Source organism: Salmo salar, chromosome 22, assembly GCF_965601325.2.
Source record: "Salmo salar chromosome 22, fSalSal1, whole genome shotgun sequence".
In the NCBI taxonomy this organism is placed as follows: Eukaryota; Metazoa; Chordata; class Actinopteri; order Salmoniformes; family Salmonidae; genus Salmo; species Salmo salar.
This window is the reverse complement of record NC_138312.1, coordinates 27725060-27857500: the sequence shown is the minus strand read 5'-3', so window position 1 is coordinate 27857500 and position 132441 is coordinate 27725060. Positions and strand designations below refer to the sequence as shown.

The 132441-nt window shown below is 44.2% G+C and overlaps 6 protein-coding genes across 9 annotated transcripts in view; 4 read left to right on the top strand and 2 right to left on the bottom strand.

The window, feature by feature from the left end:
- per3 (period circadian clock 3) overlaps nt 1–29084 on the top strand; it is a 34795-nt gene extending 5711 nt beyond the window's left edge. The window contains 21 exon segments of the mRNA XM_045705750.2: nt 6121–6278; nt 6505–6623; nt 14528–14726; nt 14813–14864; nt 14970–15118; nt 18918–18996; nt 19089–19195; nt 20211–20367; nt 20440–20548; nt 20652–20780; nt 22788–22875; nt 23057–23162; nt 23278–23414; nt 23525–23689; nt 23775–24032; nt 24207–24805; nt 24808–25155; nt 25433–25610; nt 25704–25902; nt 26707–26857; nt 27001–29084. Of these exon segments, the coding sequence (XP_045561706.2) occupies nt 6161–6278; nt 6505–6623; nt 14528–14726; nt 14813–14864; nt 14970–15118; nt 18918–18996; nt 19089–19195; nt 20211–20367; nt 20440–20548; nt 20652–20780; nt 22788–22875; nt 23057–23162; nt 23278–23414; nt 23525–23689; nt 23775–24032; nt 24207–24805; nt 24808–25155; nt 25433–25610; nt 25704–25902; nt 26707–26857; nt 27001–27108 (3555 nt within the window). The 5' untranslated portion in view covers nt 6121–6160 and the 3' untranslated portion in view covers nt 27109–29084.
- Nucleotides 29085–29268: 184 nt separating this feature from the next.
- On the bottom strand, nt 29269–30493 carry uts2b (urotensin 2, beta). Its single transcript, XM_014166848.3, has 4 exons — nt 30126–30493; nt 29947–30036; nt 29685–29728; nt 29269–29521 (listed from the first exon to the last, which is right to left on the bottom strand). Exons 1-4 carry the CDS (start codon nt 30229–30231, stop codon nt 29414–29416), a joined length of 348 nt encoding a protein of 115 aa, XP_014022323.2. The 5' UTR covers nt 30232–30493; the 3' UTR covers nt 29269–29413.
- Nucleotides 30494–33064: 2571 nt separating this feature from the next.
- On the bottom strand, nt 33065–54591 carry LOC106583134 (matrix remodeling-associated protein 8). Of its 2 annotated transcripts, XM_045705194.2 has the most exons (13): nt 54289–54591; nt 51215–51241; nt 50709–51011; nt 50503–50604; nt 50262–50392; nt 49670–49849; nt 49249–49390; nt 35954–36112; nt 35800–35830; nt 35635–35720; nt 35447–35518; nt 34712–34781; nt 33065–34600 (listed from the first exon to the last, which is right to left on the bottom strand). In XM_045705194.2, exons 1-13 carry the CDS (start codon nt 54329–54331, stop codon nt 34498–34500), a joined length of 1449 nt encoding a protein of 482 aa, XP_045561150.1. In that variant the 5' UTR covers nt 54332–54591; the 3' UTR covers nt 33065–34497. The 2 variants fall into 2 exon arrangements, with proteins under 2 accessions (XP_045561150.1, XP_014022443.1); XM_014166968.3 differs by lacking the exon at nt 34712–34781.
- Nucleotides 54592–70443: 15852 nt separating this feature from the next.
- On the top strand, nt 70444–75463 carry psma5 (proteasome 20S subunit alpha 5). The gene is given in 10 exon segments (NM_001140960.1): nt 70444–70490; nt 70785–70829; nt 71308–71374; nt 72167–72293; nt 72620–72687; nt 72935–73042; nt 73242–73300; nt 73501–73603; nt 74799–74885; nt 75198–75463. Coding segments are annotated over 9 exon segments (726 nt in total). The 5' UTR covers nt 70444–70490; nt 70785–70800; the 3' UTR covers nt 75276–75463.
- Nucleotides 75464–75997: 534 nt separating this feature from the next.
- On the top strand, nt 75998–110010 carry LOC106583135 (sortilin). The gene is made up of 20 exons (XM_014166969.3): nt 75998–76351; nt 99584–99643; nt 99734–99807; nt 100005–100107; nt 100389–100550; nt 100836–100909; nt 101755–101804; nt 103946–104073; nt 104156–104300; nt 104464–104619; nt 104710–104822; nt 104946–105048; nt 105841–106009; nt 106137–106336; nt 106430–106619; nt 106892–107008; nt 107095–107203; nt 107321–107433; nt 107516–107642; nt 107857–110010. The coding sequence occupies exons 1-20, from the start codon at nt 76115–76117 to the stop codon at nt 107869–107871; spliced, it is 2445 nt and encodes an 814-aa protein (XP_014022444.1). The 5' UTR covers nt 75998–76114; the 3' UTR covers nt 107872–110010.
- Nucleotides 110011–110291: 281 nt separating this feature from the next.
- mdm4 (MDM4 regulator of p53) lies at nt 110292–130255 on the top strand. 3 transcript variants are annotated; one of them, XM_014166970.3, is made up of 11 exons: nt 110292–110740; nt 111267–111360; nt 113394–113468; nt 113558–113691; nt 113814–113863; nt 114430–114494; nt 115979–116078; nt 116157–116317; nt 116430–116624; nt 125246–125314; nt 125461–130255. In XM_014166970.3, the coding sequence occupies exons 2-11, from the start codon at nt 111283–111285 to the stop codon at nt 126025–126027; spliced, it is 1494 nt and encodes a 497-aa protein (XP_014022445.1). In that variant the 5' UTR covers nt 110292–110740; nt 111267–111282; the 3' UTR covers nt 126028–130255. The 3 variants fall into 3 exon arrangements, with proteins under 3 accessions (XP_014022445.1, XP_014022446.1, XP_045561403.1); XM_014166971.3 differs by having other exon boundaries at nt 110294–110740; nt 116445–116624; XM_045705447.2 differs by lacking the exon at nt 110292–110740 and adding an exon at nt 110746–110971.
- The last annotated feature ends 2186 nt before the right edge of the window (nt 130256–132441 follow it).

The following is a 132441-nucleotide window of genomic DNA, read 5'->3' as shown; positions in this document are numbered from 1 at the left end:
TGTGTTGGATGGCCATGCTGTTAGTAAAAGAACGTAGCTGTCTTCCAATAGCGTATTGCCATTTTTTACATTATGATAGGCCCAAAGGCTGCTTTGTGCTCAGCCTACCCCCTAGAAACCAGCATCTACCAGAGAATGACATGCATTGTGACACCAGAGAGGAAGCAGCAGAGAGATGGGCCTCAGGGTTATCAGATTTAGTCAACGTTGTCTTGTGTTGTTATTCACTCAAGGGAAATAAAAGGTGCCAACTTTTCACCAATGTAAAATGTCACTAACTACCATAACTCTTACTGAGGGCTCAACTCCAAAGTACAAGGAAATGGTCAGAGCTGTAACATGTAGGCCTATGTGTGTAAATTGATGAAGATGAGTCTGTACATAAGCGGTGAACATAAACATTCAATAAGAGCAGTGAACATCTACATACATGTTCTATAAGAATATCAAAATACATTGAAAATGTACAATCACAGTGCTAGAATGGAACAGTAAAATTGTGATTTGCACGTATTGGTAAAGCTATATTTATAGTGAGATGAAGGCAGAGGTGTAACTTCCAGAAGATATCTGGATGTTTTGTAGGCTAGGCTACATGAACTGTTGGTTATTTCTATTGTTGGAAGTGACTCATTCATTGGGATGTTAATGTCATTAAATAATAGAGCAGATGGTGTTTGGGGCCTGCAACTCGTTGACTGAGAAGCTGCAGGTAATGCGGGCTGTGTTTGTAGTGAGGACAGGAGACGGGGCTTTTTCACATCTCAATAGAAATACAAACATAAGAAAGTACACACAACACCATCCATTGAAGTCCAATATATCAGGAGTGTTAAACCCATTTTCCCCGCTTGCTGCATTCGGTCTTCATAAATTGAAAAAAAAATTGTCCTCTATCCATCGCTTTTGCCATTTTTGATGCTCCCTGACTGTCTAGCTTTCATTTTGATGACTGTTAGCAAGCTGGACAGAGGAAAGAGACTATAAATGTAGGCTATTACAGTTTCTACACAGGTTCGATTTGGTTTTAGTAATTTGAATGTCGATTGAGATTGTTTTTCACAGAAAAAAATAATAATAATACTCAAACCACCTGCGGGCCGGATTGAATGGGCTCGTGGGCCAGATGCCAGAGGGTCATGAGTTTGACAGGTGCAATATACAGTTGAAGTCGGAAGTTTACATACACCTCAGCCAAATACGTTTTAACTCAGTTTTTCACAATTCCTGACATTTAATCCTAGTAAAAATTCCCTGCCTTAGGTTAGTTAGGATCACCACTTTATTTTAAGAATGTGAAATGTCAGAATAATAGTAGAGAGACTGATTAATTTGAGCTTTTATTGCTTTCATCACATTCCCAGTGGGTCAGAAGTTTACATACACTCAATTAGTATTTGGTAGCATTGCCTTTAAATTGTTTGACTTGGGTCAAACGTGTCGGGTAGCCTTCCACAAGCTTCCCACATTAAGTTGGGTGAATTTTGTCCCGTTCCTCCTGACAGAGCTGGTGTAACTGAGTCAGGTTTGTAGACCTCCTTGCTGGCACATGCTTTTTCAGTTCTGCCCACAAATTTTCTATAGGATTGAAGTCAGGGCTTTGTGATGGCTACTCCAATATCTTGACTTTGTTGTCCTTAAGCCATTTTTCCACAACTTTGGAAGTATGCTTGGAGTCATTGTCCATTTGGAAGACCGATTTGCGACCAAGCTTTAACTTTCTGACTGATGTCTTGAGATGTTGCTTCAATATATCCACATAATTTTCCTCTTCATGATGCCATCTATTTTGTGAAGTGCACCAGTCCCTCCTGCAGCAAAGCACCCCCACAACATGATGCTGCCGCCCGCGTGCTTCACGGTTGGGATGGTGTTCTTCGGCTTGCAATCCTCCCCTTTTTCCTCCAAACATAACGATGGTCATTATGGCCGAATAGTTCTATTTTTGTTTCATCAGACCAGAGGACATTTCTCCAAAAAGTACGATCTTTGTCCCCATGTGCAGTTGCAAACCATAGTCTGGCTTTTTTATGGCGGTTTTGGAGCAGTAGCTTCTTCCTTGCTGAGTGGCCTTTCGGGTTATGTCGATATAGGACTCGTTTTACTGTGGATATAGATACTTTTGTACCTGTTTCCTCCAGCATCTTCACAAGGTCCTTTGCTGTTCTGGGATTGATATGCACTTTTTGCACCAAAGTACATTCATCTCTAGGAGACAGAACGCGTCTCCTTCCTGAGCGGTATGACATCTGCGTGGTCCCATGGTGTTTATACTTGCGTACTATTGTTTGTAAAGATGAACGTGGTACCTTCAAGCATTTGGAAATTGCTCCCAAGGGTGAACCAGACTTGTGGAGGTGTACATTTTCTTTCTGAGGTCTTGGCTGATTTCTTTACATTTTCCCATGATGTCAAGCAAAGAGGCACTGAATGTGAAGGTAGGCCTTGAAATACATCCACAGGTACACCTCCAATTGACTCAAATGATGTCAATTCGCCTATCAGAAGCTTCTAAAGCCATGACATCATTTTCTGGAATTTTCCAATCTGTTTAAAGGCACAGTCAACTTAGTGTATGAAAACTTCTGACCCACTGGAATTGTGATACAGTGAAATAATCTGTCTGTAAACAATTGTTGGACAAATTACTTGTGTCATGTACAAAGTAGATGTCCTAACCGACTTGCCAAAACTATAGTTTGTTAACAAGAAATTTGTGGAGTGGTTGAAAAACTAGTTTTAATGACTCCAACCTAGGTGTTTGTAAACTTCCGACTTCAACTGTATCAGAGTAACACTGGGCCTTGTACTGCTATTGGATCTCCTTTCTCTCTCTTTTCTCCCCGCAGTGCTCTACAGACCACGCCTTTACACCCAACACTCAAAGCATACCTTACAACCACACCTTATAACCCCAGACTACCAATGGGCCTCTGTCCTACTTCTCTGCTGAACGAATAAGCCCATTGACTGGTGTAGTTGGACACAGCTGATTGATTATTAACTCCTAAAGGGGCAGGGTTTGGGAATGGCTGGAGGAGATAGCGGTCTGGAAGGTGAGGAACCCTCATCACCCCCGACGACTGGGGAGGGAGGTGGGAGGGGGGATGTGTTGCCAGGGAAACAAGGAGCTGGGGAAGGGGTGAGGGAGGAGAGGTTAGGGGTAGAGGAGATTGGTGGAGAGCTCTCTTGTGGAGAGGCGGGGCAGGAAGACGAGGAGATGGCCAGTGGATCACATGACCTCTCTGCCTCGGCCAATCACAGCCCTCTCAGCAACAGTGGCGCCACATCGACCAAGAGGTAACGTCCTATCCAACTTCCTGTTTGCTCCCCAAGACTCGGTTCTCCAAAACTACCCAACAAAACTACTCAACAGTGCTGTGTCATCACCAGAGTGAGCCAAACAGCCTGCCAATGTGTCCCAATGTGTCCCCTCCCAATGGTGAAGGTGCATAAAGATGGAAGAATTCAGATATTACATCATTGTTTTTAGCACTACCCACAGAGTTCTTCAACTATGGCGTGTGACATGGTTCAATTTGCCAGTAAATCAGCACAATCTATTTTTTCCAATTGCCACTGTCTTGGAGCTAGAATTGGGATCATGTATTCTGCGCGAATGCCGATACAAAAAAAGAGTAACAGAGAGCAATGTACAGTATGGCAAATTTAGCAAACAAGGCATTTGTGGTAAGTACATGGGTGACGCCATCTTTATGCACCTTCGCCATTACCAATTGTGGCCTCAAATCATTTGGCCTCAATTGTGTTTACATTTTTGGGTCAGCAGCCCTAAATGCTGTTTTGCTGGTCTAGTTGTGCCTTGCCTCAGAAATCATCTCAAACTATTCTTTAGGCCTAACTAAAGCAGTCTAAATCTAGGACACATTAATTCAAACTAAACTGTCTAACGTCTTGGCAATTCAGGCATTTAAGGCTTTCGTAATCCTTTGTGCAATTACGTGGGGCATACCACACTAGATTGCAGATTTCTGATTTTCTGTAGTTCTCCCCATACCCTCTCATCTCTCTCACGTCTCCTCCACCAGTTCTAAGTGTCATACTGGCTCGTTCTCCTGTGGTCTCCACAGCGCCCTCTCTGGACAGGCAGGCCAACACACGGAGGGCAGCGCCAGGTGTGTGTGTGTGTGTGTGTGTGTGTGTGTGTGTGTGTGTGTGTGTGTGTGTGTGTGTGTGTGTGTGTGTGTGTGTGTGTGTGTGTGTGTGTGTGTGTGTGTGTGTGTGTGTGTGTGTGTGTGTGTGTGTGTGTGTGTGTGTGTGTGTGTGTGTGTGTGTTCTAAATCAAATCAATCAAGTTCAGGAGCCTTTTGGTCCCAGACTTGGCACTCTGGTACTGCTTGCCGAGCAGTAGCAGAGAGAACAGTCTATGACTTGGATGGCTGAAGTCTTTGACAATTATTTTAGGGCCTTCCTCTGACACCGCTTGGTATAGAGGTCCTGGATGGCAGTGAGCTCGGCCCCAGTGATGTACCGGGCCGCACGCACTACCCTCTGCAGCGCCTTACGGTCGGATGTCAAGAAGTTGCCATACCAAGCGGTGATGCAGCCAGTCAAGATGCTCTCAGTGGTGCAGCTGTATAAATTTTTGAGGATGTGGGGGCCCATGCCAAATCTTTCAGCCTCCTGAGGGGGAAAAAGTGTTGTCATGCCCTCTTCATGACTGTGTTTGGATCATGACAGGATTTAGTGATGTTGACACCGTGGAACTTGAAGCTCTCGACCCACTCCACTACAGCCCCCTGTTTCCTGTAATCCACAATCAGCTCCTTTGTCTTGCTGACGTTGAGGGAGAGGTTGTTGTCCTGACACCACACTGCCAGGTCTCTGACCTCCTCCCTGTAGGCTGTCTCATCATCATCAGTGATCAGGCCTACCACTGTTGGGTCATCAGCAAACTTAAGGATGGTGTTGAGGGTCAGAGTGACGGATGAGTTGTTGCCTACCCTCACCACCAGCACTAGCCTAATCAAATAAAATACTAAATACTATACCTGGGGCCACCCCGTCAGGCTATCTAGGATCCAGTTGCAGATGGAAGTGCTCAGTCCCAGGGTCCTTAGCTTAGTGATGAGCTTGGAGGGCACAATAGTGTTGAACGCTGAGCTGTAGTCAGTGAACAGCATTCTCACGTAGGTGTTCCTTTTGTCCAAGTGGGAAAGGGCAGTGTGGAGTGCAATAGAGATTGTGTCATCTGTGGATCTGTTGGGGTGGTATGTGAATTAGTGGGTCTGGTATGATGGTGTTGATGTGAGCCATGACCAGCCTTTCAAAGCATTACATGGCTACAGATGTGAGTGCTACAGGGCAATAGTAATTTAGACAGGTTACTTTGGTGTTCTTGGGCACATGGACTATGGTGGTCTGCTTGAAACATGTAGGTATTACAGGGAGAGGTTAAAAATATCAGTGAGGACACTTGTCAGCTGGTCAGCGCATGCTATGAGTGCGCGTCCTGGTAATCCGTCTGGTCCTCCTGCCTTGTCAAAAGTGAACCTGTTTAAAGATCTTACTCACATCGGCAACGGAGAGCGTGATCACACACTCGTCCAGAACAGCTGGTGCTCTCATGCATGTTTCAGTGTTTCTGGCTTCGAAGTGAGCATAGAAGGCATTTAGCTCGTCTGGTAGGCTCGCGTCACTGGGCATCTCGCGGCTGGGTTTCCCTTTGTAATCCGTGATAGTTTCCATCAGATGAATTCCAGTCTGTGCTAGTGAAACAGTCCTGTAGCTTGGCATCGGCTTCATTGGACCACTTCCGTATTGAGCGCATCACTGGTACTTCTTCCTGTTTTTGAGTTTTTGCTTGTGAGCAGGAATCAAGAGGATAGAGTAATGGTCAATTTTGCCAAATGGAAGGTGAGAGAGAGCGTTTTAATGTGTCTCTGTGTATGGAGTAAAGGTGATCTCCTTTTTTTTTGTTTCTTGCACAGATGACATGTTGGTAGAAATGAGAAGACGGATTTCAGTTTTCCTGCATTAAAATCACCGGCCACTAGGAGCGCCGCCTGTATTGATTATTGATTGTGTGTGTTCCTATTTATTATTTGTGTGTTTAACCAACTTGTGTCTGTCTAATAATATTGTGTGTTTGTTGAACAGTGAGCAGACTGATGCAGGTCAGAGTCAGGCTCAAAGGGAGATGATGATGACAGTAGCTGAGATGAAGAAGATTGTTCCGTCAGACAAATGCAGTCGCAGTAAAGCCAGCACTGTAGAGGCACTACACTACGCACTCAACTGTGTCAAACAAGTCCAAGGTAATACAAAGTACTAAAACTAGAGCGGGAGGTTAGGTGATTAACCAGAAAGCCTGACTAGAGATAGCAAGCTTGTTATTCACTTAGTGTTAGTACAAAATATCTTCCTGTTTTCCTCATAATTTTTCATTAAAAAAGAAAGTTGGTCAGTGAGTGTGAAGCGTTTGCTTGGATTAAAATTGAATGCTGTGAGTATTGAGTATTGTATTTGTGGCACCCCCTGTAGCCAACAGTGAGTACTACAAGCTGCTGCTGCGTAACAGCCAGGAGGAGAGACCAGACGCCACGTCCTGTACATTAGAGGAGCTGAAGAGAGTCACCTCTGAACACACCTTCAAAAACACGGTACACAACACACACTCATACAGACACCTTCAAAAACATGGTACAACACACACTTATACACACAGCCTCAGAAACATGGAAAACAACCCCCCCAAAGTGCTTTTGGTTTTACTGTTTATTAAAATCTTGCATATCTGGTTCACACACCGGCTTGTGTGTGGTCTTCTATATGCGTGTGGTTATGGGTGCGTGCGTGCGTGCGTGCGTGCGTGTGTGCGTGCACGCGTGTGTGTGTGTGCGTGTGTGTGTGTGTGTGTGTGTGTGTGTGTGTGTGTGTGTGTGTGTGTGTGTGTGTGTGTACATGCAAATAGATCCAAGATGGCGTAGCAGTCGGATGTGTGTTTTTGTCTTGTCCCGTGTAAATAGTAGTTTTCCTCGCTTTTTCTGTATATATTTCATGTATTTTAATCACTCTTTCCATCTACGCACTGAATATACTTTCCTGCAACCCGCCTCACCCAATGTGGTACGGCTCTGCTATTTTTATACTTTAGAACCGGAACCCCCATCAGAAGCTAGCCAACTAACTAGCTACTAGGCAGTTAGCCACTGCTAGCTGTCTTCACTGATAACACGGACACCAGCCAGCTTCAGCTCGGTCAAAACCTGCCAGTCTGCACAGCGCGATATCAACCCAGAGCATATCGGACTGCTTTTTCTCTATCACATCACCGGATTCCTACTGCAAGTTTTGGACCAGTACACCGGATCATCGCAGCTAGCTAGCTGCAACCTGAGTGGCTACTGCTGTCTAACGCCTCTGTCCCAGGTAGCTGAAGAGGTCTACCAGCTTATACTTGGGCTACAATACCTCTTTTGCCAATTGTCCTGGACCCTTCTTGCCGACACGGAGCCCCGCCGATCCATCACGACTGGTCTGCTAACGTAATCATCCGAGGAGGTTTCAACAGGCTTAATCGTTGCGACGTTGCCGTAGACCCATCTGCTAGCCCTGGCCCGCCAGCTTTCTGAATCGGCGTGTCTCCAGCTCGCCTAGCGTAGTAGCGACTACCGAACAGCTCCCTGACCCAGCTATTGCTGCTCATTGGACCCTATGATCACTCGGCTACACATGCCTCTCCCTAATGTCAATATGCCTTGTCTACTGCTGTTTAGGTTTGTTATTGTTTTATTTCACTGTAGAGCCCCCAGCCCCACCCTACACGCCTTAGATAGCTCTTTTCTCCCACCCCCCACACATGCGGAGACCTCACCTGGCTTAACTGTTGCCTCCAGAGACACTACCGCTCTCATCGTCACTCAATGCCTAGGTTTACCTCCACTGTACTCACATCCGACCATACCCTTGTCTGTACATTATGCCCTGAATCTATTCCACCACGCACAGAAATCTGGTCCTTTTATTCTTTGTTTCGAACGTACTAGACAACCAGTTCTTATAGTCTTTAGCAGTACCCTTATCCTACTCCTCCTCTGTTCCTCTGATGATGTTGACGTTAACCCAGGCCCTGTAGCTCCCAGCACCACACCTATTCCCAGGCCCCAGGCACTCTCATTTATTGACTTCTGTAACCGTAAAAGCCTTGGTTTTATGCATGTTAACATCAGAAGCCTCCTCCCTAAGTTTGTTTTATTCACTGCTTTAGCACACTCCACAACCCTGATGTCCTAGCCGTGTCTGAATCCTGGCTTAGGAAGGCCACCAAACATTCTGAAATTTCCATCCCCATCTACAACATATTCCAACAAGATAGAACTGCCAAAGGGGGCGGAGTTGCAATCTACTGCAGAGATAGCCTGCAGAGTTCTGTCATACTATCCAGGTCTGTGACCAAACAATTTGAGCTTCTACTTCTAAAAATACACCTTTCCAGAAATAGGTCTCTCACCTTTGCCGCTTGTTATAGACCCCCATCAGCCCCCAGCTGTGCCCTGGACACCATATTTGAATTGATTGCCCCCCATCTATCTTCAGAGTTTGTACTGTTAGGTGACCTAAACTGGGATATGCTTAACACCCCGGCCGTCCTACAATCTAAGATAGACGCCCTCAATCTCACACAAATTATCAAGGAACCTACCAGGTACAACCCTAAATCCGTAACCATGGACACCCTCATAGATACAGATAAAGTCAGAAGTTTACATACACCTTAGCCAAATACATTTAAACTCAGTTTTTTCACAATTCCTAACATTTAATCCAAGTACAAATTCCCTGTTTTAGAATGTGAAATGTCAGAATAATAGTAGAGAGAATGATTTATTTCAGTGTTTAATTCTTTCATCACATTCCCAGTGGGTCAGAAGTTTACATACACTCAATTAGTATTTGGTAGCATTGCCTTTAAATTGTTTAACTTGGGTCAAACGTTTCAGGTAGCCTTCCACAAGCTTCCCACAATAAGTTGGGTGAATTTTGGCCCAATCCTCCTGACAGAGCTGGTGTAACTGAGTCAGGTTTGTAGGCCTCCTTGCTCGCACACGCTTTTTCAGTTCTGCCTACACATTTTCTATAGAATTGAGGTCAGGGCTTTGTGATGGCCACTCTAATACCTTGACTTTGTTGTCCTTAAGCCATTTTGCCACAACTTTGGAAGTATGCTTGGGGTCACTGTCCCTTTGGAAGACCCATTTGCGACCAAGCTTTAACTTCCTGACTGATGTCTTGAGATGTTGCTTCAATATATCAACATAATTGTCCATCCTTATGATGCCATCTATTTTGTGAAGTGCACCAGTCCCTCCTGCAGCAAAGCACCCCCACAACAGGATGCTTCCAACCCCGTGCTTCACGGTTGGGATGGTGTTCTTCGGCTTGCAATCCTCCCCCTTTTTCCTCCAAACATAACGATGGTCATTATGGCCAAACCGTTGTATTTTTGTTTCATCAGACCAGAGGACTCGTTTTACTGTGGATATAGATACTTTTGTACCTGTTTCCTCCAGCATCTTTACAAGGTCCTTTCCTGTGGTTCTGGGATTGATATGCACTTTTCTCACCAAAGTACGTTCATCTCTAGGAGACAGAATGCGTCTCCTTCCTGAGTGGTATGACGGCTGCGTGGTCCCATGGTGTTTATATTTGCGCACTATTGTTTGTACAGTTGAACGTGGTACCTTCAGGCGTTTGGAAATTGCTCCCAAGGATGAACCAGACGTGTGGAGGTCTACAATTTTTTTTCTGAGGTCTTGGCTGATTTCTTTTGGTTTCCCCATGATGTCAAGCAGAGGCACTGAGTCTGAAGGTAGGCTTTGAAATACATCCACAGGTACACCTCCAATTGACTCAAATTATATCAATTAGCCTATCAGAAGCTTCTAAAGCCATGACATAATTTTCTGAAATTTTCCAACTGTTTAAAGGCACAGTCAACTTACTGTATGTAAACTTCTGACCCACTGGAATTGTGATACGGGGAATTACAAGTGAAATAATCTGTCTGTAAACAATTGTTGGAAAAATGCCAAAACTATAGTTTGTTAACAATACATTTGTGGAGTGGTTGAAAAACGAGTTTTAATGACTCCGACCTAAGTGTATGTAAACTTCCAACTTCAACTGTATCATCCTGTCCAACTTGCCCTCTAAATACAGCTCTGCTGTCTTCAACCAGGATCTCAGCGATCACTGCCTCATTGCCTGCGTCCGTAATGGGTCCGCAGTCAAACGACCACCCCTCATCACTGTCAAACTCTCCCTAAAACACTAAAGTGAGCAGGCCTTTCTAATCGACCTGGCCCGGGTACCCTGGAAGGATATTGACCTCATCCCGTCAGTAGAGGATGCTTGGTTATTTTTTTTAAAGTGCTTTCCTCACCATCTTACATAAGCATGCTCCATTCCAAAAATGTAGAACTAAGAACAGATAGAGCCCTTGTTTCACTCCAGACTTGACTGCCCTTGACCAGCACAAAAACATCCTGTGGCGTAATGCATTAGCATCGAATAGCCCCCGCGATATGCAACTTCTCAGGGAAGTTAGGAACCAATATACACAGGCAGTTAGGAAAGCAAAGGCTAGCTTTTTCAAACAGAATTTTGCATCCTGTAGCACAAACTCCAAAAGGTTATGGGACACTGTAAAATCCATGGAGAATAAGAGTACTTCCTCCCAGCTGCCCACTGCACTGAGGCTAGGAAACACTGTCACCACCGATAAATCTATGATAATCGAGAATTTCAATAAGCATTTTCCCAAGGCTGGCCATGCTTTCCACCTGGCTACCCCAGTCGACAGCTCTGCACCCCCGCAGAATCTTGCCCAAGTCTCCCTGCCTCTCCTTCACCCAAATCCAGATAGCTGATGTTCTGAAAGAGCTGCAAAATCTGGATCCCTACAAAGCAGTTGGGCTAGACAATCTGGACCCTCTCTTTCTAAAATGATCCGCCAAAATTGTTTAACCTCACTTTCATATCGTCTGAGATCCCCAAAGGTTGGAAAGCTGCCGTGGTCATCCCCCTCTTCAAAGGGGGAGACATTCTAGACCCAAACTGTTATAGACCTATATCCATCCTGCCCTGCCTTTCTAAAATCTTCGAAAGCCAAGTTAACAAATAGATCACCGACCATTTCGAATCCCACCGTACCTTCTCCTCTATGCAATCTGGTTTCCGAGCTGGTCATGGGTGCACCTCAGCCACGCTCAAGGTCCTAAACAATATCATAACCGCCATCGATAAAAGACAGTAATGTGCAGCCGTCTTCATCGACCTGGCCAAGGCTTTCAACTCTGTCAATCACCGCATTCTTATCGGCAAACTCAATAGCCTTGGTTTCTCTAATGACTGCCTCGCCTGGTTCACCAACTACTTCTCAGATAGAGTTCAGTGTGTCAAATCGGAGGGCCTGTTGTCCCGACCTCTGGCAGTCTCTATGGGGGTGCCTCAGGGTTCAATTCTCTGGCCGACTCTTTTCTCTGTATATATCAATGATGTCGCTCTTGCTCAGATCAAATCAAATTTTATTTGTCACATACACATGGTTAGCAGATGTTAATGCGAGTGTAGCGAAATGCTTGTGCTTCTAGTTCCGACCACGCAGTAATATCTAACAAGTAATTTAACAACTACCTTATACACACACAAGTGTAAAGGAATGAATAAGAATATGTACATAAAAATATATGGATGAGCGATGGCCGAACAGCATAGGCAAGATGCAGTAGATGGTATAGAGTACAGTATATACATATGAGATGAGTAATGTAGGGTATGTAAACATTATATAAAGTGACATTGTTTCAAGTGGCTAGTGATACATTTATTACATCCAATTTTTAATTATTAAAGTGGCTAGAGATGAGTCAGTATGTTGGCAGCAGCCACTCAATGTTAGTGATGGCTGTTTAACAGTCTGATGGCCTTGAGATAGAAGCTGTTTTTCAGTCTCCCGGTCCCAGCTTTGATGCACCTGTACTGACTTCGCCTTCTGGATGATAGCGGGGTGAACAGACAGTGGCTCGGGTGGTTGTTGTCCTTGATGATCTTATTGCCCTTCCTGTGACATCAGGTGGTGTAGGTGTCCTGGAGGGCAGGTAGTTTTCCCCCAGTGATGCGTTGTGCAGACCTCACTACCCTCTGGAAAGCCTTACGGTTGTGGGCAGAGCAGTTGCCGTACCAGGCGGTTATACAGCCTGACAGGATGCTCTCGATTGTGCATCTGTAAAAGTTTGTGAGTGTTTTTGGTGACATGCCGAATTTCTTCAGCCTCCTGAGGTTGAAGAGGCGCTGCTGCGCCGCCTTCACCATGCTGTCTGTGTGGGTGGACCATTTCAGTTTGTCCGTGATGTGTACGCAGAGGAAGTTAAAACTTTCAACCTTCGTCACTACTGTCCTGTCGATGTGGATAGGGGGCTGCTCCCTCTGCTGTTTCCTGAAGTCCACGATCATCTCCTTTATTTTGTTGACATTGAGTGTGAGGTTATTTCCGAGGGCCCTCACCTCCTCCATGTAGGCCATCTCGTCGTTGTTGGTAATCAAGCCTACCACTGTAGTGTCGTCTGCAAACTTGATGATTGAGTTGGAGGCGTGCAGTCATGGGTGAACAGGGAGTACAGGAGAGGGCTGAGAACGCACCCTTGTGGGGCCAGTGTTGAGGATCAGTGGGGTGGAGATGTGTACGCAGAGGAAGTTAAAACTTTCAACCTTCGTCACTACTGTCCTGTCGATGTGGATAGGGGGCTGCTCCCTCTGCTGTTTCCTGAAGTCCACGATCATCTCCTTTATTTTGTTGACATTGAGTGTGAGGTTATTTCCGAGGGCCCTCACCTCCTCCATGTAGGCCATCTCGTCGTTGTTGGTAATCAAGCCTACCACTGTAGTGTCGTCTGCAAACTTGATGATTGAGTTGGAGGCGTGCAGTCATGGGTGAACAGGGAGTACAGGAGAGGGCTGAGAACGCACCCTTGTGGGGCCAGTGTTGAGGATCAGTGGGGTGGAGATATTGTTTCCTACCCTCACCACCTGGGGGCGGCCCGTCAGGAAGTCCAGGCCCCAGTTGCACAGGGCGGGGTCGAGACCCAGCGTCTGAGGACGCGGCTAGAGATGCCGTCTGGGCCGGCAGCCTTGCGAGGGTAAACACGTTTAAATGTTTTACTCACGTTGGCTGCAGTGAAGGAGAGCCCGCAGGTTTTGGTAGCGTGCCGTGTCGGTGGTGCTGTATTGTCCTCAAAGCGAGCAAAGAAGTTGTCTCTGATCCACCTCTACGCAGACGACACCATTCTGTATACATCTGGCCCTTCTTTGGACACTGTGTTAACAAACCTCCAGACGAGCTTCAGTGCCATACAACACTCCTTCCATGGCCTCCAACTGCTTTTAAATGCTAGTAAAACTAAAAGCATGCTTTTCAACCGATTTGCTACCCGCACCCGCCCACCCGACTTGCATCACTACTCTGGACGGTTCTGATTTAGAATATGTGCACAACTACAAATATATAGGTGTCTGGTTAGACTAAATTCTCCTTCCAGACTCACATTAAGCATCTCCAATCCAAAATTAAATCTAGAATCGGCCTCCTATTTCACAACAAAGCCTCCTTCACTCATGCTGCCAAACATACCCTCGTAAAACTGACTATCCTACCGATCCTTGACTTCGGCAATGTCATTTACACTCTACTCAGAAAATTGGATGTATTCTATCACAGTGTTTTGTCACCAAAGCCCCATATACTACCCACCACTGTGACCTGTATGCTCTCGTTGGCTGGCCCTCGCTACATATTCGTCGCCAGACCCATTGGCTCCAGGTCATCTATAAGTCTTTGCTAGGTAAAGCTCCGCCTTATCTCCGCTTACTGGTCACCATAACAACACCCACCCGTAGCACGCGCTCTAGCAGGTATATGTCACTGGTCATCCCCAAAGCCAACACCCCCTTTGGCCGCCTTTCCTTCCAGTTCTCTGCTGTCAATGACTGGAACGAATTGCAAAAATCACTGAAGCTGGAGACTTATATCTCCCTCTCTAACTTTAAGCATCAGCTGTCAGAGCAGCTTACCGATCACTGTACCTGTACACAGCCCATCTGTAAATAGCCCACCCAACTACCTCCTCCCCATATTGTTATTTGTCTATTTTTTGGGGGCTCTTTTGCACCCCAGTATCTCTACTTGCACATCATCATCTGCAGAAATATCACTCCAGTGTTAATGCTAAATTTTAATTATTTCACCACTATGGCCTATTTATTGCCTTACCTCCCTAATCTTACTACATTTGCACACACTGTATATAGATTTTTCTATTGTGTTATTGACTGTATGTTTTTTTTATCCCATGTGTAACTCTGTGTTGTTGTTTTTGTTGCACTGCTTTGCTCTATCTTGGCCAGGTCACAGTTGCAAATGAGAACTTGTTCTCAACTGGCCTACCTGGTTAAATAAAAAAAAGAATAAAAAAAAACATTTTGCTTCTGTGTGTCTCTGTGTGTTTAGAACTCGTTCTTGGTGGTATTTTCCCTGGTGAGCGGACGCGTGATGTACGCCTCGGAGCAGGCTCCCAGCATCCTTTGTTGTAAGAAGAAGTTCCTGGACTCTGCTAAGTTTGTGGAGCTGCTGTTCCACCAGGACGTCAACGTGTTCTACTCGCACACTGCCCAGCCACACCTACCACCCTGGAGCAGCTCACACAGAGGTACGTGTGTGTGTGTTTGTTTGCGTGTGTGTGTGGTGTTGTTGTAAATGAGTGTGTAACCCCTATCCTCTCCTGTCTCTCTACAGCGGCAGTCCTGTTTGAGTGTGCCCAGGTCAAGTCCTTCTTCTGCAGGATCAGGTGTGTGTCTGTGTGTAGAGGCAGTAATCTGCAAAGTGTGTGTGTGTATAGATGTGTCAGTATGCATTTGTTTTAGGCCTTTGTTTATAATGTGTGTGTGTGTAGGGGTGGTAAGGACCATGAGGGGGAGATGCGCTACAACCCGTTCAAGATCACTCCCTACCTGCTGAAGGTGCAGGGGGACGAAGCTTTAGGAGAGGAGGAGGAGTCATGTTGTCTGGCGCTGGCCGAACGCATCATCTCAGGATACGAGGGTACGCCCCCTGCCGCCGCCACAACATCAACCCAACCCCACACTTCCATCTCTCCCTTTTAGTCATAAACCAAGACTCTCTTGTCAGGTAAGACAACTAGTCGGAAGTCGGAAGTTTACATACACCTTAGCCAAATACATTTAAACTCAGTTTTTCACAATTCCTGACATTTAATCCTAGTAAAAATTCCCTGTCTTAGGTCAGTTAAGATCACCACTTTATTTTATGAATGTGAAATAAAAATAGTAGAGAGAATGATTTATTTCAGCTTTAATTTCTTTGTAGGCCTTTGTAGGTTTGTAGGCCTTCCCTGTGGCTCAGTTGGTAGAGCATGGTGTTTGCAACGCCAGCATGGTGTGTGCAATGCCAGGGTTGTGGGTTCGATTCCCACGGGGGGCCAGTACAAAAAAAAATATTAAAACAATTTATGAAATGTATGCATTCACTACTGTAAGTCGCTCTGGATAAGAGCGTCTGCTAAATGACTCAAATGTAAAATGTATGTAGGCCTCCTTGCTCGCACACTCTTTTCAGTCTGCCCACAAATTTTCTATGGGATTGAGGTCAGGGGTTTGTGATGGCGACTCCAATACCTTGACTTTGTTGTCCTTAAGCCATTTTGCCACAACTTTGGAAGTTTGCTCGGTGTCGTTGTCCATTTGGAAGACCCATTTGTGACCAAGCTTTAACTTCCTGACTGATGTCTTGAGATGTTGCTTCAATATACAGTGAGGGAAAAAAGTATTTGATCCCCTGCTGATTTTGTACGTTTCCCACTGACAAAGAAATGATCAGTCTATAATTTTAATTGTAGGTTTATTTGAACAGTGAGAGACAGAATAACAACAAAAAAAATCCAGAAAAACGCATGTCAAAAATCTTATAAATTGATTTGCATTTTAATGAGGGAAATAAGTATTTGACCCCCTCTCAATCAGAAAGATTTCTGTCTCCCAGGTGTCTTTTATACAGGTAACGAGCTGAGATTAGGAGCACACTCTTAAAGGGAGTGTTCCTAATCTCAGTTTGTTACCTGTATAAAAGACACCTGTCCACAGAAGCAATCAATCAATCAGATTCCAAACTCTCCACCATGGCCAAGACCAAAGAGCTCTCCAAGGATGTCAGGGACAAGATTGTAGACCTACACAAGGCTGGAATGGGCTACAAGACCATCGCCAAGCAGCTTGGTGAGAAGGTGTCAACAGTTGGTGCGATTATTCGCAAATGGAAGAAACACAAAAGAACTGTCAATCTCCCTCGGCCTGGGGCTCCATGCAAGATCTCACCTCGTGGAGTTGCAATGATCATGAGAACGGTGAGGAATCAGCCCAGAACTGCACGGGAGGATCTTGCCAATGATCTCAAGGCAGCTGGGACCATAGTCACCAAGAAAACAATTGGTAACACACTACGTCGTGAAGGACTGAAATCCTGCAGCGCCCGCAATGTCCCCCTGCTCAAGAAAGCACATATACATGCCTGTCTGAAGTTTGCCAATGAACATCTGAATGATTTAGAGGACAACTGGGTGAAGGTTTTGTGGTCAGATGAGACCAAAATGGAGCTCTTTGGCATCAACTCAACTTGCCGTGTTTGGAGGAGGAGGAATGCTGCCTATGACCCCAAGAACACCATCCCCATCGTCAAACATGGAGGTGGAAACATTATGCTTTGGGGGTGTTTTTCTGCTAAGGGGACAGGACAACTTCACTGCATCAAAGGGACGATGGACGGGGCCATGTACCGTCAAATCTTGGGTGAGAACCTCCTTCCCTCAGCCAGGGCATTGAAAATGGGTCGTGGATGGGTATTCCAGCATGACAATGACCCAAAACACACGGCCAAGGCAACAAAGGAGTGGCTCAAGAAGAAGCACATTAAGCTCCTGGAGTGGCCTAGCCAGTCTCCAGACCTTAATCCCATAGAAAATCTGTAGAGGGAGCTGAAGGTTCGAGTTGCCAAACGTCAGCCTCGAAACCTTAATGACTTGGAGAAGATCTGCAAAAAAGAGTGGGACAAAATCCCTCCTGAGATGTGTGCAAACCTGGTGGCCAACTACAAGAAACGTCTGACCTCTGTGATTGCCAACAAGGGTTTTGCCACCAAGTACTAAGTCATGTTTTGCAGAGGGATCAAATACTTATTTCCCTCATTAAGATGCAAATCAATTTATAACATTTTTGACATGGGTTTTTCTGGATTTTTTTGTTGATATTCTGTATCTCACTGTTCAAATAAACCTACTATTAAAATTATAGACTGATCATTTCTTTGTCAGTGGGCAAACGTACAAAATCAGCAGTGGATCAAATACTTTTTTCCCTCACTGTATCCACATAATTTTCCATCCTCATGATGCCATCTATTTGTAAAGTGCACCAGTCCCTCCTGCAGCAAAGCACCCCCACAACATGATGCTGCCGCCCGCGTGCTTCACGGTTGGGATGGTGTTCTTCGGCTTGCAATCCTCCCCCTTTTTCCTCCAAACATATCAATGGTCATTATGGCCAAACCGTTCTATTTTTATTTCATCAGACCAGAGGACATTTCTCCAAAAAGTACGATCTTTGTCCCATGTGCAGTTGCAAACCGTTGTCTGGCTTTTTTATGGCGGTTTTGAAGCAGTGGCTTCTTCCTTGCTGAGTGGCCTTTCAGGTTATGTCGATATAGGACTCGTTTTTACTGTGGATATAGATACTTTTATACCTGTTTCCTCCAGCATCTTCACAAGGTCCTTTGCTGTTGTTCTGGGATTGATTTGCACTTTTCGCATCAAAGTACGTTCATCTCTAGGAGACAGAACGCATCTCCTTCCTGAGCGGTATGACGGCTGCGTAGTCCCATGGTGTTTATACTTGCGTACTATTGTTTGTACAGATGAACGTGGTACCTTCAGGCATTTGGAAATTGCTCCTAAGGATGAACCAGACTTGTGGAGGTCTACATTTTTCTTCTGAGGTCTTGGCTGATTTCTTTTGATTTCCCCATGATGTCAAGCAAAGAGGCACTGAGTTTGAAGTTAGGCCTTGAGTCAATTAGCCTATCAGAAGCTTCTAAAGCCATGACATCATTTTCTGGAATTTTCCAATCTGTTTAAAGGCACAGTCAACTTAGTGTATGTAAACTTCTGACCCACTGGAATTGTGATACAGTGAATTATAAGTGAAATAATCTGTCTGTAAACAATTAGATGTCCTAACCGACTTGCCAAAACTATAGTTTGTTAACAAGAAATTTGTGGAGTGGTTGAAAAACTAGTTTTAATGACTCCAACCTAAGTGCATGTAAACTTCCGACTTCAACTGTACATATCACCATCATTGCAAGTTAAAACGGCATCTACGAAATTTGGGTCAGTGGTAGGGGATCCAAGGTGCTTTCTAAAGAGCTGGGTTTTCAGTCTGTGCTCTGGCGGAACGACTCTGCTGGCCTGACCATGGTGGGGAGCTTCTTCCACCACTGAGGTGCCAGGACAGAGAAGAGATGGAGGTGCCAAGTGGCCAGAGGTGGCAGAACGGAGTGCTCAGTCCGGGGTGTAGGTTATAACCATATCCACGGAGGTAGGGGAGAAGTAGAGAATGACAGTTTCATAAAGAGATACAATGTTCTTCATCACCAACTACATACATACTATTCACTTAATAGAAAGGAAAGTTTGGTATATCTAGCTTAAAATGTTTAGGAGGAGATGGCTAGAATATTCTAAGGAGAATGGAAGAGTCCATAGAGGGTTATGAATGTTGTTGCTGGTGGAGTTAGTGGAGGTTGACGTTGTTTGCTGCTGTTGCTCCTGCAGCTCCCCGTATCTCCATGGACAAACGCATCTTCACCACCACACACTCCCCGGGCTGTGTTTTCCTGAAGGTGGACGATCGGTCAGTACACACACACACACGTAAACAAACCCAAGGTCAAATTTTTCAGATGAATTGACTCTGACTGTGTGTTTGGTGGTGTTTATGTACAGGGCTGTGCCGTTGCTAGGATACCTGCCTCAGGATCTGATTGGCACGTCGTTGCTGACCTGTATTTACCCAAAGGACCGCCCAATCATGCTCTCCATGCACTGCAAGGGTACGCCTTTATCACATCAACCAATCACACCAATTCACTACAGCAGCCAACCAATCCCAACAGTCCAACTACCACAGCAACCTTGCATCCACCTCCTCCACTTTATCAATCAACCAATTACAATTTTGCCAAGCAACTTTACTCAACAAAGATATAAACACAACATGCAACATTTTCAAAGATGTTGCTGAGTTACAGTTCCTATAAGGAAATCAGTCAATTTAAATAAATTCATAAGGCCCTAATCTATGGATTTCACATGACTGGGCAGGGGCGCAGCCATGGGTGGGCCTCGAAGGGCTAAGGCCCACCCACTGGGGAGCCAGGCTCAGCCAATCAGAATTTGTTTTCCCACAAAATGGCTTTATTACAGACAGAAATACTCCTCAGTTTCATCAGCTGTCCGCATGGATGGTCTCAGATGATCCTGCAGGTGAATAAGCTGAATGTGAAGTTCCTGGGCTGGCGTGGTTACACGTGGTCTGCGGTTGTGAGGCTGGTTGAATGTACTGCCAAATTCTCTAAAACGACTTATGGTAGAGAAATGAACATTCAATTCTCTGGAAACAGCTCTGGTGGACATTCCTGCAGTCAGCATGCCAATTGCACACTCCCTCAAAATATGAAACATCTGTGGTATTGTGTTGTGTGACAAAATGCACATTTTAGAGTGGCCTTTTATTGTCCCAAGCACAAGGTGCACCTGTGTAATGATCATGCTGTTTAATCAGTTTCTTGATATGCCACACCTGTCAGGTGGATGGATTATCTTGGAAAATGAGAAATGCTTATTAAAAGGGATGTAAACACATTTGTGCACAACATTTGCGAGAAATAAGCTTTATGCGCATATGGAAGATTTCTGGAATCTTTTATTTCACCTCAAGAAACATGGGACCAACACTTTCCTACACGTTGCGTTTATATTTTTGTTCAGTATAGTTACAATCTCTCTCTCTCTACCTCTATTTCTTGCTCATTGACCTCCTCTCTCTCCTTCCTTCACTCTGTGTAGTGTTGAAGTATGCGGGCCAGTCTCCATTTGAACACTCCCCAGTGCGTTTTCGTTGTCAAAACGGAGACTACGTCACCCTGGACACCAGCTGGTCCAGCTACATAGACCCCTGGAGCCGCAAGGTCGCCTTCATCATCGGACGACACAAAGTCAGGACGTGAGTGTACCGCTCTCTCTCTCGCTCTCTCGCTCTCTTTCTCTCTCTCTGACCCTGTGTGTCTCTGTGTAGGGGCCCTCTGAATGAAGATGTGTTTGCTGCTTGGAGTAAAGAGGACCTGCCAATCATCCACGAAGAGATTAAAAACCTGCAGGCCAAGATCTACAAGCTCTTCCTGCAGGTAAGAACACACAAACACCATGGCCCCTATATTGCTACCAGTTTAATCCTCTCAGTCTGGAACATGTGTGTAAATGTGTGTGTCTCTCTTGTTCTCTGTTCAGCCGGTCCATAATAATGGCTCCAGTGGTTATGGCAGTCTGGGCAGTAACGGTTCCCATGAGAACTACATCAGTGTGGATTCCTCTAGCGACAGCAATGGCAACCTGTTGGAGGATTCACACCGTGAACCGGTGAGACAATACGGCACCACTACAGCCTGTTACAATACTATTCCTGTTACCTAGATACTAGTTTGTGTCTCTTTTTACTGCTTCGAGAGTCATGATTCGTTTGATCTGCTGTGGAAAGACATTTTACAGCAGGATAAATATGCGCTCCTCCGGCTCAGCGAATCCGGAGACTTGCTCCGACCAGCAACTGTCTATCATGTGCATGAGAGAAAACAGATCAGGCAGCGTAGAGAAGAAAATGACATGTTTAGAACTGATAACCGATCACATGTTGCAAGAATGAATTTAATTCATTATTGAATGTTGTGATGGCTATGAGAGTAAAGGCCTAAACACAATATAATTTGCGAACTGCAGCCTTCCAAACAGTTTGTTTGTTGAGCAGAGGCTGTGTATGTTTTGGTTGTACTCAACAAACTTGAGAACGAATCGTTTAGAAGGCTGCAGTTCGCAAACAATATTGTGCTTAGCCCATTGCACTCTCAGCCCATTGCACTCTCAGCCCATTGCTCTCATACCAGTATACAGGTTGAAAGTGGCAGTTTTGGACACTAACAAGCGAGTAGTGGCTGTACAGTAACATGCTATACATGACATCAGAGCTCTGAATCTGCGCTTCACTGCGCTGTATGGGTTTTGACTGACAGACGTTCTGAACTTGAGCACCGCGCACGCGACAAGAAGTTACCCCCATCCCTGAGCAACTTTTGCAAATGTTTTGTTGTCTGAGTGAGGGAAATGCTGTAAATTAAGATGACTCCATGTATTTTTAAAGATGAAACGTTGAGGTTTATAGTAAATATCACTTTGTTGTCATAAAAGCAAGCCAAAATCATAAAACTGACGTCATATACAGTGTCAACGTTTATGATCACTATGTTTGATGTACAGTTAGAAGATGACATGGCATTATACCCTGGGTTGTCCTGAACAGAATGAGCATGTTTGTCTATGTGAAGAAAATGTTCCCCGGCAGACGTACCTGAATACACGCATGACTCTGTTTCTCTGAGTTGCCTTGGTAAAGCCTACCGCTGTAAGATCGTATTTTATGACTTAGCTAGTCATGTTGGCAATAGAACAAGCTTTCATATGATGCCCACATGACCCAGATAGCGATTTATAATGGGCCGTTTTTGGATTGCATGAAACAGCAACAGTAATTGTGTGATGGCATGGATTCAGAATTGTGTTCCAAACTAAACAGCTAGAAGTGTGCTTGCTTCAGTTCCTCAACGGCACAGCTAGGAGAGCTAAACAAAAGTACCTAATAGTCAAAGACTATTCTTTGAGTCATAAAAGTGCATTGAAATGACTTAGGAAGTGTGCACACTTTGGGGAGGTGTGTGACCACTTGAAGACACCAGTTAGACCTCTCAGTCAAACCCTCATTTGTTTGTCTTTTGTTGCACCTTCCCAACATTTTCCAGGATTATTCTTATCATGTTAATGAATGTAGTATTTTCAGATGTCGTTCTCAACAAATGCAGTAAAAGTACAGTCAATGGCAAATGCACGTAAAGGCAACAGAGTAATGTTTGGATTCAGTGTTGTCAGGTGAACTGTTGTGTACTCACATTTAGTCTAACAATTTCCCCATTATCTCCAAACTGTTCCCTTTAAATTGCTGCCATGGTTATGCATGTTCATATTCCTTCTGTAAGTAACATTTCAATTTAGCCCTATCCCTAGAGGCCAGTTCCCACGACTGTAAAGGGTTAAATGCTTATCACCCTCACGGCTGTCAAGCAATGCATTCCGTCAAGAGTCGTTCACGATCTAGTCTGGTTGCGGCCACAACTGGAGCTCGTTTCAAATGTTTCAAGAAATAATCGTATTTGTATGCCAACAAAAAAAATCAACAAATGTACATTGTTTTAAAGCAAATTTTGACAAGTCTCAGTCACAAATGGCAGGTTCAGTAAGCTCCCTGTATGCCGATGGTGAACGAGAAGCTTGTAAAATCATGACTCTTTCGATTTGTGTGGTGTGTGTATGACCATGCAGCAGATCTGTGCTGATGTGAAGAGTTGGGGCCAACATGCATACTTGGAATCCAGCCACATACTCACCCCCTTTGGGAAATCTGCCACAGGTACGATAATGCTCAGACCCTGATCCAACAGTTACCAGTACTGATCCTGGGGAACCAAAGGCTTTGCAGGCTGTTGTACCAGCCTAGCACTAACACACCTCATTCAGCTAATCAATTAATCATCTTTCTGTTCAGTAGTTCAATTCTGGCTCACCTTTGACCCCTTTGTGATGTCACACAGCGCCCCTCCCCCACGCCAGGGCTGAGGTCAGAGGGCATGAGGAGACCAGGAAGCAAGCGCACATTCCGTCCTATCAGCAGATCAACTCCGTGGACAGCATCATCAGGTGGGTGGATCCTCTGACAGACAGCATAGGGTGACGGTGTCACTGTTATGGTACATGTATTTTAATCTGCAATCAGTGTTTCAGTGAGGATCCGAATAAAGTGTGTGTTTTGTAGGTATCTGGAGGGCTGTGGTCCACACTTGAAGCGTAAGAGCAAGTCTCGCTCCATCGGCACATCTTCCTCCTCCTCCTCTACCTCAGAGGATGACACACCCACCACTGACCCACACACTGCCCAGGCCAGCTCCGACGGTGAGTTACACAAACACACACACAGCTCAGACCATCTCTGATGGAAATATATATTCACACACACACACATGCACATAGCTTTCTGATGTTTTGTCTGTCTGTATGTGTAGTTGTGGTGCTGGACAATCAGGTGTCAGTGGGCTCTACAGCAGCAGCTATGGTGAGAGCTCCTCTCACAGACATCACTCTGTCTACAAAGGCTATGAGTGTAGTGTCAGTCACCAGCCAGTGCTCCTACAGCAGCACTATAGTACATGTTCCACAGCCAGAGTCAGGTACGGACACACAATCATATTCTACCCTTTTATTTGTAATGACCTGACAAAAAAAAAGATATCTTCTTTATGCCCTGCCCTCCAGAGGTGACAGCCCTAGAGGATGCACCAATGGGCAGCAAGCCTGCTGACCCCACTCCTGCTCGCGCGGCCCCTAGCCCCACCCCTAGCTCTTCTGCCGAGGAGCTGCAATTGGTGGGTCTGACCAAGGAGGTCCTTTCAGCTCACACTCAGAAGGAGGAGCAGGAGTATGTGGATCGCTTCCGCCATCGCATCCTCCACAGTCCCTCCAGCTCCTATCTACATCAAGACAACCGCTCCGGGGGTCACTCTCACCACCCAGGTGTGTGTGTGTAGAGGACTGTTATCACACATGCTTTGGAGCAGGGTGACTTGTGTCGACCATCGAGCTGGAGGCCTGTGGCATTGCTTTGTTAGGATTATAAGGTTTTCTTCCAGATAGATGTGCTGTATTTGTGATTACTATTCTACTGTTCTCTCTCCTCCCTACCTTCAGGTGACTACGTGATGCAACCAGGGACTGCAGCCGTGTTGAACCGCACTCGGACAGGGAAGCCTAATAAACACAAGCGTCCCAAACCCAAAACTTCGTCTGACAGCTACGCCTCTCCACCCGAGCCCTCTCTTGCCCTCCCCCGCCCCTCTGAATCCTCTAACCCCCTTCCCCAGTTCGGGCTGCCCCACCCTCCTATATCCCCTCCAAAAGCCCCCATGGGTACCCTCCAGACCCCCTACTTCACCATGCTGAGAAGCCAGCCAGGGGTGCACCAAGTGTGGAAACAGCAGCAGGCATGCGTGGGCCCCATGGTGTTTCAACCAGACCAGAACCCAAACACAAACCAACAGAATGTTCAGCAGAACCTCCCGCATAACTTTCAGTTTATGCAGCCCATTCAGAACATGCAGACCCAGTCTATGCAGTCTGTCCAGGTGCAGTCCATCCAGTCCAACTTTCCCAGCCAGAACTTTCAGTCCATTCAGATCCAGAACATTCAGGGCTTCCCCAACATACAGCCCATGGCCCCATCCCAGGGTTTGAACCCTTACATGGCTCCAATGATGGCTGTGATTCTACCCAACTACCCCACTACCCCTCTTACCCTTCAGGCTACCCCACCATGTACCACCCCACCACACCCTCTCTGCTACCCCAGGCCCCCTTTATCATGTCAGACTTCGGCCCTGGTCTAGGCCCCTTCGCCCAGCCTCAGCCTAGTTCCCAGCCCCAGACGCCACCAGGCCAGCTACACTGCTCCCCCAGACCGAGCTCCTCAGTGGGGGAGGAGGTGGCTGGGCCACCGGCTCTGTCCTCCAACTCTCGCTCCAGTTCCCCACTGCAACTCAACCTGCTGCCGGAGGAGCTGCCCAAACCCAGCGAGAGTCAAAGCAGCACTGGACGCACACAGTCCCGTGCTGAGATCCTGCACGACGCTCACACCAAGGGGGTGAGTCAACTCTGACCTCTCACCTTTTACCCTGTGTGTTTCTCACTTGGAGACTTGGCTCTTCCTGTCTCCTTTCTTTTTCCTCTTAACTGCTGATCTGACAATCCAGCAGAAGGTGAAAGCAGTGGAAAGTTAAAAACCTTTATTTCACCAATCAGTGGTCATGAAGGAGAGACCAGGCGTCATCTTTTTTTTTCTTCAGATTTAACATTCAATGGAACACTGTTACAAAACAATAGCTGGTAACACAACTATTCATGCCACTCTCCCTCATCAGATTGATGCACCCTGTGAGTCGGGTAACCATGACGCCCAGGCTACGTCAAGTGAGCTGTTGGACCTGCTATTGCAGGAGGATGGCAGGTTAGGTACCGGCTCTAACGCCTCTGGGTCCGGCTTTGGAGTGGCTGGATCTCTAAGCTCTGGCTCCAACGGAGCATCCACCTCACACACAGGTATGCATAGATACACACTGGTACAGCACAAACACACACACACACACATCCCCTTAGAGTGCTGATGCCCAGTGTTCTCTCACCATCCCCCAGGAAGCAGTAACAGCAGTAAGTACTTTGCCAGTAACGACTCATCAGACACGTTTCGTAAAGCCAGCAAGAACCAAGAGGCCCAGCAGGATCACGCACAACTCACACAACACGCCTTCAACATGCGTGTCGAGAACTCCCTGTGGCGCATGATCCAGCACATGCCAGAACCTGTGAAGATGACCTACCAGATCCATCCCAGGTACCACAACTCAAGCACTCTAGAATCTAATGCTAGAACCCAAACTCTACTCTATAGAACCCTGCTCTAGAATGTAATGCTAGCACCTAATATTAGTACCCAGTTCTAGAACGTAACGCTAGAACCTATTATTAGAGCGCTGCTCTAGAATGGAACACTACAACCTATTATTAGAACCCTGCTCTAAAGTGGAACACTAGAACCCATTATTAGAGCCCTGCTCTAGAGTGGAACACTAGAACCTATTATTAGAACCTTGCTCTAGAGTAGAACACTAGAACCTCTTATTAGAGCCCTGCTCTAGATTAGAGCCCTACTCTAGAGTGGAACACTAGAACCTATTATTAGAGCCCTGCTCTAGAATGGAACACTATAACCTATTATTAGAGCCCTGCTCTAGAATGGAACACCTATTAGAGCCCTGCTCTAGAATGGAACACTAGAATATATTATTAGATAGAGCCCTGCTCTAGAATGGAACACTAGAACCTATTATTAGAGCCGTACTCTAGAGTGGAACACTAGAACCTATTATTAGAGCCCTGCTCTAGAATGGAACACTAGAACCAATTATTAGAGCCCTGCTCTAGAATGGAACACCTAATATTGGAGCCCTGCTCTAGAATGGAACACTAGAACATATTATTAGATAGAGCCCTGCTCCAGAATGGAACACTAGAACCTATTATTAGAGCCCTGCTCTAGAGTGGAACACTAGAACTTAATATTAGAACACATGCTCTAGAACCCAGACAGCCGGTATGCCTACCTTCCTAGCGTACTGACATGCTGGTTACCCTGCAGGGACCAGGCAGAGGTGCTGGCTGAGGACAAGGAGAAGCTACGTCTGCTGCAGCCTCTACAGCCCTGGTTCACCCAGGAACAGAGAGAGGAGCTGGCTGAAGTCCACCCCTGGATCCAACAACACACAGTCCCTCAGATGATAGACACACAGGTGGGGAGGGCTCACATACACACACAGACACATAGATTTAGGTGCATGCTAACTCTCTCACTCCCTCTCTGTCTGCTTGTCTCTCTCTCTCTCTCTCTCTCTCTCTCTCTCGTATTCTCTCTCTCTCTCTCTGTGTCTCTCAGGGCTGTGTGAACTGTAGTGCAAGAACAGGGATTCACCCTCAGGATCCAGAGAGCTCCTCCCCTTTGGAATGCCCTCAGCAGGAATCTAGTCCCGCCCCTGACACCTGATACGCCCCCCATCTAGGAAATGCAAACCTGCCGACCCTTAACTCCGCCCACCAAATATCTCTACTGACCAATTGCTAGGAGCTCAGAGAGACTGTCTCTCAGTGAGGCTGTCTCTCATTGCCCTAGAACAGTGTTTTTGCCCTAGCACTACACAGATGATTCAAATAATCAACTAATCATCAAGCTTTGATTATTTGAATCAGCTGTGTAGTGCTAGGGCAAAAAACAAAACCCGGGTTGCCAGGTCAGGCAAAAATTTCTAAGGCCTGAAAACCAGGCCAAATATTTTTGGCCGCAGCAAGATAAGAGTTGCCACATTTATCCAATAAACCCTTTTTCCATAACGCTATCAAGCAAATTAAGCAGGAATATCAACGTAATTTCTAACTATGTAAGCAAAATGTGGTTTTCCAACAAAGGATTAATTATTTTCCATCAATGGATGTTGATTTAACCTTTTTTGGCTGCTATGATTACACAATAAAGCCTTAGGAGGTGTGGTATATGGCCAATATACCACGGCTAAGGACTGTTGTTAGGACACATCCCTTAGCCTTGGTATATTGGCCATATACCACAAACCCCTGAGGTACCTTATTGCTATTATATACTGCTTACCAACTTAATTATTTGTCATACCTGTGGTACACTGTCTGATATACCACGATTTTCAACCAATCAGCTTTCAGGGCTCAAACCACCCAGTTTATAATTGTAAATGAATCAATTTTGCGATTGTGCATAAGTATAGATAAATTCGACAGGAGAGTCTGAGTGATGAAAGTTGGACAGAGGATCTTGAAATCTCTGTACAAGAAACACTTGAACTTGAACTTCGAATGTTTTTGAAAAACGAATGTTGGGTCCCCAGGACTGAGTTTGGGAAAGGCTGCCCTAGAATCTTCAGACACAGATTAACTCACATACACAGATCTGCACAGCTGCATCAGAGGCTGTATTGGGCCGGAGGGCACAGAGGAATGGAGAATTCTGATTGGCTCTTTCTGGCAGGTGAGAGACGGGTATTCTTATTGGCTGGTCTCTGGACCCCAATTGGATCACTTCTGACAGATTTTGTTGGATTCCAATGGATCACTTGTACTCTCTCTCTCTGTCCCTCCCTCTCTCTCACTATAGACCCTGTGTATATTCATTTGGGAGTCTGTTCTTCAGGCTGTTTAGAACCTGGATGGCCTGATACCACTGGGAGATATCAAAAACACAGACTGAAATCTACTCATGTTATGGACACACTCTGGGTGATACTGGCAGAGTGATTGTATGGACAGTTACAGCCCTAAGCCGACTCCCACTCCAAATGAACTCGATGCATTTTTGTCTAGCTAGCAAATGGATCTGACAAGCAGAAGGCCTTATGTTGTGTATGAGTGACATGTGTATGGACACACTGTGAGATGCGAGGTGATGTTACGGACAGAGAAACCCTCAGTATGATACAGACAGTGACGGGGTGTTGAACTGCAGTACAGCGTCTTGGTTGTTCCCTGGATCCATGGACCAGCACAGGGACTCCAGAAGGCACAGTTGTGGACCTGGACCTAGAATGAACAGTTGCCATGACGTTCCACCGCTTCTGCTCCTTTCAATTTCTAATTTTGTGATTGTTGTCTGTGTCTCTACGATTCCAAAGGTACTCCTTGTCCTAACCTTAACAAGCTGCAGCCTCAGCCAGGCTCACTTTATTGAATGAAATGTTATAAAGGCGTGATGTTGGCGTCTTCTGTATGTTTGGTGTGTGTGTCTTCTCTATGTGCTCATGTCCATAAGCGTTCTGTTTGTCAGATATATCTGGATGATGTCATCTAGGTTTTGTACTGTTTTTTTGTACAAAAAAAGTATAGTACAGTACAATGTATTTTAGACGGAAAAAAACGATATACAAAGCAATTTGTTTTGAATTGAGGGAGTTTTTGTGACAACTTGAAATGACTACATAAAAAGGACGACAACAATGACTTCACTTTCTGGGCTTTTTTTTGTAACCTTTCCTAGCTAATCTTCCTTCAAAGGTAGCTTTTAGTCCAACACTCTCTAGGTCTCTATCTGGTCGTCTATCAACACACAATCACATACACAGTCCTGACACTGAGTTCTCAAGAGATTTGTCACTGAGGAACAATCAACACAAACAAGCTGATCTCCAAACATACTGTTTTATTCATTATTGTACATACAACACTACACAGTCATGTTTATTACTCATATTCACTATTTCACTATGTACACCTGAGCTGTGCCTGAACAGAATAAATACATACATGTATCGTGTGTGTGTGTGTCACTCCTAGACACAGTACTTCCAGAAGCACTCGTTGGTGGTTCTCTTCCGGTACTCTCTTCTGCTGCCCAGGAAACGAGGTTGAGGGCTCAGAGCTGGTGTTTCCAACAGCACCTGAGAGAGAGCGAGAGAAAGAAATGAAGCAGTAGAGAGAGTATGTGAATGGAACAAGACTTGATATGAGGAGAGCTTTGATACTTTGCTGAATGTTTAGTATGTGAAAGGTGTCTGTGTTCAATGAGATTGCTAGGTTGTTTTGGATGGACTGATCTCTCACCTCTCTCACGGCCTGGTCTGGGCTGAACACTGCTGATCTTAGATCTGTACAGAGACGAGTGGAAACAAAGACCTGGTTAGGTATATGTTTACCATTCTCTGTCTCTCTCATATACAGACTCACACACGCACATTTAGAGAAGCCCTTCAGACCCACCCTCACATTGTGCTGCTCACATCGTACACTCACAGAAGGCTGACACCATAGACCCGCTCTCTCTTTTGATGTACAAACTGACACACAAACACTCAATGTCACTCACTGCCAAGGCCAGGTGCAATGTGGAATCTGTAGGTGTGGTCAGAAAGGGACAGCTCCTCTGGACTCACCACCTGGTCCTCCTCTACTGACGCTATAAACATGACATAACGTGACTTAACATGACATGTATACAACATGATATAATGTGTGTGTGTGTGCTTGCATGTTTGTGTCACTCACCTGTTCCGGTGTAGGACATCTCGTTAGAGTGTGAGACGGGGTGTGTGAGGAGAGGTCCGGCGGCGGTAAGCAGCAGAACACACGAAAGGAAACACTTACACTGCATGTCTGTACTGGACCGTCTGTACTGCCTCCAAACTGTCTGTAGTACTGTCTACTGTCTGTACTGTCCTACAGGTGCTGCACTCCTATGTGTCTGCTGGTAGCTGTTTCCCAGCCGTCTGTACTCCAACAGAGTCTGTAGCTATATTTGTCTGTTGTGTTTGAAGCTGGTGGCAACACTGTGTCAGAACCAACTGTAGAGGATGCCGTTTCAATGCTACGTAGCTACTTTTTCTTCTTTCTCTCTCTTTCTCTGTGGATCCCTGCAGGGCTCAATCAGGTGCTCTGCTCTGGATCCATACCCTGACTTATATACCTCCCTCCTTCCCTCTCTCCTATCTTCTCTCAATCCATCTCTCCACTATTTCGGCCCTGGGTTGTAAATATTTCCCCGTACTGTCGGTGAGGCTGACAGGGAGGCCCAATAAACCAACCTCTCTCCCTCTCATTTCCATCTTTCTTTTTCACTATCTACCTCTCTCCTTCCCTCTTTTGGCAGGGGTGACACATTTAACCAGCTTGTCCTGATGCCACCCTAATAAATCTGCACAGCGCAGGTGTGAGTGTATGTGTTAGTATACACTGAGTGTATGTGTGTTGGTGTCAGTGTCCATCGGTGACTGCCACTGCTGATTCACGCCCCAAAACGGCCCCTGAATTCACTTCCCCATTCACACACTCGTTTGTTTTACGATCTTTGTATGGACCAAACAATGAATTATCATTCAAAATCCTTTTTTCCCTAACCCCTAATCCTAACCTTAACCCCAAACCCTAATTCTAACCCTAATCCTAATTGTAACCACACACAGATAGCCTGTTCCAGGCCTCTCTCCCTCTCAACCTAAGTCCCCAGAACCAGGATTAGGACTTCCTGATCTATACCCTAGTCATGTGCCTGTGCATTAGCCTGTTCTTTTGTCACCTCTCACTCTTTCTCTACTTCTCATTCCATTTCCCTCTTTCTATTTGCCCCCCCCCCCCCCACTCACCCCCCACCCTCTCTCATTGTCACCTCAGAGGCTTCAGTAAATCATGTGTGTGATTCACAGCTCAGACCATCTCCACTCTGCAGAGCAGTTCCGTGCCACGTCTCCGGTAAACTCTAATTGATGTGTGTTTGTGTGCACGTGTGTATATACATTTATGCATCGCATACCACCGGCAGGGCTGCATCTCTAGTAAATGGGTTGGGATTTAAAGGCATAATATCTCACCTTGTTAGACAGAAACACTATCACTTCATTGGCCATGGAACCCAGAGTGCGTCACTGACTGCTACAGCAGCTATAAAGGGGACTCATTCATACAACTATCTGCCATGGTAAATTTATACTCAGTTTCTCCCAAAGCAAAACACTCAGTTAAACACTGAAGGGAATTCTGAATAAAGAACATCTATTTTTTCTCCTGTATCTTGTTAATATTGTGATAGGTGTGCTACGTGCACCAATCAAATCTGTATGAATCTTAAAATTGGTTTGATGATTTATTTGTATTTATATTTATTATGGATCCCCATTAGTTCCCGCCAAGGCAGCACCTACTCTTTCTGGGGTCAATTAGTTCCTGCCTAGGCAGTACCTACTCTTCCTGAGGTCAATTAGTTCCTGCCAAGGCAGCACCTACTATTCCTGGGGTCCATTAGTTCCTGCCAAGGCAGCACCTACTCTTTCTGAGGTCAATTAGTTCCTGCCAAGGCAGCACCTACTATTTCTGGGGTCCATTAGTTCCTGCCAAGGCAGCACCTACTCTTTCTGAGGTCAATTAGTTCCTTCCAAGGCAGCACCTACTCTTTCTGAGGTCAATTAGTTCCTGCCTAGGCAGTACCTACTCTTTCTGGGGTCCATTAGTTCCTGCCAAGGCAGCACCTACTCTTTCTGGGGTCCATTAGTTCCTGTCAAGGCAGCACCTACTCTTCCTGGGGTCCATTAGTTCCTGTCAAGGCAGCACCTACTCTTCCTGGGGTCCATTAGTTCCTGTCAAGGCAGCACCTACTCTTCCTGGGGTCCATTAGTTCCTGTCAAGGTAGCACCTACTCTTCCTGGGGTCCATTAGTTCCTGTCAAGGCAGCACCTACTCTTCCTGGGGTCCATTAGTTCTTGCCAAGGCAGCACCTACTCTTCCTGGGGTCCATTAGTTCCTGTCAAGGTAGCACCTACTCTTCCTGGGGTCCAGCAAAATTAAGGCAGTTTATACAATTTTAAAAACATTACAATACATTCAGACTGTGTGACTTCAGGCCCCTACTCCACCACCACATCTACAGTAAAAACTCCATGTGTACATGTGTGTATAGTGCGTATGCTATTGCATGTGTGTGTATGCATGTGTCTATGTTTATGTTGCTTCATAGCCCCCGCTGTTCCATAAGGTGTTTTTTTTTAACCTGTTTTTTAAATCAAATTTTACTGCTTGCATTACTTACTTGATGTGGAATAGAGTTCCATGTAGTCATGGCTCTATTTAGTACTGTGCGCCTTCTATAGTCTGTTCTGACTATGGAAGACCTCTTGTGGCATGTCTTGTGGGGTGTGCATGGGTGTCCGAGCTGTGCGCCAGTAGTTCAAACAGAAAGCTTGGTACATTCAACATGTCAGTACCTCTCATAAATAGGAATTAATGTGCCTCTCCACAGCTGTAACGCATGTGGTTTATTTACAATACAGAGCCAGTTGGGGTTTTTTCAGGCATACTTTGTTTGTAGAATTCATGAACAAGTGTTTTTACATCAAACAAACATGGAGAGCAAAGAATAATGTGAGTATCTTAACATACAATGCCTCTGTTGCAATAAGATGGAAGGACTGTTGACAGAGGAAAGTCTAGACAGAAAGTAGAGTTGGGTAGAGTAGATCTTTATTGTCCCAATAAGCTATTTGTTATGCAGACAAGGAGACATGATACAGGAAAGTGTCAAAACTTAACGGATATAAGGGATTCAGTCCATTAACGATACAATACAATAGTAACATAAAGCATCAGAATACACAAATAAAAACAGTTCATAATGTGCAATGCAATGGCTTATTTATTACAAAATTACACTTGTATCACTTTATTTAACCTCTGTTTAGCCAGGTAAGTCATTGAAAACCAGTTATATTTTACAATGACGACCTAGTCAGTCAAAAGGAGACAGTACAATACACCAATATAGTCACGTGATGGCAGTATGATCACTCACAATAGGTTTTTATTAACAATTACTGTATATACTGTAGTTGCAAATGTGAAGCAGAGTAGGATGAAGTTGCCCCTAGACTCTGATCTATGGCCAGTTTTGCATTGTTCCCTCTTAATGGTTAATGTTGGGATTGTAGGTTGATCCTAGGTCTGTGTCTAAGGATGACTTATATCTGTAGCGTGTAATGCTGTCTGAAGAAGTCATGGCCTTCACTCCCCTCTAGAGGGTTCAGTGGTGCTGAGAGAACACAGGTACCTGCCTCATAGGAACTGGAGTTACCCTAACCATCTAACCTAACATGGGAAAAACTCTGGGCTTCGGCAAACCTGTAATTTAAACCCTGTGCATCTTTGTAAATAAATACCTTTCCACAACGGCATTTTTTTGCAACCAATTACATAATTGTAACAATATGAAGGTAATAGTATTGCTGTTTAACTGTTTAAAGGCGCCCACATACTAGGTTCGCTTTGCTCCTAGCAGAACTCGGCTAGGTTAAGCAAACGTCTGTGCCTCACATACTCCCTTAAAAGACCTTCGCTTGAAAAACAAGACAAAAGCACGAGACGCCGAAGCAACAACATAGCCAGTATACACTTCCTCAAAATAGTCAGAATTAATCGAAGATAAATCCAGAAATCTGTAATAAATGACGTTTTGGCCGAGGAGGTCTTAGTCACATGCATGAAAACGAGTTGTCTCTCGTTGAATGACAACAAACACTTCATTGAAGAATCCCTTCCATAGTTCCCACTCCTACTAGGAGTAGTACAGTTGACCAATCACCGACAAAAGGGTGTAGACTTCAACTACCGAACTTTGACTTGCCTCAAGAAAATGTTTTGTGTGCATGAACCTGCCGAACATCAAAACGAACAAAAACGGCACAACATTTCGCCATAATATATGCGCAAACTGTTTCACCTGTGAAGCATACAGTAAGCTTTACAATCACATTGTGGTTATCAAATGTGAGTGAAGGGTCTAACTGTGGGTGAGAGGCTTGAGGTGGAATGTAGAGGTGGGACTAGTGGAGTAGAGTGGACATCCCTACAGTACACTAGCACACCAGTAGCAGAGGGCCTAGGGGTTGGTTTGGAATGCAGCCTGTGTCTGTAGAGTCTGCCTCTGGACCAGCCAGCGGCAAGCTGACTCCCCTCTCATTTCCAATACACCTTCTCCATCTCTGAAAGAGAGAGAGAGACTATTGTAATAAATAAATAAACATATATATATATATATTATATATCTAGTCAATTGAATGTAATATTTTGTACTGAGTGTACAAAACACCTACTCTTTCCATGACATAGACTGACCAGGTGAATCCAGGTGAAAGCTGTGATCCCTTATTGATGTTACTTGTTCTATTCACATCAAAATAGTATAGATTTAGGGGAGGAGACGGGTTAAAGAAATATTTTTAGGAATGTATTGTTAATGTTTTGTACACTCAGTGTATTTAAAAAAACTCAGTTAGGGTCTCACCTTCCTGTTGTGTAAGTTGGAAAATGTGTTGTGCATCATCAGTTTTCAACTTATTTTGTCAGTAACTAACAGTCGCTCAATTAGCCATGTCAGCTAACAATTTTTAGATTGGTAAATTAGTCTAACCAGTTATCTAAACTTGTAGTAATCATGGCCGAATACTGACAGGGCACATAGGGCACGTGTCCAGGGGCCCTGACCTCCAGGAGGATCCCATTGATCTTGTTAGTCACACTCAATCAGATATCATTAACATGGAATAAGTCACGGCAAAATGTGTAGAATTGCAGGAAATTTGCTTTCAAACTGAAAAATGTCTCTCCACCCCATGGCAAAATGAGTAAAATTGCATAAAGTGTGTTATGAAAAAGAAAGAAAGGCTAGAGCCGGCCCTGCGTACTTCATATGGATGAGAGACATGGAGGGTTTAAGTGTGTGTGTGTGTGTGTGTGTGTGTGTGTGTGTGTGTGTGTGTGTGTGTGTGTGTGTGTGTGTGTGTGTGTGTGTGTGTGTGTGTGTGTGTGTGTGTGTGTGTGTGTGTTACCTTTGTCCAGGTCGATGACTTTGGGCAGGGTGGACATTTGAACCTTCTCCCTCAGCAGGTTGTTTTTGTAGTCTGAGAGACAAAAGAGATTGGAGTGTATCTATGTGTATATATATATATACACACACACACACACACACACACACACACACACACACACACACACACACACACACACACACACACACCTAGTTTCTTCTCCTCCTGGTTGCACGTCTTGACTTCAGGAACGTCCATCTCAAACTCATTGGTGGCCATGTCACCCCTGTTGGATCTATCACAGAGAGAGGAGTGAGTGAGTCAGTGAGTGAGTCAGTGAGTGAGCGAGCGTGTGCGTGGCGCAAGTTTCTCACCTCAAAGATGTCTGTGGGTAAAACTCCCCCGCTGAAACACAAAAACACAGTAAAGATGAAGACAGGCTGACTCAGACACACTGACAGAGAGAGAGAGAAAGCTGACAGACAGATCCAAAGTTAGTTAGTCAGGTCTTAGTACAGGAGCTCAGACCTTTGGTCTTGCGTCGGTGGGTAATGATGATGATGATGAGCACAATGAAGGCCAGGAGGAGGAGCGTAGTCAGGATGTAGCCCAGGGGCAGCAGGAAATGATGTCGCTGATCGGGCAGGATGAAGTTGATGACGCGTGACGCCTCAGCCTTGCTATCCTCTGAGGAACAGAGAGAAGATTATTAACCAACAGCTCCCCCTGTCTGTAATACACCCAGACCAAGATAAAAGTATATTCTGGCCACCAGGTGGTGCACTCTGGTCACTGTTGGAAGCTTCACTGATGCTGCTCTGGTAAAGCGAGTGAACAACAACAGCAGCTAAACATTGGATCATCTCCTGTACAATAGAGCTCATAGACATAATAAATCATTAACCGACCTGTTTGCTATGTTCAGGCTTAGGGATATGTCCCCAAAAAATGTATTTCGTTTCTGTACGACTGTACTATAATGGCAATGTAGATGGTAGATCAGACTGTGAAATCATTGGCTACGGCATTTAGATTCCTTTCCCTGAAAAGCCAGTATAAGTCAATCTCACAGTTATTCAGTGTGTGTGCGTGTGTGTACAGTATGTGTGTGTGTATGTATACGTGCATCTTTGTTTCTTTTGTCATGTCAATTGGGAACTCCAATGCCATGATGTCATCCCTACCAGTGCCAAGCCGTGTTGTAACATTGTAAAAAAATCTCTATATATTATCCATGATAGTGGACAACAATTGGACAATCAACAATAGCTGTGTGCTGATCTACTGAGTGTTGAGAAGTAGAGCCACTACAACTGCTGGTTTCCTTTATGCTCGTAAAAAAATGTGCAAGGCAAGAGGCAGCCGGGGAGCAGCTGCCCAGCGTGTCTGAGCCAAAACGAGTTCCAGACCTGAAGTCATACTGTGATTTACTTTTCCTGGCAGTAAAAGACAGAGAGAGGGATGGAGGGAAGGAGAGAGAGTGATGGAAGGATGGACAGAGGGAAAGAGTAGGGGATTCAGTGGTTTCTGTACTGTAACTCTTCAAGCATTTCTGTCATAGTAGACTTAACACAGAGACGACCGTAAACAAAGGGATCTGATTCAGAACCATCTGTTTGTTTGGCCTTGGTCCATCTCCTGGGATCCTCGTGTGTGTGTGTGTGTGTGTGTGTGTGTGTGTGTGTGTGTGTGTGGTGTGTGTGTGTGTGGGTGGTCTCAGACAGACCCTTCCACTCTCTGCCTGAACAACACTGAGAAGTGGGCCAAATGGTAGGGGGGGAGGAGGGGGTAGCTGCTGCCTAATATGGTGACTGGAGTATGTGCGAGTGGGTGTGTCGAAAGGAAATGAGTGGAAAGGAGTGGAAAGGAGTAGGTGTGTCAAAAGGAAAGGACTGGGTGTGTCGAAAGGAAAGGACTGATGACTGGGTATGTCGAAAGGAAAGGAGTGGGTGTGTCGAAAGGAAAGGAGTAGGTGTGTCGAAAGGAAAGGAGTGGGTGTGTCGAAAGGAAAGGAGTGGGTGTGTCGAAAGGAAAGGAGTAGGTGTGTCGAAAGGAAAGGAGTGGGTGTGTCAAGGAAAGGAGTAGATGTGTCGAAAGGAAAGGAGTAGGTGTGTCGAAAGGAAAGGAGTAGGTGTGTCGAAAGGAAAGGAGTGGGTGTGTCAAAAGCATTCTGCTATATGTTAGACGGTTTTGATTGAGCATTGTTTTTGTTTTTTCACCAAGCAATTACCGTACCGTGAGAGTTTGGAGTCGTATTTTATTTTATTTTTACACAAATAATTGTAAATGTCCAGTTATAAAACTGACGATTGTTTATTTTTTATTAAAAGTACTGATGATGGGTGTACTGTTGCCAGTATGCGTTGTATATGTGTGTGCTTACTGTGACTGTCACCCTTGATATTCGTTTCCAGTTTAGATGGTTTGGATCACATATGTCAAACTCTTTCCACGGAGGGCCAAGTGTCAGCGGGTTTTCGCTCCTCCCTTGTACTTGATTAAGGTCACTAATTACTAAGGAACTCCCCTCACCTGGTCATACCCTGATGAAGACAGCTTGGCTGTCGAAACGTTGGATATAGACATTTTGCATCTGAGCTCCTAGAGTGTGCGGCTCTCCCTTATTTTCAAGTTTTCTACTCCGCTAGCCAGCACCTCGCCTTAATAGGTGTGCGTTTCTTTTTCTTCTACACTAATTACTAAGGAACTCCCCTCACCTGGTTGTCTAGGTCTCAATTGAAAGGAAAACACAAAAACCAACAGCAGACACTAGGCCCTCCAAGGAATGAGTTTGATGCCCCTGGTTTAGGTAGTCTCGTTTATCCATCTTCCCATTCTGAATTCAGGCTTCGGGTGATTAAAAGTTCTAATTGTTGGATATCCTCACTCTGGCCGGATTCCAATAGGAAGTACACATCACTTTGCAAGTGTGCATAATGTAATTTGCAGGCCTGATGTGGCCTGTAAACCAGGAGTTTACTAACACCATTGTTAGGGTATAACTAGGCCCTCAAAGAAAGACCATTTGATATACAGTATGTAGTCATAAAGACTTTAATTTAAAAGGCTAATAAGGCTGGTGGGACCGTTCATAGAGGGTTCTAAGAATAACCCTTAAAAGATAAAAAGGGTTCTTGGTAGAACCGTTCATAGAGAGTTCTAGGAAGAACCTCTGCAAAGGGTTCTACCGAGCACCAAAACAGTTCTCATATGGAGATAAACTGAAGAACCCTTTATTTTTGTAAGTGTGCACTCCTTTCGACACACCCACACGCCATATTGGGCTTCAGCTACCCATACTTGTAGAATCTCTCTCTCAATTCAATTCAAGGGCTATATTGGCATGGGAAACATATGTTAACATTGCCAAAGCAAGTGAAATAGATAAAACAGAAGTGAAATAAACAATAAAAATGAACAGTAAACATTGCACTCACAGAAGTTCCAAAAGAATAAAGATGTTTCAAATGTCATATTATGTCTATATACAGAGTTGTAGCAATGTGCAAATAGTTAAAGTACAAAAGGGAAAATAAATAAACATAAATATGGGTTGTATTTACATTGGCGTTTGTTCTTCACTGGTTGACCTTTTCTTGTGGCAACAGGACACAAATATTGCTGCTGTGATGGCACACTGTGGTATTTCATCCAGTAGATATGGGAGTTTATCAAAATTGGGTTTGTTTTCAAATTCTTTGTGGATCTGTATAATCTGAGGGAAATATGTGTCTCTAATACGGTCATACATTTGGCAGGAGGGTAGGAAGTGCAGCTCAGTTTCCACCTAATTTTGTGGGCAGTGTGCACATAGCCTGTCTTCTCTTGAGAGCCAGGTCTGCCTACGGCGGCCTTTCTCAATAGCAAGGCTATGCTCACTGAGTCTGTACATAGTCAAAGCTTTCCTTATAAGTTTGGGTCAGTCACAGTGGTCAGGTATTCTGCCACTGTGTACTCTCTGTTAAGGGCCAAATAGCATTCTAGTTTGCTGTGTTTTTTGGTTCATTCTTTCCAATGTGTCAAGTAATTATCTTTTTGTTTTCTCATGATTTGGTTGGGTCTAATTGTGTTGCTGTTCTGGGGCTCTGTGAGGTGTGTTTGTGAACAAAGCCACAGGACCAGCTTGCTTAATGGACTCTTCTACAGGTTCAATTGCTTCCTTTTAGGTGGTTGAAGAATTTTAACAGCTCTTTTCTAGGTGCTGCTGTAGGCCCTCCTTGGTTGGTGACAGAAGCACCAGATCATCAGCAAACAGTAGACATTTGATATCAGATTCTAGTAGGTTGAGGCCGGGTGCTGCGGACTGTTCTAGTGCACTCGCAAATTCGTTGATATATATGTTGAAGAGGGTGTGGCTTAAGCTGCATCCCTGTCTCACCCCATGGCCCTGTGGAAAGAAATGTGTTTTTTTTTGCCAATTTTGTGTACATGGATTTTATAATGTTGTATGTTTTTCCCCCAAAACCACTTTCCATCAATTTGTATAGCAGACCCTCATGCCAAATTGAGTCAAAGGCTTTTTTGAAATCAATAAAGCATGAGAAGACTTTGCCTTTGTTTTGGTTTGTTTGTTTGTCAATTAGGGTGTGCAGGGTGAATACGTGGTCTGTCGTACGGTAATTTGGTAAAAAGCCGATTTAACATTTGCTCAGTACATTGTTTTCCCTGAGGAAATGTACGAGTCTGCTGTTAATGATAATGCAGGGGATTTTCCCAAGGTTGCTGTTGACGCATATCACACAGTAGTTATTGGGGTCAAGTTTGTCTCCACCTTTGTGGATTGGGGTGATCAGTCCTTGGTTCCAAATATTGGGGAAGATGCCAGAGCTAAGAATGATGTTAAAGAGTTTAATTATAGCCAATTAGAATTTGTTGTCTGTATATTTTATAATTTCATTGAGGACACCATCAACACCACAGTCCTTTTTGGGTTGGAGGGTTTGTTTTTTGTCCTGTAGTTCATTCAATGTAATTGAAGAATCCAGTGGGTTCTGGTAGTCTTTAATAGTTGATTCTAAGATTTGTATTTTATCACGTATATGTTTTTGCTGTTTGTTCTTTGTTATAGGGCCAAAAAGATTGGAGAAGTGGTTTACCCATACATCTCCATTTTGGATAGATAACTCTTTGTGTTGTTTGTTTTCCAATTTTCCCGGAAGTGGTTCGATTCTATGGCTTCTTCAATTACATTGAGCTGATTTCTGACGTGCTGCTCCTTCTTTTTCCGTGGTGTATTTCTGTATTGTTTGAGTGATTCACCATAGTGAAGGTGTAGATTCAGGTTTTCTGGGTCTCTATGTTTTTGGTTGGATAGGTTTCTCAATTTCTTTCTTAGGTTTTTGCATTCTTCATTGAACCATGTCATTGTTGTTAACTTTCTTCAGTTATTTGTTTGAAATTTTTAGATTGTATAGGGAAGCCGAGAGGTCAAATATACTGTTTAGATTTTCTACTGCCAAGTTTACACCTTCACTATTACAGCGGAACGTTTTGTCCAGGAAGTTGTCTAAAAGGGATTGAATTTGTTGTTGCCTCATTTTTTTTGTTTCTCTCTCTCATCAAGTGAAGTTCCTGTTCTTATTTATTTATGACCAAGTTATTTGTTTTGTCATTTTTTGAGGGGGGGTTGCAGATACATTATCCGTTTAAATGTTTAAGTTTAGAAAACATGTACCCATAGGCTGCCACTCAACAAAAAAACGTCAAGAAATACACAGAGTTTAAGTAATAATAAAATAATAATAACAGAAAAAGCTAACAAAAAGTGGGACTCCACCCCCAACCCCACCTAGCCAACATCTCTCCATCCAACCCCCCTAGCAACTAGGGTTGCTCATCAGTCACCCCCCCCAGACCAGCCACCCCTCTCCCAGCGACCAGATAAAACCCTCCCCATACCACCCCTTCCATGTGGGCCTGAAAGTATAAAATATTAAAATAGGTATATATACACTGCTCAAAAAAATAAAGGGAACACTTAAACAACACAATGTAACTCCAAGTCAATCACACTTCTGTGAAATCAAACTGTCCACTTAGGAAGCAACACTGATTGACAATACATTTCACATGCTGTTGTGCAAATGAAATAGACAACAGGTGGAAATTATAGGCAATTAGCAAGACACCCCCAATAAAGGAGTGGTTCTGCAGGTGGTGACCACAGACCACTTCTCAGTTCCTATGCTTCCTGGCTGATGTTTTGGTCACTTTTGAATGCTGGCGGTGCTTTCACTCTAGTGGTAGCATGAGACGGAGTCTACAACCCACACAAGTGGTTCAGGTAGTGCAGCTCATCCAGGATGGCACATCAATGCGAGCTGTGGCAAGAAGGTTTGCTGTGTCTGTCAGCGTAGTGTCCAGAGCATGGAGGTGCTACCAGGAGACAGGCCAGTACATCAGGAGACGTGGAGGAGGCCGTAGGAGGGCAACAACCCAGCAGCAGGACCGCTACCTCCGCCTTTGTGCAAGGAGGAGCAGGAGGAGCACTGCCAGAGCCCTGCAAAATGACCTCCAGCAGGCCACAAATGTGCATGTGTCTGCTCAAACGGTCAGAAACAGACTCCATGAGGGTGGTATGAGGGCCCGACGTCCACAGGTGGGGATTGTGCTTACAGCCCAACACCCTGCAGGACGTTTGGCATTTGCCAGAGAACACCAAGATTGGCAAATTCGCCACTGGCGCCCTGTGCTCTTCACAGATGAAAGCAGGTTTACACTGAGCACATGTGACAGACGTGACAGAGTCTGGAAACGCCGTGGAGAACGTTCTGCTGCCTGCAACATCCTCCAGCATGACCGGTTTGGCGGTGGGTCAGTCATGGTGTGGGGTGGCATTTCTTTGGGGGGCCGCACAGCCCTCCATGTGCTCGCCAGAGGTAGCCTGACTGCCATTAGGTACCGAGATGAGATCCTCAGACCCCTTGTGAGACCATATGCTGGTGCGGTTGGCCCTGGGTTCCTCCTAATGCAAGACAATACTAGACCTCATGTGGCTGGAGTGTGTCAGCAGTTCCTGCAAGAGGAAGGCATTGATGCTATGGACTGGCCCGCCCGTTCCCCAGACCTGAATCCAATTGAGCACATCTGGGACATCATGTCTCGCTCCATCCACCAACGCCACGTTGCACCACAGACTGTCCAGGAGTTGGCGGATGCTTTAGTCCAGGTCTGGGAGGAGATCCCTCAGGAGACCATCCGCCACCTCATCAGGAGCATGCCCAGGCATTGTAGGGAGGTCATACAGGCACGTGGAGGCCACACACACTACTGAGCCTCATTTTGACTTGTTTTAAGGACATTACATCAAAGTTGGATCAGCCTGTAGTGTGGTTTTCCACTTTAATTTTGAGTGTGACTCCAAATCTAGACCTCGATGGGTTGATAAATTGGATTTCCATTGATTATTTTTGTGTGATTTTGTTGTCAGCACATTCAACTATGTAAAGAAAAAGTATTTAATAAGATTATTTCATTCATTCAGATCTAGGATGTGTTATTTTAGTGTTCCCTTTATTTTTTTGAGCAGTGTATTTTGCCAGCAGTAATCATCTCTGTTTGATTGAGAGAGTCAAGGAGCTATCATCGTTAAGTAACATAATAGATGAAAAGCATTGAATATTTACATTCATGGGGCGAAATGCTAGTGCCTTGAAATACAAGTTAGGTATGGATATTCCTCCTATGTCTTCCCCTCTTTGTAAGTTTGTACATTTTTATTTGGGATCGTTTACTTTGCCATATAAAGTTTGAAACCGCACTACGAATTTTATCCAAATAGCCAGAAGGGGGAGCCATGAGAAACACTGAACGACAGAAATTCAGCTGTGGCAATATATTCATTTTGACAATAGATATTCTGCTGGTTAAAGCAACTGGGATATTATTCCATCTAATGAGGTCAAATTCAATTGATTTGAGAGTTCCGTTAAAGTTTTTGGCAATGGTTTTATCTAAGGAAGGAAATATATGTACTCCCAAGTATTTTACATTGGAAACGATTGGTATACCATAAGTAGAGATGGAGTCCTCCATCGGGGTCTTGAAAAGGCAGAAGGGCTGATTTGGTTAGATAAATGTTCTAACTTTATCAACTGAATGTATCTATGATCTTCAATGTGTTTGTGAGCAATTGAGATACATTGTCTAGTTCAGTGGTCACCAACCTTTTGAGTCAAGTTACTGAGTCAAAATGCCCACTCAGATTTGTTTTAAACCTGACTTAAAAAAAACATAAGCCTAATCAACATTAACCAATTAAAAACAGTTATTTAGCAAGGAGTTTTGTGCAGTAGGCTATAGGCCCCAGTGGTGTAAAGTACTTATGTAAAAATACTTTAAAGTACTACTTAAGTCATTTTTGGGGGGTATTTGTACTTTACTATTTATGTTTCTGACAACTTTTACTTTACTACATTCCTAAAAAATATGATGTACTTTTTACTCCATACATTTTCCCTGACACATTTTGAATGCTTAGCAGGACAGGAAAATGGTCTAATTCACACTTATCAAGAGAACATCCCTGGTCATCCCTACTGCCTCGGTTCTGGCAGACTCACTAAACACATGCTTCATTTGTAAATTGTCTGAGAGTTGGAGTGTGCCCCAGGCTATCCGTAAATACATTTTTAAAAACTAGAAAATGTGGCTTTCTGCTTTTCTTAATATAAGGAATTTGAAATGATTTATACTTTTGATACTTAAGTATATTTTAGCAATTACAACTACTTTTGATACTTAAACAAGACAACCCGCTAATAATATAGCAAGCTTATGGGAACACTTTGCTATACTCATTCATTACAGCTGCAGTGCTGGTTGTAGCGTGAGTAGAAGTCGGGAGAACACGCATTTTGTGGCTTGTAAAAGTGTTAACAGTGCTGAATAACAACTTACACATTAACTTTCCCTAGTCATGGTTTTAAATGTTTTTGAAATGTCACAGTATCAACTTTGCTGTGCGTTCAATGCTTCTTACAGTCTATGGCTTGGGGAAACTGTGCAGACATGGTGATCTGAGCCATCTGATTGGCCAGCGGTAGGCCTATAGGTGCAATTGATTTGCTCTCTGGGCCTGCTGAGTAGGTGGAGTTCTACCTTCAGACACATGAAATGGTTCAAAATGGGAACACTTTGCCTTTCCGGTACTAGGGCTGCTGAATCAAGTGCATCTACCGCCAACAGCACGAAATGAATAAAACATTGGAACCCAAGGCATTGGCCGCATTTCAAACTCGAAATAGATACACCCTCGTCCACTTACCCTCGCTTTATGCTCTTGGGGAAATCCGAGGCCATATTTGTCGTCGGCCCAAATGATTAGCCACACAAGCAAAGGTTGCAACGTAAGCCCCTCAGCCCTCGTTTTTAATGGAGTTTGAGAGTGTACAATTATGTTATAAGGGCACAAGGCGAGACCCAGATGGTTTGAGCCTTTGATATGTATTAGTCCAAAAGGAGTAGGCAAGAGAATGGTCATGGACAGCAAAAGGTCAAAACCAGTTCAGAGTCCAGGAGGTATCAGCGTGGGAGGCAGGCTCGAGGTCGGTCAGGGCAGGCGGGTACAGAGTCCAGAAAACAGGCAAGGGTCAAAACAGAGAGGACTAGTAAAAGAGAATAGAAACGGCAGGAGCACATGAAAAACACACTGGTTGACTTGCAACATACAAGACGAACTGGCACAGAGAGACAGGAAACACAGGGATATATACACCAGGGATAACAAGCAACACCTGGAGGGGGTGGAGACAATCCCAAGGACAGGTGAAACTGATCAGGGTGTGACAGTACCCCCCCTCTCTAGGGGCGCCACCTGGCGTCCTACCTGGGCGCATACCTGGTTGACCGGGGTGTCGGCGGTGGAAGTCGGTGATGAGGGCTGGATCCAGGATGTCTCTAGTGGGAACCCAGCACCTCTCCTCCGGGCCGTAACCCTCCCAGTCAACCAGGTACTGGAAACCCCTGCCCCTTGGTCAAACACCCAGGAGACGTCTCACCGTGTTAGAGTCCAGAAAACAGGCAAGGGTCAAAACCGGGAGGACTAGTAAAAGAGAATAGAACAGGCACGAGCACGGGAAAAACACACTGGTTGACTTGGAACATACAAGACGAACTGGCACAGAGAGACAGGAAACACAGGGATATATACACCAGGGATAACAAGCAACACCTGGAGGGGTTGGAGACAATCACAAGGACAGGTGAAACTGATCAGGGTGTGACATATGTTCACTTCGGGGCCTGAAACGCCCCATAAATCAATTCGCGATGATTGTGCATCCAAAACTTAAAACCTCAAGGTCAATATGGAGAAGTCAACGTACAAGTAGAAGTAAAAATGAATGTAAATAAGTTCAAAATTGTGCTACTCATGCACAAACACATCTCCTAAAGGTAATTATGTTTTTGTTTGGTTAGCTTTTGGAAATTGTAGAAATAAAACATTTCCCTTCTTCATAAGTTACAGCTAGGCAGGCTAACGTTAGTAAGCTAATTAATTTGCTATCTATCATACAGTATGCGTATATTAATAATTATAAAGTTAATATAAGTAGACATGCAATCATAATTGACAGTAGCGCATATAAAGCACCCACAAGCTACCGAGTGACGAATATCAGGGCAGGGGCGGTCCATTTAAAATGAATTCCTTCCTCCCTCACCCCTTGCCCTGCAAGTGTAAACTCGTCAGACATCATGAAACATCATCAGAAATGTCCACTTAATTTGAGGGCTGAGGGGAGAGGGTGTGTCTGTTAAGTGTTTGGAATGCAGCCTTTATCGTTTTTTGCAGAAATGTTTAATCGACTAGGAACGCCTTGGAGATCGACCAGCGATCGCGATTGACCGGTTGGTGACCACTAGTCTAGATATAGTAAAATATAATTTGCATATAATGAGATGAAGTGATCAATTGATTTGACGGAAATGTGTGTTATTTCCTTTGATTGACGAATTGTCTGGGCCAGGTGTTCCATATATAATAAAAATAGCAAGGGTGAAATTGGATCACCTTGTCTGCGGCTTCTTGTGATTCTGGATGGAGCAGATATTGCCTGTTATAACTATGGCTGAGGGATTGGCATATAGCATTTTAATCATTTTAATTCAATTGGAGCCAATTTCCATATGTTCCAAGACAGATTAGAAGAGTTATATCTCTGGTCTATCAAAAGCTGTTTCTGCACCGAGAGATAATACAGCCCAAGGAGCAGTTGTTTCTGCTGAAGCATTTAAGATATGTAATAGTCGACAGAGGTTATCCGAGGATTACATTTTTTTAACAAACCTGCTTTGTTCCGTGCGGATCAATTTTGGTAAGTGTTGAGAGGGGATGACAACATTTTGGAAAACAATTTAATATCTGTGTTTATCAAAGATAGGTGGCGATAGTGAGAACACTGGGTGGCATCCTTACCTTTTTTAAACTCTACGGGATCGGTGTCCCTAAACCGGGACGGTTGTTACTAACGTGCACTAATGTGATTACAATGATATTGTAAGTAACAGCAAACTTTCCAGGATATAGACATGTCTTATATGGGCAGAAAGCTTAAATTCTTGTTGCTCTAACTGCATTGTCCAATTTACAGTAGCTATTACAGTGAAAAATAGCAACTGGTTGATACATTTACCTCTGAAGGTAAATAATGTACTTACATTCGTAATCTTGCTCTGATTTGTCTTCCTGAGTGTCCCAGAGATAAAATGAAGCATAGTTTAGATTGATCAAATCCATTTTTATATTCAAATGTAGGAACTGGGTTCTAGAGTTTGAACCTCTGCTGTCTCTGATTTTTTTAAACGTAATAGACCTCAGGAGGAATAATGTCCCATCCAGATGATTTGCTTTTGTTCATGCTATCCAATGCCCTTTTGAGGCGATCTTCCTGATTCTGTCAATAAACAATGAAAAAGAGAGGGAGAAAGTAGGAGAATGAAAAAGAAAGGAGAAAGGCAGAGGGGAGGAAGAGAGCATGAGGGAGAGAGAAAAGTGAATACATTTTGATGAGATGAGGTAAACAAACTCAAGACGTAGGCAAAGTCAAGTTCAAATAAGTGCCTGTAGGACCTCAGGATAGGGAGAGGAGAAAAACAGGAATGAGACAGCGATAAAGAGAGAGATAGAGAGAGGGAGAGAGAAAAATGCTCTAACTCGTTTAGAATGTCCGGTCTGGGCCAAAGTCAACAGCAAGCCAGACACCCTGGGCAGAATCAGAGGGTACTACAGGCACAGAATCTACTGGTGTGTGTGTGTGTGTGTGTGTGTGTGTGTGTGTGTGTGTGTGTGTGTGTGTGTGTGGTGTGTGTGTGTGTGTGTGTGTGTGTGTGTGTGTGTGTGTGTGTGTCAGTTCTGTCATGGATGGGAGGTGGGGTGTAGTAGGGGGTTTGGGAATTGCTAAGAGTTAAGTTTTAAATATGTTATTCCACTGAGATTGGAGGAACTTTGAATTGAGAGAAAACACACACACCCAAACACACATACTGTACACACACAGTCATGGCTCCAAAGAACACAGATATTTCTCAACCACACTCAATGACTTTCCCACATTCTCCCATTAGTGGCTTCAGAATAGCACCCCCTCCCCAAACACACACACACACACACACACACACACACTCTCTCTCTCTCTCCATTTGCCGTGGTGGGTTGGGTGATTTCCAGATGTAAACACATAGTTATCTGCTGATCATGGACGGAGCAAAGAAAAAAAGGAGAAAGAAAAGGAGGTAATAATGGGAATTAGAGAGAAAGGAAGAGAAAGGAAGAGAAAGGAAGAGAAAGGAAGAGAACATAGCTAACTGGGCTAACTGCAGAGTGAGCGGAATGGGACAGGGACTGTCTGAAGACAAAACCAGATCCTCAAAACTAACCTCAGACTACACCCCCCTCCCCGTCACACGCACTCCATCCACCCTCCACATTTTCCCTCTTGAGAGTGTGGGGGGGGGGGGGGGGGGGCTGAATGCTGCGAGGTGGTGGAGTGGGTTTAGGAAGTTAGGGAGACTGGCGTGGGTGGGTTGCGAGGTAAGGCGTGGGAGAAGGAAGGAGATGGGGTAAGGAAGGAGATGTTTGGAAGGCTGTTTGGGTTGGGAGAGAGGGGTAAGGAGGGAGCAGGCTAGGGAGACTGGCCAGGGTGGGTTGGGGTAAGGAGGATTTGGAAGGCCGGGTTTGGTTGGGAGAGATGGGTGAAGAGGGGGAGGTGTCGTAAGGAGGGGTATGGGGGGTGAGGAAAAGGGAGGAGGGTGGTTTAGGGGTCTGGCGCCGCACTAGCTGACAAGGCAGGAAGAACTGCTCATAAAACAAATCTAATCCCCTAACTACGACTGGTTACTCCCCCTCTCCTTCTCTTTTCTCTCTCCCTGCTCCTCCTATACTCCCACTCTCTGTCCCCCTCTTCCTCCTCCCCTCCCCCCTCTTAAAATGTGCTGTTTGGAGAAAAGGAAAAGCCAATGATGTTTGAGGATGATAGGGAGAGAGGAGAGCAAATGAAAGAGCAGCTGGGATTTCTCTCTAAGTTGTACATAAGCACGTGTACGATTTCTACAGTGGTCAACTGGAGTGCAGTATAGTGTGTATCTGTGTACTGTATATTATGTATGTCTGTGTGTATCTGTGTGTTCTGTATATTATGTATGTCTCTGTGTATCTGTGTGTACTGTATATTATGTATGTCTGTGTGTATCTGTGTGTACCGTATATTATGTATGTCTGTGTGTATCTGTGTGTACTGTATATTATGTATGTGTGTGTGTATCTGTGTGTACTGTATATTATGTATGTCTGTGTGTATCTGTGTGTACATGCAGTATCTCACCCTTGTCTTGATTGGGCAGTGCTCTGGGGGCAACAGTAGCCCGAGGCTCAGGTGGTCCTACAGTGAGCTGAAACTGTCTTCTCTCATGAAGACCACAGTAGTGATGATGTAGGTGACAGGTGTACAGACCCTGATCTCCTGGCTGTGGGGCAGACAGCCAGATGCATACAGTCAGAAATCCCTGTTTTACCACTGTACCACTGTAGTTGCTATGATGTTACACAGTTGTTACATGTTGTGCACAGACAGACAGACAGACAGACAGACAGACAGACAGACAGACAGACAGACAGACAGACAGACAGACAGACAGACAGACAGACAGACAGACAGACAGACAGACAGACAGACAGACAGACAGACAGACAGACAGACAGACAGACAGACAGACAGACAGACACGGGATGGTGTTATAGAGGACCTGCAGGGCAGAGATAGCCAGAGAGAAGTCTCCCTGTGAGAAGGACTTAGCGCTGATGTTCATCTTCCTCTGGAGGAACAGGGGTCCGTAGCTGCGCTGCTCCCCAGAGGCATACAGGTCTATCAGACGGTCTGCACGGTCGTGACGAACACCCGGAGGCTGCCGGTCCCAATGCACCACCTAAGACCAGATAGAGAAGGATTGGACAATACATTATAGTAAAAGAGACCATACATCCTTCTTTCCAACTACCCTTGAAGTAATCACTGGACTGACTTTACATGATTAATGAAATCAATGCTGGGAAAGCATGCACTACCTAAGATGGGATAGAGGGTTAAGATAGATATTAGGTGATAAAAGTGCCCAGGAAATATACATGACAAGACTGAGACTGAGAATTATTTGAGATCATGTCATTAAGGAAGCCAGCTGTTTCAATCTTTCCATTCAGTTCTATTCACTTGGAGTTTAATTTGTCTTCCTGCCCAGATACATTCCTCCTAAATGACATCACTGTCTAATTCTTCCTCATCTCATTCTAGTGCTGTTAAAAAGCATTCATAACACACACACACACACACACACACACCTGCTGTTCCTCCTCACTGCCATCTTCTGTCCACACAGAGCGGCGATTCACACACGGCAACACCACCGTGCTGCCGACCAACACCACAAACACAGCTTTCTGACCGTCCCAGAACCGCTGCTCCTTACGACCTGAAACCCACACAGATAGATCACAATACAACCCCACGTTGAGAGAGGTTAGGACCACAATATGACCATATCATGACTATTTCCCCTACTTGGGATAAGGCAGAACTTACGTAACTTGGTGACGTTGACCTGTATCCTGATCGTCTCATACAGGTGACAGTAGTGATGGTGCAGGTTACAGGAGTACAGGCCTCGGTCACTTATCGCAATGTCTAGAGAGAGTGGGAGAGAGAGAGAGAGAAAGATAAGGAGAAAGAGATGGCCTAAAGTCACATTAAGAGAAACAGACAAAAAGACAGAGACAGACAGCTCTCACCTCTGATGACGAGAGAGAAGTTTCCGTCGTTGAAAGCTGATTGGCTGAGGCTGACCCTCCCCTGGTTGTGTCCGTTATAGATGCGCTGGTCTCCAGCAGAGAACATGTCTGCCACCCTCTCCATGGCATAGTCTGGCCCTGGGCGATACAGGTCCCAGTGGACCACCCTCTGTCTGTCCTTCAGACTGTCCCTGGTCCACACCATGCGCCCGCTCACACACTGCAGTACCACCCTAGAGCCAGTGGGGGCGCTCACGTTGTAGCCCGCAACAACCACACTGCTGCTGTCGGACTGAGCCAACACTAAAAGAAAGAAAGAAAGAGAGAGAGAGAAGCATGCACTTACAGTATTTGCATGACATAAACACACTCACAAACACGGTCATATCTAATACACACACACTTATACTGTACACACACTCAAACCTAACCCATTAAAGTTGCACACATACTAAATACATACAAATACACACACTAGTCCGGTAAAAAAGTGAGAGGCTACTCACCAGCAGTGAAGAGGAAGGCTGCAGGGACTGTAACAGAAACATGAGAATCATCGTACTGTAATTACAAACACAGACGCTACTCACACACACACACAAACACACACACGGAGGAGACGCACAACATGGGACTCTGGTTAAACACACACGTGTATGTAAAAACACACTCAGATACACACACTACAGGAGACTCAGGAAAAACCCACAGAAGCTACAGTAACATTACAGCAGTAGCATTCTAGCTAAAGAGACCCCATCAAATCCCAAGGTGTCATAGCCAGTCCAAAGCCAAAGGTCACTCAACATGAAGCTGTTTCACTGCCACTGGATAACTTCAACCATTCGACACACAATGGGGGAAAGCCCTAGATCAAGTGTTCATGGGAACCTATTTTGGAACCCTTTTGAAAAGGATGAAGTGTTCAGTTGAGGAACACATTCTGGTGGAAAATGGAGGATGAGCAAGAGGCCGCTACACGCTGATTCAAGGTCAGTTTTGCAATTCCATCCCTAATGGGGTTATGGTTGGGATTTGGGGAGTTTTAAAGTGATGCCAGATATGTGCCTATAAGGACAAAGTTATGAGAAAGGATGCTGCTCCAACTGACTTATAACATCCCTTTCTGGTTTCTGTCCAAGCCCTCCATCTGACCTGAGATGACTTTGCCTCTGATTTGCTCATCCTGTCCAGAGCTCCACAAACACACACCTTGGCCCACTAATCACACTCAGAGAGAGGAAGTATACGTAAAAACTATGCACAGCTGTACCATAAAGAAAGAAAGAAAGAAAGAAAGAAAGAAAGAAAGAAAGAAAGAAAGAAAGAAAGAAAGAAAGAAAGAAAGAAAGAAAGAAAGAAAGATTAGGAACTGGCTAAAAATACTTCAATCAGTTATAGAAGCCATTGCCCTTTATGGTTGTGAGGTCTGGGGTCCGCTCACCAACCAAGAATTCACAAAATGGGACAAACACCAAATTGAGACTCTGCATGCAGAATTCTGCAAAAATATCCTCCCTGTACAACGTAGAACACCAAATAATGAATGCAGAGGAGAATTAGGCCGATACCCACTAATTATCCAAATCCAGAAAAGAGCCTACAACCACCTAAAAGGAAGCAATTCCCAAACCTTCCATAACAAAGCCATCACCTATAGAGAGATGAACCTGGAGAAGAGTCCCCTAAGCAAGCTGGTCCTGGGGCTCTGTTCACAAACACAAACACACCCCACAGAGCCCCAGGACAGCAACACAATTAGACCCAACCAAATCATGAGAAAACAAAAAGATAATTACTTGACACATTGGAAAGAATTAACCAAAAAACAGAGCAAACTAGAATGCTATTTGCTACAACTGTATATAGACATAATATGACATTTGAAATGTCTTTATTCTTTTGGAACTTCTGTGAGTGTAATGTTCACTGTTCATTTTTATTGTTTATTTCACTTTTGCATATTATCTACTTCACTTGCTTTGGCAATATTAACATATGTTTCCCATGCCAATAAAGCCCCTTGAATTTAATTTAATTTAATTGAGAGAGAGAGAGAGAGAGAGAGTGAGAGATAAATGGGCAGAGAGAGACGGTAGGAAAGAGTTGGGGAAAGCAGGTTAAAGGAGAGAGAAAGTAAAAGAGAGAGTGAAGGGTGATAAGAGGAGGACGTAAGGTGGCAGCTTTTTGCTCTGATGGGAGAGAGGTGAGGTGATGAGGGTGAGGTGTGGGAGAGAGGTGAGGTGATGAGGGTGAGGTGTGGGAGAGAGGTGAAGTGATGGGGGTGAGATGTGGGAGAGAGGTGAGGTGATGAGGGTGAGGTGTGGGAGAGAGGTGAGGTGATGAGGGTGAGGTGTGGGAGAGAGGTAAGGTGATGGGGGTGAGGTGTGGGAGAGAGGTGAGGTGATGGGGGTGAGGTGTGGGAGAGAGGTGAGGTGATGGGGGTGATTATGAGTGGGTGAGGTGTAGGAGAGAGTGGTGGAGGGTAAGCCTACGTAGCTGTGTTGTCCAGGGGCTCAGAATGGGTGTTTAGTAAGAGGGGCGTAGAGGAATCAGCCCCACCAGACTAGTGCATGCAACTAACACCACAACTTTACCACACTGGAAAAACAGACCCTATAAAACACACTGTAATTTGCTCTTTGTTACTCCAGACCACAGAAACACCCAATGACAGAAACACACACATTGTATATTAGATACATAGTCAAACACATAATGTACTCAAACATATACCTGCATAGAGGCACGCACAGACACAGATGCGTGCGCAGACACAGACACACACACACTGTTGCATGCTCTAGTCTGAACAGCTGTGCCTTCACTTACTGATTCACTGGAATGGAAGACTGTACTGGTCATCAACCAGTATCCAAACACACATCCCATAATACTCAACTGCTTTACAGTCCTCTGCTAAGAGAATCGATAGGAGCAAAAAAAATAAGCAGAGACAGACAGACAGACAGACAGACAGACAGACAGACAGACAGACAGACAGACAGACAGACAGACAGACAGACAGACAGACAGACAGACAGACAGACAGACAGACAGACAGACAGACAGACAGACAGACAGACAGACAGACAGACAGACAGACAGACAGACAGACAGACAGACAGACAGACAGACAGACAGACAGACAGTTCATAGTCCTGTCTGGAAGCAGAGTTCTAGCAGCTGGTTTTTCTTTAGATGAGAATTTCTGTCCAAACAACAACAGGGTAGGACTACCTCTCATCTGACATTATATGGGCATGAGAAAATGAGCCATCTACTTCAGACTTTGAAATGTTGAGCTTTCCTTGCTGGTTTGGCAACAGGACCCATCCCCCATACCTATGCGTGCACGTATCCGCACGCAGGCACACACTCACACACGCATTCACAAATCTAGTGCTAAAACAGTGCATAACTACTCAGACTCATTGTGTTGTGTGTTAGGTTAAACTAGGCGAGATCAAATGCATCATGACCCAAAATGAACACAATGTGTATAGGCTTGACAAAATTATAGTAGTCGAAAAGCTAATAAAATAACAGTGTAGTATTTCAAGTTGGGTTGGCTACTTACTTTGGACCAAGAGGAGAGCTTGAATCACGTCCGGTATCTTCATCTCAAATCTCTGTTGTTTACAAAGGAGCAGGCACTTTTGTTGCCTACACCTATTGCCAGTCACACCGGAGGAAAAAAACAACAATGTCCGCTCATACGTCAGCTCAGTTGTTCCTTGGCCCACGAAAACAGCGACTGTCTGATGAGCTGTGTAAACTTTTCACTGCATTCAGCGACTGAACCAAACAACCTCAGTTAGTGAAACGAACAGACCCGAACTAACCCTCCTTGGTTTGCCTGCTGAACAAACTCCGACTCCTCCCGTTGCAGGCCCGGGCCACCCCCTGCCCTGAAACCCAACTCCACCGGGCCTCCTCCACCTCCAGGCTGCACCCTCATATTAATCCCCTTTATTCCTCTCATCCTTTCTACTCAGCTCTCACCATATTAGCAGTGGTGGAAAAAGTACCCAATTCTCATACTTGAGTAAAAGTAAAGATACAGTATGTTAATAGAGAATGGTAAAAGTGAAAGTCACCCAGTAAAATACTACTAAAGTAAAATTATGATCATTTCAAATTGCTTATATTAAGCAAACCAGGGGCACGCTCCAACATTCAGACATCATTTACAAACAAAGCATTTGTGTTTGTTGAGTCTGCCAGATCAGAGGCAGTAGGGATGACCAGGGATGTCCTCTTGATAATTGTGTGAATTAGACAATGTTCCTGTCCTGCTAAGCATTCAAAATGTAAGGAGTACTTTTTGCTGTCAGGGAAAATGTATGGAGTAAAAAGTACATTATTTTCTTTAGGAATGTAGTGCAGTAAATATAAATAGTAAAGTAAAGTACAGATACCCCAAAACACTACTTAAGTAGGACTTTACAGTATTTGTACTTAAGTAGTTTATACCATTAGTTCACTGAACTCAAACTGAACAGGAGTGAATACACAAAATGATGTCTGAGGTAGGCCTATTGGCTGTAGTGTGTTTGGCTTTCATGCACTTGTGCTATGATTTTTCTTTCCATATTATGACTGTTGTTTTGCACAATCCACACCTGTACTCTAAAAATCAGGGGTTCAACAAGGGTTATTCTAAGATCCTCAAAGTTCTTCAAAGAACCTTAAGGTTCTTGGCACTGAAAATTGCCCCTAAAAGGTTCTTCCAAGAACCCCATAAGAGGTGGAGTTCATCGTGGAACCTCCTTAGTTGGTGGGGGTTCATGCAGGAACCCAACTGCCCAACTGAAACACTTTGATTTGAATTTGAAAGGACAGCAGGTGCAGGCACTTAACTGAAAAACTGTAAAGATCTCCTCAATTTAAGGTAAGGTTTGTCCCTTGTATGATCTAAATTGAAATTGTTTTATGATGATACCAGCTATCTTCTTTTATTTGCAAAAATCTTTCTAAAACAGAAAGTGGTCACAATTCAATGGATATCAATCAACAAAGAGGTAATATGTATGAATATTTATACTATACGAATATGTTGAGGCTAACTGTATTGGGTGCAGATGACTGAACTGCTCACTTTTGTGTCTGTAGGTATACAGAGGAGGAGGCATACACATGTATGTCAATTGGAATTGGTATGTTATGTAGATCACATGTACCATCCTCCTCCCTTTCCTCTTCAATGAAAATCCTATAGGCCTCTACATTAAGGTATGTGTATGAAAACCATTATCAAAACAGTTTTTTTCCATTCACATTTATCACAAAAACCAAGGTATGAATACTGTTGTGTGCATCTTTTGTTACATTTTTATAATTACAATTTTGGGGATTCACAGACTTCACCCTCCCTACACCTCTGATGAATATAACAGGAAATCTGTCTGATCACCATGCACTGCAAAATCATTCTGGCTATGGATACAGAGAACATCAACACATTAACATCAACATGTCCGAGGATATATCAGTTGGACTTGGGCCTCTGCTGGGAGTTTACCTCATATTTAGATGTTTTTATTCTGCTTTGCCACTAAAATCATAATAAACACTGACAACCCAAATATTGTGTTATTGTTGTTATTGTTATGCGTATTATTAATAATAAAAATAGTAGGGAAGGGGGGTAGTTCAAAAATTAACCCCAAAAGGTTCTTCAAAAAGGTTATTCTAGGATCCATTAAAAGGGGTTCTTTGAATAACTTATCGGGGTTCTCCCACAGTTTCAATTTGAAGAACCCGTAAAAGAAAGTCCAGGAAACGTTTGTTTTTAGAGTGTGCTCTCAGCTGGCCTCTCTCATTTTCTTTTCTTTGTTTTAGCTCTTGTGGAGTCCCAGGAAATTCTAGACTAGAATAGCTTGTTGGACATTTTTGTTGTTGTTGCATTTTCTTATACTAATAGACTATTCAAAGAGGAATGCAAGCTTGCTCTTGTTTGCTGAATGTTAAATGCAGCAGCATAAATAACTTGCGACGAGTTTGCAAGAAGGAAGAGAACACTAAGCGATTGCGATAGGCTATAGCAGTTGTGTATTTAGACCCATAATCATTCAATATGCATGAAGAGAAGCTAAAAGCCGTCTGCATCTTATTCTAGTCCTATACTATTCAAGCATGTCATTACAATGATAAAGATAAGGACAACAAAACCTGTTTAACTGTTGAGAGCAAGGAAGGAAGGAAGGAAGGAAGCAACAACATATAGAGAAAGAGGAATAACATTAGGGGAAATATTATCAAAAGTAATGCGTCAGTCTACTAATATAAAAATGTATTATATTTCAAAATTAAAATCAAATTCGCTAGCCTATAATTATAAACTTTATTGGCCGCAAGTCCTGCACCAGCATCGCATGTTCTCTCCCAACTTCATGGTTTGAACGAGGTGCGTAATTCCAGTCCATATACAGTACAGTAATACAGTCCACACTCAAAAAGATGACTGGAGCTTGTTTCATTTCTTTCCCCAAGAGAGCATACATCTATGGGCTTTTCTGATTTTCTGTGTGTGTAAGTGCAGTAGCCTGTATAGCCTATCATAGGCCTATTTGGATAATGGCACAATCATTCAAGCTTTTTTGGGCTTGGGCTCATAAAATGTCTTTAATGTATGGCTCATTAGGCTCAGGTAACAACAGGCTTGAATGTTCAGGCCGATCAAAGCTCTAATCAAATCCAGACATATTTATATGTTTTAGAATGACACTTTCTGCTTTGTTGGGAAATACAGGGTTACCCTGGAGAAAAGTGATTTATTCTTGAGATGGAACACTTGTAAAATACCTGAAAACTATAAAACCTTAGTCAAAGCCTATAGGGTAAAGTACAGTTCTGCACTGTCTGTGGGTCAGCTACACTGTAAAAAGAAAAGGTTCCTGGAATATTCTTTGGGGGTTCTTCAAATTGAAACTGTGGGGGAACCCCTATAAGTTATTTGAAGAACCTTTTAAAAGCATGTCATCAAACAGGTTTCCTGTTATTTTCAGAGGTGTAGGGAGGGTGAAGTACTTACACAGATAATTAACAAAACATGCATATGACAGTATTCATACCTTGGTTTTTGTGGTAAATGTGATTGAAAAAAACGGTTTTGATTATGGTTTTCATACACATACCTTGTCCATAAAGTAGAGGCCTATGGGATATTAATTGAAGAGGTAAGGGAGGAGGATGGTAAATGTGATCTGCATAACATACCAATATACAAACTATCAGGTTTCAGGTATGACCCAGATGCAGACAGTGTCGAAGAAACAAAAGTGTATTTCTAGTACAGGGGCAGGCAAAACGACAGGTCAAAGGCAAAGGCAGAGGTCAATAATTCAGAGAGGGTGCAAAAAGTCCAGAACGATTTTGTATCTATCAACAACAACAAAAATAAACAGTTCTATAGCTGCAACTATTTAAAACACTGATTATACTTTTATTACCTCTTGGATGCATCTGAAAACAAACATAATATTAAAAGTAATCTACACTGAGTGTACTAAACACTAAGAACACCTTCCTAATATTGAGTTGCACCCCCTTTTTCCCTCAGAACATCCTCAATTCGTCCGGGCATGGACTCTACAAGGTGTCGAAAGCGTTCCACAGGGATCCTGGCCCATGATGACTCCAATGCTTCCCACAGTTGTGTTAAGTTGGCTGGATGTCCTTTGGGTGGTGAACTGTTCTTAATACACACGGGAAACTTTTGAGCGTGAAAAACCCAGCAGCATTGCAGTTTTTGACACACTCAAACTGGTGCGCCTGGCACCTATACTACCATACCCCGCGCAAAGGCACTTCAAACTTTTGTCTTGCCCAGTCACCATACACAACCCATTTCTCAATTGTCTCAAGGTTTAAAAATCTTTCTTCAACCTGTCTCCTCCCCTTCATCTACACATCAATAAGGGACATCAATAAGGGATCATAGCTTTCACCTGGATTCATCTAGTCAGCCTATGTCATGGAAAGAGCAGGTGTTCCTAATGTTTTGTACACTCAGATGTATGTATTGACAGTAAAATGCTAATCATCTATATACATTCCTGCTAATCTATTTAATGAAGTCTAATTTCTAAAGCACAGTCTAGGTTCAATGATATCAAAACTACGTTTCGTTGATCTATGCCGACATTACAGTTTTGTGTTTTTCTTCCCTTAGTTGAGCCCCATGTCAGAATGAGCTCAATGACTCCACCCAGTGGCAGACACCCTGCCATGCTGATGTGCAGCGCCTACGACTTCTACCCCAAACCAATCAGATTGACATTCATCAGAAATCTGATGTGACCTCCACGAGGAGCTGGGTGATGGGGACTGGTACTACCAGATCCACTCCCACCTGGAGTACACACCAACGTCTGAAGAGAAGATATCCTGTATGTTGAAGCACAGAAACCCTCACTGAGCCTAAGATGCATCACTGGGGTAAGGGCGTATATGCCGGGTTGGGGTTTGTGAGGGTTGGGGTGTGTGAGCTGAGTTAGGGTGTGTGAGGGTTGGGCTGTGTGAGCTGGATTGGAGTGTGTGAGGGTTGTGGTGTGTGAGGGTTGGGGTGTGTGAGGTGGTTTGGGGTGTGTGTGTTGACACCGTGTGTGGGTTGGGGTGTGTGAGTTGACACTGTGTGTGGGATGGGGTGTGTGAGCTGGGATGGGGTGTGTGAGCTGGGATGGGGTGTGTGATCTGGGTTGGGGTGTGTGAGCCGGTTTGGGGTGTGTGAGCCGGTTTGGGGTGTGTGAGCCGGGTTGGGGTGTGTGAGGTGGGATGGGGTGTGTGAGCTGGGTTGGGGTGTGTGAGCTGGGATGGGGTGTGTGAGCTGGGTTGTGGTGTGTGAGCTGGGATGGGGTGTGTGAGCTGGGTTGGGGTGTGTGAGCTGGGATGGGGTGTGTGATCTGAGCTGGGTTGTGGTGTGTGAGCTGGGATGGAGTGTGTGAGCTGGGATGGAGTGTGTGAGCTGGGATGGAGTGTGTGATCTGGGATGGGGTGTGTGAGGTGTGTGAGCTGGGTTGGGGTGTGTGAGCTGGGATGGGGTGTGTGAGCTGGGATGGGGTGTGTGAGCTGGGTTGTGGTGTGTGAGCTGGGATGGGGTGTGTGAGCTGGGTTGGGGTGTGTGATCTGAGATGGGTTGTGGTGTGTGAGCTGGGTTGTGGTGTGTGAGCTGGGATGGGGTGTGTGAGGTGTGTGAGGTGCGATGGGGTGTGTGAGGTGGGATGGGGTGTGTGAGGTGGGATGGGGTGTGTGATCTGGGATGGGGTGTGTGATGTGGGATGGGGTGTGTGAGGTGGGATGTGGTGTGTGATCTGGGATGGGATGTGTGATCTGGGATGGGGTGTGTGAGCTGGGATGGGGTGTGTGAGCTGGGATGGGGTGTGTGATCTGGGATGGGGTGTGTGATCTGGGATGGGGTGTGTGAGCTGGGATGGGGTGTGTGAGCTGGGATGGGGTGTGTGATCTGAGCTGGGTTGTGGTGTGTGAGCTGGGATGGAGTGTGTGAGCTGGGATGGAGTGTGTGAGCTGGGATGGAGTGTGTGATCTGGGATGGGGTGTGTGAGGTGTGTGAGGTGGGATGGTGTGTGTGAGGTGTGTGAGGTGGGATGGGGTGTGTGAGCTGGGATGGGGTGTGTGAGGTGGGATGTGGTGTGTGAGCTGGGATGGGGTGTGTGATCTGAGATGGGTTGTGGTGTGTGATCTGGGATGTGGTGTCTGATCTGGGATGGGGTGTGTGAGCTGGGATGGGGTGTGTGATCTGGGATGGGGTGTGTGAGCTGGGATGGGGTGTGTGATCTGAGCTGGGTTGTGGTGTGTGAGCTGGGATGGAGTGTGTGAGCTGGGATGGGGTGTGTGATCTGGGATGGGGTGTGTGAGGTGTGTGAGGTGGGATGGGGTGTGTGAGCTGGGATGGGGTGTGTGATCTGAGATGGGTTGTGGTGTGTGAGCTGGGATGGGGTGTGTGATCTGGGATGGGGTGTGTGAGGTGTGTGAGGTGTGTGAGGTGGGATGGGGTGTGTGAGCTGGGATGGGGTGTGTGAGGTGTGTGAGGTGGGATGGGGTGTGTGATCTGGGATGGAGTGTGTGATCTGGGATGGAGTGTGTGAGCTGGGATGGGGTGTGTGATCTGAGATGGGTTGTGGTGTGTGAGCTGGGATGGGGTTGGTGTGTACCCTCATACCCAGGCTATTGCGCACAGTGTATATAAGCCTGAGACATCGACTCAAAGTTGGCCTTGGTGGGAGTGACCATATCATTCTATGGGAGTGACCCAACTGAGTAAAGTATTTGTCATAATTTAATTTGAATGAATCACACAACTGCGACGTGTGGCTCCATAAACAGAGGTGCACAAGACGGGTACAGGGGAGGATTAGGGGGAAAGTGTTGTGGGAGATGATTGGTTGGTAGATTCAGCCAATTAAGTGAATTCCTATGCGCCGGGGGTTTCTCCCGATCTTTCTATAGTGGCTAACGAAGGCCAAGTTTAATGTGTTGGTCCATCAGACTATTTGCGCATTTCGCCGAAAATGTCTGGGAATGAGATTAGGGTGTGGGTTGGGGTGTGTGAGGGTTGGGGTGTGTGAGCTGGGTTGGGGTGTGTGAGGGTTGGGGTGTGTGAGCTGGGTTGGGGTGTGTGAGGGTTGGGGTGAGTGAGCTGGGTTGGGTTGTGTGAGGGTTGAGGTGTATGAGTGTGGTAAGGGGGTATGAGTAGGTATATGTGGGATAAGAGGTCTGAGGGGGGTAAGAGGGTGTGAAACTGCTCAGAAGGGGGTAATAATAGATACGAGTGGGGTAGAACATGGGATAAGAGTATGTGAACAGAATAAGGGGGTGTGAGTGATGTAAGAGCATGTGTGGGGGATTGCGTGAGTGGGGTGAGAGTGTGAGTGGGGTTAGAGTGTGAGCGGGGGAAGGCAGTGTGAGTGGGGTGAGATGGTGAGTGGGGTGAGAGTGAGAGTAGGGGAAGTCAGGTGTGAGTGGGATGAGAGTGTGACTGGGGGAAGGCGGTGTGAGCGGGGTGAGAGTGTGAGTGAGGTGAGAGTGGGAGTGGGATAAGAGTGTGAGTGGGGTGAGAGTGTGAGTGGGGAAAGGGGGGGTGAGTGGAGGAAGGGGTGTGAGTGGGGGAAGGGGTGTGAGTGTGGGAAAGGCGGTGTGAGTAGGGAAAGGGGGGTGAGTGGGGGAAGGCAGTGTGAGTGGGGTGAGAGTGTGAGTGGGGGAAGGCAGTGTGAGTGGGGTTAGAGTGTGAGTGGGGGAAGGCAGTGTGAGTGGGGTGAGAGTGTGAGAAGGCAGTGTGAGTGGGGTGAGAGTGTGAGTGGGGTTAGAGTGTGAGTGGGGGAAGTCGGTGTGAGTGGGGGAAGTCGGTGTGAGTGGGGTGAGAGTGTGAGAGGGGTGAGAGTGTGAGTAGGGGAAGTAGGTGTGAGTGGGGTGAGAGTGTGAGTGGGGTGAGAGTGTGACTGTGAGTGGGTCAGAGTGTGAGTGGGGGAAGGCGGTGTGAGTGGGGTGAGAGTGTGAGTGGGGGAAGTAGGTGTGAGTGGTGTGAGAGTGTGAGTGGGGTGAGAGTGTGAGTGTGAGTGGGGTGAGAGTATGAGTGTGAGTGGGGTAAGAGTGTGAGTGGGGGAAGGCGGTGTGAGTGGGGTGAGAGTGTGAGTGTGAGTGGGGTGAGAGTGTGAGTGTGAGTGTGAGTGGGGTAAGAGTGTGAGTGGGGGAAGGCGGTGTGAGTGGTGTGAGAGTGTGAGTGGGGTGAGAGTGTGAGTGGGGTAAGGCGGTGTGAGTGGGGTAAGAGTGTGAGTGGGGGAAGGCGATGTGAGTGGGGTAAGAGTGTGAGTGGGGGAAGGCTGTGTGAGAGTGTGAGTGGGGTGAGAGTGTGAGTGGGGTGAGAGTGTGAGTGGGGTGAGAGTGTGAGTGGGGTACGGCGGTGTGAGTGGGGTAAGAGTGTGAGTGGGGGAAGGTGGTGTGAGTGGTGTGAAAGTGTGAGTGGGTTGAGTGTGAGTGGGGTGAGAGTGTGAGTGGGTAAAGGGGGGGTGAGTGGAGGAAGGGGTGTGAGTAGGGGAAGGGGTGTGAGTGTGGGAAAGGGGTGTGAGTGGGGGAAGGGGGTGTGAGTGGGGTACGAGTGTGAGTGGGGTGAGAGGGTGAGTGGGGAAAGGGGGTATGAGTGGGGTGAGAGTGAGTGGGGTAAGGGGGTATAAGTGGGGTGAGAGTCTGAGTGGGTTAAGGGGGTATGAGGGGGGTAAGAGTGTGAGTGGGGGGATCCCCACCTTGCGAGCAAAACATTTTAGCGGAGACAAAAAAATGGATGTTTTAGAGTAAATTTCCTGCAATTCTTTACATTTTGCCATACGGTGGATAGAAATGTTTGTTTTGTGTCCCCGCCCCATATGATTCTTATTTCCCCTCTCTCTTTTTTATCTCTCTCTCCTCCTGTAACAGGGGTGCTCTATTACCAACGAGCTAAAGTGAGACTCCTTTTCTGATTATTCACAAGTTACAATGGCTTGTTATTACCAGTTATTTTCAGGCTTGAAGGCACATTGCTGTATATGCTACATAGAACCGAAATTAGATTTTATTGCTTGTTAGAAATCACTACGCCTGAAAAACATCTACTGCTGGAGTGTATTACTAAACATGAATCAATAGCTTCTTAAGGGAGCATATTTTTGGTAACATTTTATCCTAAAACCTTTCATAAGAAATGCATTAGCAACTTGACAGTAATAAGACTAATAGGGCTATGAGAATCATGCAATCAATTGTTCATTCACTTAGAACTGGTAGAGACATTGAGGGTAAACTGCATTAATTACCTACTATAACACTGTAAGTACTTTTGAGGGTGAGAGTGTGAGTGGGGGAAGGCAGTGTGAGTGGGGTTAGAGTGTGAGTGGGGGAAGGCAGTGTGAGTGGGGTGAGAGTGTGAGAAGGCAGTGTGAGTGGGGTGAGAGTGTGAGTGGGGTTAGAGTGTGAGTGGGGGAAGTCGGTGTGAGTGGGGGAAGTCGGTGTGAGTGGGGTGAGAGTGTGAGAGGGGTGAGAGTGTGAGTAGGGGAAGTAGGTGTGAGTGGGGTGAGAGTGTGAGTGGGGTGAGAGTGTGACTGTGAGTGGGTCAGAGTGTGAGTGGGGGAAGGCGGTGTGAGTGGGGTGAGAGTGTGAGTGGGGGAAGTAGGTGTGAGTGGTGTGAGAGTGTGAGTGGGGTGAGAGTGTGAGTGTGAGTGGGGTGAGAGTATGAGTGTGAGTGGGGTAAGAGTGTGAGTGGGGGAAGGCGGTGTGAGTGGGGTGAGAGTGTGAGTGTGAGTGGGGTGAGAGTGTGAGTGTGAGTGTGAGTGTGAGTGGGGTAAGAGTGTGAGTGGGGGAAGGCGGTGTGAGTGGTGTGAGAGTGTGAGTGGGGTGAGAGTGTGAGTGGGGTAAGGCGGTGTGAGTGGGGTAAGAGTGTGAGTGGGGGAAGGCGATGTGAGTGGGGTAAGAGTGTGAGTGGGGGAAGGCTGTGTGAGAGTGTGAGTGGGGTGAGAGTGTGAGTGGGGTGAGAGTGTGAGTGGGGTGAGAGTGTGAGTGGGGTACGGCGGTGTGAGTGGGGTAAGAGTGTGAGTGGGGGAAGGTGGTGTGAGTGGTGTGAAAGTGTGAGTGGGTTGAGTGTGAGTGGGGTGAGAGTGTGAGTGGGTAAAGGGGGGGTGAGTGGAGGAAGGGGTGTGAGTAGGGGAAGGGGTGTGAGTGTGGGAAAGGGGTGTGAGTGGGGGAAGGGGGTGTGAGTGGGGTACGAGTGTGAGTGGGGTGAGAGGGTGAGTGGGGAAAGGGGGTATGAGTGGGGTGAGAGTGAGTGGGGTAAGGGGGTATAAGTGGGGTGAGAGTCTGAGTGGGTTAAGGGGGTATGAGGGGGGTAAGAGTGTGAGTGGGGGGATCCCCACCTTGCGAGCAAAACATTTTAGCGGAGACAAAAAAATGGATGTTTTAGAGTAAATTTCCTGCAATTCTTTACATTTTGCCATACGGTGGATAGAAATGTTTGTTTTGTGTCCCCGCCCCATATGATTCTTATTTCCCCTCTCTCTTTTTTATCTCTCTCTCCTCCTGTAACAGGGGTGCTCTATTACCAACGAGCTAAAGTGAGACTCCTTTTCTGATTATTCACAAGTTACAATGGCTTGTTATTACCAGTTATTTTCAGGCTTGAAGGCACATTGCTGTATATGCTACATAGAACCGAAATTAGATTTTATTGCTTGTTAGAAATCACTACGCCTGAAAAACATCTACTGCTGGAGTGTATTACTAAACATGAATCAATAGCTTCTTAAGGGAGCATATTTTTGGTAACATTTTATCCTAAAACCTTTCATAAGAAATGCATTAGCAACTTGACAGTAATAAGACTAATAGGGCTATGAGAATCATGCAATCAATTGTTCATTCACTTAGAACTGGTAGAGACATTGAGGGTAAACTGCATTAATTACCTACTATAACACTGTAAGTACTTTTGAGTGGGCAGAATAAAGGGTCCAGTGTGCTTGGGGTACTTTCCTCACCTGTACTGTTTTCTGTGTGTTTTTTCACCAATGAGAAAGTTACAACCTTGTTCTTAATTAACGGCACAAAAGACAAACAATTAGGTTAAGTAAATTGTGAAAATAATGTGTATGGTAATACTGGTGGTTTGAGAGCGAGTAAAAAAACAAACAAGTCCTAGTTTTCTAAGTGATCTAATTTCAGACTTGAGTCTAAAGAGTTATTATATGAATGATATTTCTCTCTCTGATTGATTTCAGCTCCCCTTTACAGACGTGTGTTGCTCATTTGCTGTTCTGTCATGGTGGGGGTTTTATGTCCTCAATATAACTGGGACATATTTTTGCCTTTGATATGATACAAGCTTTTCAATAAACCATTAAAAATGTCATGATACGGTGTCTCTCAGTTTACTAGTTTGCTTTGATGTTTTCTTGGCATCTGAAGCAAAAGTATGGTAGGCCTGAACAAGTCGTGTATCTGTCGCTGCCCTGTGGTTGTGGTTGGTGTGACATACTGTACGTGTTCTGAATCCTCAATCAATCCCTAGGCCCTACTTGCTGTAGATCGGAAAGGATCAAGAAGGTCTAAGCAGTATGGTCATTACTTCACCTGCCTACTGAAAGGGTATCACATACAACCACAGAGTGGTTTCAGTACACCGGTTATGTTGTAGACTTATATGCTATTACATGGGCATAAGGTATTACATTTTTTTTTGTTGCCTTTCTCATAAGTTTATGCTCTGCATGACTATAGGCTATTTTACTGTGCAGATCTATACATTGTTTGTTTAGTCTGTAGTTTTTGGCTTCAGTGCCCATAGTGTACATACTGTATGTGGATTGTGTAAATTCTGCATCTACAGTGTATTTTGTCTGTACTTTCAGTCTATTGTCTGTCTGTTTATTGTTTGTCTGTTATTGTCTGTGTGTAACTCCGTAGCAGCTCCAATTCACTGAGTCAAATTCCTGTACATACAAATGCATTTGGTGAATAAAGGTGATTCTGATTTCAGTCTGACTTGCATTTGGACACAAACACACGTACAGTACCAGTCAAAAGTTGGACACACCTACTCATTCAAGGTTTTTTTTATTACTATTTTCTACATTGTACAATAATAGAAGACATCAACACTATGAAATAACACATACTGAATCATGCAGTAACCAAAAAAGTGCTAAACAAATCAAAATATGATTAAGATTTTAGATTCTTCAAAGAAGCCAACCTTTGCCTTGATGACAGCTTTGCACACACTTGGCATTCTCTCAACCAGCTTCATGAGGAATACTTTTCCAACAGTCTTGAAGGAGTTCCCACATACGCTGAGCACTTGTTGGCTGCTTTTCCTTCACTCTGCAGACCAACTCATCCCAAACCATCACAACTGGCTTGAGGTCGGGTGATTGTGGAGGCCAGGTCATATGATGCAGCACTCCATCACTCTCCATGGTCAAATAGCCCTTACACAACCTGGTCTGTTTTGGGTCATTGTCCTGTTGAAATAGAAATGATAGTCCCATTAAACGCAAACCAAATGGGATGGCATATCGCTGCAGAATGCTGTGGTAGCCATGCTGGTTAAGTGTGCATTGAATTCTAAATAAATCACAGAGAGTGTCACCAGCAAAGCACCATCACACCTCCTTCTCCATGCTTTATTGTTGGAACCACACATGCAGAGATCATCCGTTCACCTGCTCTGCATCTCACAAAGACAGATGTCCACCGGTCTTATGTCCATTGTTAGTGTTTCTTGGCCCAAGCAAGTATCTTCTTCTTATTGGTGTAGTGGTTTCTTTTCTGCAATTCGACCATGAAGTCCTGATTCATGCAGTCTCCTCTGGACAGTTGATGTTGAGATGTGTCTCTTACTTAAACTCTGTAAAGCATTAATTTGGGCTGCAATTTCTGAGGCTGGTAACTCTAATGAACTTATCCTCTGCAGCAGAGGTAACTCTGGGTCTTCCTTTCCTGTGACGGTCCACATGAGAGCCAGTTTCATCATAGCGCTTGATGGTTTTTGCAACTGCACTTGAAGAAACTTTCAAAGTTCTTGAAATGTTCCGAATTGACTGACATTCTGTCGGAGGCTGTCGTTTCTCTTTGCTTATTTGAGCTGTTCTTGCCATAATATGGGCTTGGTCTTTTACCAAATAGGGCTATCTTCTGTATACCACCCCTACCTTGTCACAACACAACTGATTAGCTCAATCACAGTAAGACGGATAGAAATTCCATAAATGAACTTTTAACAAGGCACACCTGTTAATTGAAATGCATTCCAGGTGACTACCTCATGAAGCTGGTTGAGAGAATGCCAAGAGTGTGCAAAGCCGTCATCAAGGCAAAAGGTTACTACTTTGAAGAATCTCAAATATAATATATATTTTGATTTGTTGAACACTTTTATTTGGTTACTACATGATTCCATATGTGTTATTTCATAGTTTTGATGTCTTCACTATTATTCTACAATGTAGAAGTGCATTCGGAAAGTGTTCAGACTTTTTCAACATTTTGTTACGTTACAGACTTATTCTAAAATGGATTAAATTGTCTCCCCCCATCAATCTACACACAGTACCCCATAATGACAAACTAAAAACAGGTTTCTAGAAATATCATATTTACATAAGTATTCAGACCCTTTACTCAGTACTTTGTTAAAGCACCTTTGGCAGTGTTTACAGCTTTTGTCTTCTTGGGTATGACGCTACAAGCTTGGCACACCTGTATTTGGGGAGTTTCTCGCATTCTTCTCTGTAGATCCTCTCAAGCTCTGTCAGGTTGGATGGGGAGCGTTGCTGCACAGCTATTTTCAGGTCTCTCCAGAGATGTTCGATTGGGTTGAAGTCCAGGCTCTGGCTGGGCCACCCAAGGACATTCATAGACTTGTCCCGAAGCCACTCCTGCGTTGTCTTGGCTGTGTGCTTAGGGTTGTTGTGCTGTTGGATGGTGAACCTTCACCCCAGTCTGAGGTCCTGAGCGCTCTGGTGCAGGTTTCTCTGTACTTTGCTCTGTTCATCTTTCCCTCAATCCTGACTAGTCTCCCAGTCCATGCTGGTGAAAAACATCCCTACAGCATAATGCTGCCACCACCAATCTTCACTGTAGGAATGGTGCCAGGTTTCCTCCAGACGTGACACTTGGCATTCAGGCCAAAGAGTTCAATCTTGGTTTCATCTGACCAGAGTTTCTCATGGTCTGAGAGTACTTTAGGTGCCTTTTGGCAAACTCCAAGCAGGCTGCCATGTATCTTTTAATGAGGAGTTGCTTCCATCTGGCTACTCTACCATAAAGGCCTGATTGGTGGAGTGCTGCAGAGATGGTGTCCTTCTGGAAGGTTCTCCCATCGCCACAGAGGAACTCTGGAGTTTGTCAGAGTCACCATCGGGTTCTTGGTCACCTCCTGTCGAGGACCTTCTCCCCCAATTGCTTAGTTTGGCCGGCCGGCCATCTCTAGGAAGAGTCTTGGTGGTTCCAAATGTCTTCCATTTAAGAATGATGGAGGCCACTGTGTTCTTGGGGACCTTCAATGCTGCAGAAATGTTTTGCTTCCCTTCCCCAGATCTGTGCCTCAACACAATCCTGTCTCGTAGCTCTACGGTCAATTAATTCAACCTCATGGCTTGGTTTTTGCTCTGACATTCACTGTCAACTGTGGGACCTTATATAAAAAGGTGTGTGCCTTTCCTAATCATGTCCAATCAATTGAATTTACAACAGGTGGACTCCAATCAAGTTGTAGAAACATCTCAAGGATGATCAATGGAAACAGGATGCAACTTGAGAGCTTTTTGAGAGTTGAGAGATCAAGTTCCTTGGTGTCCACATCACCAACAATCTATCATGGTCCAAATGCACCAAGACAGCCGTAAAGAGGGCACAACAATGCCTATTCCCCCTCAGGAGACTGAAAAGATCTGGCATGGGTCCTCACATACTCAAAAAGTTATTCAGCTGCACCATTGAGTGCATCCTGACAGGTTGCATCACCTCCGGGTATGGCAACTGCTCGACCTCCGACCGCAAGGCACTACAGAGGGCAGTGCGTACGGCCCAGTACATCACTGGGGCCAAGCTTCCTGCCATCCAGGACCTCTATACCAGGCGGTGTCAGAGGAAGGCCCAAAAAATTGCCAAGGACTCCAGGAGCCATAGTAATAGACTGTTCTCTCTGCTACCGCACGGCTAGCGGTACTGGAGCGCCAAGTCTAGGTCAAAAAGGCTTCTTAACAGCTTCTACCCCCAAGCCATAATACTCTTGAACAGTTAATCAAATGGCTACCCGGACTATTTGCATTGTCTCCACCCCCCTTTTTTTACGGTGCTGCTACTCTCTGTTTATTATCTATTTATAGTCACTTTACCTCTACCTACATGTACATATTACCTCAATTACCTCGACTAACCGGTGCTCCCGCACATTGACTCTGTACCAGAATCCCCTGTATATAGCCTCACTACTGTTATTTTATTGTTGCTCCTTAATTATTTGTTATATTTTTATTTTTTTAGTCATCGTTTTTTTTATTCTTAAAACTGCATCGTTGGTTAATAAGCATTGTAAGTAAGCATTTCACTGTAAGGTCTACCTGTTGTATTCTGCGCATGTGACAAATAACATTTGATTTGATTTGACATGTCCGCTATTTCGAGTCTTACTGCAAAGAGTCTGATACTTAAGTAAATAAGGTATTTCAGTTTTTTTTATATAAATTTGCAAACAATTCGAAAAACCTGTTTTCGCTTCATCATTATGGGGTACTGTGTGTAGATAGATGAGGAAAACATGTATCTAATCAATTTTAGAATAAGGCTGTAACGTAACAAAACGTGGAAAAAGTCAAGGTGTCTGAATACTGTATGCTTCAGTAAGGTTGGCTTCTTAGCGTTCATAGCAATGGTTATCAACTGTACCGCAGAAATGGAATGTATATCACAGAAAATAGATAGCTGCAGAGAAGTATTTGGTTCAGGAGCAGATAGTGTCAATGTAGTGGAATAGGGTAGTGGGTTTTTAATGAGTGTAGGGTTAGTTAGAATGAGTTTAAAAAATATATAAATAATTGTATTCCTTTTCCCATATTGTGTCACAAAGTATAATAGATTTATATTATAGTCCAGTTGGGGGCGGTAATGAAACATATTGGATACCAACCACCCTTAAACCTCATCAGACGAAGAAGAAGCATTTCCCCCTCAGTGTGTTTGAGCACGCACACGCTTCCTGTAGAAACAAGCGAACTCATTCTACGATCTAAAACGGTGGTAGGCAAATAGTATTCTCTTTCTTGACTGCGAATCCAACATTATTTTCCATTATAGTTGTATGATCCATACATAATGTTGTGTAAAAGTATCGTAGAGTGTAACGTTACCCTAGAAATGTAGTTTGCTAGCTCTAACTTTCTGAACCAATGCCGGTGGTGTTAATGTAGCTACTGCTGTACACAGATCTTTCCTACCTATCTGCAAGTTCCCACACACGAGCTAACGCTACATGTTGTGTTTTAACTGCATGTTCCCAATTGCGTCTCTTCAACAAAATGTTTTTGTTTACAGATCTAAAATCTTTAAGATGTTTTTGACGAGATCGGAGTACGACAGGTAAGTTAAGACTCGGAACTGCATTGTCACGACATCGGGCTAGCTAACTAGCCGCTAACAATTAACGTAGCTAACTTATATACGTACCATCGCACAATACACATTTATTTAGCTCGCCATCTAGTTAGCTAGCTAGTGCTAGCTAGGTGGTTTGTGCACTTGTTATGTCTGGTTAACATCTGCGTATTAATCATTCCTTAATGGTATATTATAATATGTCACTGAAATTGCCGTGATAGTTTGCTGGATAACGCTAGCTAGCTAACGTTAGTTTCTTTCACTTTCACTTAGCTAAAGTTAGTTAGCTACAGTAGCTAATTGCAAAATGGTCGTGTTCCAGACTGGTGTATTTTGTGCTGAGAAAGAAGTTTACGTTACCCCGTTACCTCCGTTCATCTAGAAAGCTCTTCTAACCTTTACAGTACTGACGGAATAGCTATTGGAACTTCAGGGCACTAAGTCTATCGTTTTTTTTCAGAGGAGTAAACACCTTTTCTCCAGAGGGACGACTGTTCCAAGTGGAATATGCTATTGAGGCGATTAAGGTATTTTCAAAACATCAAATTCAATATCACAAGAACACACCATTACACTTCACCTTCAATAATAGCTTCCTCGGAAAGACATTGTTCATTGTCACGGAAAATGGACTACCTTGTGTGTCATCTCTGTATATAGTGTTCAAAAGGTACTCTCACTCAAAGCATGTAAAAGAATAACCCAAGGAGGCCGAGATGTAAAAATAGAATATACTTAATTGAATCCATGCTCAAAATAATACTAAGGGTGACAGGGCAAGGTGCTAAAGAAAATGGCATGTTTTGGCCTTATATATTTATTTTACCTTTATTTAACTACACAAGTCAGTTAAGAACAAATTTGTATTTTCAATGACAGCCTAGGAACAGTGGGTTAACTGCCTTGTTCAGGGGCAGAACGACAAATTTTTACCTTGTCAGCTCGGGGATTCAATCTAGCATCCTTTCGGTTACTCGCCCAACGCTCTAATGACTAGGCTACCTGCCGCCCCAATTATGCCTTAATTGGTGCTGTAAAATAAAGTAGACACACTTAAGTACACAACTGCTGTGCGTAACAAGTGCAGCCATCTTAAATACTAGTGAATGGGAAGTCAAGGTATATTAGCATAGAATATGTAGTAGAGAAATATAAAAAATTGACAATTCAAATGTCACATTATGGAAGTAAGACAACAGTCTAGGCTACATAACAATACAGTACTGAAGTATGAAGCTCAGAGGCTGGGACTGGGGACAGCTGGTCATCTTTGTTTATGACATTTCTATGAACAAGTCTGAACACCTGTTGTCTCTCAGCTGGGCTCCACAGCCATTGGCATCCAGACGTCTGAGGGGGTGTGTCTGGCCGTGGAGAAGAGGATCACATCTCCTCTGATGGAGCCAAGCAGCATCGAGAAGATTGTGGAGATCGACACCCACATCGGTAAGCAGCCAGAGAAGGGACTACTCATTAGGCAGGGGCAAACACTGTCAAACACACAGAAGTGAACGCTTATCGGAGCTCAGGTTGTTTGTATAACACCTGACCGGTCTATGGAGAAAACAAGTGTTCTCAATCATTCTGGGAAAATGAAAGGTAACTGGATGAAGCAGTCAGAATAATTTCTATTGGCTCAACATATTTTTGTATCAGAAATGATTTTTAAGATAAGCACCACTGTGTAAAAGAGGCCTTCTATAGGCCGTGTTTCAGCGATAGTATTCAAAGTTTGAAAATGTGTTTTGAGCGTCCGTCTCTTCTCCTCAAAGGTTGTGCTATGAGTGGCTTGATAGCTGATGCCAAGACTCTTATCGACAAAGCAAGAGTGGAGACACAGGTAAGTGTTGAGTTGGCTGAATTCAAGTACAGGTTCATTTTCAAACTGAACATTACTACACTATTGAGGTAAAAATCAACACATGGTGTTTGCACTGATGTTTGCACTTATGAGATGCACACTACATTGTGAACTACTTGTAAAGCAGTTTTGTACAACATAAAGCATTTTAGTTCCTCAACTACTTGATATGTAAAGCTTTTTAGTTTCTTTCCTTTTTAACCCTGCTCTGTTTGTCCCCTTCCAGAACCACTGGTTCACCTACAACGAGACCATGACAGTGGAGAGTGTGACCCAGGCCGTGTCTAACCTGGCCCTGCAGTTTGGAGAGGAGGATGCAGACCCTGGAGCCATGGTTAGTGATCACAGAACGATGAGACAAAACCTCGAAGATCGACTCACTTGCATATTGCTCACTTTCATTAATTCAGTGATGTAATAATTCATAGAAACTGGTAGAGGTTGAAAGCACTTTTCCAGCTAGTTGTCACTTATTTCTCCCACAGCTGTGAGGTGTCACACTGTACTCATTCCCTGTGGTTCTCTCTCCTCAGAGCCGACCCTTCGGTGTAGCACTTCTCTTTGGTGGACTGGATGAGAAAGGGCCCCAGCTGTACGTTAATCTATTCAACATACATTTTTAACACATTGTTTTAATGTGATATAATTGGTTTGGGCAAAATCTCTCATGCCTCACTTCTAATCCAGGGCTTGTGCTGAGTTTTCATAAGAAAACCAAACCTTCAGTCTTCATCAGATGGTGAAATGTCTCTTGAATTTCTACACCCCCTGATTTTTCAACTTTGTGTGTAGGTACCACATGGACCCATCAGGCACCTTTGTCCAGTGTGATGCCCGGGCCATCGGCTCTGCCTCTGAGGGAGCCCAGAGCTCTCTGCAGGAGGTCTACCACAAGGTACCCTCTCAGGCATAATCTCCCTCTCCTCTGTTGCTATCATTACCATCACCCCCCAACCTTTTTCTCCATCACCCCCCCCAACCTTTTTCTCCATCACCCCCCCAACCTTTTTCTCCATCACCCCCCCCAACCTTTTTCTCCATCACCCCCCCAACCTTTTTCTCCATCACCCCCCCCAACCTTTTTCTCCATCACCCCCCCAACCTTTTTCTCCATCACCCCCCCAACCTTTTTCTCCATCACCCCCCCCAACCTTTTTCTCCATCACCCCCCCAACCTTTTTCTCCATCACCCCCCCAACCTTTTTCTCCATCACCCCCCCAACCTTTTTCTCCATCACCCCCCCAACCTTTTTCTCCATCACCCCCCCAACCTTTTTCTCCATCACCCCCCCAACCTTTTTCTCCATCACCCCCCCAACCTTTTTCTCCATCACCCCCCCAACCTTTTTCTCCATCACCCCCCCAACCTTTTTCTCCATCACCCCCCCAACCTTTTTCTCCATCACCCCCCCAACCTTTTTCTCCATCACCCCCCCAACCTTTTTCCTCCATCACCCCCCCAACCTTTTTCCTCCATCACCCCCCCAACCTTTTTCCTCCATCACCCCCCCAACCTTTTTCCTCCATCACCCCCCCAACCTTTTTCCTCCATCACCCCCCCAACCTTTTTCCTCCATCACCCCCCCAACCTTTTTCCTCCATCACCCCCCCAACCTTTTTCCTCCATCACCCCCCCAACCTTTTTCCTCCATCACCCCCCCAACCTTTTTCCTCCATCACCCCCCCAACCTTTTTCCTCCATCACCCCCCCAACCTTTTTCCTCCATCACCACCCCAACCTTTTTCCTCCATCACCCCCCCAACCTTTTTCCTCCATCACCCCCCCAACCTTTTTCCTCCATCACCCCCCCAACCTTTTTCCTCCATCACCCCCCCAACCTTTTCCTCCATCACCCCCCCAACCTTTTCCTCCATCACCCCCCCAACCTTTTCCTCCATCACCCCCCCAACCTTTTCCTCCATCACCAACCTTTTCCTCCATCACCCCCCCCAACCTTTTCCTTCCTCCTCTCCCACCACAACTCCACCAGATTGTCAGTCGATTTCATTCTCCATCCTATCACAGGGGTGACGACCTTATTTTATTTATTAACCAAGACCTCTGTTTTCTCTCTGGGTGGCCTCTCCAGTCCATGACGTTAAAAGAGGCCATCAAGTCGTCCCTCACCATCCTAAAGCAGGTGATGGAGGAGAAGCTGAATGCCACCAACATTGAGGTGAGCTCTAATCCTTCAGTCTCAACCACTGACCCTACTTCTAGTCGAGACATCTATTGTAGATGTGGAAGTTGTTGGATCGAAGCAATATGGTGTAAGCCCCACTAAGCCTACCAGACGTCTGTGTGGAGCTATTGTCATATATTGTTTACCATAAATTCAGGTCTGCTGAGCCTTAGTCCTAGAGGGACTAATATTCCTGTTTTACTGGTGTACCAGCTATCGTTAGGGTGATGGGCAGCAGAGAACCAAAACATCACTCATCACATGTTTGTTTGTGTGCTAACCTGCTCTCCCCTCTCACCCCTTCAGCTGGCTACAATAGAGCCAGGCAAGACCTTCCACATGTATTCCAAAGAAGAGCTGGAGGATGTTATCAAGGACATCTAGAGCACAGGGGTGCTCTGTGGGCCTAGTCAGCACTGAGGAGACGTAATCCACCTGGGCTCTGAGGATCGCCACACATCTACAACTACATTTCCCATCAGCACTCTCGCTAGTTTCATTGGTTCCTTTTGTGGAAGGGAAGCAACTCTTTGTAACGTGTTATATTTTTTTCTTATTTTGGCTCTGGAAATGGGGGGGGGGGCAAGTAGCCTAGTGGTTAAGAGCGTTGGGCCAGTAACCGGAAGATCGCTGGTTGGAATCCCTGAGAAGACTAGGTGAAACATCAGTTGATGTGCCCTTGAGCAAGGCACTTAACCCTAATTGCTCCCATAAATTGCTCTCAGAGCGTTTGCTACATGACTAAAATGATTTCTACAGTGCTGTACAGGCATCGGTCAGATCAGTGCTTAGAGCTGAGTGACATTTTTGTTATGGATCAATGCCTAAATAAAACAGTTGTATTCTAAAAGGTGTGGTTTGTGTCATTTCCTCCATGGTGTGTGTACTTCTGACGGTTTCATTACCAAAATCATACAGGATGGTGAGGTTGACAACCTTCATCTGGTTTTGTCCGCCAGGTAGCGTAATTGCAAATAACTTTGCTCCTACTGGGAAGAATAAGGAATGAATGGACGCATCTACAGTCCAATGAAAAGGCGTTTCAATTAACTCTCAACCAATCGGACTTCTAGGTGGGCGTTTCATTTTAAAACGCCACAGTTCACTTCTGCACCAGATGAACATTATGTACGCCGCCTACGTGGGGTATTCTAAGTACAGTTGGTGATAATAGAAACGGGTTACTAAATAGATTTTTAGCAACAAAACTCAGACTTGTGAATATGACTCCGCTGTATAGCATCGCTGTTGTGTGGTTATTTACCTATGCGTTATGCGAGGATTTCTGTAAGAAAGCCAACTTCGGCGGGGCACACACAACGTTCGTGAAGACCCCGCGACCAAGAGATTCACCGGTGTTGTCTGGACACAACCTTATCAAACGGAGCACTGACCCCGACGGAGAGACGTGCAAATCTCTAACGGGATTCGAGTCCACGCTGAAAAATAACACACACACCGTAAGTTTTTTTTTTTTGTATTATCATAGGCTGTTGCTTGTAATTTTTTTTATATATATATAAAGAAATGTCATAAAACTGCACATTGTCATTGATTTGTGTTGGCTGCAACCAAGATATCCCACCACAGCGAAAATAATCACATTTCTCTCAGGGATTTGATTGATTTCAAATCCATTGTGATAATCTGTAATTTGTGACCTTTCAGACTGCTGTGGTGATAATGACTCATGGTTCTCATCACCACGTGGGCTATACATTCCTAATTGACTGATTGATTAGAAGGATGAACTTTATTGCATATTCTGACAAGAGTTAGAAGGTTTTAAAGCTAAAATCATTAGTTGCTGCATATTATTTATTTATAATTATAAATTGACGATATATACCCGTTGATACTTGAACTAAACTCGAGGCATTTATACATTATGTTCTCCAACTGTCGACCCCATAGAACCTAAAATATAAGCTTGTTTTACTCCAATTTCTGTAAACAATGTAAATGTAACCCCCCTTACTGTATAGCCTCAAAACATGGTTAAAACGACACATTTGATATCATGGATGGTCAGTCCTTGCATCCATAGCTCTGTAAATGAATTTGAGAGTGGTTACAATTCTCCAGGCCCATCCCTCAGCTTTTTACCAAAACAGAGGCAGGGTGCCTGCTTTGCTATTGTTTCTACTAGGTATTCTAGCTTTTCGGTATTCAGTCAAAGTGAGTTTGACCCAAGGAGTACCCTACAGCAAAGGATCAGGTGGAGTGAATATGCATTCCGGTTTCTCATAATGCATCCAGTATTGATAGAGAACGGATCATATTGTGGCATCAGTCTTCCTACATTCTGTAGGCCTGTCTCAGTATAGTTTGGTAATATATACTGTGATTTAAATACACAAAAAGTATAATTTCATTACCACCCCCAGACCCTAAAAAGCATGATATTGAACATAATTGAAGGCCAACATATTTATAGTAAAGTATAGACTGACTGAATGAGAACAATGATGGCTTAGGATGTCTATGGGCCAAACATTGCTCAAATCATCATGATTACTTATGTTTTAACCTACTGTTGCTGGGCATGTTGCTTTTCACCAAGTCTTTCTGTTGACAGAGCTGGTTATAGCAGCCAGAGTGGTTGCCTGTATTGCAGATAAAGGTGTGTTGGGGAATGTAAATTGCTGTCTGTAAGCAGCAGTTTTGGTGTGAGTTCATATGACTGTACACTAGCAGGGTCTCCTTTGAGTGGCTGCTCTCTGTGCAGTTCACTGCTTCGCTCTGCGCCACTGTGATGCAGTAGGGAAAGGGACATAGTTTGTTTCATGTTGCAAACAGTAATGAAACACTATGTAAGTATCATGTTCTGAGACTGACAAAAAGTTAGCACACTGCATGCATGCCATGATTGAGGTGGAGAGTAAATGCAACCCCCTGTAACATATTTTCAGCATTTATTTCCCTATAAGTCAACACTGGCCTGCCTCTGTCACTGAGGAGTCATGTGATTCTGTTCAGCCAGTTGAAGGCAGATGCTAATGTGGTTATAGTGTAAGCTACCGCTAGCTCAGGCTAAATGTGGCCTTATGAGGAGCAGCAAAAATGGCAGTGTTTGTCTGGGCTAACCCGCCCCATACGCTGTGATGCCTCTGGCTCTGCTGTTGGCCTACTAGAACACTCTTGCAGCCCAGACTCCACATGGCTTCTCTGTGTGTTTAGTGGAGTGGGTTGTGGGCCTTGCAAATGTGACTCAATGCTGAGAGGTCAAGGGACCCACTCCTACAGTTAAATAAAGGCCTAGTTAAATAAAGGTTAAATGTAAAAAAAATTAAAAAAAATAATTAAATGCAGCACAGGAGGTTGCTGGCACCTTAATTGGGGAGGATGGGCTCGTGGTAACTGCTGGAGTGGAATGGTATCAAATGCATAAAAACACATGGTTTCCATGTGTTTGATGGCATTCCATTCGCTCCGTTCCAGACCTTATTATGAGCCGTTTTCCCCTCAGCAGCCTCCACGGGTTAACATGCATTAACTTTGGGAACTAACAAGTCTGAAGGTCATGGGCAAGGTAACATATCATTTTGGTGAAGCATCTCTTTTACACAGGATGAATATAGTTTGTGGGTCTACGAGCCCTTCTGTGCACAGACAGCTCCCTAATAAAGCACAGAGGTATTATTCATGCCATGGTTGAGCTGTTTCAACTGAACCAAACTGAACTCCGGCCACTGATGTTTTATTCCGGATCAAAAAGTGGCTTAGGTGGTGGGTGTGGCAATGGACACGGTTGGGGAATTTTAGATAACTTTTAAAGACTCCTATTTTGATGTTTTTTTGTTGTTGCAGTTTTTTGAATTTTTAAGCCAATTTTCTGCTATTCTCCTTGGAGCCAAGATACATTTTTTGCAAATTTAAAGTAAATTCCAAAGAATTCTACACATTTTGCCATGGAGCTGAGAGAAAATGTTGCAATTTAAAAGCACATTTCCAGGGATTCTACATACTCTGCCATGGAGTTGAGAGAAAAGTAAAATATATATATATATATATATATATATATATATATATATATATATATATATATATATATATATATATATATATATATATATATATATATATATATATATATATTACAGTTGAAGACGGAAGTTTACATACACTTATGTTGGAGCCATTAAAACTTGTTTTTCAACCAGTCCACAAATTTGTTGTTAACAAACTATAGTTTTGGCAAGTCGGTTAGGATATCTACTTTGTACATGACACAAGTAATTTTTCCAACAATTGTTTACAGACAGATTATTTCACTTATAATTCACTGTATCAATATTCCAGTGGGTCAGAAGTTTACATACACTAAATTGACTGTGCCTTTAAACAGCTTGGAAAATTCCAGAAAATGGTGTCATGGCTTTAGAAGCTTCTGATAGGCTAATTGACATCATTTGAGTCAATTGGAGATGTACCTGTGGATGTATTTCAAGGCCTACCTTCAAACTCAGTGCCTCTTTGCTTGACATCATGGGAAAATCAAAAGAAATCAGCCAAGACTTCAGGAAAAAAAATGTAGACCTCCACAAGTCTGGTTCATCCTTGGGAGCAATTTCTAAATGCCTGAAGGTACCACGTTCATCTGTACAAACAATAGTATGCAAGTATAAACACCATGGGACCACGCAGCCGTCATACCGCTCAGGAAGGAGACACGTTCTGTCTCCTAGAGATGAACGTACTTTGGTGCGAAAAGTGCAAGTCAATCCCAGAACAACAGCAAAGGACCTTGTGAAGATGCTGGAGGAAACAGGTACAAAAGTATCTATATCCACAGTAAAACGAGTCCTATATCGACATAACCTAAAAGGCCGCTCAGCAAGGAAGAAGCCACTGCTCCAAAACCATCATAAAAAAAGCCAGACTACGGTTTGCAACTGCACATGGGGACAAAGCTCGTACTTTTTGGAGAAATGTCCTCTGGTCTGATGAAACAAAAATAGAACTGTTTGGCCATAATGACCATTGTTATGTTTGGAGGAAAAAGGGGGAGGCTTGCAAGCCGAAGTACATCATCCCAACCGTGAAGCACGTGGGTGGCAGGATCATGTTGTGGGGGTGCTTTGCTGCAGGAGGGACTGGTGCAATTCAGAAAATAGATGGCATCATGAGGAAGGGGATTTATGTGTATTGAAGCAACATCTCAAGACATCAGTCAGGAAGTTAAAGCTTGGTCGCAAATGGACAATGACCCCAAGCATACTTCCAAAGTTGTGGCAAAATGGCTTAAGGACAACAAAGTCAAGGTATTGGAGTGGCCATCACAAAGCTCTGACCTCAATCCTATAGAAAATTTGTGGGCAGAACTGAAAAAGCGTGTGTGAGCAAAGAGGCCTACAAACCTGACTCGGTTACACCAGCTCTGTCAGGAGGAAGGGGCCAAAATTCACCCAACTTAATGTGGGAAGCTTGTGGAAGGCTACCCGACAAGTTTGACCCAAGTTAAACAATTTGAAGGCAATGCTACCAAATACTAATTGAGTGTAACTTCTGACCCACTGGGAATGTGATGAAAGAAATAAAAGCTGAAATAAATCATTCTGACATTTCACATCCTTAAAATAAAGTGGTGATCCTAACTGACCTAAAACAGGGAATTTGTACTAGGATTAAATGTCAGGAATTGTGAAAAACTGAGATTAAATGTATTTGGCTAAGGTGTATGTAAACTTCCGACTTCAACTGTATGTAAATGTGATAATTCAGAATTCTATTTTTAATACATTTGCAAAAATGTCTAAAGGCCAGTTTTGCTTTGTCATTAAGGGGTATTGTGTGTAGATTGAGGGGAAAAAAACGATTTCATCCATTTTAGAATAAGGCTGTAACGTAACAAATGTGGGACAAGTCAAGGGGTCTGAATACTTTCCATGTGTGTTTGTGTATACAGTACCAGTCAAAAGTTTGGACACACCTACTCATTCAATGATATTTCTTTATTTTGACTATTTTCTTCATTGTTGAATACTAGTGAAGACATCGAAACTATGAAATAACACATTGAATCATGTAGTAACCCAAAAAGTTTTAAACAAATCAAAATATACTTCAAAGTAGCCATCCTTTTGCCTTGACAGCTTTTCGCACTCTCTCAACCAGCTTCACCTGGAATGCTTTTCCAACAGTCTTGAACCACACATGAGGAGATCATCCGTTCACCCACTCTGTGTCTCACAAAGACATGGCGGTTGAAACCAAACATATCAAATTTGGACTCATCAGACCAAAGGACAGATTTCCACCGGTCTAATGTCCATTGCTCGTGTTTCTTGGCCCAAGCAAGTCTCTTCTTCTTATTGGTGTCATTTTAGTATTGGTTTCTTTGTAGCAATTTGACCATGAAGGCCTGATTCACGCTGTCAACTCTGAACAGTTGATGTTGAGATGTGTCTGTTACTTGAACTCTGTAGCATTTATTTGGGCTGTAATTTCTGAGGCTGGTAACTCTAATGAACTTATCCACTGCAGCAGAGGTAACTCTGGGTCTTCCTTTCCTGTGACGGTCTTCATGAGAGCCAGTTTCATCATTGCGCATTGACTGACATGTCTTAAAGTAATTATGGACTGTTGTTTCTCTTTGCTTATTTGAGCTGTTCTTGCCATAATAAGGACTTGGTCTTTTACCAAATAGGGCTATCTTCTGTATACCACCCCATACCTTGTCACAACACAATTGATTGGCTCATGCATTAAGAATGATAGAAATTCCATAAATTAACTTTTAAAAAGGCACACCTGTTAATTGAAATGCATTCCAGGTGACTACCTCATGAAGCTGGTTGAGAGAATGCCAAGAGTGGGCAAAGCCGTCATCAAGGCAAAGGGTTGCTACTTCGAAGAATCTCAAATATAATATATATTTTGATTTGTTGAACACTTTTTTTTGGTTACTACATGATTCCATATGTGTTATTTCATAGTTTTGACGTCTTCACTATTCTACAAAGTAGAAAATAGTAAAAAATAAAGAAACCCTTGAATGAGTAGGTGTGTTAACTTTTGACTCATTCTGTATATATTTCACAGTTTTGGACTTAGGCGGCCCAAAAAATCACGTAGGCGGCCGCCCAAGGGTTTCTCTGGCAGAAAGGTCCCTGCACTGAGATATGCCTCAAGGCCCACTCCCTAACCCAGTTTGCTATGGAATTATGATCTCTCACATGGACCTGACCTGAACCCTCCAGCCAATGAGATATGCTACAAACACCATCCAAACCTCTCTCGACGTCTGTCCAAATGTTCTTCAAACCCCCTCGGCCCGAGTCTTGATGACTTCCCAAATGGACACTTAGAAGTTCCTCCCAACTTCCTCCCACAGTAAACCAGTTTAGCCCATCTCCAGTTAAAATGGCCTTGGTGCATTCTCTACCCCCTTCCAACTCACAGGAGCTTTGAAACCCAGCGGTAACCTAATTTGGCTGTCTCTCCAGCTCTCTTTGTCCTCAGGGAAGCAGGAAGTGTTTTTAGGAGCAGAACAGCCAGTTCAGTACAGTCCTGGTGTTTTCATGGTAGACAAATACGAATATGGCCAGAGGAATGTTCTAGAATTCTGTGAAATGCCACAACTAAGTTCTTGATGGTCTTTGTGTTGTCAGATCAGTGAGTGAATGTGCTAGAGTTGGAACACCTGAAGCTCCTTTTGACCATGGAAAAAGCACTCCTATTGGCAGTGTGGTCCACCCACCACCTCCTATCCACACTAGCCTGTGCTCCCTCATAAACATTCCCCACATGTTTCTCTCGGACCTCCAGTGAGTCTATCTGCTATAAGAGCAGGCTGACTGGCCAAGACAAGGCACAAGGGGCCAGTATATTTTTTTTTAGGTTTGTGGCGAGGGCTGAATCTTCTGTGTCGAGACAACACAAGCCTCGGCTCACTTGCTAGTCATAAAAGTCTGTTACAATTCGTCAGACTTATACCCCTAAAATACCGGAGAGATAATTGATTCAGTCAATGCCTCTTTTCCTGCCTCTTCTGGTTTCCATAGCATTGTGCAACAAACAAACAGTTGACATGGCTCATTTAAAGAGGAGAGTGTGTGCGACAGTGTGTTCCAACACAGTGTAGCCAAAGATGATACAATATGACGATTTGCATAATCTGCTTCTCCAATAGAAATCTCTGATCATACTTGTAGGCGATGTCATGCGCAGAGACACGTCATCGGGTCTAATGGTCGTGTCTCACCAAACTGTGCAAGTGCAGACCGTCAAATCAAAGGCACAACTTCGTTATAAAGTTGTTTTGGTGAAAAGTGTCATTTTTTTCTCTCTTTCTCGAGGTTGTAGCAATGAACATTTCAGCTACTTAAGAGATTGGCTTGAATCTAGGTTATGCATTTTCTGAAATTTAACAGCTAAAGTTTTCACTTGACTTGGCAAACTCCAAACTCCAGTCTGGTCTGCCGAGTCTGCTTTATAAAGAACGTTGCGCCTCTAGGTTTAGAACCTCTAGGTTTAGAACCTCTAGGTTTAGAACCTCTAAGGTCTAGCGCTGTGTGAGGGCCCAGGGTCTTAGTTGAAGAAAGTGACAAAAAGCGAAATTCAGAATGAATTCAGCTAACAGAATGATGCTGACTTTTTTTTTTTTACTTTAAAAGTGTGCCAAACAAAAACCATTGATTGCAAAGTTAAACAAACCATACGACTCAATGCACAAGCACTACGTTTAACAATTTCCACAGAACATTTTACAAATATACATGTACAGTGCAGATGTAAAGTTTGGTAACAGAATGATAAAATCTTGCTCAGTTTGTGACCGTGTTTTCCCAAAATTCTGTTAAATATCTACTCCAAATTAAGATTCAAAGTTGTCTACAAAAAGAATGGGGTGTCAGTTTTGATATGACACCTTGAGTTTGAAAAAATCTATTTTGGTTATTAGACTATAAGTGAAGTTGATTAACACCCGGTAACAGAAATATAATAACAGACTGACATTATGGGTCCCTGATTTCTACTACACAAAAAGGCATAATTATAAATGTCATTCTCTTCATGGTGATGTATCCTGAATAGGTACACAAAGTTAACAAAATGTAATATCCTCCTTTGCATGTTTGGTTATATTTCTATCATTCTAATGTGCTCCATCCCCAAAGAAGACCAAATTTGGTTGGTCTGGAGCGGACCAAATCTGTACCAGTGGAGGCTGGTGGGAGGAGCTATAGGAGTATGGGCTCATAGTAAGTGCTGGAATGTAATAAATGGAACAGTATCAAACATAAGGAAACCACATTCTATTAATTCCATTTGTGACAACCCTCCCACTCTGTCTGCCGAATTCCTTCGCTTTGCTCTTGTTTTCCTTAATAGGATGTCGGTGGGCGGAGCCGGGAGGGTCGTCAGCGAAATGGGACACACCTGGGCTCGGGTGTGTACTGGGGATAAATATACCTTCACCCCATTCATTGAGGAGACTCTTTCCATGCAGGCACACTGTTATTTTTGGTTGTGGCTTTTTGTGGCTTGTTTATTTTGGCACCTCTCAACACCCCTAATTTTCACCATCTATGCACACAACCACTCATTAACACTACTGATTACTCACAGACACCACTGTTAATTGTTTGTAGTTTACTTTGTTTAATAAATATATCTGTTATTCCTTATTCCCAGCCATTCCAATGAGCTCATCGTCCTGTAGCTCCACCAGCCTCCACTGACCTGTACCAATCATAGAGTATGTTTACTGTACACGCACACTAATACACTGCTCAAGAAAATAAAGGGAACACTTAAACAACACAATGTAACTCCAAGTCAATCACACTTCTGTGAATTCAAACTGTCCACTTAGGAAGCAACACTGATTGACAATACATTTCACATGCTGTTGTGCAAATGGAATAGACAACAGGTGGAAATTATAGGCAATTAGCAAGACACCCCCAATAAAGGAGTGGTTCTGCAGGTGGTGACCACAGACCACTTCTCAGTTCCTATGCTTCCTGGCTGATGTTTTGGTCACTTTTGAATGCTGGCGGTGCTTTCACTCTAGTGGTACCATGAGACGGAGTCTACAACCCACACAAGTGGCTCAGGTAGTGCAGCTCATCCAGGATGGCACATCAATGCGAGCTGTGGCAAGAAGGTTTGCTGTGTCTGTCAGCGTAGTGTCCAGAGCATGGAGGCGCTACCAGGAGACAGGCCAGTACATCAGGAGACGTGGAGGAGGCCGTAGGAGGGCAACAACCCAGCAGCAGGACCGCTACCTCTGCCTTTGTGCAAGAAGGAGCAGGAGGAGCACTGCCAGAGCCCTGCAAAATGACCTCCAGCAGGCCACAAATGTGCATGTGTCTGCTCAAACGGTCAGAAACAGACTCCATGAGGGTGGTATGAGGGCCCGACGTCCACAGGTGGGGGTTGTGCTTACAGCCCAACACCGTGCAGGACGTTTGGCATTTGCCAGAGAACACCAAGATTGGCAAATTCGCCACTGGCACCCTGTGCTCTTCACAGATGAAAGCAGCTTCACACTGAGCACATGTGACAGAGTCTGGAGACGCCGTGGAGAACGTTCTGCTGCCTGCAACATCCTCCAGCATGACCGGTTTGGCGGTGGGTCAGTCATGGTGTGGGGTGGCATTTCTTTGGGGGCCGCACAGCCCTCCATGTGCTCGCCAGAGGTAGCCTGACTGCCATTAGGTACCGAGATGAGATCCTCAGACCCCTTGTGAGACCATATGCTGGTGCGGTTGGCCCTGGGTTCCTCCTAATGCAAGACAATGCTAGACCTCGTGGCTGGAGTGTGTCAGCAGTTCCTGCAAGAGGAAGGCATTGATGCTATGGACTGGCCCGCCCGTTCCCCAGACCTGAATCCAATTGAGCACATCTGGGACATCATGTCTCGCTCCATCCACCAATGCCATGTTGCACCACAGACTGTCTAGGAGTTTGCGGATGCTTTAGTCCAGGTCTTGGAGGAGATCCCTCAGGAGACCATCCGCCACCTCATCAGGAGCATGCCCAGGCGTTGTAGGGAGGTCATACAGGCATGTGGAGGCCACACACACTACTAAGCATCATTTTGACTTGTTTTAAGGACATTAGATCAAAGTTGGATCAGCCTGTAGTGTGGTTTTCCACTTTAATTTTGAGTGTGACTCCAAATCCAGACCTCCATGGGTTGATAAATTGGATTTCCATTGATTATTTTTGGGTGCTTTTGTTGTCAGCACATTCAACTATGCAAAGAAAAAAGTATTTAATAAGATTATTTAATTCATTCAGATCTAGGATGTGTTATTTTAGTGTTCCCTTTATTTTTTTCAGCAGTGTAGTTCGATACCAAACTGATTATGGCAGTAGGCCGAGTATTCCATTAGCCATGTAAACACCTTACTTTGCTTATCTAAATTGGTGTAAGGTCATAATCGAAGTAAGCATGTGCAAATTTAAACACCTGGTTGTCTCAGCAATCTTTCAAATTATTAGGACATGTAAAGACCTTAATCGGAGTTCCAGCGGTGTGTTTGATGTGCTCATGTGCAGCAGCAGTGCAAGCCTCCCTCTTTTCAAACATTAATAACCGAGCTCAGAATCAAATAGGCTTCCCAGGTCCCTGTGGTAGAATGTTTATTTAATTGCCCATTTTCTGCATTTGTCAAAGTCCCATCAGGTAGCCTGATTTCAGATGTGTCCATGGAAACAGGATTATTAGGCAAATCGTTCTCCTTGCAAAGCATGTAAACATTTTAATCAAACTATTATATTAATTTGCCTATTCACAATAATCTTATTTTGTTCTTGTAACTGTACCCATATACAGTACCACTCAAAAGTTTGGACACACCTACTCATTCAAGGTTTTTTTTCTTTTTTTTACTATTTTCTACATTGTAAAATAATAATGAAGACATCAAAACTGACAACACATATGAATCATGTCGTAACCAAAAAAAAGTGTTAAACAAATGAAAATATTTTAGATTCTTCAAATTAGCCACCTTTGCCTAGATGACAGATAACTACATCATGAAGCTGGTTGAGAGAATGCCAAGAGTGTGCAAAACTTTTGACTGGTACTCTGTGTGTGTGTGTGTGTGTGTGTGTGTGTGTGTGTGTGTGTGTGTGTGTGTGTGTGTGTGTGTGTGTGTGTGTGTGTGTACAGTTGAAGATGGAAGTTTACATACACCTCAGCCAAATAGATTTAACTTCTTTGGGATAGGGGGCAGTATTTTCACGGCCGGATAAAAAACGTACCCGATTTAATCTGGTTACTACTCCTGCCCAGAAACTAGAATATGCATATAATTAGTAGATTTTGATAAAAAAACACTCTAAAGTTTCTAAAACTGTTTGAATGGTGTCTGTGAGTATAACAGAACTCATATGGCAGGCCAAAACCTGAGAAGATTCCATACAGGAAGTGCCCTGTCTGACAATTTGTTGTCCTTCTGTTGCATCTCTATCGACATTACAGCATCTGTGCTGTAACGTGACACTTTCTAAGGCTTCCATTGGCTCTCTAAAGCCACCAGAAAGTGGAATGGGGTGTCTGCTGTCTCTGGGCAAAGTACAGCAGCTCTGTTTGTGAGTGGTCAGCCTGGGGACAGTGAGACTGGAGATGCGCAGTCACGAGACTTCTCCATTTTCTTCTTTCAGCCTTTGAATGAATACAACGTTGCCCGGTTGGAATATTATCTTAGGTCACCTTTCTGATAATGACCTGAACACACGAACAAAACGGAGGTATTTGGACATAACTATGGATTATTTGGAACCAAAACAACATTTGTTGTTGAAGTAGAAGTCCTGGGAGTGCATTCTGACGAAGAACAGCAAAGGTAATCCAATTTTTCCAGTTTAGGTGACCCCGAAGTTGGCGGATGTCAAAATAGCTAGCCGTGATGGCCGAGCTATGTACTCAGAATATTGCAAAATGTGCTTTCGTCGAAAAGCTATTTTAAAATCGGACATAGCGATTGCATAAAGGAGTTCTGTATCTATAATTCTCAAAATAATTTATGTATTTGGTCAACGTTTATCATGAGTAATTTAGTAAATTCACCGGAAGTTTTCGGTGTGTATGCTAGTTCTGAACATCACATGCTAATGTAAAAAGCTGGTTTTTGATATAAATATGAACTTGATTGAACAAAACATGCATGTATTATATAACATAATGTCCTAGGAGTGTCATCTGATGAAGATCATCAAAGGTTAGTGCTGCATTTCGCTGTGGTTTGGGTTTATGTGACATGTATGCTTGCTTGGAAAATGGCTGTGTGATTATTTGTCTATGTACTCTCCTAACATAATCTAATGTTTTGCTTTCGCTGTAAAGCCTTTTTGAAATCGGACAATGTGGTTAGATTAACGAGAGTCTTATCTTTAAAATGGTATAAAATAGTTGATTGTTTGAGAAAATTGAATTGTGGTATTTTAGTTGGTTTTCTATTTCGCGCCGTGCGATGCTGTTGGCTAGGGGTTCCGCTAGCGGAACGTCTGTCCTCAACAGGTTAAACTCAGTTTTTCACAATCCCTGACATTTAATCCTAGTAAAAATTCCCTGTTTTAGGTCAGTAAGGATCACCACTTTATTTTAAGAATGTGAAATGTCAGAATAATAGTTGAGAGAATGATTTATTTCAGCTTTTATTTCTTACATCACATTCCCAGTGGGTCAGAAGTTTACATACACTCAATTAGTATTTGGTAGCATTGCCTTTAAATTCTTTAACTTGGGTCAAACGTTTTGGGTAGCCTTCCACAAGCTTCCCACAATAAGTTGGGTGAATTTTGGCCCATTCCTCCTGACAGAGCTGGTGTAACTGAGTCAGGTTTGTAGGCCTCCTTGCTCACACACTCTTTTTCAGTCTGCCCACAAATGTTCTGTAGGATTGAGGTCAGGGCTTTGTGATGGCCACTCCAATACCTTGACTTTGTTGTCCTTAAACCATTTTGCCACAACTTTGAAGGTATGCTTGGGGTCATTGTTCATTTGGAAGACCCATTTGCGACCAAGCTTTAACTTCCTGACCGATGTCTTGCGATTAGAAGTCAACCGATTTATGATTTTTCAACGTCGATACCGATTTATTGGAGGACCAGTTAAAAACGATACCGATTAATCGGCCAATTTTTTACATTTATTTTAAATTTATTTATTTGTAATAATGACAATTACAACAATACTGAATGAACACTTATTTTAACTTAATATAATACATCAATAAAATCAATTTAGCTTCAAATAAATAATGAAACATGTTCAATTTGGTTTAAATAATGCAAAAACAAAGTGTTGGAGAAGAAAGTAAAAGTGCAATATGTGCCATGTAAGAAAGCTAACGTTTAAGTGCCTTGCTCAGAACATGAGAACATATGAAAGCTGGTGGTTCCTTTTAACACGAGTCTTCAATATTTCCAGGTAAGAAGTTTTAGGTTGTAGTTACAGGAATTATAGGACTATTTCTCTCTACGATTTGTATTTCATATAACTTTGACTGTTGGATGTTCTTATAGGCACTTTAGTATTGCCAGTGTAACAGTTTAACTTCCGTCCCTCTCCTCGCTCCTACCTGGGCTCGAACCAGGAACACATTGACAACAGCCACCCTCGAAGCAGCGTTACCCATGCAGAGCAAGGGGAACAACTACTCCAAGTCTCAGAGCGAGTGACGTTTGAAACGCTATTAGCGCGCACCCCGCTAACTATTTCACATCGGTTACACCAGCCAAATCTCGGGAGTTGATAGGCTTAAAGTCATAAACAGCGCAATGCTTGAAGCACAGCGAAGAGCTGCTGGCAATACGCACGAAAGTGCTGTTTGAATGAATGCTTACCAGCCTGCTGCTGCCTACCACCGTTCAGTCAGACTGCTCTATCAAATCATAGACTTAATTATAATATAATAAACACACAGAAATACGAGCCTTAGGTCATTAATATGGTCCAATCCAGAAACTATCATCTCAAAAACAAAACGTTTTTCCTTTCAGTGAAATACGGAACCGTTCCGTATTTTATCTAACGGGTGGCATCCCTAAGTCTAAATGTTCTTGTTACATTACACAACCTTCAATGTTATCTCATAATTACGTACATTTCTGTCAAATTAGTTCGCAACGAGCCAGGCGGCCCAAACTGTTGCATATACCCTGACTCTGCGTGCAATGAACGCAAGAGAAGTGACACAATTTCACCTGGTTAATATTGCCTGCTAACCTGGATTTCTTTGAGCTAAATATGCAGGTTTAAAAATATATACTTGTGTATTGATTTTAAGAAAGGCATTTATGTTTATGGTTAGGTACATGTTGGAGCAACGTGTACCTAAGCGATTATATGCAACGCAGGACAGGCTAGATAAACTAGTAATATCATCAACCATGTGTAGTTAACTAGTGACTATGATTGATTGATTGATTGATTGTTTTTTATAAGATAAGTTTAATGCTAGCTAGCAACTTACCTTAGCTTCTTACTGCATTCGCATAACAGGCAGGCTCCTCGTGGAGTGCAATGTAAAGCAGGTAGTTAGAGCGTTGGACTAGTTAACCGTAAGGTTGCAAGATTGAATCCCCGAGCTGACAAGTTAAAAATCTGTTGTTCTGCCCCTGAACAAGGCAGTTAACCCACCGTTCCAAGGCCGTCATTGGAAATAAGAACGTGTTCTTAACTGACTTGCCTAGTTAAATAAAGGTGTAAAAAAAAATTTGGGGCCAAATCGGCGTCCAAAAATACCGATTTCCGATTGTTATGAAAACTTGAAATCGTCCCTAATTAATCGGTCATTCCGATTAATCGGTCGACCTCTACTTGAGATGTTGCTTCAATATATCCACATAATTTTCCAACCTCATGATGCCATCTATTTTGTGAAGTGCACCAGTCCCTCCTGCAGCAAAGCACCCCCACAACATGATGCTGCCACTCCCGTGCTTCACGGTTGGGATGGTGTTCTTCGGCTTGCAAGGCTCCCCGTTTTTCCTCCAAACATAACGATGGTCATTATGGCCAAACCGTTCTATTTTTGTTTCATCAGACCAAAGGACATTTTTCCAAAAAGTACTATTTTTGTCCCCATGTGCAGTTGCAAATCGTTGTCTGGCTTTTTTTTAATGGCGGTTTTGGAGCAGTGGCTTCTTCCTTGCTGAGCGGCCTTTCAGGTTATATCGATATAGGAGTCGTTTCACTGTGGGTATAGATACTTTTGTACCTGTTTCTTCCAGCATCTTCACAAGGTCCTTTGCTGTTGTTCCGGGATTGATTTGCACTTTTCGCACCAAAGTACTTTCATCTCTTAAAGACAGAACGTGTCTCCTTCCTGAGCGTTATGATGGCTGCGTGGTCCCATGGTGTTTATACTTGCATACTATTGTTTGTACAGATGAACGTGGTACCTTCAGGCATTTGGAAATTGGTCCCAAGGATGAACCAGACTTGTGGAGGTCTACAATTGTTTTCCTGAGGGCTTGGCTGATTTCTTTTGATTTTCCCATGATGTCAAGCAAAGAGGCACTGAGTTTGAAGGTAGGCCTTGAAATACATCCACAGGTACACCTCCAATAGACTCAAATGATATCAATTCACCTATCAGAAGCTTCTAAAGCCATGACACCATCTAGAATTTTCCAAGCTGTTTAAAGGCACAGTCACCCTAGTGTATGTAAACTTCTGATCCACTGGAATTGTGATACAGTGAATTATAAGTGAAATAATATGTCTGTAAACAATTGTTGGAAAAATAACTTGTGTCATGCACAAAGTAGATGTCCTAACCGACTTGCCAAAACTATAGTTTGTTAACAAGAAATTTGTGGAGTGGTTGAAAAACGAGTTTTAATGACTCCAACCTAAGTATATGTAAACTTCCGTTTTCAACTAATATACACTGCTCAAAAAAATAAAGGGAACACTTAAACAACACATCCTAGATCTGAATGAAAGAAATAATCTTATTAAATACTTTTTTCTTTACATAGTTGAAATGTGCTGTCAACAAAATCACACAAAAATAATCAATGTAAATCCAATTTATCAACCCATGGAGGTCTGGATTTGGAGTCACACTCAAAATTAAAGTGGAAAACCACACTACAGGCTGATCCAACTTTGATGTAATGTCCTTAAAACAAGTCAAAATGAGGCTCAGTAGTGTGTGTGGCCTCCACGTGCCTGTATGACCTCCCTACAACGCCTGGGCATGCTCCTGATGAGGTGGCGGATGGTCTCCTGAGGGATCTCCTCCCAGACCTGGACTAAAGCATCCGCCAACTCCTGGACAGTCTGTGGTGCAACTTGGTGTTGGTGGATGGAGCGAGACATGATGTCCCAGATGTGCTCAATTGGATTCAGGTCTGGGGAACGGGCGGGCCAGTCCATAGCATCAATGCCTTCCTCTTGCAGGAACTGCTGACACACTCCAGCCACATGAGGTCTAGCATTGTCTTGCATTAGGAGGAACCCAGGGCCAACCGCACCAGCATATGGTCTCACAAGGGGTCTGAGGATCTCATTTTGGTACCTAATGGCAGTCAGGCTACCTCTGGCGAGCACATGGAGGGCTGTGCGGCCCCCCCAAAAAAATGCCACCCCACACCATGACTGACCCACCGCCAAACCGGTCATGCTGGAGGATGTTGCAGGCAGCAGAACGTTCTCCACGGCATCTCCAGACTCTGTCACGTCTGTCACGTGCTCAGTGTGAACCTGCTTTCATCTGTGAAGAGCACAGGGCGCCAGTGGCAAATTTGCCAATCTTGGTGTTCTCTGGCAAATGCCAAACGTCCTGCACGGTGTTGGGCTGTAAGCACAACCCTCACCTGTGGACGTCGGGCCCTCATACCACCCTCATGGAGTCTGTTTCTGACCATATGAGCAGACACATGCACATTTGTGGCCTGCTGGAGGTCATTTTGCAGGGCTCTGGCAGTGCTCCTCCTGCTCCTCCTTGCACAAAGGCGGAGGTAGCGCTCCTGCTGCTGGGTTGTTGCCCTCCTACGGTCTCCTCCACGTCTCCTGATGTAGTGGCCTGTCTCCTGGTAGCGCCTCCATGCTCTGGACACTACGCTGACAGACACAGCAAACCTTCTTGCCACAGCTCGCATTGATGTGCCATCCTGGATGAGTTGCACTACCTGAGCCACTTGTGTGGGTTGTAGACTCCGTCTCATGCTACCACTAAAGTGAAAGCACCGCCAGCATTCAAAAGTGACCAAAACATCAGCCAGGAAGCATAGGAACTGAGAAGTGGTCTGTGGTCTCCACCTGCACAACCACTCCTTTATTGGGGGTGTCTTGCTAATTGCCTATAATTTCCACCTGTTGTCTATTCCATTTGCACAACAGCATGTGACATGTATTGTCAATCAGTGTTGCTTCCTAAGTGGACAGTTTGATTTCACAGAAGTGTGATTGACTTGGAGTTACATTGTGTTGTTTAAGTGTTCCCTTTATTTTTTTGAGCAGTGTATATGTATGTATGTAATGTAATGTATGTATGTATGTATGTATGTATATGTTTTTTCCCCCCCGATTTTTTTTTAAGGGGGGTACTCAGCACCCCAACTTCCCGCGACTATGATTATCCTCCCTCCTGATGAGGGAGAGAAATTAAAAAATATGTTAAAGGTGAACTGCACTCACCGATTCTGCATGTGTTCGGTTATTACTGAAGCCCAAAATAGAGTTGTCTTTGGGGTGTGATTTAATGTGGGTGTGTCTTTGCCATTCAAGCTCAACAAACAAAGGCAGTAGTGAGTAAATTAGTGACAGCTAAGTAAGCAAAGCTAGCTTTGCTATTGAGAAAAGTTTTGAAGTTGATGATTTCTCCCCTTCTGACTGACTCGCTGTCTCAAGATGATCTGCTAATTCAGTTCAATGTGTAGGCTAAAGCCTGCGCTCATCCTGTTATAGCACTAAAGGGGAGACCAGCTTCATATTAATGCCCATGATTTTGGAATGAGATGTTCGACGAGCAGGTGTCCACTTACCGTAATTTACGGACTATTGAGCCCACCTGAATATAAGCCGCACCCACTGAATTTAAAAGAGAAATATATTTTGAACATAAATAAGCCGCACATGTCTATAAGCCGCAGGTGCCTACCGGTACATTGAAACAAATTAACTTTACACAGGCTTTAACGAAACACGGCTTGTAACAAAAATAAATAGGGTTTAACGAAACACAGCTTGTAACAAAAATAAATAGGCTTTAACGAAACACGGCTTGTAACAAAAAATAAACCATTAGCAGTAAGCTTTAGTTGTCTTTTTCCACTGAGTCAATTCCTCACGCTGCTGTTTCCAACGTCTTATCATCGACTCATTAAGACCAAGCTCCCGTGCAGCAGCTCTATTTCCTTTTCCAACAGCCAGATCAATCGCCTTCAACTTGAAAGCTGCATCATATGCATTTCTCCGTGTCTTTGCCATGATGAGGGTGACAAAATGACTACCGTAATCAGAATGATGGGACGTTTGAGAGCGCTCGATTTAATCTAAACAGTAAACAAAAAAGTTGTTTGACCTTAACCCGTTCGGCAATTTCATTGGTCTAATGAAAGCTTCATGCCGGCAAAAAACTGAGCACGTCACAGAATGTGTTTTTTTGGCAAAAAAAATTTTGAAAGCAGGAAAAATCCATATATTAGTCGCGTCATTGTTTAAGCCGCGAGGTTCAAAGCGTGGGAAAAAAGTTATGGCTTATAGTCCGGAAATTACGGTACTTCTCTTGATGTAGTGTGTATACGGTGCTTTCAAAGTAGACCCCCCTTCATGTTTTCCACATTTTGGAAAATTGAATAAAACATGTTTTCTCATCACTCTACACACAATACCAACGTGGTTGTAACGCAACTCTTTTTTTTGTAACGCCTGGATCATACCTACAACGTCATTGTGCAAAATGGTACGCAGCATCATCTGGATATGTGTGCAACAAAAGTTCATTCACCTTCTGCTACTATTTTTGTCAAGCTGTCTACGGATACCATTTGATGCATATGTTCGATAAATCCAACATATGCACTACACACAATGCACTGCAGCTGTCTCTGCAAGGCAAAGCTGCAAGGCAAACACATCGTTCCATTGGAATTTAATGTACTTCTGGTGTAACAAAAAGCAAATTATGCTGTCAGTGTGACCGAGTCGTTAATTCTTCCATGGATCTCACACTAAATTCAGCACAACGGGGAAAACGTTTGGGATGTAGGACTGTCTCTTTCTCTCTTTCTGTCTTTCTCTCGGAGGACCTGAGCCCTAGGACCATGCCTCAGGACTACCTGGTATGATGACTCCTTGCTGTCCCCAGTCCACCTGGCCGTGCTGCTGCTCCAGTTTCAACTGTTCTGCCTGCGGCTATGGAACCCTGACCTGTTCACCGGACGTGCTTGTTGCACCCTCGACAACTACTATGATTATTATTATTTGACCATGCTGGTCATTTATGAACATTTTAGCATTTTAACATCTTGACCACGTTCTGTTATAATATCCACCCTGCACAGCCAGAAGAGGACTGGCCACCCCTCATAGCCTGGTTCCTCTCTAGGTTTCTTCCTAGGTTTTTGGCCTTTTCTAGGGAGTTTTTCCTAGGGAGTTTTTCCTAGCCACCGTGCTTCTTTCACATGCTTTGCTTGCTGTTTGGGGTTTTAGGCTGGGTTTCTGTACAGCACTTTGAGATATCAGCTGATGTACGAAAGGCTATATAAAAAATATATATATATTTGATTTGATTTAAACTAACACTATTCAAAGGCCACAGAGAAACTTGGAATAACCTGTATTTTGGAATGTCGGTTGTTGATTTCGCCACAAAGGGACCAGACCACTTTTTCTGTTAACTTAACTTAAATGAATCACGACCCGACATAGGATATCAACAGTGACAACGGTTGACTGTCCAAAAAATGTATTGGTGTGTGGCCAGCGACTTTTATAGAGAGACCACCCAAATGTTCTGTGCCATTTCATTAACTCCTCGTTCTCAGTCCTGCACATCCCAGCTGTACAAAACCAAAGATATTGAGCCGTTTTAAGCAATCAATCTTACGTCATCGTGATGACTAAACTTATACTAACATCATCAATCTGAGGTAAAAATTATTTATAATTCCACTAAATTGTATAGCTTGAAAATGCAAGCTTGTGTAAGGTAGTAACACAAACTGTCCACATTAGGGAAATTAGCGCAGTATACAATTTAATATTTTTTAATTTATTTAACTAGGCAAGTCAGTTAAGAACAAATTCTTATTTTCAATGACAGCCTAGGAACAGTGGGTTAACTGCCTTGTTCAGGGGCAGAACAACAGATTTTTACCTTGTCAATATGGCAAAATATTTGGGAGGAGTCTTTACGCTAACATTGTGTTTGGATGTATTTCTAATACCTAATAAGACTTTTCCTGCTTGATGTTTTCTAAGACCCATTTTCCATCCTATGAACTTCACATGTTTGTGCTCATGTTTTTTTTTTTACATGGAAAAGCCCCTAAGCAAGGAACAGAAGGATATAGGCCTACAGTGTGTTATACAGTAAATAACCATTAACAACACTACCTACATAAGACATTAGTGTTATCAACATACATTATGATTATTCAGGGTAACTTGTCAGTAATGCATAACATCATACGTGTCCAAATATCTGTGTAAAATGTAGGCTAACTAAAGTGGTCACTGACACCAGTGGGAACTAAGATTTATAGGCATAATTCCAAACTGGCCAGAACCACAGTGAGCGTCTATGTCTGTCTGAATATCCATCTTAAATCCAGCCTAAAGCTTTAAATCCTGACTCTCCAGGGCTGAGAAAACCACAGGCTAATGACCTCTTTATCCGTGTCCAGCACAAACTCCTAGTCTCAGACACACACCACTATCTCTCCCTGACCTCTGATCCAAGGAGAGAAGACTCAAAACTGAAGTATTTAAGGAAAATGTAATTAATTATTCCACGCATCTAGGGCTATATGTTGCTGCTTGTTACCTTTTTTTGGGTAGTATTAATTTGATTGAATGTGTCTAAATGTGCAATAACAACATCATGAAGGTCAGGCTGGCTGGCAGTTTTTTTCCCCCTGGTCTGTGGTCAGAATGTACAGAGAAAACATGTCCTGTTCCCTGTGTGTGTGTGTGTGTCTCAGTGTGTCTCAGAGCTGGGTTGCAGCACAGAACCAAGGAAAGCAGCACAGTGATGTTCCACGTGCTGTTTGTGTCCAGAGGATAGAGAGAGGGACGGAGAGAAGGGGGCAGAGAAAGGGAGGGAAGGAGAGTTGGACGGCTAGATATAAAGAAAGAAAGGGATAGGAAAGAGATGAAATAAGTGGACAAGGGGCAGGGAGGGAGAGGTGGAGATGATTAGTGATGGGAGGAAGAAATGTAGGGGGAAGGAAAGTTTCATGGTTGGCTGTGTTTTTTTGTTTTTCCATATTATCCCATCTTCACTCAATAGGGGTGGAGTAATGGGCTGTGTATGTGTCTCCTCCCAGATGCTAATAGCTGACTGAGCTTCAAGTAGGACCAGACTTTCACCTCACTCAGCTCCAGCCCAGTGCCTCAAACCTGCTGTACCTAAACCTGCAATAGCCCTATATACAGTACCAGCCAGATCCATGCATTTAGAGTGTTGGACCATTGAGGTTTGAATCCACAACATTCTATGGCAGCCATGTTATCATGCCATTTACATTAAAAGGGGAATATTTAAATAATGCTATGTACCTGAATGTCGAAAATTAGATCAATATACAAAATTCTAGAAGTTGTCCCACCTCTCTAAATACATGGCTCTGGTACAGACACAGCTGTCCTCTGACACTGCAGCCCCTCTCTCCCTGCTCCTTTAAGCATCATACCCAACCCTCCAAACCATGTATGACATTTACACAGCTTCACCTCAAAGATCACAGCCTGCATGTGTTTGACCTTTTATTTCTGGAAATATTGATGTAGCACTCTTGTTAACACCTAGAACCCTGCAGAATAAGGGGCTCACTGTGCTGGCCTGTAACCTCCCAGCCCTAAAGTACACCAGTGGTGTGTGTGCTTTAGCTCTGGAATATTTCATCACAGGATGTGAACTCGTGTCTGGTCTGTGAGGTCACATCCTGTCTGGCAGTTAGGACACAGGGTTTGTAGCTGTATTTGACAATTAAATTATCCCCCTCCTCCTGCTCTTCTTCTGTCTATTGATGGTATCAATTCATCCCCTCAGGCAGTCTCCTCTCTTCCTCATCCCCCGCTTCTTACTCCTCCTCCCTCCCACCAAGTTAAAAGATATCTGTCTGTGACAGAACCTCCTCTGGTTCCTGTCATCCAGCTGGAGCTGCTGAATGGGCTGACCGAGGCTGACCTGTCCCACACTGCCTTGCTGCTTTGTTTTGGGTTTGAAACTCAGGGCAGGGTATCGGTTGTCCAGGCAGCCTGGCAGGGGTTCAGAGGAACAAATGAAGAAAACACGTTCTTGGTTAGATTTGACACAGGTGTACAAGCATTGGTCTTGTACTATTATACTCCTAAGAAAAGCAGAAGCCTTTCCACCCCCATAACATGAACAATCTGCTACAGTAACATTATTTGTGCCCAGGCGTGCCAGCTTAAACCTGGCAGGGTTGTTTTAAACAAGAGTCTTTGAACTCAAGTTGAACCGGGTCGATCAGATCACTTCAGAGGAGGGATGAAGAGTGAGATGATTCCTTTGGAGCAGGATTAAGGAAGGATTGAGGGGTTGTATGAACAGATCTACTGTATTTGAAGGAGGAAGGATGGCGAGAGTGTGAGGAACCGATGCTTTTGAAGAAAGGATGGAAACTTGTGTTCACACTTGGAGTGATCATGTGTTCCCCTGGACCTGTTTACTAGTAGTTTCCAGAGAGCTGCCTGCCTGCCTGCCTGCCTCCTGTGGCTTTATAGACTTCCTAGAGTAGCAGACACTCTCCAGGCCTTACCTCTCCTCATAAACAACACATAGAGGCAGGCTAGTGGTGGGGGTAACCATAGCCTCCTCTCTCCACAGACCTACTAGATGTAATTCAGGGTAGAATGGAAGAAGTAAACTCTGAATTAGTGGTAATGTAAGACAAACACTCATTATGCTCTCCACCTGACTTCTTTGTCTTAGCTCTCTTTCTTTCCCCTCTGTCTCTCTTTCTGGGGGGTAATCTCTCGATCAGCTCTAAGGCACACACACACGTTCACTCTCTCACTGTCTCTCTCTCTCTCTCTCTCTCTCTCTCTCTCCATCGTCTGCAGACTGGACTAAAACTTTAGGGGGCCCTCAGGAGAATTAGGGGCCTGTGTGAGCAAGAGTGTTTTTGTCCTGCTTTCAGGACACAAGGCCCTCAGTCACTCTCTTGTTCTCGGGCCTCTCAGTTTGTCAGCCAAGTAGGAATGTAGGTCACACTCACAGTTCCATACAAAGAACATAGTTTGACAGTTGGGACACTCAGCAACAGCCTGGGAGGTGTGTGTGTGTGTGGTCAACTCTCCCTGTGTTGAACAGGCAGGGTTTGGATAAAGGAGAGTAGGAAAGGGGGAATCACACAAGTGAATGTCCCTCTGTGTTCTGTATGACATCACATTGTGTCAAATTTGACTGTTTCCTGTACCCTGTGATTTCACTTAGTGTAAACCACACGACGCTACACGTGCTGTACCTCATGATCCTTTGTAAGCCATGTTGATAAGCCTTCTCTTTCTCTCCTGTCTGCAGTATGCCTTCAATGACCTGAGTGGCTCAGTGTCTCTGGCCTGGGTGGGAGATGGCACAGGGGTAAGTAGAGTGTAAACTGTGTGTGTGTGTGTGTGTGTGTGTGTGTGTGTGTGTGTGTCCACCTGTAAAGCCTGTGTTGTATCTCCACAGGTGCTTCTGGTGCTGACCACATTCCAGGTGCCTGTCTTCATGATTCGCCTTGGCCAGTCTAAACTCTACCGCAGGTCAGAAACCCCACATACAGGAGATACGGGTCTATTTTACCAGTCTCAACTCGTCAGGGATTGAATCGCACATTAACTTTTGGGGTCACCCTTAAAATAGTGGAGTTATGATACTTTTAATATAAGTATTCCTGATTTGTATTGGGAGTGCCCAGTAGGTTTTTGTACATTTCCCCCCCCCTGTCTCTCTCTCCCAGCGAGGACTATGGAAAGACATTCCAGGACGTGACCCACCTGATCAACAACACCTTTGTTCAGACTGAGTTTGGCATCGCCATTGGTCCTGACAACTCTGGCAGGGTCAGTACTTCTTCCCTTCATGACTACATAGACATATTCTGTCTGTATAGACTGGATTGTACCTAGAGGATTCAGTCAACAGATGCACAGCTCCAGTAATCAAACTAGTCTTTGTTTCTCTCTGGTACTACTACGTTGAGTTATAATTGATTGCCCAGAGATTTAATGCACCTGGTTTCTCAGATCTAAGCCAGTTCCCTGTCTCCCTCTATTGGTGATCTATTCTGTCGCTTAGTGATCTCCTGGGTTCTCCTCTGATCCACTGTCTCTCTGTCCTCCAGGTGATCATGACAGGTGACGTGTCAGAGGGAGGGGGATCCCGGATTTTCCGCTCGCTGGATTATGGACGTAGTTTTTCCCCAGCGGACCTCCCCTTCTTTCCTCTGATTCAGACACTGTATAACCCCAACGACAGTAACGTGCTACTGACCCTCAGCATCACGGTACATAACCCTGACCTCTGACCCTAAGCCATAACCCTGACCCTCAGCATCATTGTACATGACCCTAACCTCTAACCTCTGATCCCTGACCCTCAACATCATGGTACATAACCCTGATCTCTAACCCCTAACCCTTAACGCTTGATTAAGGCAGCCTCAGAGGGGTTGGGGTAAATGCGCAAGACACATTTCAGTTGAATGCATTCGGTTGTACAACTGACTAGGTATCTGCCTTTCCTCTTTTAATATGGTCTGGTTTTTTCGTCCCTCTCTCCTCTCCTCCAGTTGGACCTGTGGCTGTCTGAAGACTTTGGCTCCACCTGGAGGAAGATCCATGACAGCGTGTGTCTGGTCAGATGGTGAGAGCTTCCATTTAACCAGTTCATTAATCAGTCAGTAACAATGGATGTTTTTTATGATCTTGTTTACTCCCAAACAAACAACACCTATGTCCTCTAGCTCCATATTCCAACATCTTTTACCTCTGAATCGCCCCTTCCTTCTCCCTTTTTCTCTCATTTACTCTCCCAATCAGTGGCGTGAGCAAAGCTACAGGAGGTGTGTGTGTGTGTGTGTGTGTGTGTGTGTGTGTGTGTGTGTGTGTGTGTGTGTGTGTGTGTGTGTGGGTGTGTGTGTGTGTGTGTGTAAGTTTAACTTTATTGTTGTTATTCCAGCTGTCTTGCCTGTCAGTTGTGACCACATATTTGACTCCAGTTTCAGTGCAGCATCAGAAGTTCAGATCAGGCCAAAGAGCCAGGATGTGGTAGTTACTGCACACTCATCGCCTCGCACAGCATTCTGGGAACTCTGCGGCCACAGCTTCAACTGGAGCTCTGACCAGAATGCATTACACAAGCAGTTTGGGCTCCCAGGACAGTGAATCAGGAGTCAGCAGAATAGGTTATATTCATTCCACAACTCCTGGTAGAGGTCAGTTGTACAGTGGGTTGGTGAATATTGTCACTTCAGCAGCAGTCGAGTGACACCTCAGTCAGGTGGGAACCAGATGTTTTCATTCCTTTAAAGGGGCGTCACTGTGGGATGAGTCCATATTCCACACCATCTGTTTTGTATAACCCTGCTACATGTATACGCGTCAGGAGGAATGTACCGGCCTCAATGAACCGGCCCCAGTGAATAGGAAAGATCTCTGTCTGTCTGTCTGTCCGTCCGTCTAACTGTCCGTCTGTCTGTGTGATCCTAGGGGTCCTGAGGACAGCATCTACTTCACCACAAACTCTAACGGATCCTGCAGTGAGTAGACCATGACTACAGTAACACAACCTCATGTCAACACAACACCAATAAGAACAAATAACTCATTGAGCCAGACATCTGTCCAGAGAGACTGCACTAATAATAACACAGCCATACGATTCACCATACACAACAGCACACAATGATACACTGCATGACCAAAAGTATAGGGACACCTGCTCGTCCAACATCTCATTCCAAAATCACGGGCATTAATATGGAGTTGGTCCTCCCTCTGCTGCTATAACAGCCTCCACTCTTCTGGGAAGGCTTTCCACTAGATGTTGGAACATTGCTGCAGGGACTTGCTTCCATTCAGCCACAAGAGCATTTGTGAGGTTGGGCACTGATGCTGAGCGATTAGGCCTGGCTCGCAGTTGGCATTCCAATTCATCCCAAAGGTGTTCGATGGAGTTGAGGTCAGGGCTCTGTGCAGGCCAGTCAAGTTCTTCCACACCAATCTCAACAAACCATTTCTGTATGGAACTCGCTTTGTGCACAGGGAAATGTTCATGCTGAAACAGGAAAGGGCCTTCCCCAAACTGTTTACCACAAAGTTGGAAGCACAGAATCGTCTAGAATGTCATTGTATGCTGTAGTGTTAAGATTTCCCTTCACTGGAACTAAGGGGCCTAGCCCAAACCATGAAAAATAGCCCCAGACCATTATTCCTCCACCAAACTTTACAGTTGGCACTATGCATTGTGGCAGGCAGCGTTCTCCTGGCATCCGCCAAACCGAGATACGTCCATCGGACTGCCAGATGGTGAAGCCTGATTCATCACTCCAGAGAACGTGTTTCCACTGCTCCAGAGTCCAATGGCGGCGAGTTTTACACCACTCCAGCCGACTCTTGGCATTGAGCATGGTGACCTTGTGTGTGGCTGCTCAGCCATGGAAACTCATTTCATGAAGCTCCCGACAAACCGTTATTGTGCTGACGTTTCTTCCAGAGGCAGTTGGGATCTCGGTAGTGAGTGTTGCAACCGAGGACAGATTATTTTTACGCGCTTCAGCACTCAGCAATCCCATTCTGTGAGCTTGTGGTCTACCACTTCGCGACTGAGCCGTTGTTGCTCCTAGACGTTTCCACTTCACAATAACAGCACCTACTGTTGACCGCGGCAGCTCTAACAGGGCCGAAATTTGATTAACTGACTTGTTGGAAAGGTGGCATCCTATGGCATCCCACGTTGAAAGTCATTGAGCTCTTCAGTAAGGCTATTCTACTGCCAATGTTTGTCTATTGAGATTGCATGTCTGTGCGCTCGATTTTATACACCTGTCCGCAACGGGTGTGGCTGAAATAGCCAAATCCACTAATTTGAAGGGGTGTTGTCACGGGAATTTTTCTATCCCAATGATAATCTATCCCAATGATAATATTTTGTATAAATGGTGTATATGCCGTAATTTCCTGACTATAAGCCGCTACTTTTTTCCCACACTTTGAACCTCGCGCCTTAAACAATGACGCGGCTAATATATGGATTTTTCCCGCTTTCAAATATATATATATTTTTTAAAACACATTCTGTGACGTTCTCAGTTTTTTGGCGGCATGAAGCTTTCATTAGACCAATGAAATTGCCGAACGGGTTAAGGTCAAACAACTTTTTAGTTTACTGTTTAGATTAAATCGAGCGCTCTCAAACGTCCCATCATTCTGATTACGGTAGTCATTTTGTCACCCTCATCATGGCAAAGACACGGAGAAATGCATATGATGCAGCTTTCAAGTTGAAGGCGATTGATCTGGCTGTTGGAAAAGGAAATAGAGCTGCTGCATGGGAGCTTGGTCTGGAGCAATGACTTTCTTGGTAGGCTACTGTTTACTGCAAATGTTTTATTACAAGCCGTGTTTTGTTAAAGCCTATTTATTTTTGTTACAAACCGTGTTTTGTTAAAGCCTGTAAAGTTAATTTGTTTCAATGTACCGGTAGGCACCTGTGGCTTATAGACATGTGCGGCTTATTTATGTTCAAAATATTATTTTTTTTTAAATTCAGTGGGTGCGGCTTATATTCAGGTGCGCTCAATAGTCCGGAAATTACGGTAGATGAGCAAATAATCTCAAACTTTGTACTGATTACAATCATACGTGTTTTGAGTCGTCTCTTTCACTCTCCCCTCTTCAGATGATAAGGGCATGTTGGAGCTGAAGAGATCTCTAGACTATGGCAAGAACATCAAGACCATCGCCAGCAAGATCTACTCCTTCGTACTGGGAGGACGCTTTGTCTTCGCCTCCATCATGACTGGCTCGGTGTGTGTGTGTGTGTTACGTTAGTATGTGTGTTTCCACAGTAAAGTCTGTGTGTGTTATAATGTGTGTGTGTCTTCCTCAGGGTACCCAGCGTATGATCCATGTGTCGGTAGATGGTGGTGATGTGTGGAACATGGCTCAGCTCCCTACTGTTGGCCATGAGCAGTTCTACTCCATATTGGCAGCCAGCGACGACATGGTGTTCATGCACGTAGACGAACCTGGAGGTCAGTCAGAACACGCACACCATTATGGATTAAGATTCTTTCTTAGATGTGTGTCTTTGTTAAGATCTCACTTGTCCCTTGCTATCCTCCCAGATGAAGCTTTCCTCTACATGACAATAGATGGTTTCTGAAGCTTTATTTACTTAGTGACACATTGCGACAGATACTGGCATAGGGACCATCTACATATCAGATGACAGAGGGACGCTCTACTCCAAGTCCCTGGAGCGCCACCTCTACACGGCCACAGGGGGCGACACTGATTTCACCAACGTCACCTCGCTCAGGGGTGTCTACATGACCAGCGTACTCACAGAGGGTGGGTCTACACTGCCACACACGGACACAGAGACGCACCGTTTTTGAAGTGTTTTTCTATACAGTCTGACCCCCCACACTCCCTCTGTAGACGGCTCAGTGGAGACTGTGGTGTCATTTGACCAGGGGGGGGAGTGGCGGCCGCTACAACGGCCTCGGAACAGCCGCTGTGACACTGAGACCGCCACCAACCGCCCGGACCGAGTGAGACACACACACACACACACAACCCTGTGATTATATATGTGTGCTTTAGCAATACTGTATGTAGCTTTGTATTTCATGAGTGTTTTGTCCTTGTCCCTTACCCACCCTGTGTGTCTACAGTGCAGCCTGCACATCCACGCCTTATACAGCATCTCTATGAAGATGAACGTCCCTCTGCTGCCGCTCACACAGTTCAACGCTATAGGCCTCATTCTGGCTCATGGTAACACACACACAGTATCCACCAGCCATACTCAATATTTTGGACCGCGGTCTGGATCCAGACCCAGAATGGGGTTCATTTTTACTGCTGTTGAGAGTTGTAATAGTAGAGTGTACAAGGTGGAATTTAGAAATGTGGAAGTGCATGGGCAGTTATGTCATTCAATGTCAGAAATGTCCAGTTAATCAACTAGCCCCCTCAAATTCAACTCTGGACCTCAAAGACAGTTCCACTTCATTGTTCCCCTCTAATCAGGGATTGATTTACACCTACACACCAGATGGGTGCAATTAATGATCAGGTAGAACAGAAAACCAGCAGGCTCTGGACCTCGTAGGGTAAGAGTCGAATACCCCTGACACTAGCACCTGTTAGCTTGGTAGCTGGTTAGCCAAACTTACCTATCTAAATGTTGTAGTTATCATAGCCAGATTACATGCCCAGGGGCCTCCATTGATTTTGTTGAGTCACTCCAGTATCATATGAACACACAAGACATGGCAAAATGTGTAGAATTGCAGGAAAAGAGCTTTAAAATGGCAACATTTTCTCTCTGCCAGCAAGAGAAGTGTGAACAGACTGATCAGCTTGGGGTTGCATGGGTTGTGAGGTGGAGGTTTGTTACTACACCAATAAATGACAATATCCATCCGGATCTTTGCCACCTTGGAACATCTTATACACTGAGCCCAAAAAGAACACAAACACAGGCCCACCCTATGGAGCACTAGAATAATGGGACATTCATATCCCAATTCCTTCACTCCCCTCTCTCTCTCTTTCTGTCTCCAGGTAGTGTGGGTGACCCAGCGTCTGTGCTGTCTCCTGATGTGTATGTGTCTGATGATGGAGGCTACTCCTGGCTGAGAGCGCTAACCGGACCCCACCACTACGCCATCCTAGACTCTGGAGGCCTTTTGGTGGCTGTCGAACACACATCTGCACCCGTCAACCAGATCAAGTGAGTGAAAGAGAGAGAGAGAGACAGAAATGGAGGAGGTCCTGCCATTTCAAATCTTTGCACTCAGGTTGTGTTTGAAAATGATGCTAAGAGGCCTTTTCCCCCTTCTCCTCCATCACCCCTGCAGGTTTTCCACCGACGAGGGCCAGTGTTGGCATGCGTATAACTTCACAAGTGAGCCGCTGTATTTCACAGGGCTGGCGTTGGAGCCTGGAGCCCACTCCATGAACCTCAGCCTGTGGGGGTACAGAGTGGGCTTGCAGGGTCCCCTCAGTCACTACTGGGTCTCTGTTACCATCGACTTCAAACAGCTACTCTTCAGAGACTGTGAGTGGACTGTGTGTGTGTGCGTGAGTGCATGCGGATGTGCTTGTGATTGCGTTTGTGCCTGTGCTTACTGGTCTCAATGTTCCCCTGCAGGTGGGGAGGGGGACTATGTTCAGTGGTTGGCGCACTCTGATGACCTCAACAACCCCAATGACGGCTGCATTCTGGGATATAAGGAGCGTTTCCTGCGGCTGAGGAAAGATTCTGTCTGCTGGAATGGACGTGATTATGTCATCACCACCCAGCCCACCCCCTGCCCCTGCACACTGGACGACTACCAGTGGTCCGCACCTCATAAACCTTCCCGTCTATGTTACTACTCACCCTCTCAGTACTTTTCATTTGGCTGCCTTTGCTCCCCTCACCCATTCAGAGGGGTCGGGTTAAATCTGGAAGACATTTCGGTTAAATGCAATTCAGTTGTGCAACTGACTAGGTATCCCCCTTCCCCATCTTATCCATCTTTCACCATCACCTCTCTATCTCTCCTTGTGTTCAAGCAAACAACTGACATATGCATCTTTCTCTCTCTCTCTCTCTCTCTGTCTGTTGTAGTGACTATGGGTACTACCGTGCAGAGAACAGTTCTGAGTGTGTGGAGCAGGCAGATCTGAAGGGCCATGTTCTGGAGTTCTGTCTTCACGGCACCACAGAACAGCTGCAGACCAGCGGGTAAGGAGCTCACCTCACCACAAAAACAAAAAAATCCCTCTCTCTCCTTCTATTTTTCACTGTCTCTTCTGCTCTCCATTCTAAAGCTACCGGAAGATTCCAGGCGACCGGTGTGAGGGCGGGATCCAGCCTAAGAGGAAGGAGATTGATCTGAAGAGAAACTGCATCAGCAATGCACTCCACCCAAAACCCCTGGTCAGTGGAGCATTCCTGCTACAGCTATGATACAGCATCTGGTAAAGTCTTTGTCTGGCTCAGGGAGTAGGAAAACCATTCTAGACTTAAGTTAACACCCCTCTCCTTCTCTCTCAGACGGAGGCCAACTTGTTAAGCTCTGCCTCTATAGTAGTGGTTGTAATGGTGATTCTGCTCATCAGCGCTGCCACAGGGGTTATGCTCGTCAAGAAATATGTCTGCGGAGGGAGGTCAGTTTACCTCACCTATCTCCTCCCCAACCTTTGTCCTCCCTGTGTGTACAGTATGTGACTGTGTGGTTATCTCGCTCAGGTTCCTGGTACACAGGTACTCAGTGCTACAACAGCATGCAGAGGCCAATGGGATAGAGGGAGTGGATGAACTGGACACACACACCACCGAGATGGGCAAAACACACTACCACGAAGACTCAGATGAGGTACACACACACACACACACACACACACACACACACACTGCTAGCATACACAGACACAAGCAGTTTTTGTGTGACACAGCAATTTTGTGTACAGTACATTACTAGTACATTCCTGCTCTTATCCTGCATCATGCTCTCGCCTCTGTTAGTGTTTTTCCTCATGATATTCTCTCTCTCATTGTGTGTCTGTGTATGTGTGGATTTTCCCACCCAGGACCTCTTGGAGTGAGAAGCGAGCTGCGAGAGACTTAATCCGCCAACCTGACAGCCTACCCAAGACTACTCCCTCCCAGCATTGCCTCTCCTCCTCCTGCCGCCACTAATACTGCAGCTGCTCTGAGACTCCACTCCTACTCAATGACTGCAAACAGTTCTTACATACCTCTTCCCTCCCAAGGACACTGGCACTAAAGGGATGTATCATGTCCTGCAGAGGGCTGGAGAGCAGTGGGGCAGGGGCTGTGGGCTTGGGGCCTGTGGAGGGGAGCACAGAGGAGAGCTTTTGTGTCCCTAAGGAGCTTTTGTTGTGTCTGCAGCCTTCCTTTCTCCACAACGCTTTCTGATGCAGATTCACAGAGCAGGCGCTCTATTGCTGTGGTGCAGAGAGTCAGGGTGCAACAGCAGTGGCACTGGGAATGGTGTGTCTGGATCAGACTGAGTTTCTATGGTACAGTACCTGATATGGTACACCCCTACGAAAGAGACAGTATACAAAATGAGATGTGGAAAGCTTTCAACTGAAGTGGTACATAGTTATACATTTAGTTATGTCTGAAATAATTTTGTACCAAGTGTAAAAGATAATCATTTTCATAAACAATATGTGTGAGGTGAAAACGTATACTATATTTGTTATCGTTTTCAGGCCCATACCAGCTTTAGTGAGTATGACCGCATTAACATAAACTAGCTAACCATACAGTACCTTGTCCTACTGTGCTTAGAGTGGACATCTTGAATTATATTACCAAAGCACTTTCATCATTTTGTGTTGCAGAGAAAATGTATCTGATTTGTCATACTGAGAGGGTAGAGAATATTGGGGAAACTACTCAGCAAATGAGTTGTCAAGCCTGAACAGACCATATTGTACTAGTGAATTACTTCAGCAATAATGAAAACTCTTTCCTTTTTAACTTCTGCCATGAGGCCTACTTAACGATGTCATAACAGATGTCATAAACAGTCATGCCAGCTGAAATTAACTTAATTTACACAATCTTTACACACACTGCTATTGAAGTGAACTAGTTGGATAGCAGTTTACCCAGCTACATCTAAAAAAGATCAAATATATTTGTGTGTCTGGTATAGTCTGCTTGTAAACTATTTATAAACGGTAGTTTGTTAACCATTACATTTAGCAAATACATGTGTAAGGCTTATTGTTCATGGTGTATATATGATTAAAGGGTCTGATAATAAATGGTTCATAAATAATATACATGTAATTATTAATAAACTCAAATATATTAACCAATGATATGTAACGTTAGCAAATAGTTTACTTATGGTAACAATCTTTTGAATACTGGTATAAAAGCAGACCCTGTCAACCTGTTACTAAGTTATATGTGAATCGTTACTCTTTTTTTTTTTTATTACGATGAAGGCTATGATTTAATCGAAATCTTGTTTAACAAAAGAAGCGCTATGTTCAAAGTTTGTGTTTGTGGGAATTATTTGATTTTACAATTGGCAAGTGGACACATTATGTGAAATTAATTGTCCTAACATTTTCTTGTCAATATATTTGATTACCTCAGAATTTCATAAGCTAACATATCTAAGAAATAAAAATAGTTTGAGTATTCACTTGTGCTTTATTTACGGAAGCAGTATTCAGAACATAGAGCGGCAGAAATAATCATGGGCCTTAAGTCCGAAGCGTTTCATTAGACAATGTTACCTAGTTTCCTTTGAGAAGCACAATATCAACATTTTTGGAGTTAATGCATGTCTACTGTGTAATGAAGTGATTCCATCTCCAAGTGGACCCAATTGAGGGTTAGGAGACTTGCTGACCAGGAAACACTCTGGGCTCTTGCAACTGGTACTTGATTTTTGCAGTTGCAGGTACTCATTTTCTTTTCACACCATCAGGTTTGATTAACCAGCTATTATAAATGGCAGCTCATGCTGAGTTTTGGTGCAGTGCTATACTGTGAGATCGCTGTATAATGGACATAATGTTTTGTCTCAGATTTCCATCTTTCTGGGAATAGTCTGTTCCATTTTAGGCCTGGTGTATAGTAGTTTGTTTGCTTGTGTTATTATATATCATTGACAATTTTACAAACAGACTTGGAATGTCCTCTTTTGCTATATAGGTTGATCTCCTTGAATAAATAATAGTTTAAATGTTGAACTTTCTTGTCATGTCTATTTGGTCCTGCTTCACCAAAGAAGGCATTATACTATAACTCTTTAATTCCTTTACAATCACCTTTCAAAGGAACTCGCATCAGGTTTAGTTTATTGGGATCCCCATTAACTACTGCACATACAGCAGCTACTCTACCTGTGGTCCACATAAAACGTACAAATAATAGCTACATTTTACACTTTATATGAACCAAAAAAGTATGTCTGGAAACAGTGAAACTACAATCTGCTGGCTGGTGGTTATTGAGCAAGAGTGATATTCTGTGTTCCATCAGAATGCGTGGTACGGATTTCCAAGCGTTACCTTAGGCATAGCCTTTAGGCGAGCAAGCCGTATACCCCAAAAATAGTAGGGAAAGCTAACGTTTACGCAAAAACAGGTAACTAATAGGTAGACGTTGGCAAATCTTTGTGGATATAGCTAACATACAACCACAGCTAGCTATTTTATATGAACAAAAACTATAGCTACCAGCCAGAAAAGTGAAGATGGCGACAATTGTACCGGAAGTTGTGCAGTGCACCATACTGAATTTGAATTGTCTAAGTTGTGCTAACAGTTGAGGAGCTGGCTACAAGGTAGCACACGATTTGGCTATGCTTTATTAAATTGCTATATTTTTCATTACACACTTTAGTATTTGTCGGGTACGAAGGACAGTTTGCAAGAATGTAGCTTGCTAGAGAAGTTGCAGTAATGCCGATATATTGAGGTGAGTTTCATTTGTCCGTTTGCTACCTAGCAAAGTGGTCCAGTTAAACGTAGCTATCTAGCATTTCCTATGGCTAGCTAGCTATCCATTTGACGTCGTTTAAAATTAAATGCAGAATGCCATCGAATTTTTATTTAAAGTGTTGGAAAGATAGCTATCAGTTAATTTATGTTGCGCGGAAGCGACCAACGAGTTTATGGTCTCACAATGTTATCTAGCGTTAGTTATCTAGTAAGTTAGCTCGCTAACTACTCATAGAATGCTATATTATTTGTTTAGCTAACGTTAGCTGACTACAGACTGCGGGCTTAATACAAGTTGTGTTCAAGAGGCTAGGCAGTTAGCCAAGGCCAATTGACAGCTTGAAGACATGCAGCTGCTAACTTTAACTAAATAGATAATCAGCGATCAACGTGTTTCTTTCACCAAAAATGTAGATTGAACCTAAATAGAAGATACAGTGGGTTGTGTATGAAATGAATAGCTAACGTTAACATCCATTCTTGCGTTTTTTCCCCCCCTGCAGATTTTGTCTATTGAATATGACCTCGTTACCGTCACCCCAGCAGTACACAGCATCAAGCTCAGCATGCAACATATTACCTGGTGATGGGAGTCAGGTGAGTTTATTTACACCACCACAAGCCAAAGGCATGTTGACCAGTGGTGGTCGTTTAAGATGAGGTAGGACGATTTATTTATTCTCATGAGCATGGCCTTATTTCTATTACAGCGTATTGGATGACTGTCGTTCATATTCCATTCACCCAGTTCAATGTAACAGCGACAGGTTTAAGCTACTACATGATACCCTAATGTTCCCTATACCCATCATGAGGTTGCTACAACCTAGCATGAATGAAGGTTTACAACGTAGGTGCACACAGGTCGAGAGAAATTTGAGGTGACTGACAGTGGCATATTCAATACCGCCTTGCACACTCTTGGATCTAGCTGATCTAGGGTGTAGTCATTAGTCCAACAGTTGCAAACGAGAGTTTCTATTGGACACATCCAGGTATGTCTATCTTCGTTTCGTTTGCTTCTGTTTAAGAAACGTTTTACAGCAAAATCAGCGGAATGAATACACACCTTATCACACACAAACCCAGTTCACTTTCATAGCAGCCACGTTGTATTCCTTCACGTCTATGCACTCTCCTGCACTCACCTTTTCCCTTGGCTTGTGGACTTCAATGCACAACACATCAGCTATATGTGACCAGGCGAAAAAAAACTATCCAAGCCAAACCATATCATAACCGCAACACACAGCCTACATCGTTGTCACCATTATTTGCTAAAGTAACATCATAGTCAACATATAGCTAATAGAACTAACGCGTTAAACCCCCTACAATCATGCAGTAACGTTAGTGTACAGTCAGTAAGCAGTTTAGCAGTTATAACCAGTTTAGCAGTTACACTGTCGGACACCAGTTGCAATACAATTGTAAATCCTTACCTTGACTTGGAAGAGTTCTAGTGTTGTGTTGGGTAGGCGTACCCAAGTAGCTAACACAACATCCCTCTGTTTGAGTAGGCTAAGCTAGCTAGCTGCATTTGCTAGCTGTGAGAGAGAGAAAAGAATACGAAATATACATTTCTGTTGAATGCATTCAGTTGTGCAACTGACTAGGTATCCCTCTTTCCCAACTCATCCATCTTTCACCATCACCTCTCTGTCTATCTCTCCTTGTGTTCAAGCAAACAACAGACATATGGATCTCTCTCTCTGGCATCTCCAAAACTTAAACTATTATCTTTCTCTCTCTGAGTCCACTAATCACCACATTTGATGCACTGCAGTATTAGCTACCTGTAGCTTATTCTTTCAGTTCTTAAAAAAAAAATTGTAACCATTATTTAGCCAGGCAGGCCAGTTGAGAACAAGTTCTCATTTACAACTGCGACCTGGCCAAGATAGAGCAAAGCAGTGCGACACAAACAACACAGAGTTACACATGGGATAAACACACGTACAGTCAATAACACAATAGAAAAGTCTATATACAGTGTGTGCAAATGTAGTAAGATTAGGGAGGTAAGGCAATAAATAGGCCATAGTGGCAAAATAATTACAATTTAGCAATTAAACACTGGAGTGATAGATGAGCAGAAGATGAATGTGCAAGTAGAGATACTGGAGTGCAAAGAAAAATAAATAACATGGGGGTGAGGTAGTTGGGTGGGCTATTTACAGATGGGCTATGTACAGGTGCAATGATCGGTAAGCTGCTCTGACAGCTGATGCTTAAAGTTAGTGAGGGAGATATACGTTTCCAGCTTCAGTGATTTTTGCAATTCGTTCCAGTACCGTGTAAGTCTATGGAAGGGTGTGAGAACCATGAGCTTCTTAGGTTTCGTATTGAAGTCAGTGTACCCAGAGGAGGACGGAAGCTAGCTCGCCTCCGGCTACACCATGGCGCTACCCTACATTATTTGGTGATGTGAATATATTTAGTATAGTTTTGTCTAAAAAGGATAAACTTTTAAATATGTTATTTTTATGAAATTCACTGATGGTCCTCCCCTTCCTCCTCTGAGGAGCTTCCACTGATGTTGACTTAAGTCACAACAACATTAACCACAACCTTTGTACAGAGAATGTATCTGCTCCTGCTAAGGCTCATGCAGATTCTGTCTGTGGCAGGTGCAGCCCAAAGCCCCTCTCCTGCAGATTCTGCGTGTGGCTGGAGCCCAGGAGGACATCTTTACCCTCAAGGAGGTGAGTGGACACAGTTGGCATGGTAACAGCCCTATAAGATAAAGCTATATTGCACTTATTAAAACGTGTGTTCACAAACTGTGTGTCAGGTGATGCACTACCTGGGCCAGTACATCATGGGGAAGCAGTTGTATGATAAACAGAGGCAGCACATAGTGCACTGTCAGGACGACCCACTGGGAGAGCTGCTGGAGGTCGAGAGCTTCTCCGTCAAAAACCCCAGGTGAGCGCACTCGCACACCCACAGGCTCATGCTCAGTACACATTATTCTTACACTGTACATAATATGCTTATGCTGTATACTTAACACTTAAGCTCAAGTCTACATGTGTCCTATTTTGCAGTCCAGTCTACGAGATGCTGAAGAAGTATTTAGTTGTGCTGAATTGTTCAGGTAAGTGATCGATTTCTCCGTTGCTTGTGAGATTTCCATTTTAATAATACATTTTGATGCATTTGAATATGATCCTGGCTGAAACAGGTGAAAGACTAATGCAATGCTGCTTTGTCTGGATTGAGTGTGGGATGATTGTTGATGTGAAATCAATTTACATATTTTCTCTTTTTCCTCACGTGTACAGTCAAATCATCTACTTTTAGGGTCTTAATGAATGTTGAAGCTTTAAGAATGATGGTTTTACCAACCAGTGAAGAATCAGTCTCTCTTTGTATTGCCTTTTTCTCTATAAGCTCAGTCTTGCTGGTTGGAGGAGAAAGGTGTGCATGTGTAAACTGTAGACTTAGATCTCTCTCGATGTGTAAACTGTAGACCTGGATCTCTCTTGATGTGCATGTGTGGAGGTGTTTAACTCATTTGCCCTGCAGAATTCATCGAAGAAACCAGAGCTACAGTGTACCTATAGTGTTATAGGGTGTGTGTCAGTGTGTGTGTGTGCGTAGTGTGTTAATTAAAGGGCAGGGTGTGTTTTGTGTGTTACTGTATCTCATTCTGAAACGCAGACGCTGCAGAGAGTCTTTCTGTGGGCCGTGAGTGTGTAGAGGGCGGAGTGGAGGACCGCGGTCAGGTAAAGCTGAAGCATGGTGCTCAGGAGAAACAGGGACCCTCAAGCCCACCACCTCACCACACACAACCCCCCCAGGGTAGCTCAATCCATCAGTCTCTTCAAAATGTAATGAGCCATGCGCTCAGCTTCATTGTTGAGATATCAATTGTTCTGGCCAACTGATTTTGTAGTCTTTAACCCCATTATCAAAGTTGGAATACAATCAACTGATTTTAAAATGATTAGTTGCATTGAAAATGTAGAGCGGTTGGTTGGTTTTCCCAAGTTTATTGAGCCAGTAGCTTGTGTGTTGTGAGGGGAGGGGAGGGCCACTGTCTTCGCAGGTGTTTATGTGTACAGAGTAGCACCGTCTCTGTACATCCCCATCTCTGGCCTGGCCTGGTGGAGTTCCAACACACACTGCCGGACCCACCAGCACCACTCAGAGCATGGGGGGCAGAGTCACTGTCTCTGTCTGTCTCAGAGTTCTCTTCTCTGCCCCAAACCTGCTGGAGGAACACAGCTCCTGATCCAGTCTCGGTTCAAACACCCACTCCCCCATCTACCCCTTCCTCTCTCTACCTGCCCCACACCTGCCCCTTCCCCAAACTTCTCAAACTTGCCCCTCCACGCAAAATCTGCCACCTCTCTCTTCCAACGAAATAACAAACCCCACTTCCCCTTCTCCCTAACACCCATACTGCCCTTCTCCCCCTTCACCAACACCGCAATGGTTTCTTACCCCAACACCTCTTGTTTCCACTTAGCATTAGTTGCCCCTAGGCCAATAGTGGATATGGGAGTTTACAGTGAGATATGACTAGAGAAGAATTAATGAATGAATGTTGATCATATGGATAGTGATCAATGGGTTTATAATTATCTGTGACTGCAACTTTTGTTGAGAAGAGGCATGCCGAAATCACTGACTGATATTATAAATTAAAAATATACATTTCCTCAGTCTTTGTGTATTGCAATTTCAACAATAACAAAAATAAAGTTAATATGGGAGGACTGGCTCCTCTTCGTCAAGAAATGCATGCAGACCAATTAAAGATGTAGTCACTTGTCATCTAATCACGGCATCGTGTTGAATAGTTTTCCGACTTGTGTGTGATCATGGAAGATTGAACGCTGCATCTGTGGTGTGGTGTGTCCATACTAATGCTTGTCTGGTTCATGCACACACAAACACCAAGCATGTAGGATTCCAGATTAATATAGGCAGATTGTAATCAGTCACTCTCTTGTCTCCTTTCATTTTCAACCTTTCTCTGAATGTGTGTGGCTCTGTTGCCCTATCTGTCCTTATGTGGCCCTCCATTGCCCCAGTACCCATGGACCTATTCCACTGACCTGCCCCTACACCCACCCACCCCAATCTGCCCCCCACCCTCCCCCTGACCACTAGGCCGTGCTGTGAAGGAGCTGTGGTTTCGCCAAGTGCCCAGTTTCTGCTCTGTTATCTGATTGGCTCTCCTCCTCCCCTCCTACTTGTGTAGGTGTGTGGGGGCGTGGCCAAGGCGGGCCTGGTTGTGGCCAGTGACGAGGCCCTCCCCATGCAGACTCCGTCTCAGAGACGACCCCGGGAGCCTGACGAAGGTAAACTCACTCACTCACATGGTTATATATAACTGCTATATTATTTGAGTCCCAACCCCCCTGTGGCCCCTCCCTCAGACTCTTTAGATGGCTTGCCCCAGTCGGCCTGCAAACGCCCCAAGCTCGATGTCACACTAGACGAGTGGGACCTCTCAGGGCTTCCCTGGTGGTTTCTGGGTAATCTGCGTAACAACTACAGTCGCAGAAGCAACGGCTCTACGGACATCCACACTAATCAAGTAAGAAAAATATGCTGTTCACTATAGTCAGTTTATTTGCTTGTCAAGGGGTTAAACTCAGGGAGAATAGTCATACAGTGATGAATCACACACATCCTGACTGAGGGATCAGCTGTCTCCTGCGCAGGATGAGGACACAGCGATCGTGTCGGACACGACGGACGACCTGTGGTTCCTGACGGAGGGGGGAAGTGAACAGGTGAGCGTGGAAATGAAGGAGGCCGTGCTGGAAGAAGGGAGTGGAGGAGAAGGAGAGCCACCACCTGAAGAGGAGGGAGGAGGAAAAGAGGAGAAGGCTGATAAGGAGGTAGGACTGTTCTCCTGTAGTCTCTATGTTAAGTGGTACTTAAACAATTATATGTTCTCTTTATAGCTCTTGTACTATAGAGTATTATTTCAGACTATAGCTAGGTTCAAATCACATTGTATTGGTCACATACACCTATTTAGCAGATGTTATTGCGGGTGTAGCGTAATGCTTGTGTTCCTAGCTCAGTGCAGTAATATCTAACATTACACAGAATCTAAAAGTAAAAGAATGGAATATAGAAATATTAGGATGAGCAATGTATGAGTGGCATTGACTAGAGTACAATATATACATATGAAATTAGTAAAACAGTATGTTACCTTATTAAAGTGATTCCATGTCTATGTACGTAGGGCAGCAGCCTCTAAGGTGCAGGTTTGAGTGACTGAGTGGTAACCGGCTAGTGACTAAGTTCTGTGCAGGGTACTGGGTGGAAGCCGGTTAGTGATGCCTATTTAAGTCTGATGGCCTTGAGATAGAAGCTATTTTTCAGTCTCGTGCCCAGATTTGATGCACCTGTACTGACCTCGCCTTCTGGATGGTAGCGGGTGAACAGGCCATGGCTCAGATGGCTGATGTCCTTGATTATCTTTTTGGCCTTCCTGTGACATCGGGTGCTGTAGGTGTCCTGGAGGGTAGGCAGTGTGCCCCCGGTGATAAGTTGGGCAGACCGCACCACCCTCTGGAGAGCCCTGCGGTTGTGGGCGGTGCAGTTGCCGTACCAGGTGGAGATGCAGCCCGACAGAATCCTCTCAATGGTGTATCTGTAAAAGTTTGAGGGTCTTAGCGACCAAGCTGAATTTGTTCAGCCTCCTGAGGTTAAAGAGGTGCTGTTGCACCTTCTTCACCACACTGTCTGTGTGGGTGGACCATTTCAGATTGTCAGTGATGTGTACGCCGAGGAACTTTAAGCTTTTCACCTTCTCCACTGCGGTCCCGTGGATTGACACGTGCTCCCTCTGCTGTCTACTGAAGTCCACGATCAGCACCACTCCTCCAGGGCCCTCACTTCCTCCCTGTAGGCTGGTCTCATCATTGTTGATAATCAGGCCTACTACTGCCAACTTGATGATTGAGTTGGAGGCGTGCGTGGTCAAACAATCATGGGTAAACAGGGAGTACAGGAGGGGGCTGAGCACACACCCGTGGGGCCCCTGTGTTGAGGATTGGCGTAGTGGAGGTGTTGTTTTCTACCTTCACCTCCTGAGGGCGGCCCGTCAGGAAGTCCAGGACCCAGTTGCACAGGGCGGGATTCAGACCAGGGCCCCGAGCTTAATGATGAGATTGGAGGGTACTATGGTTTTGAATGCTGAGCTATAGTCAATGAACAGCATTCTTGCATAGGTATTGATCTTGTCCAGATGGCAGGAATTTGAATATGTCCTTAAACACTCCAGCGTTGGTCTGCGCATGCTCTGAGGACGCGGCTAGGGATCCCGTCTGGGCCGGCAGCCTTACGAGGTTTAGCACGATTAAATGTCTTACTCACGTCGGCCACGGAGAACTAGAGCCCACAGTCCTGGAAAGCAGGCCGCTTTGTTGGCACTGCTATCCTCAAAGCGGGCGAAGAAGGTGTTTAGCTTGTCCGGGAGCAAGATGTCGGTGTCTGTGACATGGCTGGTTTTCCCTTTGTAATCCATGATTGTCTGGAGTCCCTGCCACATACAGTACCAGTCAAAAGTTTGGACACCTACTCATTCAAGGTTTTTCCTTAATTTTTTCTACTTTGTACAATAATAGTGAAGACATCAATACTAGGAAATAACATATAGGATCATGTAATAACCAAAAGTGTTAAACAAATCAAAATATATTTGAGATTCTTCAAAGTAGCCACCCTTTGCCTTGACAGCTTTGCACAGTCTTGGCGTTCTCTCAACCAGCTTCACCTTGAATGCTTGTCAAATAGTCTTGAAGGAGTTGACACTAGAGGTCGACCGATTATGATTTTTCAACGCCGATACCGATTATTGGAGGACCCTCAAAAAACAAACTATACCGATTATTTGGCAGATTTATTTTTATTTTTATTATTATTTTAATTATTATTATTTATTTAATTTTTCTTTTTTTTTATTTAAATTTTTTTTGTAATAATGACAATTACAACAATACTGAATGAACACTTATTTTAACTTAATATAATACATCAATAAAATCAATTTACATTTTACATTTTAGTCATTTAGCAGACGCTCTTATCCAGAGCGACTTACAGTAGTGAATGCATACATTTAATTTCATGCATTTTTTTTGGACTGGCCCCCCGTGGGAATCGAACCCACAACCCTGGCGTTGCACACACCATGCTGGCGTTGCAAACACCATGCTCTACCAACTGAGCCACAGGGGAAGACTAGCCTCAAATAAATAATGAAACATATTCAATTTGTTTTAAATAATGCAAAACAAAGTGTTGGAGAAGAAAGTAAAAGTGCAATATGTGCCATGTAAGAAAGCTAACGTTTAAGTGCCTTGCTCAGAACATGGGAACATATGAAAGCTGGTGGTTCCTTTTAACATGAGTCTTCAATAATCCTAGGTAAGAAGTTTTAGGTTGTAGTTACAATTGGCCCAGCGTTGTTAGGGTTTGGCCGGGGTAGGCCGTCATTGTAAATTAGAATTTGTTCTTAACTGACTTGCCTAGTTAACTAAAACTAAGAGCAAACCAGATGGCATGGCGTATCGCTGCAGAATGCTGTGGTAGCCATACTGGTTAAGTGTGCCTTGAATTCTAAATAAATCAGTGTCACCAGCAACGCACCATCACACCACCACCTCCATGCTTCACAGTGGGAACCACACATGCCGCGATCATCCGTTCACTTACTCTGCGTCTCAAATTTGGACTCATCAGACCAAAGGACAGATTTCCACTGGTCTAATGTCCATTGCTCGTGTTTCTTGGCCCAGGCAAGTTTCTTCTTCATATTGGTGTCCTTTAGTTGTATATTGGTGTCCTTTAGTTGTGGTTTCTTTGCAGCAATTTGACCATGAAGGCCTGATTCACGCAGTCTCCTCTAACAGTTGATGTGTCTGTTACTTGAACTCTGTAGCATTTATTTGGGCTGCATTCTGAGATGTAGTTAATTACAGATGTCTGAGGCTGGTCACTCTACTGAACTTATCCTCGGCAGCAGAGGTACCTCGGTCTTTTACTGTGGCGGTCCTCGTGAGAGCCAGTTTCATCATAGCTCTTTGTTTTTGCGACTGCACTTGAAGAAACTCAAAGTTCCTCGAAATTGTGCGGATTGACTGACCTTCATGTGTTAAAGTAATGATGGACTATCGTTTCTCTTTGCTTATTTGAGATGTTCTTGGCATAATGTGGACTTGGTCTTTTATCAAATAGGGCTTTCTTTTGTATACTACCCCTACCTTGTCACAACACAACTAATTGGCTCAAACGCATTGAAAAGGAAAGAAATTCCACAAATTAACTTTTAAAAAGGCACGCCTGTTAATTGAAATGCATTCCAGGTGACTACCTCGTGAAGCTGGTTGAGAGAATGCCAAGAGTGTGTAAAGCTGTCATCAAGACAAAGGGTGGCTACTTTGAAAAATCTCAAATATATTTTGATTTGTTGAACACTTATACTCATCCTTGACCGCTGGCTACGTCCCTTCCGTCTTCAAGAGAGCGAGAGTTGCACCCCTTCTGAAAAAACCTACACTCGATCCCTCCGATGTCAACAACTACAGACCAGTATCCCTTCTTTCTTTTCTCTCCAAAACTCTTGAACGTGCCGTCCTTGGCCAGCTCTCCTGCTATCTCTCTCAGAATGACCTTCTTGATCCTAATCAGTCAGGTTTCAAGACTGGGCGTTCAACTGAGACTGCTCTTCTCTGTGTCACGGAGGCTCTCCGCACTGCTAAAGCTAACTCTCTCTCCTCTGCTCTCATCCTTCTAGACCTATCTGCTGCCTTTGATACTGTGAACCATCAGATCCTCCTCTCCACCCTCTCCGAGTTGGGCATCTCCGGCGCGGCCCACGCATGGATTGCGTCCTACCTGACAGGTCGCTCCTACCAGGTGGCGTGGCGAGAAACTGTCTCCGCACCAAACTGTCTCCGCACTCCGCACCAAACTGTCTCCGCACCACCACTGGTGTCCCCCAGGGCTCTGTTCTAGGCCCTCTCCTATTCTCGCTATACACCAAGTCACTTGGCTCTGTCATATCCTCACATGGTCTCTCCTATCATTGCTATGCAGACGACACACAATTAATCTTCTCCTTTCCCCCTTCTGATAACCAGGCGGCGAATCGCATCTCTGCATGTCTGTCAGACATATCAGTGTGGATGACGGATCACCAGCTCAAGCTGAACCTCGGCAAGACGGAGCTGCTCTTCCTCCCGGGGAAGGACTGCCCGTTCCATGATCTCGCCATCACGGTTGACAACTCCCTTGTGTCCTCCTCCCAGAGTGCTAAGAACCTTGGCGTGATCCTGGACAACACCCTGTCGTTCTCCACTAACATCAAGGCGGTGACCCGATCCTGTAGGTTCATGCTCTACAACATTCGCAGAGTACGACCCTGCCTCACACAGGAAGCGGCGCAGGTCCTAATCCAGGCACTTGTCATCTCCCGTCTGGATTACTGCAACTCGCTGTTGGCTGGGCTCCCTGCCTGTGCCATTAAACCCCTACAACTCATCCAGAACGCCGCAGCCCGTCTGGTGTTCAACCTTCCCAAGTTCTCTCACGTCACCCCGCTCCTCCGCTCTCTCCACTGGCTTCCAGTTGAAGCTCGCATCCGCTACAAGACCATGGTGATTGCCTACGGAGCTGTGAGGGGAATGGCACCTCCGTACCTTCAGGCTCTGATCAGGCCCTACACCCAAACAAGCGCACTGCGTTCATCCACCTCTGGCCTGCTGGCCCCCCTATCTCTGAGGAAGCACAGTTCCCGCTCAGCCCAGTCAAAACTGTTCGCTGCTCTGGCACCCCAATGGTGGAACAAGCTCCCTCACGACGCCAGGACAGCGGAGTCAATCACCACCTTCCGGAGACACCTGAAACCCCACCTCTTTAAGGAATACCTGGGATAGGATAAAGTAATCCTTCTAACCCCCCCCCCCCCCCCCCCCCTAAAAGATTTAGATGCACTATTATAAAGTGGTTGTTCCACTGGATATCATAAGGTGAATGCACCAATTTGTAAGTCGCTCTGGATAAGAGCGTCTGCTAAATGACTTAAATGTAAATGTTATTATTTTGCTTACTACATGATTCCATATGTGTTATTTTATAGTTTTGATGTCTTCACTATTATTCTACAATGTAAAAAATAAAGAAAACCCCTGGACTGACTAGGTGTGTCCAAACTTTTGACTGGAACTGTACTGTACGTCTCGTGTCTGAACCGTTGAATTGTGTTTCCACGTCGTCTCTGTACTGACATTTTGACTGTTTTATTGCCTTACAGAGGGCATAACTACTGTTTTGAATTCGACCATATTCCCTGTCACCTTGCGATGGTTTTCATTTTCAGTTTTGCGCGAATGCTGCCATCTACCCATGTTTTTTTTTTATTTAGGTCGATTTCCATCCGATTAGCGACAGATTTCCATGCAAATATTCATAAAGAAAATATGCAGTACGTGATGACGTAGTGCACACAATGTACTTTTCTTTTCAAGTTTTCGTTGACCAAATAAAAATCTAAAGTTTCCATCGCATTTTCAACTCTACTGATAGTTCTGTCACAAACTGTTGCGTTTAAATAGCACTATTTATTTATTTTATTTAACCTTTAAACGAAATGTCTTGGCACGTGCACTCTAGCCAACAGTTCCCAGATACAGTGTGGGTAGGCTTATCTTTATGACGAGATTATTATGGATAAGACAAAGAATATTTGTAGTTGTCAAACGGCAGTCGGGCATCGATCATCATGTCACCAGAATAAGACCCTCTATCTTTTGGAAAGAGATGTCAAGCTCATCACTGTGCACTTTCACCACCCTGTGAAGATCATAACTTATTTAATCTGCAGCCTAATAAACTGCATGGTTTCCCAAGTTGTAGTGGGAGGACTAGGGCTGTTGCGTGACCGTATTACAGGCAGTCAAATTCCATGTGACAGTTTAGTCACAGTGATTAGGCTTCTCCAAGCTCTGATGCTGCTGATGGTCATTAGTAGCCTACCTTGCTAACTGCCTGGTACTCAGCACTCTATTGTCCCTCTAATCACTCTGACATCAATGAAAATGTAATCGAAAATCTAATCAAACACTTCATGAGAGCACATGAGTTCATGTTGCGCCACATTTCTATAGGTTATGCAATAGCGCGAGAAAACAGAGTGATGGCCTAACTAAAAAGAGTATTCCATCAGCTTTCTACTGGCTGTGCCTACTATATTTATTTCTCAACTTTCTTAATATTAAGCACATTGCTTATATTTACAACAGGAGTATAGTCTACTTGGCTGGCATGAAAATGGACCACAGGAAAAGTGTCCTCCATTCGCTATTTAAGTGCATAGATTACGTGTTTTTTCCCCGCTGCCAGTTTCGATACAGATGCATGATAATGGTCCATTCTAAATCAAAACGAATTTCACACATTATTTAGTATATAGTATATGTAAAGACAAGATTAAATCAAGAATAGTCTGATGGGTGACAATATTAGCCTATCACTTGTGAATTATATATTATCACTTGTGAATGATGCCCAGCATAAGAAATAATGCCTTTTTTGTTTGACTTGTTCTAATCATAGTCGCACATCTCATGTAGCCTAGCACATAAGCCTGTATGTTTTAATAAGGTTTGTATCACACCTCATGTAGCCTACCCCATAAGCCTGTATGTTTTAATAAGGTTTGTATCACAACTAAAGTGGCCAAATAACGTCTTAAAATTAAGCACAATCTGCTTTATAAGGGGTGTCGAGCCTAACTGGCATACATAAGCAGCCCGTGAGTTACAAGTTTGGGGAAGTTCATTTTCACCATTAAAAATGCAGCTTTATAATAAAAGCATTACATGCATAATTTAATTTGTGGTCACTTTTGATAATGGTCTTTTCCCACTATTGGAACATTCACACTTATAGCCTACTGCCGTGTGCGCATTGCTGCGCTTTTAATGTGATGAAATGGCCTGATAGTTTAGTTTAAAATGTTGATAAACTTTCTGATCTATTGCGTCAGCCACATTGCGTGTAAAATGTTTTTTGATGCTAGTTGTTGTATTAATTTGGGATCTATCGCATCCCACAACTGTCCTAGACTGTTTGGAATATTTATTTCTCACACAGAATAGAATAGGTCGACTTTTGTACTATGGGGGATCGTAGATTGACATAGGCTAGTGCTTTTGCTGTACGTTAGGCCTACTCATCTTGTTGGCTGACAAAGTAAATGTGTACAGTTCTTCCAATATCCACCTTGGAATTGGATAAGAACGTGTGCCGTTGCGTCCCCGATGTGTCTGTCTTCACTTGTAGCCTGTGAGAAAGACCTGATCACGTGATGGAGAGCCATGTGAGTGCGATGGAGATTCGGAGTGCTCAGCACTCAGGCAGAAGGGCACAACGGCCACTGGCCGCCAAAGGCATGGATTTTTTTACGGTGCATTACAGCCACACAAAGGGGATGCCACCGTGAAATTCTAGGCATTATCAAGTGCTTGTCAAATTGTGAATGAGAGACTGATGTAGTGTGTACAGCCTGCGCAAAAAAAACAAAGCAGAGCTCATGCCTTTCAAGCAACTTTTATTCAAATTATCATTAGTCGCACCATGCAGCCTTACAATGTATTAAAAATCCAAACATATAGCCCAACGTTTGTAGAACTAAAGTTACATTAATAACTCTAAATTAAGCATATAGGAATACCTATTTCTTAAACCGCTCAACACAGAAAATCCGTATGTGCGCACTCCCTCAAATTGTTTGGAGAAAATATCCTTTCTATTTTATTCAGCTTTGTTCAATTGTATTCTTCATACTATAAAATAATGCCACGGAATTCTAAGCAAATCTCGTCTGTTAAATGAACTAGTGTAGCCCACAGCCATATGGCATAGCCAGATCAGGACCTAACATAAGGACAACTCAGAATATGCTATTCTGTTCTTCTGATATAGACTACATTTTCTTCATATCATGCTTCTTTAGACCTGTCTATAATGGATTTATTGCGAAGGTATAGGATATATTACATGGATTTATTAGACTGTTCCAATGGTCTACATCAGTGGCTTGTGTGTAAGCCAGGAGATGCTAAATGTTTTTATGTTAATTAATGCCTCTATTACCATGAGACCGACAGTTACTTGCTTGACAATCACTGGCTGACAAAATGTCATGACTGCCACAGCCCTAGGGAGGACCACACACCAGATCACGTGACATTACTTCCAAAGGATGGTTATTACAACAATATTTTCACATAAAGGCATTTCCACCGCCATTTCTAGCATGAATTAATTTTAGAAACAAAAAGTTCCCACCATGCCGAATGTATAAATGATCTGTCGGCATTTATAAAATTTAACCGAACACAGCTGGTTTTTTTTTTATACGGTATGACTTTACTCTCATAAAAACTGTATGGAAACGTAGTTTATGTGACTGATGAGTGTCTGTCTCTTCTCTCCTCAGATGCAGGAGGAGCCAGATGAGGACTCTCAGTGTCTGAGTGATGATACGGATATAGAGATCTCTACACAGGTCCGTCTCCATCTCTGTTTTCCATCTTTTTGTCTCGATCTCTTTCGCTCTACTTTGTCTCCCTCTATCTGACTGTCTCTGTCTCACATGACACTGATAGTTCCTTATAGCTACCTCTTGTCTAACACATTCTCTAACTCTCTCAGGATGCATGGCAGTGTACAGAGTGCAGGAAGTACAACTCTCCTCTCCAGCGCTACTGCGTACGCTGCTGGGCTCTACGCAAGAACTGGTACAAAGACGTCCCACGGTTGGTCCACTCACTTTCCGTCCCCGACATCCCAGCATGCAGTTCTCTGGCCCCGCGAGACGATGAGGAGGAAAGCGACACAGGCATTGACGTCCCAGACTGCCTCAGGACCGTGTCTGACCCCGTCATCCTGCCCTCCCACTCCACCCCCGACCGCCTGCTGCCCCCCGGGGTTCCAGGGAAGGGAAAGGGTCCTAGGCCGCGAGCCCTTCCCAGGGAGGAGCAGCTCTCTGGGGGAGAGAGTCAGGAAAGCCTGGGGATGGAAGTAGAGGTTAGGCCCGAGGCGCTGTTGGAGCCTTGTAAGCTGTGTCGGATGCGTCCGCGTAATGGGAGTATTATACACGGCCGCACGGCTCACCTGCTAACCTGCTTCTCCTGCGCCAGGAAGCTGCACAAGTTCCACGCTCCATGTCCCGGCTGTGGACAGATCATACAGAAGGTTATAAAGACATTCATAGCTTGAGAGGATTGGAACACACAGATGTAATGTACCAGGTTATTTAAAATTGGAACAAGACACAATCACTTGCATCAAAAGCCAGTCATACGCCCCAGAGAGACACAGAGTATAGCACTTAGAAGAGCATGTTCCCTTTTGCTCTCTGTTGCCTTGTTTTGCTTGTATCACACTGCCTCTGAGCTATGGCGCTAGTAATGGAAGGTACAAACCCAGCAATGTGTTTCTTGAAGTATCCAACTATATAGTTTTCTCTGTGCCACATTTCATGAAAGTAATTTGCTGCTCAATGTAACACCATAGGTATTTATTTATTTGAGGGCCAAGCAGCACTGTACGTATGAAAACGCAGCTGTCATTGCAGTTAACTTTTTTGTTCCCGACGGAAGACCTGTTGAATTTGTTTCCTATTGGCCACTGTTGTAAGTGTCCAGAAAAAGTTTCTGCCAGTTGTCAGGCTGCTGATGTGTTTGCTGCCATACGCTATATTTTATCCCTTAAAGACCGGTCTTCTCTCCCAAGGTTAAAATGATGGTAAGCTAGCTACACACTGGCTGACTACATCTCCTCCAGTGAGAGCAAGTATGAGTTCTCATTGCCATGTATATTCATGGAGCCTCAGTGCTTTGGTGGTCCTCCTCTTCTCCCGTTTAGTCCTTTTGTTTTTGTTTTTCTAATTTCTCTGCAGCGGTTTTTTTAGTGTGCTCTTGAAAAACAAAGACAAGGTGGATTGAAAGGAGATTTTCGATACATACTTTTACTGATTTATTGACCACGTTTTGGTTGCAAGGCCTATTTTCAAGATAAGTCATTAAGAAACATTTCCTTTTGATCCCCTTGTCATTGTTTTTCAATAGTATACATACCCCCAGGGAGAAGTCTTTACCCTGCAGTGCTGATCAGAATGCTTTATTGTCTTACTGTCCTTGTCCTTACTGTCCTACACACAATGCAAGTGAATGTACTCCACAGACAACTTTTGCTTCTCTTTTCAAAGGCTAGTTAGTAAAAAGTAGTTAATATTAACGATAATAACCAGTCTGAAATATAGGTGAAGAGTCACATCTATAGCCCTCAATGTAGTGTTATTGTAAATTAGCCCATCTCAGTAAGGAAATACTTTTGTATATATAGTGTATGTGGACACCCCTTCAAATTAGTGGTTTCAGTTATTTCAGCCACACCCGTTGCTAAATGGTGTATGTAATCGAGCACTCAGACATGCAATCTCCATAGACAAACATTGGCAGTAGAATGGCTTTACTAATGAGCTCAGTGACTTTCAACGTGGCACCTTCATAAGATGCCACCTTTACAACTAGTAAGTTCGTAAAATTTCTGCCCTGCTAAAGCTCAACTGTAAGTGCTGTTATTGTGAAGTGGGAACATCTAGGAGCAACAACGGCTCAGGTGTGAAGTGGTAGGCCACACAAGCTCACAGAATGGGACCGCCGAGTGCTATAGCACGTAAAAATCGTTTGTCCTTGATTGTAACACACACTATCAAGTTCCAAACTGCCTCTGGAAGCAACGTCAGCACAAAAACTGTTAGTCTGGAGCTTCATGAAATGGTTTTCCATGGCCGAGCAGCCGCATACAAGCCTAAGATCACCATGCGCAATGCCAAGCATCGGCTGGAAAGGTGTAAAACTTGCTGCCATTGGACTCTGGAGCAGTGGAAACGCGTTCTCTGGCGTGATGAATCACGCTTCACCATCTGGTAGTCCGACGGACAAATCTTTTGTGAAGAAGGAATAATGGTCTGGGACATTTTTTTTAATGGTTGGGGCTAGGCCCCTTAGTTCCAGTGAAGAGATCTTAACGCTCCAATGACATTCTAGACGTTTCTGTGCTTCCAACATTATGGCAAAAGTTTGGGGAAGGCCCTTTGCTGTTTTAGCATAACAATGCACTGTACACAAAGCGAGGTCCATACAGAAATGGTTTGTTGAGATTGGTGTGGAAGAACTTGACTGGCCTGCACAGAGCCCTGACCTCAACCCCATCGAACAGCTTTGAGATGAATTGGAACGCCAACTGTGAGCCAGGCCTAATCGCCCAGCATCAGTGCCCAACCTCACTAATGCTCTTGTGGCTGAATGCAAGCAAGTCCCTGCAGCAATGTTCCAACATCTAGTGGAAATCCTTCCCAGAAGAGTGGAGGCTGTTGTAGCAGCGAAGGGGGGACCAACTCCATATTAATGCCCATGATTCTGGAATGAGATGTTCAACGAGCAGGTGTCCACATACTTTTGGTCATGTAGTGTACCTACGTGCTAGGGCTGCCATTTTTCCTTTCCAGACCAGTATTTACTTTTTAGTCTTAAATATGAATACTAAAATATTCACAATCGCCAATTTGCTTAAATTCTAGTTCTGCTCGCTTTAATTTCTCCATTTTAGTGCAGTGATTTTGAACTTGGCAATTTCTTTAGACCTTTGATTCATTGTTTTCCTGTTTTAGGAGGTGTGCTTGATATTAGAAGTATTTGTGATCCTTTAATTCCTCCACACATATATTTTTTATTTTTATTTTTGTTAGCCTCTTCTAATATCGTACATTTTAAATCAGATGAGTGTTGGGACAGTAAGTATGGAGTTGTACATCACTACACAGAATACAGGCCTGCAAAGCCTTATCACCTGTGCTAAGTTTGCCCCTTGATAATTACAAGAAATAAAACATTAATGCGGCAATTGCAGTTGAAACAATAACAAAGTGTTTTCCCCGCTTCTGTTTCTGTCAAAAACAGGGATTGGGCTGGAGAAATGTAACCGCTCAAGTTCATATACAGAGCTATGGCTGCTAAGGCCTGACCATCTATGATATCAAAATAATAGTTTTAACAATGTTTTGAGGCGATACAGTGCTTGTTTAAATGTACTTTGTTTACCAACATTCGAGTAAATCAGTTTTCTTTTTGGGGTTCTGATGGGGTACGACAGTTAAACAAACTAAGCTAATGAGGCATTTTAAGTTAGTCTTAAAATCAATACAACACATATTGCTACTGCCAAATGGCTTTAGTAACTGCAGATTTTCCCTTTTTTGAAGGGAGGACTAAAGGTCAAATATAAAATTATAAGATCTTAAGGTGTGAATAAAGCTATATAGATGATGGTAAAGAAGGTGTTTTTTTTTTTTTTTTTAGCTTTGTCTTCTATTTTTAGATGCAAACTTTGCACAGGTGGAAATGCACAGTAATACTATACTTATAGTAATACTCAGGCTCTTTGTTTCTGGAGGCCAATAGTATTTCCTCTATCTAAGGTAGACAAAGACGTGTGGGGTTTTCCCGATGATGGTGCATATGACTGTGCTTGTTGAGTTTTGTTTAAGGGAAGCGTTTCACTGCCAAACGTAATGATTGGTTTTTGCTTGTTTATGTTATTATGGAAATTGTTTTGGGTTTCAATTGATATTGGTTCTGCAATTATTTGCTTGAAGATGATGTATTGTTTCTGTGTGTACAATACTGTTTTCTGTTATGCTTTTGTGAAGGTCCTGAATGGCAGGCTGCAGGCAGGTGACCTGAAACAAAGTGACCTGTCCTCTCCCGTCTCTCTACTGCTTGTAACAGACACTGTCAGGCCTACTCTGAGACATACTGAAACATTAACACGCACTTGTACAGAGAGCTCTTTATTCCTTGTCCTAGCTGTGCCTGACTGAAGGGAATGATGGCCTTACCTTTCACCACTGTTCAGCTCTTTACTTGTACTTATCCCCTCTGCCTCCAGGTGGTGCTCGATAGCAGTGGTTCTCAGTGCTCCAAGAGCTCTCTCCCGTTGCAGCTGTATAGTATTAAACATGTTATAATCTACATAGAGTATGGCTGATTAGTGTGAGACTAAACCCAGCACTGTGCTGGTGAGATAATTATACTAGCAATGTGTATAAAAGCTATATTAGATCTGCTATATTGTAAAGGAACCCTGCTTTGATCCCCTTGTATTGCCCTACTCATATGCCACAGAGCTCTAACCTACGATCTAACATGGAGGCACATCAGAATGTGTCATTGTTGTGGCTGTTGAATACTGAGAAAGGCACCAAATTCGGAAAGATGTGATAAGCATGAATGCAACAGAACATTCCAGAAGAACATGGTACACCCAATATGGCTGCCTGTCCTCATGTCATGGAACATTGCTTTGAATTGGAATGTTAGTTCTGCTCATTCTAATTCTGTTTGTAGTGCTGTATTATGAATAAAGTAACAAGTACAACTAATTGTGTAGGCCTACTGTTATTTTGTCATGTCTGTTTTATGACAGTTTGCTGGTAGGAGTACAGTATGACTATCACATTATCATTGGATAATTATCTTGCTCCGACATGTGCATACACACAATAAACCTGTTGATGTACAGTATCTGCTGTATGTGGAGTGCTTTGAGGCTGAATAATAAGTCCTTGTATGACAGTCCAGCTGTCCTGTACTCTCCTTCACGACAGGGCTGCCCCCCCCACCCACCCCCCTCTCTCTCTGTCTGTCTGTGCAACATCTCTTTAGTTACCTCTCACACTCTACTTAACCTCACTAATTGCCATTATGAAGTGTTTAATAAAAGTGTGTGTGTTCTGAGTCCCAAAATAAATCCCCACCAGGTCGCATGGGCACTTCCATAGGGAGGTTTTCTGTTGGAAAGTCCCCTCTGTGTTAAATGTCTGTCTTATGGAGAGACTCATCAATACTGACAGTCCCAGATGGGTAGGCTATTCCACAAAAAAAGACATGGGCTAGCGAGACCTCCGCTATTAAACACTGACTTGGTTTTTGACCAACCAAATTTCATTTGACTTTGTCAGAAAACACAGCAAAATACGTGTGGGGATTTTCTTTTAAAGCATTGAGTGGATAAAAATAGTAAAGTTGAGGTACACTACGTGACCGAAGTATGTGGACACCTGCTCGTCAAACATCTCATTGCAAAATCATGGGCATTAATATGGAGTTGGTCCCCATTTTTGCTGCTATAACAGCCTCCACTCTTCTGTGAAGGCTTTTCACTAGATGTTGGAACATTGCTGTGGGGGCTTGCTTTCATTCAGCCACGAGCTGGGCACTGATGTTGTGCAATTGGTCCTTGCTCGCAGTCGGCGTTACAATTCATCCCAAACGTGTTCGATGGGGTTAAGGTCAGGGCTCTGTGCAGGCCAGTCAAGTTCTTCCACACCAATCTCAACAAACCATTTCTGTATGGACCTTGCTTTGTGCACGGAGGCATTGTCATCCTGAAACAGGAAAGGGCCTTCCCCAAGCTGTTTCCACAAAGTTGGAAGCACAGAATCGTCTAGAATTTCATTGTATGCTGTAGCGTTAAGATCTCCCTTCACTGGAACTAAGGGGCCTAGCCCGAACCATGAAAAAACAGCCCCAGACCATTATTCCTCCTCCACCAAACTTTACAGTTGGCACTATGCATTGGGGCAGGTAGCCTTCTGGCATTCACCAAATTCAGATTCGTTCGTCAGACTTCCAGATGGTGAAGTGTGAATCATTACTCCAGAGAACACATTTCCACTGCTCCAGAGTCCAATGGCGGCGAGCTTTACACCACTCCAGCCGACGCTTGGCATTGCACATAGTGATCTTAGGCTTTTGTGCGGCTGCCGGCCATGGAAACCCCTTTCATGAAGCTGCCGACCAACAGTTCTTGTGCTGATGTTGCTTCCAGAGGCAGTTTGGAACTCGGTAGTGAATGCTGCAACCGACAGACTATTTTACGTGCTTCAGCACTCGACGGTCCCGTTCTGTGAGCTTGTGTGGCCTACCACTTCGCGGCTGAGCCGTTGTTGCTCCTAGACGTTTCCACTTCACAATAACAGCACTTACAGTTGACCAGGGCAGCTCTAGCAGGATTGAAATTTGACAAACTGACTTGTAAAGGTGGTATCCTATGAAGGTGCCACGTTGAAAGTCACTGAGCTCTTCAGTAAGGCCATTCTACTGCCAATGTTTGTTTATGGAGATTGCATGGCAGTGTACTTGATTTAATACACCTGTCAGCAACGGTGGGGATTGAAATAGCTGAATCCACTAATTTGAAGGGGTATCCACATACTTTTTCACAGCACTGTATACACTGCTCAAAAAAATAAAGGGAACACTTAAACAACACATCCTAGATCTGAATGAAAGAAATAATCTTATTAAATACTTTTTTCTTAACATAGTTTAATGTGCTGACAACAAAATCACACAAAAATAATCAATGGAAATCCAATTTATCAACCCATGAAGGTCTGGTTTTGGAGTCACACTCAAAATTAAAGTGGAAAACCACACTACAGGCTGATCCAACTTTGATGTATTGTCCTTAAAACAAGTCAAAATGAGGCTCAGTAGTGTGTGTGGCCTCCACGTGCCTGTATGACCTCCCTACAACGCCTGGGCATGCTCCTGATGAGGTGGC

Excerpts from the sequence above, each read along its gene's own strand:
- uts2b (XM_014166848.3), bottom strand. The coding sequence starts at position 30,231 with ATGCAGTGTAAGTGTTTCCTTTCGTGTGTTCTGCTGCTTACCGCCGCC. Across the intron at positions 30,037-30,125 it reads GATGTCCTACACCGGAACAG|CGTCAGTAGAGGAGGACCAG; the intron begins GTGAGTGACACA and ends TCATGTTTATAG. Across the intron at positions 29,522-29,684 it reads CAGACCAGGCCGTGAGAGAG|GTGCTGTTGGAAACACCAGC; the intron begins GTGAGAGATCAG and ends GCTCTCTCTCAG.
- mdm4 (XM_014166970.3), top strand. The coding sequence starts at position 111,283 with ATGACCTCGTTACCGTCACCCCAGCAGTACACAGCATCAAGCTCAGCA. Across the intron at positions 113,469-113,557 it reads ACATCTTTACCCTCAAGGAG|GTGATGCACTACCTGGGCCA; the intron begins GTGAGTGGACAC and ends ACTGTGTGTCAG. Across the intron at positions 113,864-114,429 it reads AGTTGTGCTGAATTGTTCAG|ACGCTGCAGAGAGTCTTTCT; the intron begins GTAAGTGATCGA and ends TCTGAAACGCAG.
- LOC106583135 (XM_014166969.3), top strand. The coding sequence starts at position 76,115 with ATGACTCCGCTGTATAGCATCGCTGTTGTGTGGTTATTTACCTATGCG. Across the intron at positions 100,551-100,835 it reads TACTGACCCTCAGCATCACG|TTGGACCTGTGGCTGTCTGA; the intron begins GTACATAACCCT and ends CCTCTCCTCCAG. Across the intron at positions 107,204-107,320 it reads CACTCCACCCAAAACCCCTG|ACGGAGGCCAACTTGTTAAG; the intron begins GTCAGTGGAGCA and ends CTTCTCTCTCAG.
- LOC106583134 (XM_045705194.2), bottom strand. The coding sequence starts at position 54,331 with ATGAAGATACCGGACGTGATTCAAGCTCTCCTCTTGGTCCAAA. Across the intron at positions 50,605-50,708 it reads CTTCTCTCTCGTCATCAGAG|ACATTGCGATAAGTGACCGA; the intron begins GTGAGAGCTGTC and ends CACTCTCTCTAG. Across the intron at positions 36,113-49,248 it reads ACTGCCCAATCAAGACAAGG|AGGATAGCAAGGCTGAGGCG; the intron begins GTGAGATACTGC and ends TCTGTTCCTCAG.